Source organism: Pinus tabuliformis, chromosome 8 (genome assembly GCF_031772625.1).
Source record: "Pinus tabuliformis cultivar Carrire ecotype Pingquan chromosome 8, CPIR1, whole genome shotgun sequence".
NCBI classification, from domain to species: domain Eukaryota; kingdom Viridiplantae; phylum Streptophyta; class Pinopsida; order Pinales; family Pinaceae; genus Pinus; species Pinus tabuliformis.
The window spans coordinates 1781969323-1782113501 of NC_142294.1; the positions used below are offsets into that span (position 1 = coordinate 1781969323).

The following is a 144179-nucleotide window of genomic DNA, read 5'->3' on the forward strand; positions in this document are numbered from 1 at the left end:
ATGATCCAGTTTATCATGTTAGTTCTTAATCCAACCTTTGCTTACAAGAATCTGATGAATGCCCAATCCATGCAGTCATAAGCTTTGCAGATGTCGATTTTTAGGATGACTGCATCACTTTTTTAGCATGGATGGCAAAAATACCTTCTTGAGTTGTTGTAACCACATCCAAAATGTTCCTCCCCTGTGAAAAGGCATGCTGGTCCTTTGTTAAGAAAGTTGGGAAAGTTCCTTTGATTCTTTCTACAATAATTTTTTATATGATTTTGTAGGAAATATTACACAGAGAGATTGGACAGAAGTCCGTGAATGACACTGCATTTCCTTTTTTTGGAATGAGCGCTATATAAGTGGAGGATGTTTTCTAGTTGATGCTACCTGACATCCTGGATGCTTCCACCATTTTTAGCACGTCGTTTTTTATGATAGCAAAAAAGTGACAGAAAAACTCTATTGTCCAATCGTCCGGGCCAGGGAATTTGTCCGTTTTAAAAGAATTTATTGTTCTCAGCAATCCCTCCTCAGAAACTAGTTTGAAAATTTGATCATTTGTGTCCTTGTCGAACATCTGAGGATAAACTTCAATGCCCCAAAGAATATCCTGAAAAGAACTAGTTTCCAATCTCTTGCACTGCCTTTCAAAGTATCTCACTACCTTTTTTGAGATTTCCTGTTGAGAGTAAAGGAAAGCCGCTCTTCTGTCATTTATTTTCCATATTGAATTCTATTCCCGCCTTGCGCTTGTAAATTTATGGATCCCAATTACAGATTCTATGAACCCACTTGACTTTCGTTTTGAGTATTAGAACTTCGTGTAGTCGGAAAACTTTGAGAGTAAAATCCATATTGTATTTTGTGGAGTGTTACCTTTAGTATATGGTCATTGTCCTCATGCTGGTGCTGGTGCTCATTCTCTTCAGTGGAGAGATTGAGGAATACAATTCGAATTACTAAGCTATATTGTTTCTAGAGTCTTAAGCTAGTATAGAAATTGTTAAAAAAAAGTAAAAATGAAAAGTTAGATGTTTTTAAGGAGTTCTTCAAATTAGATAAGATAAGAATATAAGATATCATCGATGATCGATCTTTTAAGAGATTCGATGCTCATTTTGACTTTTAAAACCAGATAAAATAATACAATTCCTCTAAATAAATGGAGTTCCTACTCCTAAAATATTTATGAATAACTTATTGTGGTGGACAAGATTCCAAATGTTCACATATAAGTTGAATGTTTATATAGAGGTTGAAGTGTTTTTTCATATGGATTAAGAAATTTGCATAAGGGAAGTATAAGGACATCAAAGTTACAAGGATGAAATCTTGAAAATCTAAGAGCTTATTCTTATTTTCTAAATAGTCATTGTTTATATTTTTAAAGTGAAGATAAGAGTGATCCTTTTAATTATAGGATGACTATGGTAATTTGTTTCATAGTTAACCTTTAAGGAATTATTTTAGTAATAAAAATAATTCTATGGTTTGGAAGTCATATAAAAAATTCAAAGGATAGGTTTAATTTACTTAGATTGTGGACCATTTATTACATTCACGATCTACAATCATTATGGAATAGTTCCCAATATAAAACCAATCTCTTCTTTATTTTTTTGATTTTAGAAAATATTTTGATATATTTAGGACTAACATTTGGATTAGGTTGAAAGAGCTAAATATTCCTAATGACTTGAGAGCTACAACCTTAGGACTATATGAAAGTGCCATTTCCATGCTTTGGAACATTATTGCTCGTATAGTCATCATTTTTTTTTTTTTTTTTTTTTTTTTATGTTGTTGATATTGTTCTTATGGCATGGAATGCATAGGACTTCAATAATCACTGAAGAATCCTAAATAAATTCTTCTCTAGTATGGGTATGACTACGAACACAAATAAAATAAAGGTTATGGTAATCAAATTGCACGAGATCACTTATGAAATTTTCATATATGACAATAATAATTTGAAGTAAATGACCTCATACAAATATCTTGGAATCAATACTCATCATAAGTTCAAGTAGAACTATTGTGTTGGAAAGAGGATAAATTGAGGGTGTAAATATTAGCGTGGAATTGGAAACAAGTGGAAATTAGTAGACCTTTGGTTATTAGATAGGAAAAAAATCCTATTTGATACTCTCATGGCTCGTGTTATCATATAAGAATGTGAAGTTTGGGGATGCAGTCATAATAACATAGAATCTTGAAGAAGGATTTATCAAATCCAAAATAATTTTATAACTTTTAATATTAACAGTAAAAGAATACGCTCTATCCCATCCTCCTCACAAAAGAAAGTCACTCCCCCATTGAGTTCATGGCCTAATATGCTTGACCTGATTAATTGATGTTGTTGACATATTCTCTTTCTAAAGATTTATTTATAATACATCAATCCTCTAATTCTATTAAATAAAAAAATTCATAATGTTGACATGATACATTGGAGCTCCAATTCATTGGTCTTAGAGGAGGCTCGCAGAAGAGTCTTCATATTAAAATGGATTGGATCTTTGAAACTTCCCAAAATTCTTTTGGATTCACTTATATCCCTTTTGTCCATGTTGGCATGATTTTCTATCCAATAGACATGATATTCATCCCCGATGAGGAAAAACTTCTCATTTTGGCTTCTAAATAGAAAGCCTTTTTTGGGATCCTATTAGTAGGTCAGAACTTGAAACAAGTTTAAGGACTAAAAAATTATATACTTTCATGAAACTATATTAAAAGTCTTAATAGTTCATAAACCTAAGGATTAATTCCAAATAGACCTAAACTAAGGATAGATACAACTATCAAAATACAATGTATACTAAGGGTTACCATAAACTAGGAAGCCTTAAGATTGACCTTTGTATCATTCATTTCATTTGTCAACAAGCCTGTTGAAGTAGTCTTACACAATTGTTTCCTAGTGATTGTAGGCTTAAGAAGACACAAAATAAATGATGGAAAAACTACAAGGGTTGAAATGTAAATCCCACAAATGAAAATTATCTACTAAGAGAAGGGAAGGAGCTAACCTAGTATGGATGTAATCCTACACCTAAATGTTATCAAACCAAACTAGTGATGTGTCTAACACAAAAGGCTAGAAAATTTCCTTTATACCAAATCCTTAGAGACGTAGTTGATCTCTAAGCTTGCCTGCACAATTTTGATGGGTCCAAAGAAAATTAACAAACATATTGAGGTTATAATCACCACCAAAATTAGGAATTTTTTTGGTCCAATTCTAATTTCTACACACTCCATTATTCCATTGATAAAAGACATAATATAATATAATGGGATCTTTCAAAAGCTACAACCAATATTAATGAACATGTGGTAAAGGTGCTACAAAGGATCCTCCAATCTCCCAAACTAATGTATATCGAACCATGAACTACATGCTCAGTCATGGAAGCATAAATGTGATGTGAAACCATGAATCTAAAATTACAATTGTGGGAGATAACACATAGTGCTACCCAAACCATGAATTTAAAATTACAACTGTGGGAGATAACACATAGTGCTACCCCATTTTTCAATAGTATAGAAATCTCAAGTTTCGGGGCTATGCCGACTCTTTTGCCACATAAATTAGATGTATTTTGAAATGGAAACAAGAGGAATGTTAAAGGAAATTCGAATTCTTCTTAATCCTAATGATAAATTTTTGTGGGATGGGTTATGCAACAAATTATGTAATATCTTGTTGTTAATGTTACAAAATCTGAAAAATGGCGAACCCTAGCTCCGCGGTCTCCTTGCCCTCGGCCGCTGCAGGCTCCTGGATCGCTCTGCGCGTGAAGAAGTTCGAAGGATCAGGGCAAGAACCAAGGGGCTGTGCTTTAGCAGCGGATCCACATCAGGATCTCGCAGGGAACACTGGCTCGGGCCCCAGCACTGTTATCTCCAGGCCCTACGGCGCAGTTGGATCACGGATCGCTCAGGCAGCGAAAGATTTGGAGAGATCCAGGGTCTATCTTGAAGCGGCAGGAGCACATGATACCCTCGCTATGAATAATGAGGGCGCAGATCAAAAAAAAATGCCTGCAATCCGCAATGCAGAAATCTCAAGAAATGCCTGGACCCGTCCCTCTGCATCCGTGGCATGCATTTTCCGCCCTCTTCAGACTGAGGGAGCAAGGGATAAGGAAGATCTCGTAGATCCCTCTGCCGTTCCTCTGATCTCGGCCTCCAGAAAGGAAGGGACGACACCAAACAGTAGCACGCGGCCCCTGCTCCTGAGACAAATGCAGGATACGACTGCTGAAGCACAGAACAAGGAAAATTGCGCGGCTCCCTTAGCATATCCTCGGACCAGCGCTTCCAGAAAAGAAGGGACGACGCTAATCAGATGCAAGCCGCCCCTGCACACTAAACCAAGGGCGGAATCGAATCTCAACCAAGGCATCTGCCTCCCCACTCCGCAGATTGGCTGGGGAAAAAGGCCTTCAGAATCATCCGCAGCCTTCCAGATTCAGATCAGGCTTCTCTCGGGAAAAACTATGCTTCAATGGGTTTGCCAAGCAGATCCAGTGAGGAATCTCAAGCATGCATTGAACATCAAATTGGGAATCCCTTTGGCAGACCAACGGCTTCTCTACCAAGGTAAACATCTTGAGGATCTCTTTCCTATTTCCTTTTATGGCATTGAGAAAGATGCATCTATTTTCCTTTCCCTTCGTCTTAGAGGAGGAGCTGGGGGAGAGCCTTCCTCAGCTAAAGCTTTTTCGTACAAAGATGCAGTCCATGGCAAGCAGACTGAAAAGACAGAGCCACCAACACAGTCTTCACCCAAGCCCTTTTTGGTTGACAAAGTGGAGGAAATCCCATTAGTTGATATATCTTTCAAGGATCTTGAAGACGAAACTCAGAAATTTGCTGAAAGAGCTATCATCTGCAGATTCAATGGGCTTTGGCCGCGCTCACAGGATCTTTATGACTGGATCAAAGCCACCTGGACTGATCGCTGTAAGGTTTATTTCTGCGCAAAAGGGTATTTCATAGTGCTGTTCGATGATCTGGAACATTGCTACAATGCCCTAGATGAAGGCCCTTGGTTCATGGGTTCAGCTGGCCTCTTCCTCACTCCATGGTTTCCCGACTTTGATCCAGCTACAGCAGTCATCACCAAGGCTCCGGTATGGATCAGGCTCCCAAATCTCCCAGTTCACTTGTGGCGTACAGAAGTATACAGGAAAATAGGCAATGCCCTAGGTAGCTTCTGGAAGGGAGACTACGAGAGAGAGAGGCAGGGTCTCTATACATACGCCAGAGTTTGTGTGGAGATTGATTTAAGTAAGGGACTGCCAGAGTACATCAATCTCAAATTCAAGGACACTATCTGGACCCAGTTGATAGAGTACGAGAACACTGCCTTCAGATGCCGTCATTGTCACCAAACAGGGCACCTACATATCTCTTGCCCATCACTGTCAGCTAAAGCAAAAAAGGGCCTCTTTGCTCATGCTAAGCCCAAGCGCTGGGCTCCCTGCCCACCGCCGCCAACCAGAAGCTCCAGCCCCCCTAGCATGGAAAAGGTTCCAAGCATGGAAAAGGAGGGAAAAAAGTCAGAACCAGAGCAGATGTCGCAGACGATGGATCCGCCCACGAACATTATGGTGCACACCCATATCTCAGCAAATTCCCAGAAGCGTCCCCATGAGACTTCCTCCTCTGATTCAGAGAAGGAATCCCCAATGATAGAGAACTCCAGTCTCCAAGTTATTCTTGCCCATCCTCCTCCTGAAGGCTGGACAAAAGTTAACAAAAAGAAAGGGAAAAAACAGTGTAGTGTAATCACTATCCCGCTGGGGTAACAGCCTGTCAGTTAGTTTCTGCTATCGAATCTTCAGGGGTAGTAGAGTTTGTTTCTTCCTTCCGAGACCGAGGTTGATGATATTATCATTTACGGTCTGTCGGTCTTTTGTCTTTCCTGTAGCTTTGTGATTGTATCTCTCTTCCGGGACCGAGGTTGATGTATCCATCATTTTCGGCCTGACGGTCTTTTGCCTTTCCTGTTTGTACCATATTGATTTCTCTTAATAGATTTAGCATTTACCGAGAAAAAAAAAATGATAAATTTTTGTCAAGTTCTTATACTTTGGCATCATAAAGAATTCACGGCTTTGATAATATCCATGGAAACTCCAACACTTTTAAACAAGTTGACCCTTTCCCGTGCAAGAAATATCCCTTACCTTGTGAGTAATTCCTATAAAAAAGAATATATTATTTTTATCTGAAGATCAATAATTACTACCCTCACTCTTGTCATATTTACATCTTTAAAGAAAATTTAAAATGTATAAATTTAATATTTTAAAAATAGTATTACATATTCTATTGGTTTATGGTAATGGAACTATATATATATTAAAATTGTGTTATATTTTTTATTAATTTTTGGTAATTGAAATTAAAAAACATGTAGCATTATAAAATACAAGAAATCAAGTATAGGGTGTTAGGGATGTACGTAAAGACAACACATAGCTAGAAATGGGAGTAGGTTCATGTGCATGGGAAGGGAAGAAATGATAGGAGTATAGGAGCCACTTCAGCTTAATCCCAACACATTATGACTCTCCATTACTTGATTCTAAAGCTATTATCATTGTAAGAAGTTAATAGTCATACAACAAATTAGGTAATTATGGAGGTAATAATGCTCAAAGCTTGGCTTAATATATATCGAGAGTGTAGAATGGAGTTTAGAAATTATAATGGAAAATTGGTAAACATTAGATATTTAAATTGATGTTAGTAGTTATAAGCAATTATGAGTGTACTCCAAAAGTAGGAAGGCTTATAGGTATTATTGATAATATAGTGTTTCATCCACCTCTATACTTTCTACCTTGAAATATTGAAGGAATTGGCTTCAATGATCCTTTTTAATCATGGGTCATAATTTTGTGATTTAGGATTTAAAATATTCCAAAGATGATTTTAGGCATCCAATCACACCATTTGTAATAAAAAAAATCAATAATAGGTCACAAATCCTCAAAGCTTTTTTACACACTCCAAGAATTTAATCACTACTTGAAAATCATGCCAATTGTTCTTCACATGTAGAATTTATGCTACCTACAAGTTGATTGATCTTATTGATTATATTGACCAGAATGACATTGAGTGGATGCCACATTAATACATATTACTCACACATGCAAGGATAGTCTTATGTTAACCTTCAAAAGTATTCTAAAAAATCCAAAATAATAATATTGATTAAGAATTGATGCATGCAAAAGCCCTAACCCTAATCATAACTATAAATTTATATGAGACTATGTTAAACAATTCGAAACTTATTGATAATACATTGGGTTGATCTTGGGCTATATGTATGATGCATTGACCAAACATAATACTCTTTCATTTAGTGCCATGGCTATAAGAAGAACAACCTTCATTATTGAGAAACTTTAGATGCTTGATAAAGTACGCCGATGAGGAATTGTCTCAAGCGATTTTAAAGCCTATACATTAGAATCATAATGTCTAGAGCCCTTTGAAAAGGTATTTTTGCAAAAATAAGCTATCTAGTGAAATCGACATCTCATTTTCACTTGAATGTTTTGTATGTTAACTCTCCTTCATAATGTAATTGAAGATTACTAGAAAAATCCCTTACAATGTATGCCATGATCAAGTTGTTATGGTAGGTTTTATATTATTAAACATTACAAGCTTCTAATTTGTCTCTTTCTTTATTATTTTTGAAAATATTATTCCCTTGCATTTGGTTGGTGTGGTTTTTTTCCAAATTTAAACTATAATTTCAAGATTATACAATATTATGTGATCATACACACATGTTCCATCTATTAGTTCAATTATGACTCATTATATAAATTATTTTCCGTTTTAACTACAATGTATCTACACCATACATTCATATAATGTATTTACATGGTATATTTATATAATGTATGTACACTGTATATTCATATTTCATATATTGTATCTACATGGTATATTTATATAATGTATTTACACTGCATATTCATATTTTATTACATCAGATGTTTTTTTTTAATACAAAATAGAAAATTTCGTTTGATAGAAGATGCCATTCTTGACTAATATTTTTTAAATAGATATTTCTATTGGAACTGAAAATTTGGTAACATGAATGTTTTATTCTTGAAATTGATAAAAGAGTAACCTAAGATCTTACTTTTGGACCATTCACATGAGTTTTTGGATTGTAATTTTGTATTCCAAATTCCTACTATGATCCAATAATTAAATATGCAAATAATTTGTTTGATATAAATAAATACATGTGAAGAAATATATATGAATAAATGTAGTTGTTTCTCGTATCATTTTTTTATTAGAAAAGTGTACGTATAAATATTTTAGACCTTTATATCCTAATTTGTATCTTAAAATTTTCCACTGAAATTAATTAATCTTAAAATTAAGTTTCAATTATATCCACCTAAAACTCTCCCAATAATTTAGGAAAATTTCGTGCCATCACTCCTGACAACCTCTTATTAAAACAATACCCTCCATCTATCCCATGTTTTTGCAACTTTGGGAAGCTGTTATGTCTTGCTAGTCTTGCTACCCGAAACATTTGCATTCGAAACCATGCCATCGACTTTTTGCAAATTCGTTCCCGGTTTCTCATTTAAATTGCCATCCACAATATATTTTCACGTATTTTTTCTGTTTTCAACAACCATATGCCTGGTCCCGAAAACTTCAGATGAACGTTGAATTTGTTGGAACACATGAAAAGAACCGGCACTACTTCGGGAATTCCAGGTGTTCAGAGTCTATTTTTGCAAATGGACTTTGGACTGGCAACTTAAGGGCCAAAAGATTCTGATGCTTCAAATGCTGAATTGCTGGCAAAAAATTAGTTAGGGCAAGACCTGAATCTTTGCCAAATGTGTGAAAGGAACCCTCTGGTTGATTTGCAAAAGCAAATGATGTGTTTTAAAAGTGAAAGCAAATGGACTTGCACCGGCTGATTCGAAAGCCACAACTGCATCTACTTCCAAACTGACCAACACTTGGAACTAATGCATGAGTGTTGCTTTCAGAACTACCGTAAGAAGAAGCGAAGAAGATTACCTACACTTGGGATGCTTTTACAGATTTTGGGGAAGATTATCGAATTATGCCATTTTGGTGTTAAATAATCTCATCTCCCTCTGAACAATTTGTTGTAAAGGAAACCCTTGTTTATCATCATCATACGCAGCAAATCACAACTCTCTTTGACTTATGTACGCAGGAATATCACGAGGTATTTCCAATGACCATAGCATCCATGTTTGCAAAGAGATTGCTTATTTGAACATTTTCGGTGGCTGCTGTTGGATTTGGTGAAGAAAGGAGTTTGAGTTTCTTACGCCACAGGCAGACACTTTTTGAGGGTGATGGCGTGCATTAATTTTGAATCCACTTACCCACCGCTTTCCAATTTCGAAGAAGTTTTTCCACAAGAGAGGGATGGATCGAAAACGGACAGAGGACAGTGGGATGGATTGTAAAAGGAGACTAACTTGTAAACGGAGACAAGACACTCGGATGAATATGAATTGTAAATGGAGAAAGATATTGGAAAATTAATATCAACTACCCTGCCAAATAAATTGATAGTAGTCATACTTGTGGTACACGAGTAAATTAACTATATACACTACATTTTTACTGCACGTTGCGGATTTTGTTTGCACGTTGAAGAATATAGATTAAATGAAGTTTTAGACTGAATGACAAATTTCCTATTCAGGAAACACATCAAATAATTAAAACGAGAATTTAATGAAAAGTTGGTGAAACCTTCGTCCAAACATTTATTGTGCAACTGACATAAGTACATGGTTTTTAATGAGACTTAAAAGTTGTTTAGTGTAAGTGTATGCTTCTACTGAGAGTTAAATGTTGTTTTGAAGACATTTGTTTTTGGATCATATTTACCATTACAGAGAAAGATTTTTTACAATCAGAAATGGAAGCATCAAACTCAAGTTTGACTAATCCTCAAATACCTCAGTTTAATGGAAAAAAATATGACTTTCGGGCCATAACAATGAAGGATCTATTTTCTTCTCAAGATATATGGGATTTGGTGGAGAATGGGTTCCAAGAAGTAGTAGATGCAACAACATACAATGCTTTGACACAAGCAGAAAGGGATTTCTTTCTTCTCAAGATATATGGTATTTGGTGGAGAATGGGTTCCAAGAACTAGTAGATGCAACAACATACAATGCTTTGACACAAGCAGAAAGGGATTGCTGAGGAACAACATGAAGAATGATTTGAAAGCCCTCTTCTACATTTTTCAAGCAATTCATGAAAGTATTTTCCCAAGGATTGCAACAACAACAAAGTCCAAGCAGTCATGGGATACCCTCCAGACCACGTACCAAGGCATTGCAAAAGTGAAGACAACAAAGCTAGAAATGCTAAAGAGAGATTTTAAGACAATTTGTATGAAAGAGTCTGAGAATGTAGACTCATTTTTTACACAAGTAATTGGACTCATTACTCAAATCAAGTCTCTATGATGAAACACTTGAGGAAACGAGAACAGTTGAGAAAATTTTGAGAAGTCTGCCATCAATATTTGATGCCATTGTTGTGGTCATAGAAGAACATTTTTCAGTGGATGAGCTTCATACATCACTAATTTCATGTGAACATCGATTGAACAAAGCAACAAACTCCTCATTGGAGCATGCCTTAGAGACACAAGTTTCATTTGGTTAAGGTAGAGGCACAGGAATATCAAGTGCTAGAGGAAGAGGAAGAACCCCACATAGAGGTGGCACAAGCATCCCTTCAATCTCAAGTAGAAGGAGCAACAATCAAAATCCAAGTCAAGGCCCAAGCCAAAGTCAAGCACAAGGTCAGAGGTATGATAAATCTCAAGTTCAATGTCATTATTGTAAGAAGTATAATCACTTTACAAATGAATTTAGAAAGAAGCAACATAACATAAGTAACAAACTGAGTGAAATTTTTACAAAACAAAATCAGAACCAAGATAGCATGTTTTTAGATTGTAATGTAGCACAAGAGAAGCAAAGGGATGTATGGTTTCTAGATTAATGGTGCAACAACCACATGACAGAGAAAATAGAAATGTTTTCCAATCTAGATTAAAGTGTGGAATCTGAAGTGACATTAGGGACTCATAGCAAAGTCTTTGTCGTGGAAAAAGGAAGAGTCAATATTCTAATGAAGAAGAGGGAGAAGAAATACATTGCAGATGTCTATTTGGTCCCTGGTTTGAAACATAACTTCATAACAATTGAAAAACTCATGAAAAAGGGCTACAATGTATTTTTCAAGAATGAAAAGTATACAATTTTGGATAAGTCTCCAAGCAAATAGTTGATTGCAAAAGTTTACATGAAAAACAATAGAATGTTCCCCTACAGATAAAACTAGATTTCAAGGAAGAATGTGCGCAAGCACAATTGTAAATGAATTCACAAAAGGATGAAAGAAAAACTGCAGCGGTCAGACAAGTAAACTTTTAAGCAAAGGTCAAAGATGAAAATTGGTTATGGAATTTGAGATTTGGTCACCTCAATTTTGGAGGCTTGAATTTGTTGCATAGGAAAGTGTTGTGGTAAAAACACAACACCCCCATTATTGATGTGTTCACTTCAATAATGGGGACCTTTTCTATAAAAATTTCGGCTAAGCACCTTTTTAGGTTTTTTTTTCTTTAATCAATTATCCTACGCTTTTGTTAATTTTTCATTTCTTTTAAATTCTTGTTTTGATTACCTTGTTAAGATACGATTTTTATAAGCTTCTTATTGACGCTTGTTTCATCTCATTTGGTCAACTGGTTTGAAAATGGTACTCCTTTGAAGTCCCATCATTTATCTAGTCTGGGTTAAAAATGTTATTTTTTATTCTTTTTATTTATTTTCGAAGTGGCTGTAGTTTAGAAAATTTCATAACTAATTTCATGAAAATAAAACCAAAAATAAAAATTGATATTTAATATTAAATTTTGAATTAATTAAATTAATATGATTAATTTAATTAAAATAAAATTTAATACATAAAATATATATATATATATATATACAAATAAAAAACAAAAAAATTACATCGCGATCGCTCCATCACATTGGGGTCCTTCAATGAGGGCGATGCGAGAAAGGTTTTAACTTTGGCTTAATTAGCTTTTAGTTTATTCTTCATGCATTTTGAAATATATACTTACGTACATGGTAAAAGTTAATATAATTAATGAATATTAATAATATAATATTTATTAAATTATATTAATATAATCAAAATAAAAAATAAAAAAAATTAAAAATAAAAAGATTTTGTCGGATCGCAGAATTGCATCGCAAATTCTTAATGAAACAATTTTAAAGAAAAAACTCCGATCCAAAGTTTTTTCCGACCCGATAAGTCAAACATTAACTTTTGTTTTGAACTCCTTATAACTCATGTGACCTCGTGACTTCACATTCCTACATCTCAAAATTTCTCGCATCACAATTTTTATGAGGGCATTCCAAAGAAAATCCGATGGGTTACTTACTGCGATATGCGATGATCCCTTATGACTCCCTCTCATTAGCTCTTTTACCAAGCGTTTTCTTTGTTTTTCACTTAGTTACTAAAAGTTATATAACTTCACATTATAAATAAAAAATAAAAAACATATATTATATTTAAATTATATTATAATTATAATTCATATTATGATTTAATATAATTTAAATATAAATAAAAAAGCATACATTATATTTAAATTATATTATAACTATAATTCATATTATGATTTAATATAATTTAAATATAAATATATTTGAATTAGTTTTTTAATTTTTTTTTTATATAATTTCGTTAATAATTAATTTGTACATATAATTAATTTAATTAAATATCATTTAGGATAATATTAATTAGTTATTGATTAGATTAATTTGTCAAGTATATTAATTAGTTAGATTTAATTAATTAATAAATAATTTGTTAAATGATTAGTTTAGATCATAATTAATAAATAATTAGAATTCTAATTTAGGATTAGATTTTAATTAAAATTGTGATTTTTAGCCCAGCAACAGAATTTCCAGATTTACGCCAGTTTTGACTCACCAACTTTGGAAGCCCATAGATTGAGTTTTACTTGGCCAAATGAGGCCCAGAACAGCTCATTGGAAAGATAAAATCAAGGAGAACATTTCTGAGGAGGTTTCATTAATAAATTTGGTCAATTGGGTCAAAAATCATGCAGAAGATCAAGCTCCGAATTTCTAAAAACAAAATCAATTTTCTAAGTTATTTTCTGCATTTTCATTTGTCCAAGCCTCTTCTAAATCGCAGATTCCCTCATCAATAAAATCTTTGGCCAATTAAAACATTCCAGGGATCAATAGAAAGCTTACATTTTATTTTCAATTATTTATTTAATTGTATTTGATTGGATTAGTTTTAAATGCCAGCAATGACATTTTGATTTTATTGTTGCATTTTAACTTATTTTGATTTCTTTTGCAGGAAAATAGTGGAAGAAATATTGAGAAAATGATCTCAGTCAATGAGAATGCTCCAGCAATTAAAGAAGGGAATTTGAAGCAAATAAAATTGGATTGAGCATATTTCTCTTCAACAAACTTTCATTTCAAGAATTCCTTTGCAAAAATTATAAATAGCAGATTGCAGAATGGAATAGGGGCGGCTTTCCTCTGCAATTCTGGAATTCTAAAAGCACTTTTGTAATAGGGATTTAGAGTTGTAGGTGGGAGGAGTGGAATCTCAGAACTAGAGATTATTGAGGTTTTTCTTTTACATCCTGAGTTATGTATAATGAACGGAGTTTGCACTATTGTAGCTCTGCTTTTGAAAGCAGAAGCTTAGGCATTGTAAAGGACTATTAGAGACCGGAGCTGGAGAAATGGATTTAATAAACTGGTATTTCGAATACTATTGTTTTAAATGTTGGTTTCATTTTATGATAACAGGAATGGTATCAATTTGCTTACATATTTGTGCACTTTTGTCGGTATGGGTAATTTTCTTCTATTTTATGTTGTCATTTATCTCTGCTCTTATGAGTTGAATTCTGATTTCTGAGTAACTATTTACTCATAAATCTGTCCTTTAGTGTTGGATTAATAAATAGTGATATGTTGTGAACTTCTTCCGCATATTATTGTCTAAGAATTCAAGTTACTGATTAACTCATCAATATGAGTTTGTGAACTTCTTCCTGAGTGTTGTTGATTGATTATTTCAGTTAAAGGGTCTCAATAGGATGTGTTTGATATCCATAATGTCAGTTAATTGAACTACTTCATTAACTTGATATTCATTATAAACGACACATTTCAATCCCAATATTATAAATACCTGCTCTTGGTTAGGTTAGATCTATATCTGCCTAATTGAGATAGGATTAGGATAGTTTCTTTTGCTTGCTTCTTAGAACAAGTTTGCATTTAGAGTAAATTTTACATACTTTTAAGTCCTCTTCCCAAAGAGGCAAACTTTAGTAGTGGATTGGCTGAGCCCTAAACCAGCTTAAGGATCACTTTCTTGCCTGATGAGCAAGAAGGACGATCTGATGTCTCTTTTCCATTGGTGAATGAAAGTCATATTTTAAAGCCACTGGAGATTGAGAGAAGGTAACTGGACCTAGTTGAACTAGTCGGAACCACCATTCCAAACAGAAAAGGAGCTGCTAACCAAGGTCCAGACTGGGTGGTCTCCCCCATGTTGTTGCAGCGATTTTCGAGGCTTCAATAGAAAGACATGGTGAAGGGATTTCCACTCATAGAAAAACCGAACAACATCCTATATGAAGGATGCATCTTGGAAAAACAACATAGAGAGGCATTTCCAACAGGAAAGTCAATTAGGGAAAAGACACCTTTGGAGATTGTCCATTCAGACTTATGTGGACCAATGCTGAGTCACACCATCACTTGGTGACAATTATTATTTTTTGACTTTTATAAATTACTACACAAGGAAAACATAAGTCTAGTTCCTAAAACACAAAAGTGAAGTGTTTGAGCGCTTGCGCCATTATAAAGCTCTTGTTAAGAAACATAGTGGAAACTACATCAAAGTTTTGAGGACTCACAAAGGTGGCAAATACATCTCAAATGACTTCGTTCTTTTTTGTAGGGAGCATGGAATTCACAAGCAATTTACTGTTAGACTAGAGCATACATAACACACAACAGATTTATACTCAGAGACTTAGACGGGAAAAGCAGATAATAATTCACAGAGACAGACAAATGGAGAAACAACAAGATTACTCAGTCATAAATAATGGAATAGATAAAACAATCACTAGATAACAGAAATGACCTTGCATTACATAACAGGCTTGGGCCTTGGCTTGCATGCTTTCCTTGGCCAGAGAAATTACAAATTTATAGAGGTTGAAGAAGGATCTAGAATTCTATGTATGATTCAGATGGAGATTTAGAAAGATCTAGAAACCAATGGCGGTGTGGAGATCTAGAAAGATCTGATCTAGAAGGATCTAGAATCCTGCGTGAATTTGGCTTCACACTTAACATTCTCCCAATTGAAGCCAAATAAGAGTCATCAAGTCACACCAGGTCCTACCATGCCTCTACATAACTCATGTTTATTTCGTGGTATTATCCTAGTGAGCATATCAACAGGGTTCCTATCTGTATGGATCTTTTCTAAGGATAACTGTTCTTCCTCCAACACATGCCGGATCTAATGGTAGCTTAAATCAATGTGCTTGGTTTTTGAATGAAATGCTAGGTTTTTCGCCAAGTGAATGGGACTCTGACTATCATAATATAACACATACTTGTCCTGCTTTATTCCTGTCTCTCCTAGAAATCGTTGCATCCACAACATCTCTTTACAAGCTTCTGTTGCAGCTACGTACTCTGCTTCTGTTGTAGAGAGGGTACATTTCTTTGTAGCCTTGACACTCAAGATATTGTTGCACCTGCAAATGTATACAAATAACCTATAGTGGACTTTTTGGTATCCATATCTCCAACCATATCCACATCTGTAAATCCTTCAAACACAGTCTCATCATGACCAAAACATAAACAATAATTTCTAGTACCCTTGAGATACTTCAAAATTCATTTTACTGCTTGCCAATGTTGTTTGCCTGGATTGGCAAGGAACCTGCTCACTACTCCCACTGAATATGCAATGTCTAGTCATGTGCATACCATGGCATACATCAAACTGCCAACTACTGAAGCATAACGAATCCTGCTCATGTCTTATTTCTCCTTATCATCACTAGGACATAATTCGGTACTCAGCTTGAAGTGGGCTGCAAGGGGTGTACCAACTATCTTGGCATCCTTCATATTAAACCTATCAAACACCTTATTGATATATTTTTCTTGTGACAACCACAACCTTTTGTTTTTCCTGTCACACATAATCTGCATGCCCAATATCTGTTGTGGTAGTCCCAAATCCTTCATTGCAAATTTGCTACCCAAATCTTTCTTTAACCTATTGATCTTACTCTTATCATGCCCAACAATCAACATGTCATCCACATATAACATTAATATCATATAATTTCCTTGATCATACCTCTTGATATATACACAATGATCAGCTTCCAATATCTGAAAACCATGTTCGAACATGAATGAATCAAATTTCTTGTACCATTGTTGAGGTGCTTGTTTCAACCCATAAAGACTCTTCTTCAACCTACAAACAAGGTCTTCTTTGCCTTTTTCTATGAAGCCTTCTCGCTGCTGCATATAAATTTCTTCCTCCAATTCACCAAAGGAATGCAGTTTTTACATCTAACTGTTCACATTCTAGCTCTAAAGCAGCAACTAGACCAAGAATGACTCTAATGGATGACATTTTAACAATAGGTGAGAAAATTTCAGTGAAGTCAATACCTTCTTTTTGGGCAAAACCTTTCACCACTAGCCTTGCTTGATAGCTCTCCTTCTTTTCATCACCTTCATGCTTAATCCTATACACCCATTTGTTTTGTAGAGCATTTCTACCTTTTGGGAGGTTTACCAACTCCCAAGTTTTATTTTCGAGCAAAGTGTTCATTTCTTCTTCCATTGCTTTCTTCCATTCTTCATTGTGCTCAACTTTACAAGCTTCTTGAAAACAATTAGGTTCACCTTCATCAGTCAACAAAATATAGTTTGAAGGAGGATACCTTTGTGAAGGCTTATGAGGTCTAGAAGATCTGCGAACCAACTGTGGTGGTACATTATCAAGTTGAATCTCCTGTAAAGGTCCCTTCAAGATTCCTTCTTCTTGTTGTTCATCATTTTTCACTTGTTGTTATTCATGCTCCTAAATTTGCTGTTCATTTTCTTGTATTGGTGGTATGCTTTCCTGCTGCTCTTCAAACCTATCAATAACCTTCTTGACCTCAAACTCACCTACAGTCCTCTTGAACATTTATGACTCATTAAATATAACATCCCTTCTTCTAATAATTTTATGTTTGACTAGATCCCATAGACGATAACCAAAATCTTCATCCGCATATCTCAAAAAAATGCATTTCATAGATTTATCATCTAGTTTAATTCTATTTTCTTTGGGAATATGTACGAATGCTTCACATCCAAAGATTTTCAAGTGAGAATAATTCAAATTCTTACCAGTCTAAACTTCTTCAGGGATACCACAATCCAAGGCTGTAGTTGGAGATCTATTTATGAGGTAGCAATCGGTCCTGATTGCTTCAGCCCAAAAATTCTTCTCCAAATCGAAATTGGACAACATACTTCGCACCTTTTCCATAATGGTGTGATTCATCCTTTCTGCGATACCATTCTGTTGAGGAGTACCAGGCACAACGTTCTCATGCTTTATGCCAAACTTGTTACAATATTCCTTAAATGCATTTGAGCAATATTCTCCACCATTATATGTTCTTAAACACTTCAACAATTTGTTAATCTCTCTTTTAATAGCAACATGGAATTTTTGAAATATTCCAAACACTTCACTTTTATTTTTCATAGGATATTCCCAAACCTTCATCGATGCATCATCTATAAATGTTACAAAATATGATGCTCCTCCTAATGATTTGATGTCAACAGGCCCAAACACATCTGAGTGTGTCAATTCTAACACATTTTTCTTTTTGTCATGGCCACCTCTAAGCAATGAAAACCCTCTTTGTCTACCATATATACAATGATCACAAAGATCAAGATTGTAGGATTTCAAATCTGGCAATAAATTTTTACCAATAAGGATTTTTAAGCCCTTCTCGCTCATGTGACCCAAATGCTTATGCCACAGATCTGAGGAATTTCCTTCTTTTGTGACAACATCCAAATCTGATTTTCCTATCTGTGTCTTCAATGTGTATAATGTTCCTGTCTTGGGTCCTTTGGCCATGACCAATGCACCTTTGCTAATTTTCCAGCCTCCTTTTCCAAAGCTTGTCGAATAGCCTTCATCATCTAGTCGTCCCATAAAGATTAAACTCATGTGCATTTCTGGTACATGTCTGACCTGTTTCAACAATATATCTTGTCCATATCTCATCTTGATCTAGACATCTCCCACTCCAACAATACTGCAAAAATGATTATTCTCCAAATGCACTCTACCATAATCACCAAGATTATATGAAACAAAACTATCTTTGCATGGGGTTACATGGTGAGATGCACCAGAGTCAAGGATCCAATCAAAGCTACTGCTAGATGTATATACACATGCATCCTCTACTAAAACAGTAAACAACACATCACCATCTGTGGCTACATCAGTAGTCTCACCTTCATTTGTGCTAGATGACTTGTGATTTGTACTAGACGGTCTCTGATCCTGTTGTCCTTTCTTCCAGAATTGACATTCTTTCTTCATGTGCCCGGGTTTGCCACAATGAAAGTAGATGATTCTGCCTCTCCTTAATTTTGATCGTCCTCTCCATCTTGATCACCCTTTCCGGCCTCGATCCATTCTCCTACCATGATCAGCTAGAGCTAGAGCCTCTCCTCCCTGGTTTTCCGCAATTGACTTGCATCGCAGTTCCTCATTCATTAAACTGCTGCTGATATCATCAAAATTTAGGGTCCATGTAGTTTCTAAAGTTCTCATAGCTACAATTAAATTTTTCCAACTGTCTGGCATATAACACATCAGCAATATGGCTCTAATTTCATCATCTAAAATGATTTTAACAGAGGCAAGTTGATTAGTAATAATATTAAATTCATTCAAGTGCTCAGCAATTGAATCACCTTCCTTCGTTTTGAGATTATAAAGCTTCTTTATCAAGAACACTTTGTTTGATGCCGTGTTCTTCTCATATAGACCATGGATCCATAATCCTTCTATCGTCTTTTCTCCAGTCACATTGAAATAAACATTCTTTGCTAAATATTGGCGAATTGTTGCAATCTCCTTTCTATCTAGCTTATTCCACTCTTCATATGTCATTGATGAGGGTTTCTTTGTTGTGCCTTCAATCGGCAAATACTGATCCTTTAAAATCAGTATATTCTCCATCTGTGATTTCCATAGGGGAAAATTACCCCCGCTCAACTTCTCCATATCTGTAACTGTTGTCTCCATTCACGCCCCAAAACACAAAAAACTCCACTTAAAAATAAAACTTTAATTATTACTCTTTAAAATTTAGTAATAATGACCTTCCTCCTTTTAAAATACCCTTTTCAAAATTCCTACGCCTTTTTAAAATATACTTTTCAAAATTCCAACATATAATTATATATGTTTCATAATAAATATAAAAAACATATATAATGTTTTAACCTTTTCATATTTCACGCATACGTATGTTGGTTTGAGAAAAAACTTCACGTATACAAAAAATTTTTACAAACACCACGTTTCAACTCCAAACTCCACGGATCTCCACGTTTCAAAATCCGGCAACATGTTTCAACATAGATCCACGACCTTGTTTTTCTTGCAGCAATTGTATTTTAGTTCCAGCATTCCTCAGCGATTTCCTGGACATTTTTTTGATTTTTTTTTGGAGAAATATACAGTTCATAAAAGAGGAAGCATGGGATGGAAGTTTAAAGATGACAATCAATATGAAAACATGAATAAAGATAAAAATGAATTGACTAGGACAAGTAATTCCTAAATGGTGACTCCTACTCCTATTCAAGCTCAACAAAGTCAACAAGTCACACACTCAACAAATAATAATAAGATAGTGTCGGAAAGTCAAGCAAGTACTACTCCAAGCACTTCAAAAACTTGCAACGTCATCTACTTCAGCCACAACATCAGCTCACGTGTCAAGTCCATCTTCCGCAAGCATAAAAAGATGAAGATTGAAAATTTGCTGCAACACATGAAAAGCGGTGTTGTATAAAGAACCTACACTACTCTGGGAATTCCAAGTGTCCAGAGTCTATTTTTGCAAATGGACTTTGGACTGGCAACTTAAGGGCCAATAGATTCTGATGCTCAAATGCTGAATTGCTAGCACCAAATTAGTTAGAGATTGTTTTGTGTAGGAAAATTGTTCGGAGGACCTCAATCTTTGCCAAAGGTCGGAAAGGAACCTCGGGTTGATTTGCAAAAGCAAATGATGTGTTTTAAAAGGGAAGGAAAATGGCCTTGCACCGGCTGATTCGAAAGCCACAACTGCATCACACTTGGAACTAATGCATGACTGTTGCTTTGAAAACTACCATAAGGAGAAGCCAAGAAGATTACCTACACTTGAGGGATGTTTTAACAGCCATTTTGGTGTTAAATAATGTCATCTCCCTCTGAACAATTTGTGCTAAAGGAAACACTTGTTTAGCATCATCATAGGCAGCAAATCACAACTCTTTTTTACTTATGTCCGCAGGAATATCACGAGGTATTCCAATGACCATAGCATCCATGTTTGCAAAGAGATCAAGCTTATTTAAACATTTTCGGTGGCGGCTATTGGACTTAGTAAAGAAAAGGAGTTTGAGTTTCGTAGGCGACAGGCAGTGACTTGTGACGGTGATGGCGTGCATTAATTTTGCATCCACTTACCCACCGCTTTCCAATTTCGAAAAAGTTTTTCCACAAGAGTTATGGATTGTAAAAGGAGACTAACTTGTAAACGGAGACAATACAGTCGGATGGATTGTAAACGGAGGAGGAGGGGGTGAGTTAGTCAGGTGGACAAAACCTTACTATTGTGCAATCAAGATAAATCTCGCGGTCTTGGAACGGTAACATTTCAAGAGAAAAAAACGTGTGCTCGTCTCCAAACACTACACTCACGCACGCAATATGACAGTCAAACCTAAGTGGTGTGATTTATCGATACACGCAACACGACAGCCAACGCTAAGTGGTGTGATTTATCGATATGACTGTGTTTTTCGTTTTTTAAATCAATGGAGTAATTTAAAAGCCATTTACTGACTTCCTATCCAATTGTCACTAATATGATTTGAATAAGCATTGCCACTAAATTCCCACTAATATGATTTGAATAAGCATGGCCACTACATTCCCCTAATATGATTTGAATCAGCATTGTCACGAAATTCAATGGGGCACACTGACATAAACCAACTTGGTTTATAAAAATTGCAGAATACCCATCATTACGAAAACGGATGAACCCGGCTTTGATAGATTCTTTTCTTTTCAATGCAATGGCATCCGATTTACATTTTATTTCTTAAAAAATTGTCGAGGTAGTCTAGAAGATAAGTATTTTGAGTTGTAACACAACGCCTTTACGCATTCTCGCAACCAATTTATTAATCAACAGATTGGAATTTGATTTTATGTTCATGCCATTGCTTCTTAAAGGAAATTCAGCAGGCTCGGCCAACAATTCCTGTCGGAGTTGCAATTGAAATACAATAATCGTGGAAAAAAGACCAGTGCGACAGTGATCGAGGGGTGGACTGTACGCATTTCTGTATGGGTTTGAAGTGAGAATCGTGCAAATTAGACGTCCCACCAGGAGTTTGGATTCCTTTAGAGGCAGAGCATCAGCGACAAGATGTTTTGGAGCTATCTAGTCGTAAATCTGGACGCAGTGTTCGTTCCAACAGGTATTCTTTTCTTGGTTGCCTACCATGTCTACCTCCTCTATAGAATCATCAAGTACCCCAATAGTACCGTCATAGGATTCGAAAATGGCAACAGAAGAGTCTGGGTACAACAGATGATGAAGGTAATAACTAACACTATTATTCCTGAGTTTCCACATATTTTTGAATATTCATAAACTCTTTGTGCTGAAATTTCTAGGCTTTTCATTCCTGATTTTTTATAATATCGAATTCAACAATTATTTGCAGGATATGCCGAGGAATACTTCACTGGCTCTTCAAGTGGTATCAAGCACGATAAATGCTGCAGTTTATCTGGCCACTCTCTCACTAACGATCAGCTCGCTTATTGGCACCATAGTGGCCTTTGCCACAAGGAGCAGTGCTGGCTCCAATCGGCTGATAAATGAGATATTTTTCGGAAGTAAAAGTTCCTTAACGTCATCTATCAAATATTCGAGCCTGCTGCTTTGTTTCCTGGCAGCCTTCATATCGTATGTACAGTGCGTCCGTTATTACATTCATGTGAGCTTTCTCATCAGCACGCCGAATTCAAGTGTCTCCGTGCATTATGTGGAGAATGCAGTGATTAGAGGGAGCAATTTCTGGTCACTGGGGACAAGGGCCTACTACTTTGCGTTCCCACTTCTGCTGTGGATCAGTGGCCCCCTTGACATGTTTGTTTGCTCCCTCGGGATGATCTCTTTTCTGTATTTTCTTGATTTTACGGCCAATCCCGTTTCTGTTTTTGGAATTAAATCGTCCTCTAAGATTGTAGGAGACACTGTTTTAGATATTGCTCACAGGATTGAATCCACCGGGCTCCAACATGTCATCCTACCGAGCCCAGTACAAATGCTATGAAGAACGTTCAGGCACTCTAGAGAAATCGTGTTTATCAATGGTTGTATGCTGTAATAATTTTTAATCTGTCATTGCTTTCTTTCGGTGCGTTGCGGTTCTTCTTCCTTGCCGTCTGAGTTAAGCTGGACATTGTTAGTCTTTAATGAACATTGGCAATGGCCGTCCATGTCACAAGCCAATCGACATTGAAAGGGTATGTGAAAAACAAGGATGCACTGATTAGAATAATAAACGCGTTTATCATTATGGCTGCCTTCAATTTTTAATCAATTTTTCATGAATACATGTTTTTATTTTATTTTATTTATGATTTAAAGTAAAAAATAACTAAAAATATCTATATGAATATATAAATAAAAAAACAATAACTCTGAAAACATCTATATAGATATATAAATCAAAATTATAAGTTTGACACGTTAATTAGAAAAATTTAAATTAAATCAAGGTGCCGCATGAACAATGTTAACGGCGACCAGTTATACTCTAGATTTACTTACATAATATAAACCATAACATTAAAAATTAATTATGATAAATTTTGTGATAATAATTTGCTGGACATGACCAATGACTATGGTTTTCACATGGGACGATTGTAGGGCTGACAAACTACCTATTGCCAAAAGGTTGGACAGATTTCTGCTGAACGAAAAACTCATGGAGAAGTTGGGATATATATTGTGTCATTTTATGATCTAATCATTTATTGAATTTGTTTTGTTTTTTAAGGTGTTCATTTGAAGCAAGGCATTAGCAAATTTTATGTGCCTAAAAAATAGAGTACTAGGAGATTATCTTCCAAAGCAACACCAATTTCTATACCATGCTTCTTGTCAAACACATGGCAACCCTTTGTCCATATGTCACCATTATAAAATGGCTTATCAACTTCCACGGTAGCCTACCTAGTCAATTGGCTATTATATCCACTATCGACCTCTTGGGAAATATCACATAATTTAGTTTAAAACTTGCTTACTTGGTCTTCACATAACGAAACAATGGGTCATCAATTAACATAGTTACCTTAACATCATCTACCTTATCCATCTACTAGATCATAGAGCCCCTATCCCCCATGACACTTAATTCTCTATACATACTTATTGTCTCGATACTCGACACCTAACATATTCACGAGCTTGTAGATTGAAGCCGATACCCGATATCTCCAAAGGCCAATGGTCGGCTATCAAGCCACTAGGCCCTCGGGTAGAGGCTAAAGATTGTCATTGATACTAATTAGTTGATATCTCAACATCCAAAAGTCAAACATCCACGCCGTCACTATCTGGTTACGACCTAGACATCACCTTGGTGCCGAGTCAACCCTCCATTGCCATGTCAACATGCCACATCACTTTCCACATTGGTATGCCATGTCATCTAGACCCACATTGGTGCCACATCATAATGAGATGTTAGCATGAGAATCAACTACCACACAATTAACACATAGTATCCCCGGGTATATCAACTCGCCACATCATTACTCTATCGATATCGAGGTTTCTTGTTGGTGACTAGTGTCCTACTTACTGATGTCTACTACCCAATATTGTGACATTTTGATAGGTTGATGTTCCAACAACTAATACATTGATAGGTCGATTTGACCTCTCGATGGACTATAGTCCCCAACCATCAAGTGACACTCGTTGAACCCTCTATCTCCATGAGCTAATGGATAATGTAGGATATGCTAATATCAAGGACATGTTTGACATGGCATCTAGGTTAGTTGGGGATTTTTGCACAATTAGGTGATGGTGAGCACTATTTTCCATCATTATAAACTATAGGTATATAGATGTTGTATTGGTGTTAATGTGAGGATTTTCCCAACAAGGATGGGCTTCTGCTGGGACCTTCGACATCATCTAAGGAGAAACGCCATTATCATCCTAGGGCCTACGAGTGGTTTTTAAGCCCTAGTAATAATATAGACTATGCACATGGTACAAAACCACCTCCAGGTGCCTCTAAGGTGAATATTTGGCCTCGTGGTGCTCATGGAGACCATTTAAGGGATGGTTCTTAGGTCCTTGAACATTTTTCAAGGATGAAAACTAGTCCCTAAGGGATCAAAAGAGGTGCAAGATAATGTTCATGGTCCATGTATAAGCTTCCAAGCCACTTCAATACAAACCCTACAAAGAAAATATTTTCCGCACATATGTTGTATGGACAATGTTTATTTCCCTTTAGTGGTTAATTCCTATTTACTGCTACTATAGATTTTGGAATATCTAGCATGGAAAAGTGTTTGAAATTTTTCATGTTATATATTGATGCCTATTTCTACACTTTTTATCTTTAAAGCTCTATTCTTCTAGCAATATATACTTGTCTCATATAAAACCTCAACAAATACGCATGGTAACACCCTTAAAATAATATTTACTCTCATTTATTAAATATTTTTTATTTCCACTTTTCAACTTCAGTCACCAAGAAATAATAAATCTAGTTAACAATGAGTAAAATCCATCAAAAGTGCTACCTAAAGTCATACTTATTTGATCTATTAGAGATGATGAAATTATTTATGAAATTAAAGATATCAATATGTGACATAGCAATCAAGATCATTTATGGGAATTCTTACCTATAACTATTCATGTGATACATAACTTTGGTTCCATTACAAGAAATATTGAATAATTAGGTCATGTTCATTTTAGCAATGATATAAAAGATAAGAAGGGATCCTAGTTTCTTCTTTACAAATTCTAATTTTTGATAGTCTAACAAAAGGTCTTTTATTTGAACTTTGGTATTATTTAAGTTTATATTGTAACTTCTCTCCTATACATATTTATTTGCTTCTTGTCAAACATGTGGCATCCCTTTCCCACATGTCAACATTATAAAATGGCCTATCAATTTCCACAGTAGCCTACCTAGTCAATTAATTTGGCTATTATATCCACTATCGACCACTTGGGAAATATCACATTAGTTTAAAACTTGCTTACACGGTCTTGACATAACCAAACAATGGGTCATCAATTAACAGAGTTACCTTTCCATCATCTACCTTATCCATCTGTTGGATCACTAAACCCCTATCCCCCCAGGACACTTACTGCTCTATACATACTTATTGTCTTGATACTCGTCACCTAACATGTAGAAGAGCTTGTACATTGAAGCCCTAATGTCTCAATACCTGATATCTTGAAAGGCCAATGGTCGGGCTATCAAGCCACCGAGCCCAGGGGAAGAGGCTAAAGAATGTTATTGATAGTAATTAGCTGATCTCTTAACATCCAAAATCCCGATATCCATGTCATCGCTATATGGTTACCACCTAGACATCACCTCGGTGCCAAGTCAACCTTCCATTTCCATGTCAACATGCCACATCACTTGACTCATTGGTATGCCATGTCATCTAGACCCACATTGGAGCCACATCATAATGTGACGTTAACATGTCAAATCAATGGCCACACAATTGACATGCGGTATCCCCGGGTCCACATCCACTCACCACATCATTAACTTATCGATATCAAGGTTTCTTCTAGCAAGATATAGTTGTCTCATATAAAACTTCAAGCCGTATGCTTGGTAACACCCGTCAAAACTTCTTTACTCATTTACTAAATAATTTTTATTTCCACTTTTCAACTTTAGTCACAAAGAAATAATAAATCTAGTTAACAATGAGTAAAATCCATCAAAAGTTCTACCTAAAGTCATGGTTATTTTATCTATTAGAGATGATGAAACTATTTATGAAATTAAAGATATCAATATGTGACAGAGTAATCATGATAATTTATAGGAATTCTTACTTATGACTATTCATCTCATACATATTAAGTTTGGTTTAATTACAAGAAATATTGGGGTTTTTATTTTAGGATATTAATTATTTTAGGAGATTTCTCAATTATAAGGAAGGCATTAGAACAAAAAATTAAACTAGTCATATTTTTAAACTAATGTGAATTCATAAAAATATGAGTAAAATATCATATATCACATTCCTTAATGGTTGACCATATGCATCATTTTAGTAACTAATGTTTGTATAAGACCCTATCTCATATTAATTTCAGAGGAGCATTTTGAGAAGGGTTCTCAACCCTTTTCACATTGGATACCTTCTATTGGATTTGGATAAAAGATTTAGTAAATATTTGTGCCAAATTTGTAGAAGTAATTATTGTTGGGCGACAAGAATGGAAAGAAATTGCAACAGTGGATTGATTATGTTAGGGCTATAAATAAGATGTTATTGCAGAAATTGTCTTGGATGTTGTTCATTTACTGATTTCGAGGTAATATGATCTTGTTCATGTGTGTGAGATTCAAGAATATTTCCTAAAACTTTGATATGAAAGAAATAGAACAGTTACACTTGAGGATCACATCTTTAGTGCTTATTTTTCATTATTTCTTCTATTATATATTAGCCAAGGGAAGGAAGTTATGTGCATGGTTTATTCAAGCATATGCTTGTTTATTTTTCCACGACACTCAGGAATCTGGTTTGAGTCTAAAATCACAAACACAAACACACTCAAATGTAATAGAAATCTAACCAATCGATGTGTAACATGCAGATTACAAAAAAATCAAGTCAATAGACTTCTTATACATATAAAAAACCTATTGCAATAGAAAAATTAATCAGAAAGCATCACATGCATAAATGATGCATGAGAAAATAGTTGCAAATCTTTTTCCTAAATTCATATTCAACCCACAACCATGAATTAGAGTATCCTATTTTTAAATTCAAAATCAATGAGAGATTTATTATAATTTGAAATCTTAGGAAAATGAAAAAAATATTATATTCTAAAATATTGGATGATATATTTTATTTTAATATATAATTTTATAGGGAAAGTGTGATTTTACCTATATAGTTTCATATCGAAAATTAATGAAAGATATAATTTATAGGATGCAAATGTGAGTTGATATTATATGGTTTGTATTAATAAAATAAAAGCACCAATTAATAGAACTGCTGGAAAATGAACATTTAAAAAAATATTATGATGGAAACTTTTCAAACATTTTTGTGGGAAATTTTAAAATTTCAAGCAGTGCTCTAACAATTTGGTGTTCAACCATTTTGGGAAACTTTTGAGCAGACAGATAATCAGTGATTTGAGGAGCATTAGCTGGTGCACACGTTAAATCTAATTGGCCAGGGATTATCATGTAGCATTAATAGGTGAGGCGCTTCTGGAAACAACCCTTTCGGAGAGCCAAGATATGTTTACAAGTTCTGCAGTTACTACCATTTTCCTGTGAGGCTTGATCTTCCATAGTTTTTTCCTAAAACAAGTATTTGTTTTGGATGTCTTTTTGTTTTCTTAAAAAATAACTCTTTGAATAAATTATTATCATCTCCTATAGGTGAATGATGAAAAAATTTCTTCGTTCTCTCTTTGATTACACTTTTACCCAGCAAAAAGGATAGGTTGATAGGTTGTAGAAACTGCAGGGCACTTCAATTGACAAATTTTGATGTATGTTAACTTTAGCTTCTTCATCCTCTCTAGTGTCGGTACCAGAGCCAGTTCCAGACCTCTCAGCTACTATTTCACCCTGCCAATTATTCCACACCTGGCAACATTGCAGGTCTGGATTCAACACCAAATATAATATCTTTTGCAGCATAGTTTCTCCTCCAACTAACTCTTCTGAAATATTATCTATAGCTTTACCCTTTCAAGGGCTATTTATATGGTGCATAATTGCTAGAGAAAAAACTTCAATGTATAGTTGTTCAGGCTCAGCTGCAACTCTGAGAACATGGAATATTTTGTGTGGAGTATATAGACTCTTCTCAATCGATGCCCTTGCATTGCAAGACCTTGATAGGGTATAGCTATTTTATCAATAGGACACATATGTTTGTATAGTTATTTATTGTCCTAATCATATGACGAAAACCATAGTACAAGAATATGGGTTTCAATGCTTTGCAATTGTATAGTTCTTGAGGCTCGGTAGCGACTTGGAGAACTAGGAATATTTTGAGAAGAGTATATATATTATTTTCAATGCATGTCCTTGCCTTGCAGGATCTTGACAGGGGTATATATATTCTTATCAATGGAAAATAGTTTTCGTTTGTATGGTTTTTTATTATCTTTCCATATATTAACGTATTTTTGTAATATGTGAAAAGTTGCAACCTCATTAAATGACACTTACACAACTAGAATACACCAGTGCTACCTCTAGAGAGATAAAATCAGCTGCAAGTTCATCTAATTCCTCAGTGCTCAAGATACTGGCCCATTGTATACACATAATCAAAGGGAATATCCTTCATTTTGACAAGTGAAATAGCCAGTAAACTCAAGGAACAATATCAAGATGAGTCCATATGTGCTACATTATTAGATTGAATTGGTAAATTGATATCATGTTGCTTGTTCAAATTGTTGGGGCTACCTTTAGATTCTTTCTTTTTGATTGTACAGACTTTAAAAACATACCCAACCCATTTCCTTGTAATCATTACTAAGCATAGGATGATAATATGGGGAATTTTCTTGGATCGGGTTCCAATTTAGTTAATTCCTCTCCTTTTGGGCATATGGAAAGTTAAGTGCATTTCAAGGGAATTTGATTGCTTGTTTATTTCTGTTAGGATATCTGAAAATTTCCTTGCTAACACTTTGACATCAGTGAAAGAGAAGTCCTTATAACCAAGTGGATATTTATCCCATTAGTTTATTCTTGCGCACTCTCATACTTTCAAGGCTTTCATATGTGCCAGACATCATAGACAAGTACCCAGACTTGGAAGAAAACTCATTGTTTCTATTTTTCTATCTAACCTAATTCCAATTCAAGAGGTATAGAACTCAATCAATAATAGCACTCAAAGGGTTATTGATAATCTTGGGTATGTTCTATGCTTAGAGAAAATTTACTTCAACTTTCCATATTAGCTCAATATCAATTCCAGATTAGTAATCACATTTAACATGATAGTAAAATGCAAATAGAACATAAACATAAATCACAGAAAACAAGCCAAGACAAGAAGACACAACATGTGGCACTAGCCAGGGAAAAACAGCAATATAGGGAAATCCTTGATGAAATCTTCTTATGATATTCAATAGTTTAGCAGACAGATAGTACAGATATACAAAACTGATATTTATGACAACAGTAGAAACCCTTGACCAGAGAAGTCAATGTTGGTAAAACTAGATAGAACCTTCTTCTGAACTTCATCCATATGGCACCAATAGGATGCTCATCAAACTGAGACGAACATGGTAAACCCTTGACCCAATTCAACTCCTAAAATTATTGATAATTGCCTTCTACACTAGTTGTCACTACTTTCTGAGATATGGATTCAACATTCAATCCTCTTCCTTCACACATTTACCAATGCAGGACTTCAAGGTGCAACTCCACCATTGTCACGCTTTCAAGTCAATTCCTTTTCTGTTGGCTATGGCATATGGCCTAGCCCAGCACCAAGTATGGCCTCTGATCTTCAGTCAACATATAATATCAATGCAGTAGTATAATTCATACAAGGACTTGACTCAATATGATTGTCCTGATTTGAACTTTGTTCTAGGAAAATTTTCATTAATATAATATGATTGTACAGTCCTCAAGAATAGTTTCAATCACAATGTTGTCATCATCATGTTGCCACTAAAATACTATGTTGATCCTTCAACTCTCGATATGTTGTTAGGGCTTCTTCCCATTAGCGTATTGGGGTCTCCCACTATTGTAGATTAGGACCTCATCATAACTATGAAGCCTTCCTTTATAGTGGTTTATAGTTCCTCTAGCCAGTGTAGTAGAGGCCTCCTTAACTTCTGGTTAGAACCTATTTTGACAACATATAGGTCCTCCTTATAAGACAATTGTAGAGACTTCTCCCTTCAACGCGTTTGGGCTTGAAGGCTGTGACTAGGAATTGCTAGGTCTCCTTACTTTAAAACACCTAAAACACATCCTTTAGGACTGTGAATTGAGTCTCTTTCATATTGCAGATTAGGGGTTCATTTAGGCTCCCTTTGACTGCGTCTTAGTTGTGAATATAATACTATGGCTAGGCTTGTTTTGGAGATTCCTTTGGTAGTGTATGGAAGCATCCCTGTTGTGATGAAGAGACTTCTTTTGGGAAAAAAAGGAGCCTCTCTTCACTATGATTTAATCCCTTTAGGACAGCATATAAGGCCTTCATCTAGTGCACATTTTGTAGCAGCTAGGGCTCCTCCAAGGCTGCAGGTATTACTCTTCCTTTAAGACTGCGTTTAGGGCAGCATTAGCCCTTCCTTGATAGCGGAATAGTGCACAACTGAATGACAACTTCAACTCCTAGTTTGGACTACGGTTAGGGCATCATATCTCTATTACAACAGTATATAGAATCCTTCTTGAATGCAGCCAGATTATCTCATTTCCTCTTGCGTCTAGGGCTTCATCATCTAGATCACTTTTGCAACCAAAACCAAAAACAAGTGGAGAGATATAAAGAGTGAAGTGTGTGTAGAAAATGACTTGAAAACATCTTCTATTTATAGTAAAATATTGAGGATAGATGGGGGTAATTTGGTTGCTGGCAAACATTGACGAATTATCACATAACGCAAATAAATTCATATTTCCATGAATACACGTTGGAATTGGATGATCTTTAGATCAATCCTAAACCTCTTGATGAGAGGAATCGAAGAAAAATATCAACTCTCATAAATAAGAAGACCCACATCAAGTTTTTCCCTAGTTTCTAATTTTAACACTCCCTCTCAACTAGGGAGAACTCCATCTGCTAATCCATCTGCCAGTTTGTACTATCTCTGCCATCAATGCAAAGTTCTGCATTGCTCTTCTCTTCTCTACTGAACTATGAAGAATAACAAGTGATCAAGAATGTATCATACCATCCTCTGCTGACCCGAAGTCAGTCCCATATAAAGAGAATGTCTCATACCACTCTTACTGATCTGAAATTAATTCTAATTGATCCCATATCAATATCATCCTAGCATAGGGAGTACAGTAGTACATGATGGGTCCATCAGTAGTACTATGGTCCCTATCCTCATTTCCCTGCTCATTGGCCAGATGAGAGGTGCTTCCCATGATTCTTAGACTGCATGGGTAGGATGTTTCAACAGGATAAGGATGAACCATTCATCATGCCTACATGTCACCATGGGGTATCCTAGGGGAAGTTTGAACCACTTACCCTGTACACAGCAAATCACTAGGGGAAGGTTGAACCACAAACCCTATGACTGTGTCTCAGCAGGAGAATGATGAACCACTCGTCCTCCCTACATATAAATCCACTAGGGGAAGGTTGTACCACTCACCCTATGGTTTCTCATCGCTCCAAGAACTACCCCCAAGCCCCCCGAAGCTCCGGAGCTCAATGCCCATATCATAGAGGACCCTTAGGAGAGTCTCTCTCCACGACTCCTAGTCATTCTTAGAAAGAGAACAATTTTACCTTTCCCAAGGGCTTCATCTGAATATTGGTTACCTACATCAGTCCCCGAGTGATGGAACCTTGTTTCTCCCTGTTGTACCATATCCCAGATAAAGTGGTACTTGATGTTATATGATTTAAGCGATCATAAAACATGGGATTCCTTAACAATTGAATCCCATTCTCGCTGTTACAGAACATCATGGTGGTATCCAACACATGTCTAAACATCTCACTGAAGAGCTTCTTGAAATAGATAGCTTCACACGATACCATACTCACACCTATGTATCTAGCCTCAATGGTGCTCAAAGTAACCAACTTCTACTTCCTGGTCATCCAGGATATCGAAGTAGAACCCAAAGGGAACCAGTGCCTGAAAGTGCTCTTGCGATCCTCCACACTACTTGTCTAATCATCATCGGAATAATAATGCAACCTCACAGCTCCAGCAGTGTATCTCAGTCCATGAGTGATTGTGCCTTGAAGATATCTCAGAATATTCTTGGCACCAATCCAGTGAGGCTTGACCATATGTTGGCTCAACATGCTAACTGCAAAAAATCTATCCGTATGGGAGTTTACCAGGAACATCAATTCTACTAAGAGTTGATGAAACTCAGAGGCATTTCCCAAATCAAGTTCGGAAGCACTACCACATAACTTCTTGAAGTTAAGCTCCATCGGGGTAGTCACAGGCTTGCAGTCTACCATTCCAAATTTGGAATCTAACTCCCTCTTACTTTTGCAAATGAGAGGGTTTCTACCTGCCAGAAAGAGGTCGTCTTCACAGGGTACTAGTAGGAGAGGTCTATCATCCACAACCTTGAGGAAAAGGTTTGGATCAGCTTCACTCCTAGTGAATCTCAACTTCAATAGATAGCTATCAAGCCTCATACGAAGTGTGGGGTGCTTGCTTCAAAATATAGAGAGCTTTCTTCAACCTGCTTACACGAGATTCCCGATCATGAATCTCAAACCCCTGGGGTTGTTCCACATCTATGGTCTTTCCCTTTCAATATTTCCTTTGGTACATCTCACACATGTATCTTCACGCTCTTCTTTGAATTCAGGCATCCTTGTCACCATACATCTTACATCGGGTAGGGCCTTATATTGAAGATGGGGAAACTTTTGGTGTCATGACATGGTCCCCAATGGACTTCCTACAACTTGATATAATTTGCTAATCCTGAACCCAAGAGTAAAAGAATCTTTAGAATTCCTTTTCCAAACATGTACCTTTCCATCGATGAATGCCACCTTGTAACCTGTGTCTTCCATTGCCGAAATGGACACTAGGTTCTTCTTGAGATCAGGTACATAAAGAACTTCTTGTATATGAATCGAGTTACCCTGATCTAATTGAAGAGTAACATTCTCTACACCCTTTATGGGATAGGTGGCATTGTCTCAAAGAATAATATCCAAGTTTGTCTCCTTCTCTATCATATTAGAGAGTGCCTCCTTGTATCCGGTGAAGTGCCTGGAGTTCCTTACTTTCATGGAGGGTCAAGCATTTCCTTGATGTCCTGCATTCCTTTTTTCTTACACATTTTCATTCCTTCAATCATTAGAGGTGCCCCTTGAATTATTATGATCATCATTATGAGATGTGTCCCTTCTTACTTGGACATTCCCTCGCACAATGGCAAAATTTATTACAAGCAGGACATCTGCCCTTCCTTTCACCCATATATCTGGACATTCCATTAAACTGACCTGCTTGTCCATGGAATCTTTGATAATATTCTTTGCTTTGACTTCACCATTGCTGAACTTTATCTTTGGAGAAATCAATGCATATGATGGACGCGCGGGGATTTTACCCTTCACGAAATTCAACATTAGTCTTCCAATGTCAGATCCAGAGACATCTTCCATCTGTGGAGCTTGTGTTCAATCGGGAAGAGGGATGAGGAACCCATTGAGCCTTTGACCTTGTCCAACTGTCTATGCTGATTTTTATTTCACCCTTTCTTGGGCTTTGTCTTCACCTCAGCTCTGATGCCATGTTAGTTTTAGTTATGTTCTATGCATAGAGAAAATTTACTTCAATTTTTCATATTATCTCAATATTAATTCCAGATTAGAAATCACATTTAAAGTGATAGTAAATCAGAGATAAAACATAAACATAAATCACATAAAACAAGTCAAGACAAGAGGAAACAAGATGTGGCACTAGCCAGGGACAAACCCCTTTGTATGGAAACCCTTGATCAAATCTTCCTATGATATTCAATAGTTCAACAGAGAGATAGTACAAATATATAACATTGATATTTATGATCACAGTAGAAAACCCTTGACCAGAGAAGTCAATGCTGGTCAAACTAGACAAAACCTTCTTCTAAATTTCATCCATATGGCACCAATAGGATTCTCCCCACACTGAGACGAACATGGTCAACCGTTGACCCAATACATCTCCCAAAAACACTAATAACTGCTTGTTACACTAGCTATTACTGATTTCTGAGATATGGCTTCAACATTCAATCCTCTTCTTTCACAATGTTACCAATGAAAGACTTTGAGGTGTATCTCCACCATTGTCATGCTTTCAAGTCAATACCTTTTTTTCGGCTATGGCCTATGGCCTAGCCCAGCATCAAGTATGGCCTTTGATATTTAGTTAGAAAATAATATCAATGTAGAAGTATAAGTCCTACAAGGACTTGACTCAATCTGAGTGTCTTGATCTGAACTTTGGTCTAGGACATATTTCATTAATATAATATGACTCTAGGTTACGAACCTTATAAACAGTCCTCAGGAATAGTTTCAATCATAACGCTGTCATCATCATGTTGCCACTGAAATACTATGTTGATCCTTCAATTCTTAATATGCTATTAGGGCTTCTTCCCATCAGTGGATTGGGGTCTCTCATTGTTGTAGCTTAAGACCTCTTCATAACTATGAAGCCTTCCTTTATAGTGGTTTATAGTTCCTTTAGTTAGCATAGTACAACCCTCCTTAACTACTAGTTAGAACCTATTTTGACAGCGTATAGGTCCTCCTCATAAGACAATTGTAGAGACTTCTCCCTTCAATGCGGCTGGGCTTGAGGACTGCAGCTAAGATGTGCTAAGTCTCCTTACCTGAACAACACCTAAAACACATCCTTTAGGACTGTGTATTGAGTCTCTTTCTTATTGCATATTAGGGGTTCATTTAGACTCCCTTTAAATGTGTCTTAGATGTGAATAGAAGACTGTGGCTAGGGTTCTTTTGGAGCTTCCTTTGACAACGTATGGAAGCCTCCTTGATGTGATGAAGAGCCTTCATTTGGGACCGCGAAGGAGCCTCTCTTCACTGTGATTTAATCCGTTTAAGACAACATATAATTCCTATCGTTACGGCACATTTTATAGCATCTAGGGCTCCTCCAAGGCTGCGGCTATGACTCTTCTTTTAAGACTGCGTTTAGGGAAGAATTATCCCTTCCTTGATAGTGGATTAGTGCACAGGTGAGCAACAACTTCAAATCCTAGTTTGGACTACGGTTAGGGCATCAAATCTCTATTAGGACAGCATATAGAATCCTTAGTGACTGCAGTCAAGCTATCTCCATTACTCCTGCATCTAGGGCTTCATCATCTAGATACCTCTTGCCACCAAAATCCAAAACAAGTGGAGAGAGATAAAGAGTGAAGTGTGTGTACAAACTGACTTGGAAACCTCTTCTATTTATAACAAAATGTTGAGGATAGATGGAGATAATTTTGTTGCTCAACGACCTTGACAAATTTTCACATAAGAAACATAAATTCATATCTCCATGAATACATATTAGAATCAGATGATCTTTAGATCAATATTACACCTCTTGACGAGAGGAATCCAAGAAAAATATCAACTGCCATAAATAAGAAGACCCATATGGATTTTGGCCTTAGTTTCCAATTTTAACAATTATGCTAGTACTAAGCTCCATTCCATAGAAACAGACACCTCAACGAGTTAAAACTCAATCCATGGACCATTGAAGAGTTAGATCCAACGTTCAGTATTGCAATGAGAATATATGAAATACACCAATCTTATCTATGCACTCATACGCAACATCTGACAAATTCCTTTGGCAACTAGCCTTTAGTTTTTACTAGAGATGCATGAGAATATATGAAATGCACCAATCTTATCTATGCATTCATAAGAAACATCTGACAAACACATTTGGTATCTATCCTTTAGTTTTTATTAGAGATGCATGAAGCATAATATAAACACAATGCAATATTTTGGGAAGTCCATTCAAATGTGGAACATTACTATGGAAGCCCAGTTAAGCATTGATATTTGACCTTTCATGCACATTCCATGGATTATTGTAGTAGTGACATAAAAATGGACTAGGTTATCTATATCATATATGTCAAAGATAGTTTAGCTAGAAGTATGAAACTTCCATTTAAGCTATAAACTTGACTAAATGGTCCAAACCTGAAACTGTGACCCTTCCTTGCAAATTGCAGGTGCTACCAATTAATCATAGCTAAATGGTTTTAGATTCAATACGAGATTAATATTATGGAGGAGATATTGGGTTTGGAAAGTCACCATAGAATAAAGTCCCGTGGTTTAATCTCCTAAAAGAAGGTGTTAACATAGTCTTCTGAGAGGTACATTTTGCATTAGGAGAAACCCTAGACTGATCTCTTTTTATGAGGAAGAAAAAACATGGAAAATGTTTGGTTAGGTAGGAATACAACTTGTCAATTTGATCTAGCTTGATTGTTTAAAAGAGAAATTTGTTAGGATCTCCACCATTTCATGGACTGATATAGTGATGAGACAAAAGAGGCTCTCTCTTGAGACTTGACTAGTTAATTTAAAACAGTTATGGTGTTGGTGGCTTAACTTAGTTAGAAAATGCCAAAACTCTATTGATGCACAAAATTTATTACTGAATCTACCTCAGAGTATGCCATAGTCATTGAATATGACATGCATGGTTGTACTGAGGAGGCCCTAAACTTTTGAACAATGCAACTTTACATTGGTATGGTCAACCTACATGGGGAGAAACAAAACATTTTTTAATAAGATGCACCACTATCAATCAACATATTTCCCATGCTATCCAAAGGAGAGGTAACAGAGAGGGCAAATAAAAGATAAAATTATTTTTTTTTGTTATCTACAACATTAGATTCATTGTACCTAGATTTTCTTGATGTTTTGGGATGTTGACCATTTCCATGTTGAGTAGTGGGAGCATTCCTTTTTCCTTTTTTATTGAACCTCGCATTCCTTTTATTTTTGTCACCCCTGAAATTGTTTTGGTAGTTGTTGTCATCATCCCAAAGTGTATCCCTTCTATTATGACACTCCTTTTCATAGTTGCCAAACTTGTTACAAATGAAGAATCTTCCCTTCCTTCTTTATTTCAATCCCAGTCTTCCTTGGCATTGCTTCTTTGAACCTGCATTGTCTACAAGATCTCCAAATTTTTCTCGCATTCAATTTCAATCGTTACATAAAAATGAAATAAAACAAAAATATTGCTCACAGAAAACATGCAGAAGAAATTCATTGTTCAATGTCTCCTCCAAACGACTTGCTCCAATTCATATGTTAACATCTCCAAAAGGTTTCCCATAATTATTAAGTTCAATCTATTTTTATCACATATCTTTTATATCTATTAACAATAGTCAAATTTACTCATTATTAATACGTAGATACAAATATTAAATTGCTATTATATTTTTTAACTACTTTCTTTAACATTATCTATCTTCTCAAATAGGACATATGGACTCACAAATATCACAACTATATAGTTGCTTCAAAGAAATCGAGGAATCAACACTTACATTACACAATATAGAAACAACATTTCTACCAGTTGCAAATCCAAATATGCTGCTATACCGCCTTCTACCAACTATAGAATTATTACTAGACTTGAAATCTACTCTAAAACATATAATCCACATTCATGAACACAACAAAATGGGAGAAATATGAGCGGGGTAGTAATTAATAAATATGCATCTTCCAATACGCATAAATCTTCAATGGTGTTCGATATGCCATCATTCCTCTTACATTTTTTACTAGAACTATTGAAATTCCATGACAAAGGTAAGTTCAATTTCATTCACTCCAATTTCATTATAACACATTTCGCATGCAAACTCATTATATTCAATTTTAACAATTAATTTCCATATTTAAAGTAATAATAATTATTCTATATATTTTGAATGAAATATTGCTTTTTCAAGTTGCTTATTGCTTCTTCGACTTTCCGTTGTCTTCAACAAGTTGTTATGCAAATTTAAATGTGGAAGGATAGCCATCATGTTGTTAATGATTTAATTTTTTATTTTTTTTCAAGAGGAAATGTATGTTAGAAACATTACACATTCTGTAAATTTCACATAATATAAATCACTTAACTTCATATTCTACCTTTTCATGGAATCTTGTTTACTAAATATTAGCTTCAATGATAATTTACATGTCATAATTCTTCTTCAATTTATGCCCTACGTCGTTTCCTTTGCAACATCTGGTGAAATTGCTAGTGGAATCAAATGAGAGAGGTACTCCTAGTTGTCATTCAATTTTATAACTATAATGTGATCAATGGTTTTTTTATTGGAGTCCAAATTGTATTTTTAATGTGAGTTGTAACTCACTTATTGAAGCCCTATAGGGACATAATGAGAATTTTGTTTAGGGGCATAAGATCCAAACTGAGTAGCATAATTGTTTTGTAGGCTGCTACAAGTGTGTTTGGCCAAGGACCACATCAGCATGATACCCATAATTTCTGGAATTATTGTCTTGTAAAATAGAATGTTTTGACAAAAATTACATTATCTCCCATTGAAGAAAACCCTAGTTCTTCATATCATCAAGTAAAACATTTTTTATCAAATGAGATAGGTTTTCCTTAACTGTAATGAGCTTATATCTTTATCAATGAATTTATCCATGGCAACCTTTAGGATTTTATTATTTAAACAATGTTAAGGCACCTTCTATATAGACACGGGCCTTAGGATTAGGACATCTGGCAATCATTATTATGATGAGGCTTTGGGGCTTCTTCATCAAGAACAAGGATGTTTGGAGCATATCCATCAAGCTATCAGAACCTTTTTATTCATGTATGCACCAAAGTCGGCCAATCATACTTCTTCCTAAGTAATAAGATTCATGAGACATCATATTATAACATCCAATCTCCCTTTGAATTTTTGAAAGGTAGGCTTACTTAAAAAATAAGCATTGAGCTATATGCAACCTACTTTTAATGCTATGGTCCATGTGCTAGAAATATCCAATCATAATCATACAACTTATATCAAATTCAGTTATCAAGACATGCCTTTCATCAGGAATCATTGGACAAGAACAGACATCGAATATTTTATGGCTCCCTCTTAAGCCTTCCTTTAAGTCAGATAAGGCAACAACTTTAGAAAATGTCTAAGTCATCATAGTCCTAGTTGTCTCATCCTTCATTGCATCAAATTACAAAATTCATGATGGAAAGAAGGATTTTTCATCGGGCATGAATATATATAGAACCATTCTTCACAAAATCCTGATTTAATGCAATCAAGATATCAGGCTCTTTTTCTTACTATTCTTGTTGGGTCCCTATAATACTAGTGATTACCCCATTACTATTGTAGTTATACCCCTTATTTATATTGTTGTGCCCCTATTACCCCCATATTGTTATTTCTGTGCCCCATAGAATCCCTCTATTGTTATTTTTGTGGCTTTATATTATTATTGTTAGGTCGGCTGGATTATATTGTGACTCCTTAGACTCCTATATATAGAAAGGAGGTTTTGTCATTTGAATCATCCAAGAATTGTTCATTTATGTAATGTAAAGGAGGTTGCCCCCTTAAAGAGGCTGAATTCTAAGGTGTTGATCTATCTTTTCTATCTTTTCTTGAGTTGGTTTCATAACATTTGGTATCGGAGCTTTGGATTCTAGGGTTTCGCTCCTCCAAACAGGTCATCGTGGCATTTTCTCTATAATTTTTTTTCCATGACGTTTCAAAAGTCGCAAAAAAATCCATTTGAGAAGAAATCGTGTTGAACCTTGGGTCCAAATTCAGAGCTTTTCGTGTGAGATTTGCGGAGATATGATCTGAGGAAGTTGGTCTTTTTGCAGACTCCTGAATTACATTCAAAACAGGTGACTTGAGGAAAATCGTCATAACTTTCTCTCTAGGAATCAGATTGAAATTTCGTAAGAAGGTACAGAAAGAGGACGGACTGTATTTTCTTGTATATATATTTCAGAACCAAATATAAAAAATTGTACACGTGGCACTTCATACAACTTCTCTCTTCCGGAAAGGTCTATAATCAAGTCATCTTGGGAGATTGTGCATAACTCTTTCTTGGAGAATCCAATTTGGATCATACTGGTGGCATTGGAAAGAGGACACAGAGAGCTAATATAGATCACAAATTCATAACTAGATGATTGGAAAGTACAGAGATACATCAGAGGCAATATCGAGCTCCTACAAAGTGAAAAAAGGTGTGTAGATTTTTTTAAATTTTTGCTTAAGCTTGGTTTGAAAATTTATTTTGAAGGAATTCAAAGGGCATAGTAGAGAATTATTATCGGTAACTGATGCCCCGAGGAAAGAAAATGAAAAAACCTAGTAAGGAACCTAAAAGCTCTAGCATGAATCATGAAGAAGAGGAAGAAATGCTACACGATATATCAAAATTACAAGAACAAGTGCAACAAATGTCACGCTCACAAAAGTTAACAGAAGCTAAGATAAATGGTGTGGAAGCTAAGATGAATGGCAGGGAAGCTAAGATGGACAATTTGAAGATAGATTTGAACACAAATTTGAAGACAGGCATGGCAGATTTGAAGACAGATTTGACAAATTTTCTACAAGAAATACTTACTAATGGTGAAAAGGTAGTAAAGGAAACTCATGATGAGAACAAAAGAAATGTTAATCATGATTCCATAGATGCTAATGTTGGATCAAAGAATCACCATATTCCAAAAATTGATATGAGGAAGTTTGATGGCAAGGATCCCGCCACATGGATATTACAGATGGAGCAATTCTTCGATCTCAATAATGTGCAAAATGCACAAAAGGTACGTATGGCAACTGTATATTTGGAACCAAATCAGTTTGTATGGTATCAATGGCTTTGTTCTTGTAAACAATTTATCACTTGGGCAAATTTTACGGAAGAATTGATAGCACATTATGAGGATACAAAAAGCAACACTTTTTTTAGCCAATTGATAAGTCTCAAACAAAAGGGTTCAATAATGGAGCACATTGAGGAGTTCCAAAAATTGAACATAAGGGTAAAAGATATTCCAGAGGAGCATAGGATTGATGTGTTCATAGGGTCTTTAAAGGATAATATCCAACATGATGTTCGCCTTTGGGAACCTGATTCATTAGAGAAGGCATTCAGGTTAGCAAGAAAAATGGAAAGCAAAATTATGGCAACTAGGAAGCATACCACTCACAACTATAAAGACGGAAGTGTTGTTGCCCCTAGTCTTCCACAACCTACAAGGTTGACACCACAACAATTGGAAGAAAAAAGAGCAAAAGGGCTTTGTTACAGTTGTGATAGCAAATACACAAAAGGTCATAAGTGTGCTGAGAAGAAATTATTCTACATAGATTGTGAAGAGGAAGAAGAAAAGGAGCAAGAAAGGTCAAAAGAAGAGGATATACTCCAGGAACAAAGCCTAGATGAAGAACACAAATCTGACCATATCTTGTAATGCATTGGCGGGAATTACCACTCCTTAAACCATCAAGATAGAAGGACAAATCAAGAAGAAAAAGGTAATAGTGTTGATTGATTCAGGAAGCACCCACAATTTTATTCATTGTAGGGTAGCAAAAGAATTGAATTGCTTCCTATATCCAGCACCAGAGTGTCAAGTGATGATTGCAAATGGAGGAACAATAAATTGCTCTGGAAAGTGCCATAATATCAAGCTATCCATGGGAGAATATGTATTGACTAGCCCAATGCTTTCCATTCCAATGGGAGGTGTTGATGTTGTACTAGGAGTCCAATGGCTACAATCCTTGGGTACAATAGCTTTTAATTTTCAAGAACTTTTCATCAAATTTTCTATGGAAGGAAAGGAAGTTGAATTAAGGGGTATTGCAGGGAAACCAGGAAAGATAATCAGCTCTAATGACATGACAAAGCTTCTAAAAAAGGAGCAAAGAGGTGTAATTGCACAATTATGTTCGCTAGATGTTTCCACATTGGAATCATCTATTTCTCCAGATCTCCAAAAAGTCCTGGACAATCATTCCAAGGTATTTGAGACTCCCAAAGGTCTCCCACCTATGTGTGATCATGATCATGCTATTCATCTGATTCCAGGAAGTGTTCCTCCAAACATCAGGCCGTACAGATATCCCTATGTCCAAAAAAGTGAAATTGAACGTATGGTTGCAGAAATGCTAGAGGCTGGTATAATTCAACCGAGTCAAAGTTCTTTCTCAGCTCCAGTAGTATTGGTGCACAAGAAGGATGGATCATGGCGCATGTGTCCATATTATAGGGAGCTCAACAAGCTCACTATTAAAGATAAGTTCCCCATTCCTGTCATTGATGAATTACTGGATGAATTGCATGGATCAATTTACTTCACCAAGTTGGATCTTCGTTCGGGATATCATCAAATCAGAATGAAGATTGAAGACATTCTGAAAACGACATTTAGAACTCATGAGGGTCATTATGAATTTTTGGTCATGCCTTTTGGCCTTACCAATGCACCTTCAACATTTCAAGGTTTGATGAATTCAATTTTCAAACCATTCCTTAGAAAATTTGTGTTAGTATTTTTTGATGATATACTAATCTACAGCAAGTCTTGGAAGGATCATGTTGAACATGTTGACAGGGTGCTACAACTATTGGAGGAGAAACAATTATATGCAAAAAGATCCAAATGTTTCTTTGGAGTCCAGGAGGTGGAATATTTGGGTCATATTGTATCTCATGAAGGAGTTAAGGTAGACCCTAGCAAAATTAAAGCCATTAAGGAATGGAAAATCCCCACATCCATAAAGCATCTGCGAGGATTTCTTGGGTTGACAGGGTATTATCGCAAGTTTGTTAAGAATTATGGGAGAATAGCAGCACCTCTAACAACATTATTGAAGAAAGATTCATTTTCATGGACTCCGGAAGCAACAAAGGCCTTTGAACATCTTAAAGAGGCAATGTGCCAAGCACCGGTCTTAGCTACACCGGACTTCACAAAAACCTTTATTGTGGAATGTGATGCTTCAGGAAATGGAATTGGTGCTGTTCTAATGCAAGATGAAAGACCCATTGCTTTTGAAAGTCGTCCAATCAAGGGAAAGTTTTTAAGCAAAGCTATTTATGAGAAGGAAATGTTGGCAATACTCCATGCACTTAAGAAATGGCGACCCTACCTAATGGGAAGACACTTCAAGGTAAAAACGAATCATGATAGCCTTAAATACTTTTTAGAACAAAGATTATCCTCTGAAGAGCAACAAAAGTGGGTCACAAAGATGTTGGGTTATGACTTTGAAATCATCTACAAAAAAGGGAAGCAAAATGTGGTGGCAGATGCACTCTCAAGAAAGGATGAGGATGTGGAAGCATTGTTGTGTGCCATTTCTATTATCCAACCAGATTGGATAAACGAAGCAAGGGAGGAATGGAAGAATGACGAAGAAGTGTGGGCACTTATTCGAAAGCTACAACAAGATTCCAGTACTTCTGATACATTTAGCTGGCAAAATGATTCGTTATGGTACAAAGATCGCTTATACCTCTGTAAGAATTCCCAGCTAAAACAAAAGATTCTTATGGAATTGCACACTTCTCCCTTAGGAGGGCACTCAGGATTTTTAAAAACTTACCACAGGGTTAAGAAGGAATTTTTTTGGGATGGCCTTAAATCAGATATTCAAAAGTTTGTGGCGGAATGTTTGGTTTGCCAACAAAATAAAGTTGAAACAATTAAGACAATGGGTCTATTACAACCTTTATCCATTCCAAGCCAATGTTGGGAGGAGGTTTCAATGGATTTTATCACAGGTTTACCCAAGTCTGAGGGAAAGAGTGTCATCATGGTGGTAGTTGACAGACTTACCAAGTATGCACACTTTTGTGCATTATCACATCCATTTAAAGCCAGTACAGTTTCTACTGCATTTATGGAAACAGTTCAAAAGCTACATGGAAACCCAAAGATTATTGTAAGTGACAGAGATCCCATTTTCACTGGAAATTTTTGGAAAGAATTATTTTCTTGTCTTGGTACTCAGTTAGCTCATAGCTCATCTTATCATCCTCAATCTGATGGGAAAACTGAGATAGTAAACAAATGTTTGGAAGGATATCTTCGTTGCTTTGTATTTGATAAACAGACACAATGGGTCAAATGGTTGCCTCTGGCTGAATGGTGGTATAACACTTCCTTCCATACAGCAACAAAAATGACCCCATTTATGGCACTTTATGGGTATCAACCACCATCCATCACATCATATTTAAGAGAAAATTCTAAGGTTCAGGCAGTGGAACATCACATCGAACATCAACAACAAGTCCTCCAACTCTTAAAGGATAACCTCGTGTTGGCACAAAATAGAATGAAACAACAGGCACATCAACATCGCAGTGAAAGAAGTTTTGATGTAGGTGATTGGGTATTCCTACGGCTACAACCATATAAGCAAATGTCCCTAAAGCAAGCTAAGAAGGATAATAAATTATCACCAAAGTATTATGGTTCGTACAAGGTGTTGCAAAAGATTGGTACTATGGCATACAAATTGGAGCTTCCTGCAGCTTCTCGATTGAACCCAGTTTTCCATGTTTCATGTTTAAAGAAGGTTATAGGCGACAAGCTCCCAATTCAAACAATATTGCTAGAACTTGACAAGGAAGGAAAAACTATATTGGAACCAGAAGAAGTCACAGAAACAAGAACTCGACAGCTACGAAATCGATCAATTTCAGAGTATCTTATCAAGTGGAAGAACTTATCTGCTGAAGATTCCACATGGGAGGATGAGAATTTTATGCAGAAGTATCCAGAACTACTCAAGCATTGAGGACAACACTTTTTTGAAGGAGAGGGGCATGTTGGGTCCCTATAATACTAGTGATTACCCCATTACTATTGTAGTTATACCCCTTATTTATATTGTTGTGCCCCTATTACCCCCATATTGTTATTTCTATGCCCCATAGAATCCATCTATTGTTATTTTTGTGGCTTTATATTATTATTGTTAGGTCGGCTTAATTATACTGTGACTCCTTAGACTCCTATATATAGAAAGGAGGTTTTGTCATTTGAATCATCCAAGAATTGTTCATTTATGTAATGTAAAGGAGGTTGCCCCCTCAAAGAGGCTGAATTCTAAGGCGTTGATCTATCTTTTCTATCTTTTCTTGAGCTGGTTTCATAACAATTCTTGTATACTTGCTTCTATTTTTCACAAGGGTTGATAGAGAACTAGATAGAGTGCTATGCACTTCATCTTGATGATCTTTAGGATTAAAGGCCTTAGGTGAGGTGTACTTCTTATCAGAGGTGCTACAATTTCCTTTACTGATAGATCCTTCAGAGGTTGGATTTTCGTGTAGAATTGTTGTTCCTTTGTTGTTTCTTGTTTCCACTTGTAGCTACAAGCTCATAGTAATTAATGATTTTCAGTCTTCACTAGGTTGTCATGCCAATCATGCATCATACTACAAGATTAATGTAAGGCAAATCAATGTAGGATCACTACCAAGTTCAATCATAGGGCAAACTTTTAGAAGGCCACTTCCTTTATTACAAAAATTGTCAGTGTCTTATTTGTTCACAGAATCATTGTCCTGAAGGTCTTTGATTTACTGGAAAAATGTGCTTTAAACAAAATCATTGTATTCATATGATTGCAATAACCCTTAACTTTTTCCTGTTGATAATGGGAGTTGTAAAGATACATACGAGATTTATTTTAGCTCGGGGTAGGCCAAATATCTCTACTGCTAAGATAATTTGCTAATGATGTTGATGATCTCAACGGCCAAGATTGAACATAAATTAGGAATGTCTATGATACACTGAATAGGATCCTAAAAATGAAGCTGAATCAAATGAGATCAAAACATAGCTTAAACATTGTAGTGTCTAAAACATAGTTAAATCAGAGTGAGTGGATGTTTGGTCCTTCTCTTTTAATCTTTATGCATTACCAAGAATTTTGAACTGTCTTAGAGGGTTGAAATGCTACAGATAAATTATAACCCTTGACTACTTTAGAGTCCAGAATTTATGACATATGGAGAACCACCTGCAAACAAGCTCAACCATTAAAAGAATAAAATAAGCTATAAGCCCATAAGCCCTTTCAAAGTTTGTCTTCTTGCCAAATCTTTTAAAGTTCCTTAAGGCCATACTTGATTTCAGAGAGAACAGTGAATTCTTATTTTGGTGCTGGTTGTTAATGCCAATATTGGTCGGTCTACAAAAGATATATATGCTAAGAAGAATTGTACTAAGAGAAGGATCTGCAAAGAAGAGAGCTTGGCTTCAAATGGTCCTTCTTGTACCCAATCCTTGCTCTTCTTCAATTAGTTGTCATAAAAAGTTAATAAAAAAGATACAAAGTACAAAATCTCATGAATCAAGCTTCCAAGATGTGAATAAGGCTTGTTCACAACTTCGTTTTTGAACAAGACTATTGCATAACACTGTCTCGGTCAAACGAGTTGTAACATAGCTATCATCACTGGTTCAGCATCTTAACTATATATGTTTGAAAAGTATCCAATATTATCTATGCATAATTATAAGTGCTGTGAGACTATATGCAATGCTAACTAATCAAAGACTAAACCTAACAGTGATGACACCTTCATAAAGGTCTCTGAGTTGCCATACCATCGTAATAACAGATTCACTGAGATGTCAATTTGTTGGAGTATGGATATCAATACATTAGTTCGGGATTACAATCATGCCACTGTCCTGAATAGAAATCCATACCAACATATACAATGACAAAAATATTCTGAAGAATTCAGATAGTGGATATGGAGAATCCATACATCAAATACTGTCAAATGCAGGGATGACAAATCATAGTATTGAAATCACTATTATAATGTAGAGGATACCCAAAATGCATGGTAGAGAGACATTGCAATTATAGAGCCCTAGGGTAGGCAAAATAAGTAGTAGATGGAAATCTGGTCCATAAAGATTTATTCTATCATCTGCAATGAGAATGATCCTAGCGAATCTCTTCAAACTCGATAGAATATCCAATGTGATTTTTGTTGATCCAGAAGACTAATAATACCCACAAAAATGTTGGCATTATGATACATATGTTGTACTTGATGGAAACCCACTCATCTCAGATGATAAATTATAGTGCAACAAAGTTCACGCACTTTCATGAAGATAAAAGTTTCTTTCATGTAGAGAAAAGTTCACGCACTTTTATGCAGAAAAAAGTTTATTTCATGTAGAGAAAAGTTCACGCACTTTTATGCAGAGAAAAGTTTATTTCATGTAGAGAAAAGTTCACGCACTTTTATGCAGAGAAAAGTTTATTTCATGTAGAGAAAAGTTCATGCACTTTTATGCAGAGAAAAGTTTATTTCATGTAGAGAAAAGTTCACGCACTTTTATGTAGAGAAACGTTTATTTCATGTAGAGAAAAGTTCACGCACTTTCATGCAGAGAAAAGTTTATTTCATATAAAGAAAAGTTCACGCACTTTCATGCAGAGAAAAGTTCCTTTCATGAAGAGAAAAGTTCACGCACTTTCATGGTTGGCTCATGGTATTAGTTCGACAGTTTTTGATCCTATGGTTTTGGTCCGTGGTATTGCATCCAAAAGTGTTGATCTCATGCACTTTCATGGTTGGTTCATGGTATTAGTCTGACAGTTTTTGATCCTATGGTTTTGGTCTGTGGTATTGCATCCAAAAGTGTTGATCCCAAGTATTGGGTCCGTGGTATTGTGTTATTATGGTTTTGGACCGTGGTATTTTGAAAGGCCTAAGACTATAAAAGAGGAAGGAGATCATTTGGAAAAGCATCATCTGAATTATTGAATATTTGATAAAGTGCTAGATCTGGAATACTGTGATTGGGTTATGGTGCAGATCTGGATCTAAGCTAAAGAGGGATCTCACCGGTTGATGGAGAACAAGATCTAAGGATAGATCGGGAACAAATGGTTTGAAATGAACTATCTCTATATATTTGATTATGCTTATTCTAGATCTGTATATTGAAAAATGATCTGAACTGGGTATAACTTAAGTTTGAAATCGCTGCAAGTCATGTTTGAATATTTATAGATCTGTACGTGGGTTGGCTTTGGTGTAAGCGCGTATATATGCAGGTTTGGCTCATTGTAGTAGCGTATACAATTTGAGCTATGATATTTGAAGTCACAGGTGGTTCTAGTTGTTGATGGGTTCTGATGACAGTTTAAAGGTGTCAGTATTCTGCATATCCTGTTTGGTTGATTGTGTTTAGCTTCAGTATTGATGGATGAGAACTAATATTGGATCAGGATCATAATGACTCATATTTATGTGATCTGATGGACTAGATCTGGGTGCTAACACATATATTATCCTTGTATATGTATTGATCTGGTGTTTGGGTGATTCAGAAGATTGATTGATTATGTGCTTCAATGATATTAATGCGTCTAGTATGAAAATTGGATGAAACGTGGCCTTTCAAATTATGTGTTGTACTTCAGGAGTATCCAGTCTGAAAATGTATGAAACGTGGTACCTGGAGGAGAGAAGATTGTAGGCCGGCACCTACGTACTAGTATCTTAGCTAGTACAAGAGCTAAGGGGGTGGTAGCTCCCTTCCAGTAGCAGTTGAAAACTTTGGAGCATTGTAGCAGGTAGTAGCCTGCGTACTAGTAAATGGATCGGCTAGTACAAGAACTATGGGGGTTGTAGCTCCCTTCCAGGAGAGACTGGAGAATGAGAGAGGGCTGTAGCTCTCTGCAAGTAGAAGTCTGCGTACTGGTATAAGACTGCACCAGTACATAAATATTGTAAAAGGATTTTCTTATTAAGAAGAAGATTGAGATGACTTGCAGCAGGTGGTTTTCTCCCACATTGGGTTTCCACCTTATATCATGGTGTTCATGTGTGTGGCTTATGTGTGATGATTTGTTCTATTTTACTGCACCTGTTTACTGTTAATATGGTTGATAATGTTCTAATGCACTCATTAAGGATCAACTAACTGAATCATAAGAAGTTGTGGAAGTAGCATATATAAATCTGAATATGGAAATGAAAATTTTTTATTGATGTGATAATACTGATTCACCCCCCCCCCTCTCAGTATTATTTCCAACAAAAAATTCATTTCTCATTCAAAAATTTAACACACGATAAAGGGATTTAGAAAGATGGAACCTGATTGTTTTATAGTGGTCCACTATAAGTAATGTATTAGAGTCTTTTTAGGAAATATAATGCCCAAAAATTGATACACAGACACAACACTTCATAACGGTGCTTGTATCACCATCAAACCCTAAACCCCATAAGCTTAGTGGTTAGAGTAGCCAGATCTTGTTTATGACTACGTTGAGAAAATTTCCTTTTGCTGGTTTCAAGATCATTTTGACCTATATCATCGATCATTCCAGAGTGCACCTTTTCTAAGCCCCAAAATTGTCCCTCGGAATTGACTTCATGTGGATTTTTTAGAGGTTCGTTGTCTACCTTGTTAGAAAGTTATATATTACAGAGCAATGGAACACATAAAACATATTGCAAAAATATAGACACAAAAGACACATAAAGAAAGAGAGACGTAGATATACATGGTTCACCCAATTTGGGCTACGTCCATGGAGAAACAACCAATTATTCCTTTTATATTATCCAGCAAACTAAAGAGATACAACCTATAGGAGATCTATTGTAATTCCCTCTTTGCTTTCACACAATCTCCTCTCTGTTTCTCGCTTAGAATAATTACATACATAGATGCAATACAATTCCCTCATATATAGCAAGGGGTTAGCTTCTAAGGAAAAAAACTGTAAATTAAACATAACTTCTACCATCAGATCTTTGCCTAATGAACGACCCAGATTGACTACGAAATTACAACATTTTTACAAGGCAATTTTACATCTATTTTTAGCTTTGGGGGCTCTGCCCCAATCCCCAACCGAGGGGGCCTCCTAAAGATCACTGCCAACCCCCATGGACCCCACTTGTAGTGCACATATTACAGGTAGCATTGCCGCCACATTACCAACTGGGGTCCAATGCGACGATACCTCTGAATAAAGAAGATAATCAAGCTCCACACCCAACAATCTCCCACTTGGAGATGGATTATAGCAACTCCACTGCTACTTCATTTGTTGGACAATGAATCCACTTTAGACCTAGTTGTTTCTAATCTTCTTCATCATACTTGAAGACCAATTGAAACTGAGTAGAATCTTACTTTCTCCTTGGTTACAACTTTTGTTAACATATCTGCAAGACTCTGGCTAGTGTGTATCTTTTCCAACTTCAACTCTCCATCTTCCAAAATTGACCATATGAAATGTTACTTGAGTTGTATATGTTTAGTCTTGGAATGAAATGCAGTTTTCTTTGCAAGACGTATTTCACTCTGGCTGTCACTGTATAACCTGCCCAACTCCTGCTTGTTACCCAATTCATCCAGAAACATTTGTAACCAAATCATTTCTTTACTAGCCTCTGTAGGAGAAACATACTTTGCTTTCATTGTTGAGAGTTCATCAACACTTTGCAATTTTGAAACCCAACTGGCAGTTGTTCCACCTAAAGTGAACACATACCCTGTTGTGCTCCTCAGGTTATCTCTATCACCCGCCATATCTGCATCAACATATCCCTATAGAGCAATGTTTAAACCAACAAAGCATAATTCTTGATTTGTGGTACCTCTCAAATACCTAAGAATCCTCTTCACCGCCATCCAATGTTCTTTTCCTAGATCGTTCATGTACCTGTTTAAAACTCGCACTACATGTGAAATATTAGGCCTTGTATAAACCATTGCATACATTAAACATAGAACTGCCGATGCATATGGAACTTTAGACATACAAGCCATTTCTTCCTGAGTCTTGGGACACACCTCCTTACTTAGTTTGAAGTGGCTAGCCAAAGGTATAGTAACTGGTTTTTCATTCTGCATATCAAATCTTTTCAACACCTTTTCTATGTCCTCACTTTGAGACAATGTTAATTTTCGATTCTTCTTGTTTCTATGTATTCTCATACCAAGGATTTGTTTTACAACACCCAAATCCTTCATTGTAAATGAGTTTGGAAATTTTATTTTGAGAACATTTATTTCCTACATGTTAGAACCTGAAACAAGCATGTCATCTACATACAATAACAATATAATATATTTGCCATCATTTTTCCTTTTGAGATAAGCACAATAATCAGAGTGACATCTAGTATAACCTTGTTCATACATAAACATGTCAAATTTTAGATACCTCTACCTTGGAGAGTTTTTAAGCCATACAAGCTCTTCTTCAACCTGCACACTGGTTTCTCCTTCCCTTTTACCTCATATCCTTAAGGTTGTTGCATATATATTTCTTCCTCCAAATCCCCATGGGGAAAGTTTGTCTTTACATCTAATTGCTCAATATGAAAATATTTAGCTACTACTAGACTTAAAATAATTCTAATTGAAGTCATTTTAACAACAGGAGAAAATATCTCATGAAATCCTATACCCTTTTTTTGTGCAAACCCCCTCACCACAAGTCTAGCTTTATACCCTTTTCTACTTCCATCTTCTTCCTTCAACCTATAAACCAATTTATTTTGCAATGTTGTTTTACCTACAGGCAACATGACTAAGTCCCAAGTTTGGTTATGTGCTAAGGAGTCCACCTCTTCTTTCATGGCTTTCTCCCACTTCTTTCTGGTTTCTACTTGCACTGCTTCCTCATAACATTTTGGTTCACCAAAATCAGTCAACAATACATAATATAATGAAGGGGAGTATCGTTCTGGGGGTCTACTTATCCTGGTAGATATTATAACACCACTTTCAAGTGTTTGAGGTTCTTGTTGCTATTGGGGTTGTTGTTGTTGTTCTGGTTGTTGTTCATTATTATTTTCAAGCACCTTCACTTTTTCTTTGATCTCATCAAGCACTGCGTATTCTCTATTTTCTTTTTCCTGTTTCTTTTCCTGCATCTAATCCTTCTACAAAACCTTTTCATTGAATATGACATCTCCGCTTCTAATGATTTTTTGTTTTTCATAATCATAAAAGCATTAACCAAAACCATTAACACCATATCCAATAAAGGTACATTTCTTTGATTTTTCCTCAAGCTTTGTTCTATTTTCTTTATTAATATGGACAAAGGCTTCACAACCAAAAGTCTTTAAAAATGAGTATTTTACCTTTTTACCTGTCCATGCCTCCTTTGGAATACCACCATCCAAGGAACTTGAAGGAGTCTAAGGGGTCATAATATAATGAGAGCTGACATAACAATAATAATGTAAGGGCATAATAATAACAATAGCAGGCTTCTCTGGGGCACAATAATAACAATATTGGGACTACATGGGCACAACTATATAATAATGGGGTTGTACTAATAACAATAAGTGGTTACACTAGTAGTGTAGGGACCTAACATGCTCCTCTCCTTCAAAAAGTGTTGTCCTCAATGCTTGAGTACTTCTTGATGCTTCTGTATAAAATTCTCATCCTTCCATGTGGAATCTTCAGTGGGTAAGCTCTTCCACTTGGTGAGATACTCTGAAATTGATCGATTTCATAGCTGTCAACTTCTTGGTTCTGTGAATGCTTCAAGTTCCAATAAGATTTTTCCTTCCTTGTCAAGTTCTGGCAATATTGTTTGAGCTGGGATCTTCGCCAGCTTTTGAATGAGTTCTCACCCTACTTCACCATTATTCCATTCATCCCTTGGTTTTTTTATCAAATTTGGTTGGATAATTATACCAAACTCTACCATTTCTGCAACCATATGTTCAATTTCACTCCTTTGGGCATATGGATATCTATAAGGCCTGATGTTTGGAAGAACACCTCCTAGAATCAAATTGTTAGGTCCCTATAATAATAGTGATTCCCCCATTACTATTGTCATTATATCCCTTATTGTTATTATTGTGCCCCATAGAATCCCACTATTGTTATTTTTGTGCCTTTATATTATTATTGCTAGGTCGGCTTGGTTATATTATGACCCCTTAGACTCCTATATAGGAAGGAGGTTTTGTCATTTGTATCATCCAAGAATTGTTCATTGGTGTAATGTACAGGAGCTTTCCCCCTTGAAGAGACTAAATTCTATGGCGTTGATCTATCTTTTCTATCTTTTTGTGAGTTGGTTTCATAACATTTGGTGTCAGAGCTTTGGATTCTAGGGTTTTGCTGCTCCAAATAGGTCATCGTGGAATTTTTGCTATAACTTTTTTCTGTGACGTTTCTGAAGAGAAAAAAAACCCTATTTGATACGAAATCTTTCTGAACCTCATGTTAGAATTTCATATCTTGTCTTGCTATATTTTCGGAGATATGATATCAAGAATGTAGGGTTTTTGCAAGCTCCAGAGTTTCATCTAAACAGGTCATCGTGGAATGTTCTCTATAATGCTTTCTCTATGAAGTTTCAGAAGCTAAAAAAAAAACATTTGAGAAGACATCGGTCTGAAGCTTGGCCCTAAATTTCTGATCCTGTGTCACTATATTTGTGGAGATATAATCTGAGGAAGTTAGGGTTTTGCAAACCTCGGAAGTACATTCCAAATAGGTCACCTTGGGAAAATCGTCATAACTTTCTATCCAAGCATCACATTGAATTTTCATAAGAAGTTGTAGAAAGAGGACGGACTGTAGTTTTTTGGGTACCATTTTCAGAACCTAAGGTTGAAATAGTGACCTGCAGCACGTCGTACAAGTTCACTCTACTGAACAAGTCTATACTTAGGTCATCGTGGGAGAATTGGCATAACTCTTCATTGGAGAATCCAATATTGATTAGACTTGCACAGTTAGAAATATTACTCATAGGGTTACCATAGGAAGAAATTTCAGACCTTGGAGATCAAAAATTACACAAATATATCAGATTCAATATTAAGCTCCTACAAAGTGAAAAAAAAAAGTTTGGAGTTTTTTAATTTTTTTTGTATAATCTTGGTTTGAAAAATTAGTTTGAAGGAATTCAAAGGGCAGAGTGAATCATTATTATCCATAATTGATGCCCAAAAGAAAGAAGATGGAAACACCTAGTAAGCAACCTGAAAGCTCTAGCATGACTCATGAAGAAGAGGAAGAAGTGTAACATGATATATCAAAATCACGAGACCAAGTGCAACAAATGTCACTCGCGCAAAAAGTAACAGAATCTAAGATGGACGGTTTAAAGAAAGACGTAGAAGCTAAGATGTATGGCATGGAAGCTAAAATGGATGGTTTAAAGAAAGGCGTGGACACTAAGATGGATGGTTTAAAGAAAGGCGTAGAAGCTAATATGAATGGCGTGGAAGCTAACATGGATGACGTGGAAGCCAATATGGATGGTGTGGAAGCTAAGATGGTCGATTTGAAGACAGATTTGAAGACAAGCATGGAAGTTTTGAAGATAGATTTGACAATTACTACAAGAAATTCTTACTAATGGCAAAAGGGTAGTAAAGAAAACTCATGATGAGAACAAAATAAATTTTAATCATGATTTTATAGACTCTAATGTTGGATCAAAGAACTCACCATGTTCTAAAGATTGACATGAGGAAGTTTGATTGCAAGGATCCCAGAACATGGATACTATAGATGGAGCAATTTTTCGATCTCCATAATGTGAAAAACACACAAATGGTATGCATTGCAACTTTTTATTTAGAACCAAATCAGTTTTTATGGTATCGAAGGCTTTGCTCTCATAAACAAATTGTCACTTGGGCTATTTTACGGATGAAATGATAGCACATTATGAGGATACAAAAAGAAACACTTTTCTTAGCCAATTGATAAATCTCAAACAAAAGGGTTCAATGATGGAGCACATTGAGGACTTCCAAAAATTGAATATAAGGGTAAAAGATATTCCAAAGGAGCATAGGAATGATATGTTCATAGGGACTTTAAAAGATAATATCCAACATGAGGTTCACCCTTGGGAACCAAATTCATTGGAGAAGGCATTCAGGTTGGCAAGAAAAATGAAAGCAAAATTATGGCAACAAGGAAGCCTACCACTCACAATCATAAAGATGGAAGTATTGCTACCCCTAGCCATCCACAACATACAAGGTTGACACCACAACAAATGGAACAAAAAAGAGCAAAAGGGCTTTGTTACAATTGTGATAGCAAATACACTAAAGGTCATAAGTGTGCCGACAAGAAATTATTCTACTTAGATTGTGAAGAGGAGGAAGAAAAGGAACAAGAAATGTCCAATATACACCAGGAAAAAACCCTAGAAAAAGAAGAAATGAATCTGACCATATCTTGTAATGCATTGGTTGGAATTACCACTCCTCAAACTATCAACATAGAAGGGCATATGAAGAAGAAAAAGGTAATAGTGTTGATTAACTCGAGAAGTAACCATAATTTTATTCATTGTAGAATAGCCAAGGAATTGAATTGCTTCCTATATCCAGCACCAGAGTGTCAAGTGATGGTTGCATGTGGAGGAACCATAAATTGCTCAGGAAAGTTCCATAATATCAAGCTATCCTTGGGAGAATATGTATTGAATAGCCAAATGCTTTCCATTACAATGGATGGTGCTGATTTTATACTAGGAGTCCAATGGCTACAATCCTTGGGTACAATATCTTTTAATTTTCAAGAACTTTTCATGAAATTCTCTATCGAAGGAAAGGAAGTTGAATTAAGGGGTATCGTAGGGAAATCGAGAAAGATAATCAGCTCTAATGGAATGACAAAGCTTCTAAAGAAAGAACAATGAGGCATAATTTCACAATTATGTTCACTAGAGGTTCCCAAATTGAAACCATCCATTTATCCAGATCTCCAAAAACTTGTGGAAAATCATTCCAAGGTACTTGAAACTCCCAAAGGCCTCCCACCTATTTGTGATCATGATCATGCTATCAATTTGATTCCAAGAAGTGTACCTCCAAACATGAGGCCTTACAGATATCCCTATGTCCAAAAGAGTGAAATTGAACGTATGGTTATAGAAATGCTAGAGGCTGGTATAATTGAACCTAGTCAAAGTTCTTTCTCTGCTCCAATAGTATTGGTTCAGAAGAAGGATGGATCATGGCGCATGTGTTCAGATTATAGGGAGCTCAACAAGCTCACTATTAAAGATAAATTTCCCATTCCTATCATTGATGAATTATTGGATCAATTGCTTGGATCAATTTACTTCACCAAGTTGGATCTTTGTTCAGGATATCATCAAATCAAAATGAAGACTGAAGACATTCCAAAAACAACATTTAGAACTCATGAGGTTCATTATGAATTTTTGGTCATGCCTTTTGGCCTTACTAATGCACCTTCTACATTTCAAGGTTTGATGAATTCCATTTTCAAACCATTCCTTAGAAAATTTGTGATAGTATTTTTTGATGATATACTAATCTACAACAAGTCTTGGAAGGATCATGTCCAACATGTTGACATGGTGCTCAAACTATTGGAGGAGAAACAATTATATGCAAAAATTTTCGAATGTTTATTTGGAGTACTAGAGGTGGAATATCTGGGTCATATTGTATCTCATGAAGGTGTTAAGGTAGATCCTAGCAAAATTAAAACCATTAAGGAATGAAAAATCCCCACATCCATAAAACATCTACGAGGATTTCTCAGGTTGATAGGGTATTATCGCAAGTTTGTTAATAATTATGGGAGAATAGCAGCACCTCTAATAACATTATTGAAGATAGATGCATTCTCATGGACTCCAGAAGCAACAAAGGCATTTGATCATCTTAAAGAGGCAATGTTCCAAGCACTATTCTTAGCTACAATGGACTTCACAAAAACCTTTAATGTGGAATGTGATGCCTCACAAAATGGAATTGGTGTTGTTTTAATGAAAGAAGAAAGACCCATTGCTTTCGAAAGTTATCCAATCAAAGGAAAGTATTTATACAAACCTATTTATGAGAAAGAAATGCTAGCAATACTACATGCACTTAAGAAATGGTGACCCTACCTAGTGGGAAGACACTTCAAGGTAAAAACATATCATAATAGTGTTAAATACATTTTAGAACAAAGATTATCTTCAGAAGAGTAGCAAAAATGGGTGACAAAGATGTCGGGCTATGACTTTGAAATCATCTACAAAAAAGGGAAGCAAAATGTTGTGGCATATGCACTCTCAAGAAAGGACGAGGATGTGGAAGAATTTCTTTGTGCCATTTCTATTATCCAACCAGATTGGATAAATGAAGCAAGGGATGAATGGAAGAATGACGAGGAAGTGTGGAGACTCATTCAAAAGATACAACAAGATCCCAGTACATCACATACATTTAGCTGGAAAAATGATTTGTTATGGTACAAGGATCAGTTATACTTATGTAAGAATTCCCAACTCAAACAAAATATTCTTAGGGAATTGCACACCTCTCCCTTAGGAGGGCACTTAGGATTTCTAAGAACCTACCCCAGGGTTAAGAAGGATTTTTTTGGGATGGCCTTAAATCAGATATTCAAAAGTTTGTGGTGGAATTTTTGGTTTGCCAACAAAATAAAGTTGAAAAAGTTAAGACCCCATGAATATTACAACCTTTATCGATTCCAAGCCAACGTTGGGAGGATGTTTCAATGGATTTTATCATAGGTTTACCCAAGCCTGAAGGAAAGAGTGTTATCATGGTGGTAGTTGAAAGACTTACCAAGTATGCACACTTTTATGCATTATCTCATCCATTTAAAGCGAGTACAGTTTCTACTGCATTTATGGAAACAATTCAAAAGCTACATGGAAACCCAAAGATTATTGTAAGCAACAGAGGTTCCATTTTCACTGGAAATTTTTGGACTGAATTATTTTCTTGTCTTGGCACTCAGTTAGCTCATAGCTCATCTTATCATCCTCAATCTGTTGGGAAAACTGAGATAGTAAACAAATGTTTGGAAGAATATATTCGTTGCTTTGTATCTAATAAATAGACACAATGGGTCAAATGGTTGCCTCTGGCTGAATGGTGGTATAACACTTCCTTCCATAGTGCAACAAAAATGACCCCATTTATGGCACTTTATGGATATCATCCACTATCCATCACATCATATTTAAGAGAAAATTCTAAGGTTCAATTGGTGGAAGATCACATCGAGCATCAACAACAAGTTCTCCAACTCTTAAAGGATAACCTCACCTTGGTGCAGAATAGAATGAAACAATATGCAGATCAACATCGCAGTGAAAGAATTTTTGATGTAGTTGATTGGGTATTCCTACGGCTACAACCATATAAAAAAATGTCCCTCGAGAAAGCTAATAAGGATAATAAATTATCACCAAAGTATTATGGTCCATACAAGGTGTTGCAAAAGTTAGGTACTATGGCATACAAATTGGAGCTTCCTATAGCTTCCCGAGTGCAACCAATTTTCCATATTTCATGCTTAAAGAAAGTTATAGGTGAAAAGATTCCAGTTCAAACAATATTGCCAAAACTTGATGTGGAAGGAAAAATGATATTGGAACTTGAAGCAGTCAAAGAAACAAGAACTCGATAGCTATGAAATTGATCAATTTTAGATTATCTCATCAAGTCGAAGAACTTACCTATTGAAGATTCGACATGGGAGGATGATAATTTTATACAGAAGCATCCAGAACTACTCAAGTGTTGAGGACAACACTTTTTTTAAGGATAGGGGCACGTTAGGTCCCTATAATACTAGTTATTCCCCCATTACTATTGTCATTGTATCCCTTATTGTTATTATTGTGCCCCATAGAATCCAACAATTGTTATTTTTGTGCCTTTGTATTATTATTGTTAGGTCAGCTTGGTTATATTGTGACCCCTTAGACTCCTATATATAGAAAGGAGGTTTTTTCATTTGTATCATCGAAGAATTGTTCATTTGTGTAATGTAAAGGAGGTTGCCCCCTCGAAGAGGCTGAATTCTAAGGTGTTGATCTATCTTTTCTATCTTTTTGTGAGGCGGTTTCATAACACAAATGAATAGCATGATCATGATCACGAATACATGGGAGACCTTTGGGAGTCTCAAATACCTTGGAATGATTGTCCAAAACATTTTGGCGATCTAGAGAAATAGACGATTTCGATGTGGGAACAATTAGCCAACAAAATTGTGCAATTACACCTCGTTGTTCTTTCTTTAGAAGCTTTGTGATTCCATTAGAGCTGATTATATTTCCTAGTTTCCCTGTGATACCCCTTAATTCAACTTCCTTTCCTTCTGAATAAAATTTCATGAAAGTTTCTTGAAGATTAAAAGCTATTGTACCCAAGGATTGTAGCCATTGGACTCCCAGTACAACATCACTACCACCCGTTGGAACGGAAAGCATTTGGGCTATTCAATACATATTCTCCCATGGATAGCTTGATATTATGGCACTTTCCAAAGCAATTTATAGTTCCTCCACTTACAAGCGTCACTTGACACTCTGGTGTTGGATATAGGAAGCAATTCAATTCCTTAGCTATCTTACAACGAATAAAATTATGGGTACTACCCGAATCAATCAACAATGTTACATTTTCTTCTTGATATGCCCTCCTATCTTTATAGTTTGAGGAGTGGTAATTCCAACCAATGCATTACAAGATATGGTCAGATTCATTTCTTCTTTCTCCGGGGTTGGTTCCCGATGAGTATCCTTTTCTTTTGATGTTTCTTGATACTTTTCTTCTTGATATTTCATTGCTTGAACCTTATTCTTCTTGATATATCCTTCTACCTTGAGAGTTTGAGCAGTGGTAATTCTTGCTATTGCAATACAAGATATGGTCAGATTCATTTGTTCATTCTCTAGGGTTGGTTCCCAGTTTATATCCTCTTCTTTTTATGTTTCTTAATCCTTTTCCTCATTAGGAGGCCTTTCTTCTAGTAGCTTTGTCCCACCTTCCTTCAAACCTTCCATGTCTTTCTTCAAATATTCCATTCCTTTCTTCCAATATGCTTTCATACCATGGATATCAGCTTCCATGGCATAGATAAAACTATTTAACTTTTTCTTTCCTAGAATATCATTTACCCTTATATTCAATTTTTGAAACTCATAAATGTGCTCTAACATTGAACCCTTTTGTTTTGGATTTATCAATTGGCTAGAGAAGGTGTTTCTCTTGGTATCCTCATAATGTGATATCATTTCCTGCGTGAAAATTGACCATGTGAAAAGTGGCTTATGAGAACAAAGCCCTTTATACCATAAAAATTGATTTGGTTCTAAATAATTAGATGAAATAGGTACCTTTGGTAACAGTGGTACACCATGTATATCAAAATATTTCTCCATCTGTAGTATCCAATTACCGGATCCTTGCCATCAAACTTCCTCATCTCGCTTTTTCTTAATTTTAGGAGCTCAATCTTGAAATGACTGTAAATCTGTAATTTCAAATCTTTAAGTTCTAAAATTTTGGACTCTAATAACACTATGAGTCCTCTTTCTAACTTCTCTAGTCTAATTGCAATTGGACTCCCGAAGAAATATTTATCCCCAATCTCCCGTGATGACCTAATTATAGACTAGTTCAGTAGAGTGAACTTGTACGAGGTGTCGTGTGTCATTGTGTCAACCTTAGGTTATGACAATTATACCCAAACAAAATACAGTCTGTCCTATTTTTGTACCTTCTTACAAAATTTCAGTCTGATGCTCAGAGAGAAAGTTATGATGATTTTCCCAAGGTTACTAGTTTAAGATGTAATTCGGGAGTCTACGAAAATGCTAACTTCCTCAGATCATATGTCCAAAAACATAGCGAGCCAATATTTGAAATTCAGACCTGAGGTTTAGACTGATTTATTCTCAAACAAGTTTTGTTTTTAGCTTCTGAAACTTCGTAGAGAAAACGTTATAGCAAAAATTCCACGATGACTTGTTTTACATGAAATTCAGGAGCTTGCAAAAACCCTAAATTCCTCATATCATATCTCTGAAACTATAGTGATACAATATTTGAAATGTAGAACCAAGGTTTAGCGTGATTTTTATCAAATGGGATTTTTTCGCTTCTAAAACGTTGCAGAAAAAGGTTATAGCAAAAATGCCACAATGGTCTATTTGGAGCAGCGAAACCCTAGAATCCAAAGCTCTGATACCAAATGTTATGAAACCACCTCACAAAAAGATAGGAAAGATAGATCAACGCCTTAGAAATAAGTCTCTTCAAGGGGGAAATGTCCTTTACATTACACAAATGACCAATTCTTGGATGATACATGTTATAAAAAAACCTTATCCTGATAGGCTATTGATCAGGAAGACCTTGAGTTACTGTTTCAAACCAAATTTTGGCTGAGGCTTAGCCTCCCCAACCTGAGAGGGCTCTCTCACTAGGTTAAATATTTTAGTAAAAGATTAGATGGCTAACTCTATGAAACAAGTAAAGGAGTATGAATGGTTGAAACACAGTCAGTAAACATCCATTGGGCTTATGGAGTCAGAAAATGTTTACTATGACAACAATATTAGCTTAACATGGAAGTTAGGACATCAAGAGTTCAATATATCAGTAAAACATAAGAACATGTAGGAAACACAGTCTACAAATGCATGAAGGAAGTTAGATTATTTCCAATGAGTTCTAAGTAACATACATTCATACCACTACAAATGAGGAAATGAGGAAAATCATAAGACAATCAAGCATTGAACTCTCTTCTAAATCCTGAGTAGGAAAGCCAAACTCTGTATTACAAAGAAAACATAGTCTTCTACAATGACACAATATGAGTGTTTTTCTCAAAAATTTCCAGCCACTGGTGCATTACCCCTCTTGTCATATATAGAGTTTCATTACAAGCTTGGATTCCTTCCTTCAGCATGAGGGGAATTCAAATTTCACTTGACCTGACACCTACTGATCCTTAAACAAACTATTAATTACAACTAGTTATTAACTAGCAGTCCTAGAGACCTAATACAACTAGGAGTGTAGCTCCTTATTATGCTGGAAACAAACTCATTCTTTGATAGCTGGCTGATCCGAATGGAAAATGGCATCAACTCATGGTACTCATCCACCCATATTATTCATTGACCCATGGAATTTACCCATGGTATCGTAAATGGCATCCACCCGTGGTATTGTAAAATCCACCCATGGTATTCATTCACCCATGGAATTGACCCGTGGTATTGTAAAATCCACCCATGGTATTCATTCACCCATGGAATTGACCCGTGGTATTGTAACTGAAAAATACTATAAGTAACAAGTCACATTTTGTAAAAGGGCAGATTGTCCTCCACAATGTAGCCTTTACAGTTCAGAGGCATGTAGCCACCACATCTCTTCTCAGAGATAAGCTACCATCGCCCTAGCTGGTTTATTTCCATTACTATTTTAAATAAAAGTTTCTTTGTGGTTTTGTTTATCAGGCATTCTCCTTATTTTTCTTCTGGCAATTCAAGTTTTCAGATCTTTTAGATCTTGGGGGCCTCCTCCCAAGATCCGGATCAGTGGTATCAGAGCAGGTTATGATTCCATGGGCGGCGACTTTGTAGATCAGATCTGAAAATTTTGGTACAAAATTTACAAAAACAAATACCAGATCTAGATTCCTCTCGAAAAATCACCCAATTTCAAAAAAAAAAAGGGTCGAATCGGAGTTCGGATGTGGGGGATATCGTTGATTTAAAGTCAGCTATTTTATGAGAATATTTGTGATGGCAGAACTATTGTAGCACGAATCTGAGATCTCAGAGTGTATAGATAAGGATTTCCATCACATGGGTTATTTGGAGACGTTCCCTCCCACCCCAGGCTATGTAGGCACCTGCTACTTCATCAGCAACCAACATCATGGTTATGGGTCAACCGCATAATCGGATCACTGGCCCTCTTCATCTTTGGCTTGAGTGATGACTTTAAACTCCATGCTGGCCTTTGATTGCTCGTCCATTGACTGTTCCTGGATATTAGCAAACTACCCTTCTATTTCTGCTTTGGTCTCCAAGAAGGTTCTTCCAATTCTGCTAACACTATTGTATCCTCTAATCACATGTGATGCATTGAATTAATCCTCATATCCTGCTCATAGACTCATGTTAAGACAAAAACCTCTTTAATGCTACCTGATGCCTAACAAACTATCTGAGCTACGAAATGACTGCTATTTTCGTAGCGCAGGGTTTGGAGTTTCCATATGTTCCTCATCTCGTGAATTTGCCTTTGCATAAGGTTCAAAACTTCTAAAGTGGTCTTTTTACATCTCTACAGTAGCATACTTTCATAATGGTCCCCCATTTCATTTCAAGATTGATCCATAAAAACAAAACTGGCAATTTCAGCAGTTTTGTAGCACGCTACGAAACTACTGTGCATTATATATAACACCTTTAGCAGTTTCGCAGCGTGCTACGAAACTGCTGTGTGAGTCAAAAACACAATTTTTGTCGTTCTTGGTATTTTTTAATGGCTTCTCCATATGCTAATAAGCAAAACAAAACTGACATTGTCCATCCAAAAATAATCTTCAATCTTCAAAAAGTAAGTTTCGCATCAAAATTGTGTCAAAATTTCTTCACTTACTGTCAGGTTCATTTATGCTGAGACTATTCTTCTAGCTCATTCAGTTGAATCTTCAAATCCTCAATCTGTCTTTTCATCATTCAGATTTTAGTTCTTAGTTTTTCATTGACCTTTCTGACATATCTTACCTCTTTTATTGTAGGGATAGTCCAAGAGAAATATTGAGCATGACTACCCACTACTTTCTATCTTGCAGCTTTTCCATCTTCCCAATTAGATTTTACTCTTTTGAGTTTTGCTCTTTCAACTACATGTTTCCTTGCCTTTTCCTTGAGTTGGGCAATATCAAGATTGGCAAACACCAATTTCTTTTTGACCTCCTCAAAGCTACATTCTTCCTCATGAGTGATAATTGCCTTACCTCTATCATCTTTGTGCACTAGTGACGAATGTACTGATGGAACCACAGGCTCTTCAAGGAATTCTGCTACCTCCCCTGTCTCACTTGCTTCTAGCTCTGTCTCTTGTAACCCTTTTAAATTTCTAGTCACAGGTATTCCTGGCTTGAAGACAAACTCTGAGACCCGGTCATCAAATTGAAGCTTTTTATAAGATTTAACTCTTTTTGTTTTTCTCTTATCTGCTTCAAGTAAATCTACTTGGACCAAAGTTGTCTATTCTATGTTGATAGCCTGGAGGAGACCATTCAAACTTCCCTTTGACGCTGGGCTTTCATCAACAATCACCGTCTTCCCCTTTTCCTTGGCTAATTGACTTTTGGTTACACTTATTTGGACAGTTTTATCAATAGACTGCTCTTGTACCACTTCCTTGATCCGAACTTTTTTCTTCTGTGATTGTTAAGGGGTATCTTGAACCATTAGTGGTGTCATAGGCTCCTTCACCTACTTTCTGGCTTTCAATTTCAAAAACCTGCTTATCTTGCTTCCTCCTGATGACTTACTGCTGGTGAAGATATTTCCTTAGCCTTAGGGCTAAGGCTTGATTCAGTTCTAAAGCCTGTCATAAACAAGAAAGTAGACCATTCTCTACCTATCTTCCGAAGCTCATATAAAACAATTAATTTGATCAAACCATGATGGAACAACGAGGTTTCACAAGATTCTTTCTTCAATTGAACCTTATTAGACATTTTGCCTAAATAGATAAAAAGGTAAGTCTAGAGATATTTTTCCAGTGAAATGTAATAGAAGCTTAAAATGGTAAGAGTACACCTTATGGTATCTCCCTTCACATGTAAAATATCTTTGGATGCATGACAACACGTTGGCATATGAATCTTTTACATTGCTTCTGGGCACTGATAGTCCAAGCCTATGAATTCTAGCTTCAGAAATTCTTGGCAGCGTGCCATTTCAAATTTGAAGTTCTTGAACCATCTCTCCTGGCCTCTAGGAATCTCTGTGACTATAGATATAACCTCAGGAGAAACTGGTATTTCTAGCACTCCAACCCTTGAATTCAAATCGGTGAAATGAAGGCAAAGTCCTTGGTTACTTGAATGTGATGACCCTGAAGTTTTTCATAGAATCTCCAACAACCCACCTGTTTGAATGCATGTTCAACCTCTCTATTCCTCGTGAGAACATCTAAGCCTTCAGGCTCATCTCTAAGACACCAGCTCGATCTATGATTTTTCCTTTCTTTAGACATTTTTGTGAGACACCTGCAAGGAGACTTGAAAGAACCCACACTGTCTTAGTTTTGAAACTGCCTCGCTTGAGCTTGAAATGGTGAACTGCCTCGCTTGAGATTTGAAAGAATTCTAGTGAATGTCCTCCTTGAGTGTGCTAATTGTCTTGTTATGCATGAGGGAACACAGAAAATACTAAGACCAACTCACCTTACCTTACCCTTTTTGAAATTTGAAAAGAGTGCAAACAAGATCCCTAACGAATCTAATGTTGAGAATGAATGGCTGCATGTGATAAGAAAGGTTCATGGACTAACACATGGTGATTAAACATTAATGGATTTTGATGGATTAGACAGCTAGACAAGATCTGGTATGAATCCCAGATTTCGTAGCACAGCTAGTGCAAATTATGGGTTTTACACTACGGAATGTCTTAAATACGAATCCCTGATTTCGTAGCGCACATAGTCCATTTTCTGAGTTTTGTGCTATGAAAACGCCTAGGCTATTTCATAGCACATGTCAATTTTGAAACAACCTAACACATGACACTTTTGAAAAAATGTGGAATCTATGATAGTAGAAATAAGGTTGTTGACCTATATTTAATAATGGAAACAAGACTCCAACTCTATGATTTAGACTCTAAAACAAAAACAATAAAAAATGACTTGACCATGTTTAACATAAAAACTTTGGAACCATGCGGGCTGTCCAAAATTTTAAAAACTTTTACAGTGATAACAGTGGCTCCACTTGGGATAGTGTGCCCTTCTGGTACATTAAGAACTTGCAGTTCCAGTGCTGCTATGCATCCTTTAGAATAAAATTCTAAAATGTTGCCCAATCTGCTCCCCAGGATTTAATGATTTCTGCAAGAGGGACTCAACCTACACCTACTAAAAAATTCTCAGTCAACCTACCCTGAGCTTATTGGCACATTCCTACCTACCCTATCAGTTGCAATTTGCACTCTAGGTCAGGCAACATGATATTTCCAATAAAGCCAATCAATTGTCTTTTCTAATATTTGAGGCTCTTGACTACATTCAACCTCAAAATAACCATTATAGTGAGATGACCAAATCAACTTATAATGTATCTGATCTTCATAATGCAACTGAAAATGAAATACTGGTGTGCAAAGCTTTGCCATGTATTCATTTATAGGGTCAAAGAGGACATGGTTATTTTGATGATCATCACAACATTCTATATCTTCAAAAGACCGATTTTCAGCCACACACGAATCCTTTGATATGCTATCCAACTGCTTTTCTGAATGATTCCCACAAACAATGTAATTTTCCTCATTATTAAGATCATTCATTGATGTAATTTGCTGCAACGTATGACATAAAAAATCAACCTTTTCCTCTACTTGAGGGTTATAAAAGCTATCTTCCAGTACTTCTTCTTGGTGTTTGCAATCATTTTCATACTCTTTATGATCAAAAGACTGGCAAGTTTGTTGCATCTTTACATTAATCTCAGAGGATGTAACATGATTTTCATAAGTAAACCCCTGCTGATTTTCATGTTGCATGTCATGGGATGTTATCCTTTCTTCTAGTTGTTGAAATGTATTGTTATGAAGAGCCTCTAAAATTTCTTCATCCATAAATACATCATCATCATAACGATCCTCCAAATATTGAATAAAACACGTAGAATGTTTACAACAACCTTTGACTAGCAATAAGGAGGGATGACACTCTTTATACTTGTCAAAGAATACATCATGGAAATCAACAAGAGAATATAATGAACCATTTTCCAAGATTTTATACCAAGATAATGCTTTTCCTTCTAAAGTGGTCATAAACATCTTCATGAGACAATCTTTAGGGAACTGAACCTTAAGACTGCATACATGCATATGGAACCTAACCAAATGAAGAGTAGCATTGTCTTTCTTTTCATCTTTGAATATTGGAAGATCATCTAACCAATCAACCTTTGGCATAGTACTTGGAAAACCATGGATATGAGACTGATTCATAGGGGCATACTTGGCATTCATTCTTGAAATGGAACTCATCTTGAAACTTCATCAAGCTACTAATCTTCTAGCAGTGGAGTCACCTTCCAATTTTGTATTTGATGTGTGGAGTCGCCAAGGTAGTTTTGCAGCCTCAAACATATTCTGAAGCTCCTGCTACCTTCAAGAGTTCAACTTCATAATTTTCGGGAATGAGTAATCTTCAGGCTCTTGGCAGATGCAACAAAATGTTATCACAAAACCTTCTCTTGATAAGCTGCTAATCAGGAAGACCTTGAGTAACTGTTTCAAACGAACTTTTTGCTGAGGCTTAGCCTCCCCAACCTGAGAGGGCTCTCTCACTAGGTTAAAGATTTTAATAAAATATTAGATGGCTAACTCTATGAAACAAGTAGAGTATGAATGGTTGAAACATAGTCAGTAAACATCCATTGGGCTTATGGAGTCAGAAAATGTTTACTATGACAACAATATTAGCTTAACATGGAAGTCAGGGCATCAAGGGTTCAATATATCAGTAACACATAAGAACATGTAGGAAACATAGTCTACAAATGCATGAAGGAAGTTAGAGCATTGCCAATGAGTTCTAAGTAACATACATTCATACCACTGCAAATGAGGAAATGAGGACAATCATAAGAAATCAAGCATTGAACTCTCTTCTGAATCCTAAGTAGGAAAGCCAAACTCTGTATTACATAAAAAACATAGTGTTCTACAATGACACGATTTGAGTGTTTTTCTCAAAAATTTCCAACCCCTGGTGCATTACATCTCTTGTCATATATAGAGTGTCATTACAAGCTTGGATTCCTTCCTCCAACATGAGGGGAATTCGAATTTCACTGGACCTAACACCTATTCATCCTTAAACAAACTATTAATTACAACTAGTTGTTAACTAGCAGTCCCAGACACCCAATACAACTAGAAGTGTAACTACTTATTATGTCGGCAACAAACTTAACTATGAAACAAACTCATTCTTTACAATTGTCCCTCTTCATCTTTGGCTTGAGTGATGACTTTAAACTCCATGCTGGCCTTTGATTGCTTGTCCTCTAACTGTTCCTGGATATTAGGAAACTGGCCTTGCATTTCTGTTTTCATCTCCAAGAAGGTTCTTCGAAGTCTACTAACCCTATTATCTCCTTTAATCACATGTGATGCATTGAATTAATCCTTAGATCCTGCTCATAGACTCGTGTTAAGACAAAAACCTCTTTAATGTTACCTAATGCATGACAAATTATCTGAGCTACAAAATGACTGCTATTTTTGTAGCGCAGGGTTTGGAGTTTCCATATGTTCTTCATCTCTTGAATTTGCCTTTGCTTAAGGTTCAAAACTTCTAAAGTGGTATTTTTGTGTCTCTGCAGCAGCATACTTTGATAATGGTCCCCCATGTCATTTCAAGATTGATCCATAAAAACAAAACTAGCAGTTTCAGTAGTTTCATAGCGTGCTACGAAACCATTGTGCATTATATATCACCTTTAGCAGTTTCGTAGCGCGCTACGAAACTGTTGTGTGAGTCAAAAAACAGTTTTTTTCATTCTTGGGATTTTTTAATTGCTTCTCCATATGCTAATGAGCCAAACAAAACTAACATTTTCCATCCAAATATAATCTTTAATCTTCAAAAAGTAAGTTTCGCATTAAAATTGTGTCAAAATCTCTTGACTTACTGTCAGGTTCATTTATGCTGAGACTGTTCTTTTGGTTCATTCAGTTGAATCTTCAAATCTTCAATCTGTCTTTTCATCATTCAGATTTTAGTTCTTAATTTTTCATTGACCCTTCTGACATATCTTGCATCTTTAATTGCAGGGATGGTCCAAGTGAAATATTGAGCATGACTTCCCACTACTCAATATCTTGGGGCTTTTCCATATTCCAAACTGGCATTTACTCTTCTGAAATTTGCTCTTTCAACTACATGTTTCCTTGCCCTTTCCTTGAGTTGGGCAATCTCAAGATTGGCAGACACTGATTTCTTTTTGACCTCCTCAAAGCTACATTCTTTCTCATGAGTGATAACTGCCTTGCCTCTGTCATCTTCGTGCACTAGTGATGATTTTACTGATGGAACCACAAGCTCTTCAAGGAATTCTTCTACCTCCCCTGTCTCACTTGCTTCTGGCTCTGCCTCTTGTAACCTTTTTAAATGTCTAGTCATAGGTCTTCTTGGCTTGAAGACAAACTCTGAGACCTGGTCATCAAATTGAAGCTTTTTAAAAGAATTAACTCTTTTTGTTTTTCTCTTATCTGCTTCAAGTAAATCTACTTGGACCAAAGGGGTCTCTTATATGTCGATAGCCTGGAGGAGATCATTCAAACTTCCCTTTGACACTAGGCTTTCATCAGCAATCACTATCTTCCCCATTTCCTTGGCTAATTGACTTCTAGTTACTCTTCTTTGGACAATTTTATCAACATACTGCTCTTGTACCACTTCCTTGATCTGAACCTTTTTCTTCTATGACTATTGAGGGGTATCTTGAACCATTAGTGGTGTCATAGGCTCCTCCACCTCCTTTCTGGCTTTCAATTTCACAAACCTACTTGATCTTGCTTCCTCCTGATGACTTACTGCTGGTGAGGATATCTCCTTAGCCTTAGGGCTAAGGCCTGTTTCAGTTCTAAAGCTTGTTATAAACAAGAAAGCAGACCATTCTCTTCCTATCTTCTGAAGCTCATGTAAAACAATCAATTTGATCAAACCATGATGGAACAATGAGGTTTCACAACCTTCTTTCCTCAATTGAATCTTATCATACATTTTGCCTAAATAGATAAAAAGGTAAGTCTAGAGATATTTTTCCAATGAAACGTAATAGAAGCTTAAAATGGTAAGAGTACACCTTATGGTATCTCCATTCACATGTAAAATATCTTTGGATGCATGATAGCAAGTTGGCATATGAATCTTTTACATTGCTTTTGGGCACTGATAGTCTGAGCCTATGAATTCTAGTTTCAGAAATTTTTTGCAGCGTGCCATTTCAAATTTGAAGTTCTTGAACCATCTCTCCTGGCCTCTAGGAATATCTGTGACTATAGATATAACCTCAAGAGAAACTGGTATTTCTATCACTCCAACCCTTGAATTAAAATTGGTGAAATTGAAGGAAAAGTCCTTGGTTACTTGAATGTGACCACCCTGAAGCTTTTCATAGAATCTCCAGCAGCCCACATGTTTGAATGCATGTTCAACCTCTTTGTTCCTGGTGAGAAAATCTAAGCCTTCAAGCTCAGCTCTAAGACACTGGCCTGATATATGATATTTCCTTTCTTTAGACATTTTTGTGAGACACTTGCAAGGAGACTTGAAAGAACTTGCACTGTCTTAGTTTCGAAACTGCCTCGCTTGAGCTTGAAACAGAGAACTACCTCGCTTGAGCTTTCAAATAATTCTGGTGAATGTCATCCCTGAGCTTGCTAATTGTCTTCTTATGCATGAAAATGGAAAAGACTAAGACCAACTCACCTTACCTTACCCTTTTTGAAATTTGAAAACAATGCGAACAAGACTCCTAACGAATCTAATGATGAGAATGAATGGCTGCATGTGATAAGCAAAGTTCATGGAATGACACATGGTGATGAAACATTAATGGATTTTGATGGATTAGATAGCTACGCAAGATCTCACACAAATCCCCGATTTCGTAGCACAGACAGTGCAAATTCTAGGTTTTGTGCTACGAAATCTCCTAACTACAAGTCCCTGATTTCGTAGTGCACACAGTGCATTTTCTGAGTTTTGAGCTACGAAAACTCCTAGGCAGTTTCGTAGCGCGTGTCAATTTTGAAACAACCTAACACATGACACTTTTGAAATAATGTGGAATCTATGATAGTAGAAATAAGGTTGTTGACTTTTATTTAATAATAAAAACAAGACTCCAACTCTATGATTTAGACTCTAAAACAAAAACAATAAAAAATGACTTGACCATGTTTAACATAACAACTTTGGAACCATGCACGCTGTCCAAAATTTTAAAAACTTTTACAATGATAACAATACAAATGATAAGACAACCTTTCTATATATAGGAGTCTAAGGGGTCATAATATAATCAAAGCTGACATAACAATAATAATGTAAGCGCACAATAATAACAATAGTGGGCTTCTATGGGGCGTAATAATAACAATATGGGGACTACCTAAGCACAAGAATATAATAAGGGGGTTGTACTAATAACAATAAGGGGTTACACTAGTAGTATAGGGACCTAAATTTTAATCTAATGTACCTTTCATGCTCCATGATTGTCTTGTTCATCCTTTCTGACACACCATTTTCTTGTCGTGGTCCTAGAATTGTCTTCTCTCTGCGAATTCCTTTGCCTGAACAAAACCTATCAAACTCTTTGTTGCAATATTTTCCTTTTAAAAATCTAGTGCATGAATGATTGTCCACATGTTCATGGAGAAGAGAACATATTTGCATTTGTGGTCTAGAGAGAAATTTTTTATTTTGTCAAGCTTGTATTCTTCATCAATGATTTTCTTGACATCATTTCCATTGAGGCTTTCATTATAGGTTTAATTAATATTCTAGGGTTGTCCAACATTTTTATTGACAACAATACAACTATCTATAGGTGGAAATGGATTTGTATGACTAAAAGATTTAATAATTGTGTGTTTATAACATACCCTTTGTTTTTTTACCAAGGAATACCCATCACATATGTCAATAAATTTGTCTTCCAAATGAGTATTGACAGTAAAAGGAAGATACTTCCCTATCCCATCTGGCTTGAGGAAAAAATTGAGATCGTAGTCATAAAAAGTAGCAGGAATGTCAGATTTTGTGATATAGAATATTTTAAGATTGAGATACAAAATTAATTATTTCTTGACTCATGTAATCATAATGGTCACATTATTTCTTTGTTCGCTTTGAAAAACCTTTTCAGTTTATTGACCTCAAACTCTAGGAAACCATGATTAACATCAAAGTGCAGCATGGGGATTACATTACTCCTACTCAAACTCACAATGAAATATGAGGTGCCAAGTATATTACCATGGAATTCTATAGCTCCCTTACTTTCAATGTTTGTGAAAATAGGATTAGTTTATTGAACTATATTTTTGTGACCTCAAAAGTGTTTTCAGGATTTAAATTATCAACAAGGAAAGCATGATGTTCATCATAATTTTCATATGGTTGATATTTTGGGGTAGAAATATGGTTTCTACTTGCCCAAAACTACATATGGGTTGTATCATTGGTGGAAATATTCAAAAAATCTTCATTTCCTCCATTTATCACATTTTCATGTAGGAAATCATGAATTGCATCCTCAGAATGGTGAAAATTATTATCATGCTCCTTGTTTTCAGTGCTTCACTATTCCATTATGAATTTTTATATACTCTTTTTCCTAGGAAAGCCCCTCCCCACTTTGATATTGATTTCCAATATTGGGTCTCTCAGGCTACCTCCCTTTATGATGTTCTGATTCAATTTGTCTATGCTTGTTACCTCTCCTTCCTTGTCACTGATTAACATTCAGAGATATTAAAATAGTTGTTTGGATTTAGAATTTTATAAAGATAACTAATGGGGAAGGGTTTCCAGCTTAATATCTAAAATATGGAATTGATTCTCCTGCTCTCCAAATTGTTGATCTCTTTCATGTAGTTTTCTCAATTTTTTTTCCGTTATGGTCACACATATTATTCACCCTATCTTTAAATAAGGTGATAATTATGAACGAAATTATATGGTCATTAGGATTGGGCATACTTTTCCAAGATTTATGCCACAATTTTGAACATGTGGATTTTCAAGTATTTGGAGAGAAGTAAACTTAAGCCAAAGGCTAAGTAAGTTTTTAAAGGGACTACTAGATTATTGATCACATTTTCACACTTCTAGCTATTGTTGAAAAGGCTAGGCAACAATTCTCAAAAGAATTTTATTATTTTGTGAGTTTCATGAAAGCCTTTAATTTTGTGCCATGGAACTCGTTGTTCCAGAGATTGCATGTGATTTTTCTCTATGATCCTATCATCGTTGAAACTTTCTATTATGAGAGGAACTCTGAGATTATTGTAGGTTGGTTTTATAGAATTCAAGGACTTTGGTTTTATTATGAGAACCATTGGGCTTAATTAGGGATGCTCCTACTTGTTGACTTTATTTTTGTTGATGAGATTGAGGAGTAGATTAAGGGGAACATAAAGTTTCATACCGATATTCAACAACCTCCATTATTCTTGACAAGTTTCATAATGGATGTTTGTTGGCAAATAATGCTCCAAAATTTGGGGAAGTTTGTTGTAATCAGGGTGAATTACAGCTCCAAGAAGAAACATAACTTATTTTCCTACAGAGTACTAGGATCCAATATTATTATATTTTTTGTGTTTTTACAGATGAAATTATCTAAGTGCACAAGAGTAGTAAGGTACATTCTACAGCTCGGGTGACAATGGCAGTGATGGTGTCCATGTAACACTGCATTGAATCTAGAGGGTGGACTAGTACATTTAATATGAACATGAGCACAAATCTGTTCAAACCTTATGCACCCAGAGGATATGAAGCTCAAGGATTCATATATTTAGTTCATATAAATGGATATTAGATATTGGAACTCGAAATATGCAAGGTCAAGATTCTGAACCTCAAGTTGCATATGAGATACCAGTTTAGATGGGTCTTGGATAGTTATTTAATCATATGAATGAAAAATAGAGTACAAGAATATGTGTTTTATTGGCGCCTTCAATTTTATAGTTCTTGAGGTTCAGTTGCAACTCCAAGACTCAGATGGTTTTGAGAGTAGTACATAGTTTCTAAATCTATGTCTTGCCTTACAAGACATCGAGATGGATCTATAGATTCTTCTCGGTGGAATGCAGATATTGTTTGTAAACTTGTTTATTATTTAGTCATCTAAAGAAAGAAAATTACAAGAATATTAGATTCAATGTCTCACGGGTCACAAGTATAGTGTTTTTGTGGCCTAGTTTGTAACTCTGAGATATCAGAACATTTGGAGAATAGTATAGGGATTCTTCTCAATGCATGTGCTTTCCTTGTAAGACCTTGAGAGGGGTATATAGATTCTTGTCAATAGAATGCATATTTTTCTATATAGTTGTATATTACGTAATCATCTAAAGGAAAACATAGTACATGAATACGGGTTAGACTACCTTGTCACTGTATAGTTGTTGAGCCTCCATTGTGATTAAATGATCTTGGAAGATTTTTAGAGTATATAAACTCTTCTCAATGTATGTCCTTTCCTTGCAAGTATTGGAGAGGGGGATATAAAGTCTTCTTATTGGAATGCAGAGGTTGTTTGACTTTATATAGTGTCTTATTACGTAATCATCCAAAGAAAAACAGACTTACATGAATACAAGTTTAAATGCCTCACAAATGTACAGTTGTTGAGGCTTAGCTACAACTCCAAAAACATGGGATATTTTGTGTGGAGTATATAGAATCTTCTCAATTGATTCCCTTGCATTGCAAGACCTTGATAGGGGTATACATATTTTATCAATATGACACATGTTTGTATATTTCCTTATTGTCGTAATCATATGACGAAAACAAGAGTACAAGAATATGGGTTTCAATGCTTCGCAATTGTATAGTTCTTGAGGCTTGGTTGCGACTTGGAGAACTAGGAATATTTTGAGAAGAGTATATATATTATTTTCAATCCATGTCCTTGCCTTGCAGGACCTTGAGAGGGGTATATAGGTTCTTCTCAATGGAAAACAATTTCCATTTGTATGGTTATTTACGATCTAATCATCTGTAGAACATTAGAGTGCAAGGATTTTTAGGGGAGCTATATTCAAAAGAAGGCTTGAATAGAATCTCCACTATCAAATAAACCAACGGTAGGCTTACTTAAATGATGAAATTGAAAAACAGTTTACTTCTTAATCCTCCCTACAAAATAATTTTAATTTGCAAAGACTAAACACAGAGAATACTGTGTGACTAGACTTTGACCTTGGACAAGATACCTGCCATGACTGTCATGACATTTGTGTTTTTCCAATTAGACCTAGGAACGTATGGCATGAGATTCATGGGATATTATCCTATGACAATCTTAGTCACTTTTATGTTAAGTGATTGGGAGTATTACGACTCCTCCATTCATTATGTAAATCATGGAAATGGTACTAGTATATTTGAGTGAGATTCTGGGTGAGGTTTTGTAAATTAGACCCGCTTATCCAGCTCACTGTGCTATTATTTATTCTCAAGCACCTGAGGATGTGTTTCCTAATGGATAGAAATAATACCTTGTGAATTTATTAAAATCGGTGTCCCAGATAGGCCTTCTTCTACTTATATTTTGGAGAACACATATCATCTGATTGTTCTAAACATCAAAACCCAATAGCCAAACTCATTCCTATACCTCTTCAATATTTATCCTTTCAAAAGTACCATCCTTCTTGTCATGCAATCTCAAAACAACTATAAGGGCCAACCCACCTTCATTGGATGAACAAAAGGTATTAGCACATCTATTTAGGGTGCATATTTATGTGCATTTGTGGCTTCTTCAACACAAGTGTACACCACAATGATGATTCTTTTTTGTCCTTGTGCTGAGGTGAGAAATGGCATTTTATGAACAATGTTGTTGTTATAGCTCCAAATCTCACACTTGATGTTGTGATGCTGCACTCATGGCCTAGGGCAACCCCTCCTTCCAGACCTGGTCCAAATACTTAAAAAACAATGTTTTACTCCCTATACGTGACATTGCCCAGAGCTAAATGTGTGTACGCAGGTCTGTGTATACCCAACCCGCGTATATGTCTTAAAACACTTAAAAAAATTAAATCTCCTTAATTTCGGGCAGAGATCACGGGTTTTACCTATTGCTTACCTATTAGTGCCCATGGCCCAAATGTTCCCAACGAATTCCCAACTAAAAAACTTCTTTGGGAGAAGTATAAAAAGGCTACAATGGGAAGGCCTATGGGAGGAGAGAATAGAGAGAAAAATAACTCTACTGAGATTATCCCTGATCAGGTCTGAAGATCTTTGTGCTTCCAGCACTTCCCTTATTACAGGAAATTGTTGTTTCCTTGAGTTATGATGTCTTTTCATTAGTTGAGATATCCTTTTGTGAGTCATGGAAGGAGTTTTTTGAGGACTTGGGATTGGACGAATCCGGAGGACAGTTCCACTTGTAGCCTGCGAGAGGAAAATTCAGGTGATATCATTCCTTGCTTTACTTTAGTTATCTGCAACAAAGAAACATTTGTCTTGTTCTCGAAATCAATATTCTTCATGCTTATGATGTTGTTATTATGGTTTTCATATGAATAGTTGTTTCAATTGTATAACTAACTACCTTTCAATATGTTATGAAGTTGATTTCTATATGATGCTTGGTCCATATACTGCTATGCTTCTTTGAATTGATTGTTTTGCAAGTTTAAGGATCAAAAGGAGCTCCAAGAGGGTTTGGACCCTGGCTAGATCTACCCGAACGAAGGACCCCCAGGTGCACCTCTCTGCGCGTAGTTTGCTTATATTAGTATCATGGTTGTGTGGAATGCTTGTCTTTCATTATAGATAACCCCCGCTCTAATAGGGTATTGAGCCAAAACCCTAGGGGACTTTGTCCCTCAATAGATTTGGCGACTCCACCGAGGACAACAGTATTGTTGTTCCTAGTTTGGGTTAATTTAAGCCAATCAGGGCTCAACTTTTTATTTTCTTGCTATAACTGAGTTGTCTGTTCCTATAGGAACTCAGACTTAAAGTCTGAACATTTTCTTCAGACCCCTTTTTTGGGTTTTCTTGTGAACTGTTATATACGCAGTGTTTCCAGGTTACAGAAGAATATATACGCAGTTTTTCCAGGTCACAGAAGCATATATATGCAAGTCTCCCCATATGAACTCGCGTATACGCATGTTTATTTGGGCTGAATCGCGTACACACATAGTTGTGCATTGACACAATCGGATATACCCTAATTTTTGAAGATTTTTTCAAATATTTCTTGTTCAGAAAATTTGTTTGCTGGTCTGAGTGTTTCCTCACCAGTCAAGTTTGGTTGTCAGCCTCTATTTTTACAACAAGTTTTCGGTTTCAAATTCTCTCTGTTTGTGGAAAGTTTTGGTCTTGTTTTGTTTTTTTGCAAGTGTCACCATTTGTGTTTGAGCACACGACATTTCTCTCTGATAATCTTTGTTGTTATGGTCTTCCAGGGCAGAATGATTGTTTTCAATCTTTGTGACAAACTTTATCTTTTTGATCTTCATGCTTTGTGTCAAAACTGCACCTTGTGGCCATTTACTTTTTTTGCTTTTTGAAAGTTGTTGAGTGACGATTTTGAGAGTTGTCTTTCTTGATCTTTCGATCATTGTCACCAAGCTCTTTTTGCTCATTTTTGGTTGTTGAGAGCATCTTGAAACACCTATTTCATTGATTTTTCGCCCATTTTGAGTTGATAACTTGCAAAGTGTTTTGGTTGCTTATTCTTCGGTCTCAAAGTTTTCAATAGTATTTGGAGCACTTTTGAAAAGTCATTTTTGTTTTTTCTTTTGAAGAAAACTTCTTGAAAACTTGGTTTTTGCTTTCTTTTTCCTTGTTTTCATTTAGTTTCTTTTTGCGAGTGAAAGTGCATTTTTGTTTGTCTTGAGATTTGCTTTTAGTGTTTGGACAAAAATGAGCATTAGCAACTTATATTCTATCTAAACATCTTAAGTGGCTAATTAGAAGTGATAAGCAAGTTATTTTCATTCTTTGACTTAGACTAGTTTTAAGTTTTGCATTACCGTATACTCATTGCAATAGGATAAATTTGTGCATCTTTTAGGGCATCCATAGTTTTGTTAAATTTTGTGAGTGTGAAGCTTGAGTAAAGAAAAGAAAAGAAAACTTTATTGCTTTCTTAGAAGTTCCTTAGAACCTAGTAGAAATTTCTTTCATCGAAGAACGAAATGAGTGCATTTGCATATAGTTTGGTTTTTATTAATTTCTTTTGCGTCGAAAAATACCACAAGTTTCATTTCTGCTTACCCCTTGACTTAAGAGTAGCCCATTTAAAAATAAGTGCTAATTAAAATATGCTAGAACTTTTTTATATTGTCAATTTATACATAACAACAAGTTTTAGGATATTTTAGGGCCTTGGATTAGGTGTGTGGAGAGAAAACTCTCCAAGGCCATTTTAAACTGTCAAACATAGAAGTCTGAATAGCGAGTGAAAATCCAATAGTGTTAGGGAGACCAGGAAAGCTCCAGATCTGGGAGTTAAGCACGACGGTTTTTGAAGATAAGGTAGAGAGATACCCCCTCTCCTACTTGTCAGATCTTACCTCAAGACTGTTTCGCCTGGTTTCTGACATGAGTTGGTAACCTTAGTTGCTTCTCCTAAGGATCTACATAGGTGGCTACGGAGGGGAATTCCGTGGCACCTGAGGTCAACGTTGTATCACTCTCAGCAGTACTTCTAGAGGGCACCCTTGCGAAGCTTGGGGGCTTGCACCAGAACAAGTTGTTGTTAGGAGGTTAGCGTAACATCTTCTGTTACCTTCGCTGGTAGGACTGGGCTGTCATTATCTCAGACTATCTTCGGAAGGCCCCTTACTTCACTTTCCTATATTTTGGTGTCTGGGCCTCATCACCAGGAGCAGAAATAATTGAAAGTTGTTTGACTGGTTGACATATTTTAGGGACTTTTTAGTATGTGATCTGTGCCCTTAGTCGGCCTAGCTTTCATTTTCTCTTGAGTCTTTAATTAGATCTTAATAAAAAATTCAAAGTGGTTGACCGATCGCCTAGACGGTCTCAAAGACTTCATGGTCTTTCACCACCAAGTTTAGAGCCTTCTCCTAAAAGGCGCAGAGGTAATACTGTCGGTGGGTTTCATCCCGTGGCAGCTGACGCATCGGGGATTGATCCTCCCCTTGGGGGCATTAGTGTTCAAGATAGGCCTGGTACTTCAGCAGAACTAGAGAGGAACACTCCAGTTCTTTCTTGAGTTCTCTTTCAATCGGAAGATAACATTGAGGTAGAAAAACTCCCAGAGTCGTTAGCGGCTCTGAATTCTCCTCTACCTTCTAACCATCCAAACGTATTACAATACGTTGGGATTCCATCGCATAGACCATCAAGTCCTAGTCATATTACGCACTCTCCTTCAATGACGACCACTGGAAGCATGGCTTCTACCACAAGTGCTATAACCATGCAGACTCCAACATCAGTACAAGGGAGGGGAACTATTTCCATCCCCTCTGCATCTTTATTTTGGTCTTTTGCTAGCACATCATTAGTTGGGTCTACCTCCATTCCTTCTACGAGTGGAAATTCCCAAGCCAATGCATCTAGTTCTGGATTTTTCCCGTTTGGCACCCATTCACAGGGTATTCCATCAGTTCCATTTAGTGCCTCCACGTCCACGATGGGTGGGTCGGCTTCATTTCAGGGTTTTCCTTTTGGAAGTGGTCATATAACACATTCCAACCTGATGATAGGATCTATGCCTTTTTATTCTATAAGACAAGGCAGCAATCCATTTAAAGGTTGGACTAGCCCTGCGGTTAGTGGCATAGGAACTGGGAATCCGTTTTTCGGCCAACAAGGGAATAGGCTGTACTCCACAGTTAGTTCATTTCAAAGTATTCCTCCCTTAGCTTCTACTTGGAATCCTTATGAGGGCTTATCAACTCCTTATAATCCTTTAGCAGGGCGCTTCGCTGGTTATGGAGGTTTTTCGGCAGGAGTTGGTTAAACTCCGAGTTTTGCTAGATCACAAGGCTCGCCTTTTGGTTTAGCTGGTTCTACTGGTTACTTCAGGTAGCTCGGTGCCTTCCAAAATCCAGGCCAATCTTTTCAGAACTTTGGGAACTTCGCCTAGTCTAGGTGGAATCCCCAAGGTCCTCCTAGGCTTCCTTTTCTGGCAACGTTGAATTTGCTAGATCTCACGAAATTAACAAACGATCCAATCAAATACAATCTAGCCTGGCCTCTGGTCCCAACCAAACTACCTTCACACATTCCAAAGTTTGAGGGGAAGGGTGGTGAAGACCCGGGCGACCATGTAACCACATTTCATCTATGGTGGTCATTAAACTCCCTCATCAATGAATTGGTTAGGTTGAGACTTTTTCAACGCACCTTAACTGGCAATGCGGCTAAGTGGTATATGGAGTTGCCAGGGGGAAGCTTTACATCTTTCGCCGATTTGCTTAACATTTTCCTAAATCATTTCCAGTTGCTCATTCGTTATGATGCTGGAACTGAACTTCTGGCCAATTTTCGTCAAGATACGACAACTCACATTTCTAATCATATTTAGGAATGGATATGGAGAAAGAGGCTCATTAAAGCTGAAATTCCTCCTAAATACTGCCTTGAATGGTTTTTGAAATCCTTACAACTTGAGATCTCTAAGGATGTCTCTCTTTCCAGAGTCTATTTTGAAGAGCAAGCTATTTTTAGGGCCCAACAGTTAGAATTGATTTTCTCTCAGTCTGGGATTCTACAAAAAATCTTGCCTGATGCTCCCGGGACTAAAGTTGATATAGCTAAGTCGAAGCCAGGTCCCCATGCGAATGGTATCATTGGATCTGTAGACACTAATGCGGTGAACCTGTTGAGCCAATTACAGCAGTTGTCTTTACAAATTGCTCCTACCAATCAGGTCACATCATCTAACACTTTGTCTTCTCAACCATCTTCCATTAATGCCATCCAATCTTACAACCCAAAATGAAATCAAAATTCCAATGGGAAAAAGAAAGGATGAGGTAAGAAAAAGAGTCAAGATGGGAAGACTGATGCAAATAAACCTGGCAATAATGCTGATGGTGGTGGAAATGCATCTAGAAAGAAAGTCAAGTTTCCATGCAAGCTATGTAGTGGAGACCATTTAACTCATCTTTACCCAAAAATTCAAGACACTCAGTGCTTGTTAGGGCAGCAAGGGACTTCTAGCTCTCAAGCTATGTTAACGAACCCTTTTCCCCAAGGGCAACAGATGCTTGCTGGCGCAAATTCAAATCTTGGTACCTCTACAGGGGGCAACCAGGAAGGGGAGAAATCATAAAATGTTTTCATGATGGGTTCTAACGTCCATGTGGCCACTCAGTCATGTGATTACAATGAAACTGAAACATCCAAGGACAAAACTGCTCTCGGAACTACCGACCTTCATATTGAGTGACCCTTTGTCAAGAATATACCACAAATACCTAAAGGTTCTGTTAAATGCACGACTATCAATCCTAATGCTAGGACTGCCTAGAATTACTCTGTTGTTGAGGATTTGGCTCAGATTCCATGTGCTATGTCTGCTTTAGAGGTCCTCCAATCATGTCCAACTCAATGAAGTGCTTTGCTTTTAGCGATAGGGGCAGTTGATCCAAATAACTCTTTAGTGCTCACTTTCGACATGCTTAATGTCAAAAAGAGACTCCCTCATCACATGGCTTTTCAAATAAATTCTACCTACTAGAAAATTAACATTTTTCAAAGCATTATAGATGAAGTAGCTTCCCCATGCATCATGTCGATGTCATGCTGGAAGGCCACTAGATCGCCTTCAGCTATTCCTTCACCTACCCTCCTGACAGCATTTGATGGGCATTCTCATAAGCCACATAGGATTATCTTGGCCTTTCCCATGTGTGTTGGGGGAAAGGTCATCAATATCGAAGTAGAAGTCATTGATGCTAACGTAGATTACAATCTTCTTTTAGGAAGGAACTGGGTATACGAAATCGATGCCATTGTTTCAACTCTATTTCATGTCATTTGCTTTCTTCATGAGGGGAAAACTGTCAAGATTGATCAATTGGATTATTCTCTAGTTGATCCTCGAGCAACTTCAGATTCTATTGTTCCTTTAGTGGATAACCCTTGTCCGCCTACTGAGAATCTAGGAGTTGGGATGTATTCTTCATTTATGGGTACATTTGATTTTCCCTCTCTTATCGCTAGAATCAAGGTCGTTTCATCATCCAAGGAGTCTTCACGGGAAGAGTTCTTTCGAACTCATTATTTTTCAGACCCTTGGACCTTTCCTTCACCTACGACCACATTAGATGAAGGACAAGTTGGTGGAATGGTATTTCCTATGTCTGCAACAGAGCTTAGATATCATTCTATTGTCAACTTTGTAGACAACCATTCTACTCCTTTCTTTGAAGAGGAGTTAGACGGTGATGTGGCCCCAATTTGGACACTTAGTTCTACCTCCGCTATGGAATGCTTAGATATGATTTTACCATCCAAGCAAGCAATCCTAGAAGTAATGATGGGTGTAGATCAACCTTGCAAGGACTTACACCATCGTTCATATTTTGTTCCTCTGTGGCAGGTAGTAGAATCTAGGTTCTCCGAGCTGTTGACTAGTGATGTTTGTATGGTATTAAATCCTTTGGCTCTAGCACACTTTCGTGCTGAAGGTAATATGTTGGTGATTTCAAAAACGATATCTATAAACATCTCTAGGAACCCTATTGTGATCGAGAATCTCTTCATCGGAGCTGAATTTTCCCCTGAAGAACTTCAAATTTACAGCAACCTTTTTAAGGAGTTTCGAGATGTATTCGCTTCGTCTTATAAAAAAATGCCTGGAATTGATCCATCCATAGTTCAACATGAGATAAAGACGTATGTAAATGCTAAGTTGATTCGTCATAAGATTTGTTTAGTTAATCTTAGGAAAGCAGCAGCTATTAAAGCTGAAGTAGAGAAGCTGCTCAAGGTGGGTTTTATATACCCTATTCCTCTTACAGATTGGGTTTCTAATCTAGTCCCTGTAAATAAAAATCAAGGAACAATCCAAGTATGCATTGAATTTAGAGACCTAAACAAATATTGTCCCAAAGATAACTACCCCATGCCATTTATTGATCAAATTATTGATGAGTGTGTGGGTAATGAGATTTTCTCCTTCATGGACGGTTTTTCCTGTTATAATCAGATCTCGATTCGTCCTAAGAATCAGCATAAGACAGCTTTTATATGTCCCTGGGGTACCTTTGCATACAAAAATATGCCTTTTGGTCTTAAAGATGTTGGGGCTACCTTCCAGTGGGCCATGTCATACACTTTCCACAACATTAAACATATCATTGAATCATACTTGGACGATTTAGTTGCTCGTTCTCAAAAGAGAACTGATCATCCTTGTACCCTTCGATTGGTTTTTGAGCAATGTCGATTTTACAAGATCCGGTTGAATCCCAATAAGTGCATTTTTGCGGTTACATCTGGTCAGTTATTAGGGTTCATTGTGTCAACTGAAGGGATTCGAGTTGATCCCTTCAAGGTAGAGGCAATAGTTCAGTTGCCTCCCCGTCCTCAATTCGACAACTTCAAAGTCTTCAAGGGAAGGCTAATTTCTTAAGAAGGTTTATAGCGAATTATGCAGAGATCACTAAAGGGTTTATGAATTTGCTACGGAAAGGAGTTCCATATGTATGGGACAACTTTGCACAGTGGTCATTCGATGCCTTGAAAAAGCCATTAGTCTCTGCTCCTCTTTTGAGTCCACCGGATTATGGTAGTGATTTCCTTTTATATATCACTGTTGCAAAATCAAACATAGGGATGGCTCTCGTTTAGGAAGACGATGCTCTCATGGAGCATGTGATTTATTACTTGAGCCAAGGCTTGGTAGGTCCCGAACTTCAATATTCTCCTGTTGAGAACTTGGCTTTGGTAGCTGTCCATGTTGTCCAACGGCTTTGCCATTATATCTTGCTATGCAAAACTTTTGTCTTAGTGGTAATCCATCCGTTCCAATTTGTCCTCAGTAGGCAAGTGATTGGGGGCAAATATAATCAATGGATAGTCATTTTACAAGAATTCGATCTCGAGTTCTTGTCCGCCAAGTCTAAGAAATCTATGGTTTTTGCGGAGTTAATTTCTGAGCTTCCTTGTGGAGAGGATACTGTATATGGGGAATGTTTTCCCAACAAACATCTATTCCTCATCTCTTCACTCGACCCTTGGTATGGAGATATCATTGTCTATCTCTAGACTTTGAAGTTTCCCTCTACTTCCTCTAAGGATGAACGCTGAAAATTATGTCACCTGGCTAAGAACTATGTTGTCATTGGTGATACATTATATCGTCAAGGGGTTGATTCAATCCTTTGATGTTGTTTAACCTTAGAGGAAACAGAGTTAGTGTTGAATGATTGCCACAATGGAGCTTGTGGTGGTCATCTTTCAGGGCTTGCTACAGCCCAGCATATCTTGCGTGCTAGATATTTTTAGCCTTCGCTCTTCAAATATTGTGTTGAAGCAGTCAAATGTTGTCACCCTTGTTAATTTTATACTCAGAATATGCGTGTACATCTAGCTTCTCTTTCCCCATTGTCACTATCACTCCTTTTACTAAGTGGGGTATTGATTTTACAACTTTAATCTGCCTTCAATGGCGAATCACAAGTACATTATTGTGGCCGTAGACTACTTCATGAAGTGGGCTGAGGCCATGCCCACTTATAAAAATGAGAGTGAAACAACAACATTGTTCCTTTCCAATCAGATTATCTCAAGGTTCGGTATCCCGAGAGATATTGTCGCTGACCATGGAAATCATTTCCAGAACCAACTAATGTCTGAATTGGGTCTTAAATTGGGTTTCTAGTAGGAGCACTCGTCTCCATACTATCCTCAGGCCAATGGATAGGTCGAGTTAGTGAACGAAACCCTTAAGATGATCCTGCAAAGGATGACTGACAAAAATCAGTCCAATTGGCATCTTAAGTTGTATTCATCTCTTTGGGCATACCGAACCTCCGTAAAGACTACTACAAGTTTTACAGCTTTTCAGTTAGTTTATGGGATGGAATCTATCTTCCATGTTGAATGTGAAATTCCATCTCTTAAGTTAGCCATTGAGCTCCTTCCAGGGACCTCTAGTCTTGAAGAGTGCCTCCTTCATTTGGAACATCTTTATGAGCAGCGTCGAGATTCCACCACAATCAATGAGGCTCATAAGAACAGGGTTAAAACTCAGTATGATAAAGTTGTCTATCCTCGAATCTTTTCTGAAGGCGACCTTGTCTTGATCTATGACCAAGATAAGGACACCTTGGGAGTGGGCAAACTCAAGCCTATGTGGTACTGTCCCTTTATAGTTAAACGAGTTTTAGAAAAAGGGGCGTATGATTTAGTCAATTTGAAGGAATCAAGGTGGCAAAGCCTTGAAACGGGCTCTACCTTAAGAAGTACATTGCTTAAGTAGCAGCTAGGCAATGGATTCTTTTTCCATTTTGTATTTTTTGTACATACCTCATCGGGAGTTTTTTGATATCAACACTTTTGGTCTATTGTGGCAGGTGTTGATGGATGACTTGGTCTATTTTAGATTCACCGATGGTGCTAGTTGGCACACTCAAAACTTCACTTCCGTAGCTTGGGTAATCTACTATCCAACCGGTCAGTTGATGGTGTCAAGGGGAGTATGCATTGGTCCCATTTCAAATAATATGGCTGAGTATACTGCCATTATTAATTTACTGCTTCAAAGCTATTTCTTATGGAATCGATTTGTTGGTGGTCTATCTTGATTCACAATTGATAGTGTCACAATTGAATAACATTTATCAGGTAAGGGATCCATGTTTATATCGCTAGTATATAAGCGTGAGGTTGTTGCAAAGATCATTTGCTTACATTAATTATTTTCACATTCCAAAATCTCATAATTGGTTAGCTAATTCTATCACTAATCAAGCATTAGACTGGCACATCATTCATTCATCACAATAAAAGTGTACATAAGTGTGTCCAAAATAATATACAAAAATTGGGACTCAAATGCCCATAATCATGTCCAGTACATCTAATGCCCCATCTCAAGATGAACGGCTAAGTATGTGACTACTGCTTTGGCCACGTGCCTAAGAGTCCGAACCCAGTCCCGTGGCATGCCAACCACATGACACTGCATGTCTATAGGGAGATCCTCTACAGCCTCCATCGGTACTTTGTGAGTTAATCTCACCAAGTGTCATTGAACTGCGTGTAGGAGTCGCTCTATATCGGCAGCCCCCTCTTCGGCACCTCGACCGCGACGTCCATGCCATGGGAATCCATCTAGTCGTACTCGCCCAATATTTGGAACATGATCATCATATTAGTCATTTGAATCCTATCAAAAATATTTTTCAAATTTCATTTTTATATTTGAAAAATCATAAAAACCATAAAATCATAAAATCGAAAACATTTGTTACCTATGTTTCCCCATGTCACGGCTGGTGCTAAAGCTAGATCAAGATATCCTCAGAAGTCTAGCCCGGCGTAAGGGTAATCATCCACTATGATGATTTGCTACTCCCACCAAGAGAAGAAGTCATCATCGAAAGCAGTCCATGGAATGTCCCCCCCTCCTAGTCGTTTCATCAAGTCAGGTCACTTTCCCATTTGTGGATCTCGTGGGATGCTAATCGAAACTGATACTCTAGGGCGGAGTGATGGGACCCTCTCAAAGAAGAAAGAGCACAAAATAGTTCCATATCCAAAGTTTTTGGTCTAGCCCTTTTTGATAGATGTAAGTTGGCTCTTCAAGTTAGCGAGAAGAGGATTACACCAATCAAATACTGTGGTGAGATAGTCTACCACCAAGCTCATGGCAAGCCCATGAAGCTTGGTGTAAGGAAGTTGATCCATTCACTCTGGCTATAGTGAAAAATATGATCCTCAACAATAAACACTCCACATGCTTGATTGGAATTTGACTTCAAACCTCTTTTGGATAACCCGAGAAATATATATGCACGTAGTCCTCAATAGAGAGCCTACCTCGTGATCTACCCATGGAATGTACTACTTCTCCCTTCCGAGAAAGGTCTGTGATAAAATAGATATCCTCAATCTCTATCGTCAGTGGCATTTGATCAAGCATGAATGAGTCATCCTCGATGCTCTAGTAGTGAATGAGCATTTCGAGCAAACTAGTGTTTGCTTTCATGTTTGGCATTTTGAAGAAATTTAGCAAATTGCATCCCCTTAAGGCATCCAAGGCCTGAGGATCGTTCATAACCTCATCATCCACTGTGGCATGCTCTCTTTCCCTCCAAGTGACTGACATCCTTAACAAAAAGCAAGTTTGGACCATTAGATTTTTATTTTGAAGTTTTCGCGGCATATATGTGGGTCTGTTTTATAGACAATTGCGTCTAGGGCCCGCGTATACACGGGTTTCATATAGCCAACCCACATCTATGCGGAGACAAATTTTTTTTCATAAATTCAATGGTGAAAGTTGAATTAAAATTTTTAAAACCAATCAAAAATGAATGCAAGATGAGTTTAAGGGTTACCTGGTGATTTTGGGAAGATTTGAACAATCGAGTTTGGAAAATGGCAAAGCTTGCTTCTTTTTATTCACTCGTTGTGCTCTCAACTCGAACGCTGATAATGGTGAGTCAAAAAACTATTTTATAAGCTTTGAAAATGTCAAATTTTTTCAAAACTTGATTTTGTTTTGTCTCATGTAACTTTTAGCTTGGGAGCTTGGAATGTCGAGAATGGTTTGATTTTCAGGACATTTTGGACATTTTTTCAACAGTTTCAAGACAGTTCCATGACTGCTGACCTGTCATGGCAGGTATCATTTTCTCACTAGTATATAGGTTAGGGAAGCCATTTTTCCATTGAATTATGCATACTAGCCTCCATTTGTCGATACACTTGCCATAGGGTCGATCCCATCGTGTTATGGTTCGTAAACCATATTCACTCGTTGATTTTTAAATCATGACACGATGGTAGAGCCATCCTTTTCATGGGCATCATAGTCAGCACCTTAATGACATTTGTTTCCCATGCTGCTTCGATTTCAGTAGGCTCGGGAGTCCTCTGTAGTCTTGCCATGAGTTATGCGATGAAGACTCATTCCTCTATGCTTCTTCGCTTCGTTCTGGCCTTATGCCCTAGAGGCAACTTTGTGTTGAGTTGTACTATTGCATTGCATTTTGACCATTTGCAACTTTTGGCCTTGAGTCAGCTTCACTTGGACTCGTGTTTAAGCCAACTTTTGACCATGACCTCTGCAAAATCAAACTTGCATCCCCTTTACTTTTGCAACTTGACACACCCTGACTCGTGGAAGGAACATACCTTTGAGTGTCTTTGACTAGTTTTTGCCTCCCTGCATTGAGCATAGGATGGTTCCAATCCCAGGAACTAGATCATCTGTTTCACTGACAGTTGTTCTTTCCCCTGTACTATAACATTCTTTTATTCTTTTTCCAGCTTAAAGAAAAAGAAAAAAAAACTATATATTCCAAAAAAGAGCGGGAACAGAACAATATTTCCACTTATTGTTGGCAGCTACAGTCAATTGTGTCACCCTCGAACAAAGCACTCTAAACAAAGTCTCCTCCATTTTGGCGGGACTTAGTTTGACTTAGGTACACCTTAACCTTGTTATTGAGTCAGTTCTCCCGTGATTGGTTATCTCTTCCAATCATATGAAGGGTTCGTTCATGCCTCTTACATGACGAACTTATACAAAGTCATCATATGCTGCCACATAGTCACATTGAGTTGTGCTTTTTTTGAAGGGAAGTTAGCCTAAGTCAACCTCTCTATGGTGTATCTTGACTCATTTTTTAGCCGGCCATCCTTGGTTTTCAGTGTCTTGTCTATCATCACATCAGTTATATTGTTCCTTTACTCGTGCCAGTTTGAGAAGGTCTCCATTGACTTCTTGCTGGCGGGTCTTGTCCTTATCGATGACAACATCTTGCTCTAAGAACAAGCCTAGAGCCGCACCCTAGCCCTATTTTCATTATTGATAGGTCACCTTGTGCTCAACATCGATCAGTATCACGGGTCTTTGATTGAGTGGCTTCCCTTGTGTTCGACATTATCTTACACTATCACACATTTGGATTCATGCAGTACCTTGGTTTCCATTTGACCCTATTGGTGGATACCTCGCTTCTATGTCAAATTTCATTGTTGGTTGGTTCAGATGGTTTTTGTCGTGCACTAGCCACATCTTGTGTATGCCAGAAACGTGCATCGGTCGGGTTAGTACATCTTTTTCGTCTAATTCCTTCCACACTATTGGCCTACGGGTTACACTCGCACTAGATTGATGAAGGATGCCTTAATGCCTTCCTTCTACTGAATCTTTCCCTATCGACTATGACTTATTGCTCTAGGGCAAAGATCTAGATTCCATTTGACAGTACCTTAGGGTTTACAGTCATTAGTGTTAGATCTTTCGCTATTGACAGTGGGAAACCATCGTTGTCTCTTGATTGATAGATTCTTATAGGTGTTCGACTCCAGCTCATCTATTCACACTTGTTAGATTGTACTGTGTACCTTGACGCTCATTATCATTATCGGTGAGTAGTCTCCTATTTGTTAACGGTATACATCAATGACTGGTAATCAAATGATTTCTCACATGGTCGACTTCAGATCATTTATTCCCATGGTGTATAAATCTACCACGGTGGTCAATGAAGACCTCAAGTTGCATCAGCATTCATTGGTTCACTTGACAGTTTCTCCTGTTGCTTCTAGTTGATAGCACTCCACCTTATATGTTGCAGTCATTCATGGCGACATTCTATATGCTGGAACCTGAGTTTGTAGTGTAGTACCATCTTACTCCATCATGTTCATTTGGTACTTTTGGGATCAGTCTTTGATATCAATGATCAGTTTCATCCTTCAACATCATTGACATTCTTATATGTGATATTCAAAGATGTACTTATTCGATCGTGATCAGATGATCCATTAAGTATTTTCCAATCTTCTATACTTGTATACTTAGTGGATCCGCTTGTACTTGATATGCATACATACTTTACTTTCTCTGAGCATGTGTATGCATGCCTCAGACAGTGTTTCTATTTTATCTCCTTTTGTGGCTTGGCAGGCTGAACTCTAGTGAAGTCCTTAGTTTTTGACAGGTTTCCTTTCCATGCACACACTTAATACATTTCAGCCATCATGTACCCCTTTTGACCTCATATATTAGGCGGCATTTGTTATAGCTCCAAATCTCACTCTTGATGTTTGTGATGCTACACTCATGGCCTAGGGCAACCCCTCCTTCTAGAGCTGGTCCAAATACTTAAAAAACAGTCTTTTACTCCCTATACGTGACATTTCCCTGAGCTAAACGCATGTGTACGCAAGTCTGTATATACCCAACCCACGTATATGTCTTAAAACACTTAAGAAAATTAAATCTCCTTAATTTCGGGTGGAGATCATGGGTTTTACCTGTTGATTACCTATTAGTGCTCATGGCCCAATTGTTCCCAATGAATTCCTAATTAAAAAACTACTTTGGGAGAAGTATAAAAAGGCTTCAATGGGAAGGCCTAAGGGAGGAGAGAATAGAGAGAAAAACCACTCTGCTGAGATTATCCCTGATCAGGTCTGAAGATCCTTGTGCTTCCAGAGCTTCCCCCATTACAGGAAACCCTTGTTTCCTTGAGTTATGATGTCTTTTCATTAGTTGAGATATCCTTGTGTGAGTCATGGAAGGAGCTTTTTTAAGATTTGGGATTCGATTAATCCAGAGGATGGTTCCGCTTAGATCCTGTAAGAGGAAGATTGAGGTGATATCATTCCTTTCTTTACTTTAGTTATCTGCAATAAAGAAACATTTGTATTGTTCCCGAAATCAATCTTCTTCATACTTATGATGTTGTTATTATGGTTTGTGTATGAATAGTTGTTTCAATTTTATAGCTAACTACCTTTCAATATGATATGAAGTTGATTTCTATATGATGCTTCGTCCATATACTGTTATGCTTCTTTGAATTGATTGTTTTTCAGGTTTAAGGATGGAAAGGATTTCCAAGAGGGTTTGGACCTTGGCTGGATCTACCCAAACAAAGGACCCCCAGGTGCACCTCTCTTCGCGTAGTTTGCTTATATTAGTATCATGGCTGTGTGGAATGCTTGTTTTTCATTGTAGATAGTCCCCACTCTACTATGGCATTGACGCAAAACCCTAGGGGACTTTGTCCCTCAACAAATGCTTAGTTTTCCTAGAACAGAGTTTAGATTGTTATCATCCTTGTTGGCATGTGAAGGTTTGTCAGACCTTGTATATTCTCATGATGTAGATGTATTGATTAAGTTAGTGAAACTAACACCTCCCTGTTGACATATTTTCATTACCAAATTGCCAATTTCTATAAAAAAAAGTTGATCAAGGTTGCAGTGAGTGAACTCTAGTGTTTTTGCTGAGGTAGAAGCCAAGCTTCTTTCAAGTCAAATTTCTAGTGCTACATATCTCAGGGTACTTCAGGACTTGTGCTCTCTTTCTTCCTCACTCAATGAGGGAAAGGATGATTAGGTATCAACTTATAGAGATCATGATGAAAGTGCTATTATAATAATGAGTCTGAATTTAGTTGTTGAACTTCTATGGCAACAACTGGGTCTCTGCATTAGTAAGATAGAAAAATTGGACATGTTCATTGTCCACTATACCTTGTGTCTTTTGATGTTAATGGATTTTTAATCCCTTTACCACCAGGAACACAAACGATCTTTCCATATATTGACGTATTTTTGTAATACGTGAAAAGTTGCAACCTCTTTAAATGACACTTAAATAGATAGAATACACCAGTGCTACCTCTAGAGAGATAAAATCAACTGCAGGTTCATCTAATTCCTGAGTGCTCAAGATACTGGACCATTGTAACAGATACCTCAACGAGTTAAGTCTCAATCCATGGACCATTTTAGAGTTACATCTAGCATTCAGTATTGTAATGAGAATATATGAAATACACCAACCTTATATATGCATTCATAAGCAACATCTGATAAAAACCTTTGGCAAATGGCCTTTAGTTTTCACTAGAGATGCATGAGAATATATGAAATACACATATCATATCTATGCATTCATAAGCAACATCTAACAAACACATTTGGCATCTAGCCTTTATTTTTTACTAGATATGCATGAAGAATTATATAAACACAATGCAATCTTTTGGGAAGTCCATTCAATTGTGGAACATTACTATGGAAGCCAATTTAAGCATTGATACTAGACTTTGCATGCAGATTTCATGGATTGGTCTAGTTGTGACATAAAAATGGACTAGGTTAGTTATATCATATATGTCAGAGTTTAACTCGAAGTATGAAACTACCATTTAAGCTATAAACCTGACTAAATGGTCCAAACCTGAAACTATGACCCTTCCTTGCAAATTGGATGTGCTACCAATTAAGAATAGTTAAATGGTTTTAGATTCAATATGAGATTAATCTTATGGAGGAGCTATTGGCTTTGGAAAGTCATGACAGAACAAAGTCTAGTGGGTTCATCTCCTAAAACAAGGTGTTAACATAGTCTTCGAGAGGTACGTTTTGCATCAGGAGAAACCCTAGACTGATAAATTTTTATTAGGAAGGAAAAACATGGAAAATGTTTGGTTAGGTAGGAATACAACTTTTCAATTTGGTCTAGATTGAGTGATTAAAAGAGAATGTTCTTAGGCTCTCTACCATTTCATGGATTGATATAGTGATGAGACAAAAGAGGCTCTCTCTTGAGACTTGACTAGGTAATTCATAACAGTTGTGGTGTTGGTGCCTTAACATAGCCAGAAAATGCCAAAACTCTATTGATGCACACAATTTATTACTGAATCTACCTCAAAGTATGCCATTGTCACTGAATATGACATGCATGGTTTTACCAAGGAGGCCCTAAACTTTTTAACAATGAAACTTTACATTGGTATGGTCAACCTACATGGGGAGAAAAGAAACATTTTTTAATAAGATGCCAGCAAAACCTGGACACTCTTATGTGGAATTATTGCTTGGTACCTACAGATTGCACAAATACCTTTGTTGGTTGAGCCAAAATGAATTGATCTCTTCAAGTGGATCTTCCTGGTATAATTATTCATTTCCTTGTAAGACCTTGATAGGGGTATATAGATTCTTGTCAATAGAATGCATGTTTGTCTATATAGTTTCTTTATTACGTAATCATCTAAAGGAAAAATGATTACATGAATATGGTTTAGACTGCCTCATAGCTATATAGTTGTTGAGGCTCAATTGTGATTACATGATCCTGGAATATTTTGAGAGTATGTAAACTCTTAATGTATTATCGTTTCTCTGGCAATGGTCTCAAGGCAATTGTTCCGAAAATAACAGAAAATTATCTTTTGTCATTAAACAGAGATTGTTTTCCTTTAGAAACAGAGAGAGATTGTCTTTACAATACTTTCTTTTGTTTGTCGCATGTGGGGATATCTTGAGATTAATCTAGAATAGGAAAACTAGTTGGTAAGATTGTGATAAAGGTGAGTAACTGCTTGGACACTAACTTTTAAGCCTCCCACATTCTTCTAAGAACATTGGATCCAGAAATCTCGAAGGCTTCAACTACACTAATTATGTCATAAAAGTTGGAAGAACCAGAGATGTCATGGATGTGTAACTGTTAACATTATTAAGATGATAGCACATGTGTCTCCCAAGGTACATTACCAACCATAGTGCAAACAACAAATTTTACCACTAATATAGTTCATCAGGCATGGATATCAATCAGTTATACTTAGCCTTACTTTCTTGGTAAGGAGACAAGGCTTCATGTTTTCCACCCTGTTTTCCCTAAAGAAAGTTATTCTAGCAGGAAAAAGTATTCATTACTTTTCCCTTTTACAAGCAAGCACTCGGAAAAAAAAAAAAAAAAAAAATTCACACTTGGGAGTTTTTTGTAGGATAAAGGGAAAGGTGAGTGGGTATCTTGGCAGTCGTTGCATTGGTCTTATTAGCATTACGCCACTTTTCATATGGGTCTTCACAACAAAGAATCACCATTACACTTTGTGATTAATAATCAATGATTTGGTTGAGAGACTTGGTGCAAATTCACTACGATAAATTTTATTTATATATCAATAAATGACAAAATATTTTCCTTGTATGGATCATACTAGAATAACTAAACTATTTCAGAGATATGGGAATGATGACCTTATATTGTTTGACCTGTCAGAGATAGCAGAAAAATGCGAAGTAAAGAAATTACACATTATATATGATAAGTGGGAGCACCCACGACAGACTTTACTTCAACCTAATATAGGTGAATTCCATGGGCCTGCACTCATAATTTCTTTTAAAGACACTATGCTAAGTATGGAGGAAATATGCATTCTCCATCTTAATCTTCCATGGAAACTTCAAGGTCAAACCCTTAGCTATGGATCATGCTTACTTAGTTGTTACCGTCTATGTGACCTTCCATTGATAGTTTCTGATGGATTTCTTTATTTATTTGATCCTTTGGGTTTGGTCCTTAGTACGTCTTTGAACCCTGGTGATTTTATACCTTCAAGATCAGCAAGTGAAAAAATATATTATTTACGATGTACATATTTTCCTAGGAGGTTCCAAGATCAGTTTCTTCCACTTTCTGTTAGCAAAACTCTTTCTTATTGCTCATCTAATTGTTAAACACACATGGATAGAAAGATAATAGGAAAGATAAATCATGTGATGCATTTTTTATTAACAATAGGTATACATTTATAGTACACATATGTGACTCTTGGGATTCAGATCCCAAGGTCTCTTGGACTGCTTAGTCTTTTCGGCTTCCACACTAACCCTTTAGCATTAGGTGTCCAACATTCCCCCCCTTAATCCGAAGGGTTATGTATGAGTCCAAGAAGAGAGCTGTAATACAAAATGTGCAAAAGATGCATCGCAACACTAGGCTGAATGTGCTTTATGAAATGTTGGTATAAGAGGGCGGTGGTTTAAGGATGACCACCAACACTGGAACGCTTAGTGCAGTTCCCGGATCTCTTCCAAAACTGGCAAGAAACTGAAGTTTTCTGCTAGAGGAAGTGATCCTATTGTTTTAAAGAGGGAAACCTTCAACCATGAAAGGGAGGTCTCACCCCGCATAAAAGGTAAAACTTCAACCTGAAAAGGGAAGTCTCAACCTGTGATGGTTTAAGGATAACCAACAACTCTGGAATGCTTAATGCAATTCCTGGAACTCTTCCAAAACTGGCAAGAAGCTAGAGTCTTCTGCTAGAGGAAGTGTTCTCAATTGTGTTCTTGGAATGCTTCTGAAACTGGCAAGAAGCTGAAGTCTTCTGCTAGAGGAAGTGTCCCAGATTACCAACTGAAGGCATGTTCAGGCATCTTTGTCTCTGGCTACAACTCTGAAACTGGTGTGGCAGGTTGTGGCTCAGGCTCGCTTGATGTGGCTTTGAAGCTTGTAGATGACCATCATTTCCCCCCTGTCAGGTACAAGGTGAGAAGATGGAGAAGACTCAACTGCAAGACTGTTCAATATTCTGGAACAAGTTCTGACATGTGTTTGGAATATCTTCTTGGTTGTTGATGCCCATTGCCAAGAAGCGATCCATCCAAGATGAATCTTTGTTCTTGCAGGACGTTTATTTTTGAAGCATCTGTGTGAAGAATGACTGGTTTTATGACAGTGCTTACATGGTTGAAGATCAAAATAGTGATCTTTCAAATGGCCAACTCGATCACAGTGTTGGCATTTCACGATCTGTTGTTTTTGTTGTTGTTGTTGTTGTGGAAGAGGGGCAGAATCTGGAACAGCTGGAGGTGAACTCTCATAAGGAGCAGTTGAACTGTCATAAATGAATCCAGCACTCTGAAACTGAATGGGCTTGGCATAGTCTGGAATATGAAAGGACAAGTCCTTGTCATATCCAAGACCAGTTCTGTGCTTGTTGTGGACAAGCTGTTCCCAAGGTCTGATGATGGGCTTGGGAAGTGCAGACTGATGACTCCACTGGTGTAATTCTTCCTGTTGTAGCTTTGTTTCAAGCTGCAAAAACTCAATATCTTGTTGTACATTATGCAAACAGGTTCTAATGTCAACAAGAGAAGCTTTGCTTATTCTTACTGTACCATGATCAGAGGAATGTATCAGAGTTTTTAAGAACTCCAATATTTCACCAATTTGAGTCATTTCTTGATATCTTTACTAAACAGAAAAAATATATCTTGATGCAAAAGTTCAGCAAATCTCTCTCAGAAAATTAGTCCAAGCAGAACAAAAGCTTCTTCCTTCCCTTCAAATTTACAAAATCAATAGGTTTTCTCTGTCAACAGCAAAACTCTTCGCATGGCAGCCAAAGTTTAACCCAGACCACTCTACCGAACAATACACGAATGGGTCACTAGAGATAAAGATAAGATCGCGCAGCAATGAGTGGAGTGAAAATAGAGATGGATCTGAAAAGAAAATAATACAACAGTAGGATTGAAGTTTTAAAAGTGTGGGCATTCATTCACTCAAACTGTTCTGAATCTCTATCTCAATTTGTTCACCATGCTTTCTATATCAAACATTTCATTTTATGTTCTGCCAAACAACATGAATGAGCTTACCGCGCATATCAATTGCCTTCTTAAAAGAATCCCAAACTCATCCCACACATTCAATGCCAATAGCAATGCAGAGAAACACATTAAAAAATTGTGTAACAGAATACAAAGGGAAATGTAAAATTGTCTGGCTGTATGCCTGCACAATGCATTCGGCAATAGAGTCTGCAGAGTTTTCAGATCAATTCCCGCAGAGACCAACTCTGTGAAGTAACACGATGTTTCTTCTTCTCTTAGACAACATGAGAGCGGAGAAGGAAGCACATCGTTATATGTTGAGAGATGGATTTGGTCTATTAAAACAAGAGGTGAACCAACGAGCTATTCTACACGAATGCAATTCGTATACTTCTCTGTTGCAGGCATGCAAAGACATAAGAGCATTGAATGAAGTCCATGCTCACATGCTCAGACATGAATTCAGCCAGAATATTAATCTTGAAACCAAGCTTGTAAGTAGGTATGCCGTTTGCAGCAGTATAAAGAACGCACGCCTATTGTTTGATAAAATGCATAAACCAGATTTGTTCTGTATACGTTACTCACAGCATATTTTTCACATCATAACTGTCGTTGAGGGAATCCATTGCAAATAATCATTTCTCACAATGATGCATCGATGAACAAATTTCGTTGATTTCTCAGTATATTTATTACTCCACTACGGTACATGTTAAACAATGCAGCTCCATAATTATCGGCGAATCTCGAAGATCCCCCACATTCATCGCATAAATAAAATCAAAAGCATAAAAAAATTAAGTTCAACAAACCCTTTCGACTGGACTCTCTGCAAATCCGATGAAATTCTGGAGCATACATAACAATGCTCACAACTCTACAAGACGAACGACCAACAGATGCGGAACCACGCCGTCCTTGAAAATATTGGAGTAATCCAGGATCAAATCGAGCGAAGAATACCTTACACAGGAGATCTCGGCCTGCAGAACACGGCCAACGTTGCGCGAGCTGCAAAAGAGCGCTGCGAATGATATTTTCCGGCTCTGGTGGTCGCAGTTGGCGAAAATGCGTCTATCTTTCAACGTCTGGGCAGTGAAGACGAGATGCTGCTGGTCGGGAGCTATTCCCCACCTCTCATCGATCTCCACTTTGAACTCGAACGACACTTATTCTATGGTTATTGAAGATGTTGTATCTGTTCACAATGCCGAGGATGCCAGGCTGCTTCATTCCTTACATCACAAGAAGAGAGTACTGTGTCTTGCTCATACCGAGAATGGATTGTTATTAACTGGTGGAGAAGAACCAACTATTCGAGCGTGGGATCTCTTGACCGGAAAATTTGCATTTACTTTAGAGAATGTACACAAAATTCGCATCAAAGGTCTTGCTGTGCTTGGATCAAAAAGTACTACTGAATCAGATGATAATCCTTATTTCATTGCATCAGCTTCATCAGATGGACTTGTGCGAGTGCGAATGTTAAATAAGGATAATCCAACCCCTCTTATAGAGACTGAGTCAAAGGCAAGAGTAACTTGTCTTGCTAGATGCACCTCAAAGAGGGTTAAGAAATCTCCGCCAATAGTTTCAGAAGGAAAGCTATTCCAAGCACGATGTAACATACGGCCTTCAAAAACTTGTCAACAGCATTCACGTTGTTTTTAACTCTCATATGTAAAACAACGATGCATCACAACATACGAATAGTTGTGCATTCTCAGATCGCAGCATTCCAGGTCGTGGGCCGCAATAGTTTGTAACGCCTTGACCTAGTCTCCACACCGCTTTTCAAACGTGCCAAAACAAAAGAACGCAGAACGGACATTCATACGCACCAGGGAGCAAGAATCACTCGAAGACTGAGGATGACAGGAATTTGGCATAAATAAAAAACGCAGTCTTCATTATAATAATGGCAAATGCGTTGGCATATGGACAGATACTAGAGCAGAGAGCGTATGCAGCGCTAGTGTGCCAGGGAGCAGAGGTGTGTCAAGCAGCGTTACCGTTTCAGCTATGCAGCTTCAGAAGAGCAGGGCGCAGGTACAGCGCAGGGATGGCAGAATTAATGGAGCGTTACAGAAGACTAGGCCAGCTCTAGTTAGCGCTATTCAAGGCAACTCAGACCAGTTGCTCAGGGAAAACAGGCCACTCATCATGGCTCCGATACCATGTTAAACACACATGGATAGAAAGATAATAGGAAAGATAAATCATGTGATGCATTTTTTATTAACAATAGGTATACATTTATAGTACACATATGTGACTCTTGGGATTCAGATCCCAAGGTCTCTTGGACTGCTTAGTCTTTTCGGCTTCCACACTAACCCTTTAGGATTAGGTGTCCAACACTAATAATACAATTATTTGTATGCCTTCAAAGTCTAACTCTGCAAAAGACAATGTTGAAAGTGGTGATTAGAGAATCAAATGATTATTTAACAAATCTAAAGATAATGGTTATGATGTATTGTTGTTTTTTAAGTCAGTTGAACAATGGTTCTTATCAACTCGGAAAATATGATTATCATTTCCATGCCATAAATATGTTGTCTTTGTGGGTCCCACATTTTCTATTGTAAGGAGTTTATTTCATAGAAAAAAAGTGGAAAAATTTTCAAATATAAAATCTATTCAGTAGCTCAAGTGTTGCGACAAAATTACATACTATAGATGTATGCATAGTTGAAGATGGGAGGGAAATTACTAACAAATGGCTTGTTTCCATTACCCTTGGCTCCTAATAGACAAGAAGTATGGCAATGGACATGAGGTATATGTCTTACAACTTGGATCAAATCATTGGTATTGCTACGAATGTGTCCCGGAATGGAAAAACTATGAGGGTTTGTTCAAATAATTGCATCTTATCTCCCCTTCCATTGAATTTCTCAGTGAGCATGCTAGTGGCAATCATTGGATGTTTTCTTATATGCCACAATGAGGGGTGATATCTGTTTGAAAATGAAGCCTTCGTAACTTCTTTAGGAAATAGACATGACACACTGTTGTGGCCAGCAACAACCCCCCCCCCGGTTTTTTCATTTAAGTGTTATCCAAAATACTAAATGAATGGGGACCCTTAGTTAAAATTCAGGAAAAGCAAGAGTTTCCTTTCTTCAGAATAAGGTTACCATCGTAAACTTAGGAAGTCCTTTTGAATACTTTAAAACCTAAGTCTATGATAAGGAAAAAATCTTTAAATCCACGTTGCAAAAAGATAGGAAGTTGCCTCCATTTTGCTATAATCCCGGTATGTACAAGACTCTCATGCTAAGCAATATATCGCATCGCAATAAAGTAATACTCATAAGGGAAAAACTCCAAGATTTACCGATCTGCGATAACACCGATCGCAAGATCGCATATCGCAGAAAATGAGCTGACAAGATTTGGCAAGCATAAAACTTCTGCGATCTGCGATGTTGCAATATCACGATAAAATGATGGTTGCGATATTAAGCCAGACCAATGCTGCGATGTTATATTCGTGTGTTTGCGCGATCTGGGATGGTGCGATTTGCGACGGTACGTAAGCAAATCATAAAATCACTTCATCACGAATCCTTCGGGCACGCTAGTCGAGAAAAGCCACTTACCATAATCTAACTCAAGATCATGCGCTTTTAATAATAGTAAAGGAATTAGTTGTCAGCTATTAATGAAATGTAGATGCGTGCTTCTATAAAGAATTACTTCACGTAAGGTGGCATATTTGATATATCTGTTGCATTTAAAACTCTCCCATCACCTTTCTTGATCAGTCATTTCCATTTCACTTGTGAGCTGCAGGAACGAAGAACGAAGGACGATTCAAAGCCAAACGCAGGAAGAAATGGGAAAGAAAAATAAAGCTCAGGGCTCTGAGACGAAGGAGAAGGCGAAGGAAATGGCGCCTTTGTATACAGACACAACATGCAACAAAGAAGTAGGGATATCGATGTGGGAAAGCATGTACAGACTGCTTGAAGAAGAGAATCCCAGAATAATGAAGGTTACTGCTCTCGCAGGCTCACAACGCTCTTCCGAAGCATCCTTAGAAGAGCTAGCATGCTCATTTCTTCATCGGATAGTAGCAAGGCCCAAAATTCTACCATATACGGATATGATCAAATGGATACTTGACAATGCAGAGATGAACAACAGACAATTCAAGATTCAAGGACATGGGCTCATCGGATCATTCGCTGCACAAGATTTAAAGCTTATGTATCATCTCCCTGAACCACAGGCGACTTACAATGCACAATTAGTTAAGAAATTTGTGGCGGAGAACCCAAATCTATCAGAGACCACCAAAGATTGGTCCAGAAAAGAGGAACCGCTCAAGAAAGACAAAAACAGTATGTACAGCACTGGTTCCCTCACCTCTCCGTATCGTTTTGTTGCGGCCATTCTTTGTAGATTATTTGGGATGCCAGATATCAATAAGTTTTCGTCTAAATGGTTACCATTAATAGATGCTGCCACAAATGCCGATATTATGGATTGGGCCAAGATCTTTTCTGATAATCTATACACGGATATTATCAATTACCGGTCTAAAAGATCCTTGTGTCAAAGGATCTATCCTCCTTTTTATCTATCCGCATATGTTATGGATTCTATTTGTTATGTGTCTAAATTTCCCATTATGGGTTGGAAATGGACTACCCAGGACCCATTACCTATCCATTTTTATCATAAGATATTATGGGATTCTCAGTTCATCCCACATTTCTACCAGATTTGTCACGGGCTTATCTTACCCTTGTATAGAATGATGTATGATGAAGACCCCCCAAGGTGCTCACCCGAGGCACAGATAGATATCATCCCCATCGCAAGATGGTTCGGGGAAGAATGGTTCACCTATATTAGAGTATTTGGAATCACCGTCCCTCCTCATGTCTTGCCTTTGTATATTCTTGACAAACTATTGGCTCGAGAAATTGCATATCAAACCTGTTCAGAAGGCGGCCTAACTAAAGAATTAAAAGACAAAAAGAAGGCCATATGGCCTCAGTTTCCTGTAGCTTGTGGGGCCTTTTCATTGTTCGATGTAGGTCACGCGTTCACCGAAGTGGAGAACGTGACCTGTCTGCAATTATTTAAATTCCCGGCAAGGCCATTTGACCCAAATGAAGTTGCTCAAGATTTCACAATGAACGTCAAATAAAAGTATTCGTTGGAAAGAAAGATTTATTTGATGATTTATTTCAGAATAAAAGCTCACTCCAGGAAATTTTGCGGGAAGCTCAGTCAAAATTGTCTCCAGATGACCTCCAAAGATTCATGTTATATAGGGAAAGAAGACTAGCCAGTGTTCCTCTAGAAAAGCTGTGACTGCCTGCCAGAGAACCAACTCCAAGCGTTAGCCTCAGTGGGAACTCAAGCACTTCCAGATCTAAATCTAACACTGCGCAAGGAGTACCTGAACATTCTAAAGGGTCTGGAAGCAACCAAGGAAAGAACGAAGAAACAACTAAGGACATGGCTCAGTCAAGTGCAATGTTGCAACAGCAGGTTATCGCCTCCCCGCCAAGAGATGTCCCCCCTCTCGTCATTGAAGCACCACCCGTCACGACAGAATTAGACAAAGAATGGGAAACCTTCAATGAGCTGATCAATCTTGAAGGGCAAGCCCCAAGAACGCCTATGAGAAATACACAGGTAGCACAAGAAGTGGTTTCAACCATAGTCAGTAGTGTCACAGAAACGGAGCACATTCCTATCGCTCCACCTTCTGAGCTTCTACTTAATGTAGAAGAAATTCCCCCACTGGATGTATTATATAGTCCCCAACATAAAGCAGTTGTAAGAAGACAGAGAAAGAAAAGAAAACTAGAAAATACACTGTCACAAGATGCTGAACAATTGGACGTCTTATGGAAAGACCCCAACAATAACCCAACTGAAAAAACTCACTAAATTGTCTCAGATCGCAGGAGCATATGCTTCTGCAACTATTTACAAGGCATCGGAAGTTCAGCAACTGTTGAAAGAACAAGAAGATCAAATACAGCTACTACAATGATAATTGCAACAAGCCAATTCTAATATTGAAGTTCACAAACAGCTCGAGAAGTTGCAGGAAGACTTTCAGCAGATGCAGATAGGCTATCAAAGAAGTCTAGACGAGAAAGGAAAACAATTACAAATTTTACAAGAAATGCACAAAGATGAGCCTAAGCTTACAAAATTTATTTCAGAGTCTATTGGCTTAAATGAACAACTACTGTAGCAACAGGAAGAGTTGGGATGGAAGATATCACAGTGCAGTCATTATTGCGAACTGAGTGATAAAATCACCAATCAAGTGGTAGACTTGCGAGCTGACTATGATCAGATTGACAAATGAGTGACAGAGTACTTGGCTTGGCAGGATGAAGATGAGGGAAAAAGAGCAAGTGCACCCAGAATAAATGAGAATCATAAAGAGCTGCTCTTCAACAAGTGGGACGATCAGATCAGAGAGGCGGAACAAGCAGCGGAAACAGCGACCATAGAAGCAAGCATTCTTATCGACTGTGTAAATGAGAATTTGCACAGAGCAAATTTAATCGAAGAGACCACCCCGGGGTATCTACCAAATAAACTATGACTGGAAGCAGAATGGAAGCAGAAGGCGCGGGAAAAGGGAAAAGCGATCCAAGCACTAAACAGGTTAAATTGGGAGTGTTACTGGGCATACTTGGTGAAGCCGCATAGTCAGTGGATGACGGTGAAATGTATCGTAAATGCAGCCGAGAAAGTGGTGCCAGCTCTCATAGATTCTGTTTTCTCAGCCCAGCTCAAAGCAGAAGTCAGCCAGCTGACTCTCCTCAAGCCCATGATGAACACTTGCAGCTTTAAAGATCAGATTCAGAAGTAGCCTTATTTAGAATTTTGTTTTTTTCTTTAAAATTAGATTAGACAAAGGACGGTCATTTGAAAACCACATCCTAAATTTTGTAAATAAACTATTATTAGAATTAGGAAGTAGTATTTTAACCCTTCTCATGCATTTGGAGAAGGGTCCAGAAATTTGTCAAAAAAACTTGTCCTCAGAACATGCACTTTTGCACCCTCGGAGGGGGTTTTGATGAATGGATGGATCAAGGTTTATTAATGTTTGCATTTCATATCTGCTACTGATGTTGCACTTTTGTACTCTTAGTAGATGTTAGAGAAAGGAGAGATAAATCATTGTTGCTTGAAGCTTATGAGTAGAACCAGTCATAAATGGTACTTTTATCTCTTGACCATTTCTGCTTATATTCTTAAAGTGATATACAGTTTTTGTTTTTTATATGTTATTGCATGAATGTGTGAGCTACCATTTGGCATTTTTGTACGGTGGAGCCATTTATTTCTGTCTGATATATGAATAAATTATTATGCGATATGCTGTTCACAACTGTTTTGCCTAACTTTTTTATGCAAAGTGGTTCATCTTAATTGATTTCCATTCTTGTGATAACTGAATGATCTTTATTACCAGTTATTATTTGAAATCTCTTTAGATTGCATAATAGAAGAAATACATCCCGGGTTAGCATAGATTAGATGTGTTGTTTTTCATTAGATTACAATAGCATAAATTTAGTTTAAAAGTTTGAATTAGATTAGCTTTAAGTATCCTTAGATCAGCAACATCCAATTCTACACACACACACCCTTAGATTGGGAAACTGGTCCCATTATCCCCAGTCGGACCCGCTATACCAAACGGATAAGGAGCTGCCAACCAAGGTCCGGACTGGGTGGGTATCCCCCTTGTTGTTAACCCAATTTTTGGGGCTTCAACATATTTGGCACTAGACGGAGGGCCTGAAGCATATTGTCTGTTGGAATGGTTTGAAATCATAACATTTGAATTAGGATGGCTACTCACAAACTTCCCATTTAGAGTTGCATCCATGTTCGTGCCTCTTCCAACACTCCACCTGAAGTGGTAAGACTCTTGTCTCAGGTAAAATTCAATGGTAAGAATAATTCTTCTGCTTTTAATCATTCTCTTCAATTTATTCAAAGAGTTTCAAGTTCGAACGTTCAAAGAATTGATGAAGGCGTTTTATGCAGAATTTTTACTCTTACATTCACGGCGGAAGCTAGAAAATGGTGTAGAACCCTCCTAGTTGCCTCAATTCACAGCTGGGACCAATTCTTCAAGTCTTTCATTTGTAAATTTGATTGTTATGACTATGACCAGGTATATGATGAAATTGATTATCTACGGAAACAAGATGAATCTGTTAGGGATTTTAATATGCGATTTCATCTTAATTGTCTAAAGTATGATCTTGAAAGTGAACTCATGGATGAAGAATCTTCAGATTATGCTGAGCATTCCCTGCCTCCTATGTCTGATCCAGCAGAAAATAGTCCAAGATTTGTCTCATTTTCTTCTAATATGAATGAGAATTCCAATTTGAATATACAAATCAGCCATGATGAAGAAGGTTCCCAAAGCCTAGGAGACATGCATGCTCTAATGCAAGAAGACAAAAGCGAGAATGTTGGAGGAAAGCCTACCTTGGAACCAGGAGATGACTTTGATACAAGGTCTGATAATATCATTGCAAGTCAACAAATGCAGATGCCAAGGTAGAACATCAAACTAAGTCTCTTTCGAAAAGTATCAGTACACAAAGGTATGATCTAAAGCCCGATGTCTATGATGAATCTGATGAACAAAGATTTTTCCACGATGATATTTTCAAATACATTGTTCTAGAATCGCATTTTTCTCTTTATCCTGATGTTTTTAGTGATGATAATTTTCCCCCTCTCAGTATTAAAGATATCTCAAAAAATACAGAGGATTACTCAAATGAGTCATCATTAGGTTTTCAAGATAAAAGGACAGCTATAGAACATCCTTTGATCATTTTCAAACAAGAACCACTTGACCTTCCTTGTCTGAAAATATTGGATAAAAAAGAGAAATCTAGGGAAACCTGTAAAATCATTTATGATAGCTACTTTGATGATGATGATGTTGATTTATCTCAAGTAACTCAACAAAGCTCATATAATGAGAGATATTCTAATTCAAGAATCATATCAGTCAATCCTCATTCCAGAGTGACGGATTATTTACATGATTTTACTATCCAAGACAATATTCTGATCTATGATTCATATCATGAGCAAACCCCCATGCATGTTCCCAATCATAACTTGTTTTCTGATTCACAAGATGGAATTCGAAATTGCTCGGATCCCATAATTCTAGACAGTTCTTGTGAAAAAGAAGATCTTTCAAGTCAATCCCAGTTGTGCTGTAGCGTTAGTTGTACAGATAATCATTTCATTCTTTCTCACTTGCACTCATTTTGTACAAAATCGGATTGTGTTTTAAATTTTCAGACTTTTGATAGATTACTATGGTATGTTGAGCACCTTATCAAAGAACATTCGAAAGATGTGCTACCATTTTGGAAAACTAAATTGTGTCAAGGAAGTATAGAACTTTTTCAATTCCAAGATCAATCAATATTAGACTTCCTTAAAAAACTTCTTTGGCATCCAAAGCATCATCAACGAAAGAAAGTACTTTTGGAAACTTGCCGGCAATTCACGCTAATTGATAAATCTCTTTCCAGAAATTTCCATCTATTCTTCATTGATTTATTTAGTGATTTATATGTGGAAACTTTCCTTTTACGAGAAATTACTAAAAGCTTGACCTTAACGCATAGTAGATTACAGGCCATTAAAACCAAAAAATCTTATTCGCAAACTGGCTTGTCATCTTTCCTATTGCACGATCACCAATACATAACGAAGATTCATCCTGATTTTTATGATCCAATAGGTATCCAGTTGGAAAAAAGTTTTCATAAGAAAGAAATTTCAGACAGAATTCCAACTGAAGTTACACATTCTTATTCCACATCCAACGTTAACAGTCCAAGAAAAGTTTTGTTCTTAACACTGATGTTTGAAAGTCACATACGTGCAGGAATAAAAATGAAAAAATGGTTCCACTGGAAATATCATTTCACCTAGTTAATTCTTCTGTGTATAGTTAGAATAGGAGTAGGAGTAATTTAGCTAGGTTATTAGGTTGATAATTTACTTTTAATAGTTGGTAGGCAAAGTAAGAGAAGAGATTATCCCTATTATGTACATAATCCTAGGGAATGTCTACCTCTCATTTCTTTAAATGTTTTTGTTTCCTAATAAAATTTGTTGTGGTTAACAGCATTTGACATTTACTAAAGACACCTTTTCTCTATCAAGATTTTGAACTTCTGCTTCTATAAATAGCAAATCTTTTGGAAACTTGATCTTTATTATTAATAGATACAGTTTAAAAAACTTTAACCATGATATGATACTAGTTTCAACTTCAAGAAATTTGATGAAAGCAATCTTAGTGAAGAAATTGTTTTATATCAGTACAATGAAAGGTATCAATAACAAAATAAGGATTCCCTGTAGAAACAGCCATTTCCAAAAAACTCTATTATTGTCGTCCAGAGCTTTCTTAAGGAAAAAAAAATGACTTCCTCCCTGCTAAAGAAAATCGCAGCATTTAGAAAAATGACCCAAGGATACACTATATCTTGAAGAATAAGAGGTCTCATCACGAGCCGGCTTATCATGATCACAGATATTATAACTCGCTGACTTTGCCATTACTGTCCACCAAAACAGGGCAACGACTTAAGATTATTGAAATCACAAGACAAGGGGTCTCATCACGAGCCAGCTTGTTCAGCAAAAGTGTAAATCAAGTGAATGACTGTGTCATAATTTGGCTACCAAACCAAGACATTGTTCTTTAAGAATAAAAAAGGAAAAAGTGTCAATCTGGGTTTTTTCTTTGAAAGTTGTAGATCACCTTAAGCAGGATAAAGGATCATTACTGGGTAATAGGTAACCCTGTCGAGGCTATGGATGCCTGCTGGCAGCAGAGGCTCTACCTGCGACAAAGGAGCATATTTAAAAAGCTGCTACACAGGGAAGACTTTATTTTATCTTTACAAGACCAAGTAATGGCTGATGTAAATGCAAGGACAAGCTGAGGAAACAAACAATTAAAATAGAAAGAAGTTGAAACAAAATATCATTGACAGTTTGGAGTATAATATGCTTGATCTTTTTATAATAAAGTTTAAATTTTCTGAGAAATTTTTTTTGTTTCGGAAGTTTGAAAAATTCAATAGAAAATGCAGAGATAACTGGTTCTCCCAAGTGAATCGCCAATTGTTGTGGCCAGCAACAACCCCCCCCCCCCCCCCCCCCCCCCCTTTTTCATTTAAGTGTTATCCAAAATACTAAATGAATGGGGACCCTTAGTTAAAATTCAGGAAAAGCAAGAGTTTCCTTTCTTCAGAATAAGGTTACCATCATAAACTTAGGAAGACCTTTTGAATACTTTAAAACCTAAGTCTATGATAAGGAAAAAATCTTTAAAGCCGCGTTGCAAAAAGATAGGAAGTTGCCTCCATTTCGCTATAATCCCGGTATGTACAAGACTCTCATGCTAAGCAATATATCGCATCGCAATAAAGTAATACTCATAAGGGAAAAACTTCAAGATTTACTGATCTGCGATAACACCGATCGCAAGATCGCATATCGCAGAAAATGAGCTAACAAGATTTGGCAAGCATAAAACTTCTGCGATCTGCGATGTTGCGATATCACGATAAAATGATGGTTGCGATATTAAGCCAGACCAACGCTGCAATGTTATATTCGTGTGTTTGCGCGATCTGCGATGGTGTGATTTGCGATGGTACGTAAGCAAATCATAAAATCACTTCATCACGAATCCTTCGGGCACGCTAGTCGAGAAAAGCCACTTACCATAATCTGACTCAAGATCATGCACTTTTAATAATAGTAAAGGAATTAGTTGTCAGCTATTAATGAAATGTAGATGCGTGCTTCTATAAAGAATTACTTCACGTAAGGTGGCATATTTGATATATCTGTTGCATTTAAAACTCTCCCATCACCTTTCTTGATCAGTCATTTCCATTTCACTTGTGAGCTGCAGGAACAAAGAACGAAGGACGATTCAAAGCCAAACGCAGGAAGAAATGGGAAAGAAAAATAAAGCTCAGGGCTCTGAGACGAAGGAGAAGGCGAAGGAAATGGCACCTTTGTATACAGACACAGCATGCAACAAAGATGCAGGGATATTGATGTGGGAAAGCATGTACAGACTGCTTGAAGAAGAGAATCCCAGAATAATGAAGGTTACTGCTCTCGCAGGCTCACAACGCTCTTCCGAAGCATCCTTAGAAGAGCTAGCATGCTCATTTCTTCATCGGATAGCAGAAAGACCGAAAATTCTACCATATACGGATATGATCAAGTGGATACTTGACAATGCAGAGATGAACAACAGACAATTCAAGATTCAAGGACATGCACTCATCGGATCATTCGCTGCACAAGATTTAAAGCTTATGTATCATCTCCCTGAACCGCAGGCGACTTACAATGCACAATTCGTTAAGAAATTTGTGGCGGAGAACCCAAATCTATCAGAGACCACCAAAGATTGGTCCAGAAAAGAGGAACCGCTCAAGAAAGACAAAAACGGTATGTACAACACTGGTTCCCTCACCTCTCCGTATTGTTTTGCTGCGGCCATGCTTTGTAGATTATTTGGGATGCCAGATATCAATAAGTTTTTGTCTGAATGGTTACCATTAATAGATGCTGCCACAAATGCCGATATTATGGATTGGGCCAAGATCTTTTCTGATAATCTATACATGGCTATTATCAATTACTGGTCTAAAAGATCCTTGTCTCAAAGGATCTATCCTCCTTTTTATCTATCCGCATATGTTACGGATTCTATTTGTTATGTGTCTAAATTTCCCATTATGGGTTGGAAATGGACTACCCAGGACCCATTACATATCCATGTTTATCATAAGATATTATGGGATTCTCAGTTCATCCCACATTTCTACCAGATTTGTCACGGGCTTATCTTACCCTTGTATAGAATGATGTATGATGAAGACCCCCAGAGGTGCTCACCCGAGGCATAGATAGATATCATCCCCATCGCAAGATGGTTCGGGGAAGAATGGTTCACCTATATTAGAGTATTTGGAAGCACCGTCCCTCCTCATGTCCTTCCTTTGTATATTCCTGACAAACTATTGGCTTGAGAAATTGCATATCAAACCTGTTCAGAAGGCGGCCTAACTAAAGACCTAAAAGACAAAAAGAAGGCCATATGGCCTCAGTTTCCTGTAGCTTGTGGGGCCTTTTCATTGTTCGATGTAGGTCATGCGTTCCCCGAAGTGGAGAACGTGACGTGTCTGCAATTATTTGAATTCCCGGCAAGGCCATTTGACCCAAATGAAGTTTCCCGAGATTTCACAACGAACGTCAAAATAAAAGTATTCGTTGGAAAGAAAGATTTATTTGATGATTTATTTCAGAATAAAAGCTCACTCTAGGAAATTTTGCGGGAAGCTCAGTCGAAATTGTCTCCAGATGACCTCCAAAAATTCATGTTATACAGGGAATGAAGACTAGCCAGTGTTCCTCCAGAAAAGCTGCGACTGCCTGCCAGAGAACCAACTCCAAGTGTTAGCCTCAGTGGGAACTCAAGCACTTCCAGATCTAAATATAACACTGCGCAAGGAGTACCTGAACATTATAAAGGGTCTGGAAGCGACCAAGGAAAGAACGAAGAAACAGCTAAGGACACGGCTCAGTCAAGTGTAATGTCGCAACAGCAGGTTATCGCCTCCCCGCCAAGAGATGTCCCCCCTCTCATCATTGAAGCACCACCCGTCACGACAGAATTAGACAAAGAATGGGAAACCTTCAACGAGCTGATCAATATTGAAGGGCAAGCCCCAAGAACGCCTGTGAGCAATACACAGGTAGCACAAGAAGTGGTTTCGACCATAGTCAGCAGTGCCACAGAAACGGAGCACATTCCTATCGCTCCACCTTCTGAGCTTCTACTTAATGTAGAAGAAATTACCCCGCTGGACGTATTCTATAGTCCCCAACATAAAGCAGTTGTAAGAAGACAGAGAAAGAAAAGAAAACTAGAAAATACACTGTCACAAGATGCTGAACAATTGGACGTCTTATGGAAAGACCCCAACAATAACCCAACTGAAAATCTCACTAAATTGTCTTAGATCGCAGGAGCATATGCTTCTGCAACTATTAACAAGGCATCGGAAGTTCAGCAACTGTTGAAAGAACAAGAAGATCAAATACAGCTACTACAATGACAATTGCAACAAGCCAATGCTAATATTGAAGTTCACAAACAGCTCGAGAAGTTGCATGAAGACTTTCAGCAGATGCAGATAGGCTATCAAAGAAGTCTAGACGAGAAAGGAAAACAATTACAAATTTTACAAGAAATGCACAAAGATGAGCCTAAGCTTACAGAATTTATTTCAGAGTCTATTGGCTTAAATGCACAACTAGTGCAGCAACAGGAAGAGTTTGGACGGAAGATATCACAGTGGAGTCATTATTGCGAACTGAGTGATAAAATCACCAATCAAGTGGTAGACTTGCGAGCTGACTATGATCAGATTGACAAATGAGTGGCGGAGTACTTGGCTTGGCAGGACGAAGACAAGGGAAAAAGAGAAAGTGCACCCAGAATAAACGAGAATCATAAAGAGCTACTCTTCAACAAGTGGGACGATCAGATCAGAGAGGCGGAACAAGCAGCGGAAACAGCGGTCACGCAAGCAAGCATTCTTATCAACTATGTAAATGAGAATTTGCACAGAGCAAATTTAATCGAAAAGACCACCTCGGGGTATCTACCAAATAAACTACGACTGGAAGCAGAATGGAAGCAGAAGGCGCGGGAAAAGGGAAAAGCGATCCAAGCACTAAACAAGTTAAATTGGGAGTGTTACTGGGCATTCTTGGTGAAGCCGCATAGTCAGTGGATGATGGTGAAATGTATCGTAAATGCGGCCGAGAAAGTGGTGCCAGCTCTCATAGATTCTGTTTTCTCAGTCCATCTCAAAGCAGAAGTCAGCCAGCTGACTCTCCTCAAGCCCATGATGAACACTTGCAGCTTTAAAGATCAGATTCAGAAGTAGCCTTATTTAGAATGTTGTTTTTTTCTTTAAAATTAGATTAGAAAAAGGACGGTCATTTGAAAACCGCATCCTAAATTTTGTAAATAAACTATTATTAGAATTAGGAAGTAGTATTTTAACCCTTCTCATGCATTTGGAGAAGGGTCCAAAAATTTGTCAAAAAAACTTGTCCTCAGAACATGCACTTTTGCACCCTCGGAGGGGGTTTTGATGAATGGATGGATCAAGGTTTATTAATGTTTGCATTTGATATCTACTACTAATGTTGCACTTCTATACTCTTAGTAGATGTTAGAGCAAGGAGAGATAAATCATTATTGCTTGAAGCTTATGAGTAGAACCAGTCATAAATGGTACTTTTATCTCTTGACCATTTCTGCTTATATTCTTAAAGTGATATACAGTTTTTGTTGTTTATATGTTATTGCATGAATGTGTGAGTTACCATTTGGCACTTTTGTACGGTGGAGCCATTTATTTATGTCTGATATATGAATAACTTATTATGCGATATGTTGTTCACAACTGTTTTGCCTAACTTTTTATGCAAAGTGGTTCATCTTAATTGATTTCCATTCTTGTGATAACTGAATGATCTTTATTACCAGTTATTATTCGAAATCTCTTTAGATCGCATAATAGAAGAAATACATCCCGGGTTAGCATAGATTAGATGTGTTGTTTTTCATTAGATTACAATAGCATAAAGTTAGTTTAAAAGTTTGAATTAGATTAGCTTTTAGTATCCTTAGATCAGCAACATCCAATTCTGCACACACACACCCTTAGATTGGGAAACTGGTCCCATTATCCCCAGTCGGACCCGCTATACCAAACGGATAAGGAGCTACCAACCAAGGTCCAGACCGGGCGGGTATCCCCCTTGTTGTCGACCCGATTTTCGGGGCTTCAACACACACACAATCAACTTACTCCCTCTTGGAATAAGGAATTGATGGCTTGTGCTCATGATTCCTATGTGAAATTAATGGTGGAATACTTAGAAAGGATCCTCTAACTTTGCGTGTGGACTTATCTGATGCTCAAGTTGTGAGTGTGATCCTACATATCTCTACTGATAAAGTTTATTCATTTTGGCCACAGATGAAGCCTAAAAGACTATCTTCTAATCAACTTCCGTCTACTAAATTTTTTATGACTACTTCGACAATTCCAGATGCTAAGTCGCAATGTCTCGTAGAAGAAATTCGAACATGGATTCTATTTTTTGTAGGAACTCTTAAAGAAAAATTTTGGCAAGCTCTACCATTTCACTGATGTTGAAGGCTCAACCTTGAAATCTACAAAATTAAATGTTGGAAAAGGAGAGAAAAGATATATTGACACCATGAACAAGATTCCCAATGTGAATGTTCATAATCTCTCAGATGGTAAGAACAATGATAATTTATCATAATTATCCTTAACAAAGCCTTCCCTAGAAATCGAGATGAAAACTATGTGCATTTACCGATTTGTTACGAGAAATCCCCAACAAGTAAAAGCTCTAGGCGACAGGAAACTCAAGAATGTCAACCAAACCTATATGGAAAAATCTTTCTCATATGTTGTAAACCAGCGATGCAAAACCATGATTTAGATCATACTCATAGCAAGAGATATAGATCCATACACATGAGGTGGATTCCTCTCAGATATATCTACCAACGTCTCTTCCAATCCCCTTCAGCCAAACACCAACTTTCACCAACTTGACACACCAGTGTGAAATAAGAAGGAATCTTTATTAGTGGAGTTTTCAAAGGAAGCAAAAAGAAGAAAGGATGATGAGTCAGGGGAAAAAGAGCACTTGAATTTGTGGGTTAGAAATGAAAATGTTGAATCCCAACACACAAACATGGAAGCTTCAATGAATGGATGAAGATCGAATGTTACCTAAGGGAAGATGGATCAAAGGGTCTCAATGGTTTATATGGTGCCACGAGGTAATTTTCTGAAACTACCAACCTAAAACTTGAGGGATATTAATTATTACAACAATACCCTCCTCATCTTCAGAAACCACTACAAGTGGTACCCTAGCAGGAAACAACTTCTTCAAAAACCTCCCATGTACAACAGTCAAACCCACATGCCATCCATGTCCATCTTTGGTCCTACCCTTTTGTTTTGCAATTAATTTTATTTAATGTGACAAGCATTGTAAAGGAAGTGAATTTAATAACGTTATATATATTATTTATATCATTTATATAATATTTAAAGTTATCATTGCAGCTTTTTATTATTTTTAGAATATTTTCAAGAAGCAGTGAGTTGGAAACTGTTTGAGAATCGATTTTCAAAATGATTATAACAATTAGATAGTTATGGCTAGCATCAAGAATAAAAGACCATAATTCCCTATTAGGTCCCTATACTACTAGTGTAACCCCTTATTGTTATTAGTAAAATCCCCTTATTATATTGTTGTGCCCATGTAGTCCCCATATTTTTATTATTGTGCCCCATAGAAGCCCACTATTGTTATTATTATTCCCTTACATTATTATTGTTATATCGGCTCTGATTATATTATGACCCCTTAGACTCCTATATATAGAAAGGAGGTCTTGTCATTTGTATCATCTAAGAATTGTTCATTTTTGTAATGTAAAGGAGGTTTCCCCCTTAAAGAGGCTTATTTCTAAGGCATTCATCTCTCTTTTCTATCTTTTTGTGAGTTGGTTCCTTAACATTTGGTACCAGAGATTTGTATTCTATGGTTTCGCTGCTCCAAACAAGTCATCGTGGAATTTGCGCTATAACTTTTTTCCTACGACATTTTAGACGCTACAAAAAAACCCATTTGTGTTGAAAGCGTTCTAAACCTCAGGTCGAAATTTCAAAGCTTTTCACGATATATTTTCAGAAGATATGATCTGAGGAAGTTGGCCTTTCTGCAGACTCCCGAATTACATTCCAAATAGGTGACCGGGGGAAAATCGTCATAACTTTTTTTTTTAGCACCAGATTGAAATTTCGTAAGAAGTTACAGAAAGAGGATGGATATAGTTTCCTGTGCATATTTTTTAAATTCGAAGGTCAAAACAGTAACATGTGGCACTTCATACAAGTTAGCTCTTTTGAAAAGGTATATAATCAGGCCATCTTGGAAGATTTTGCATAACTCTTTCTTAGAGAATCCAATTTTAATCAGACTGGTGGCATTGATAAGAGGACCCAAAGGGCTACTATAGGTCAAAATTTCAGAGCTGCAAGAGCCAAAATTACAGAGTTATATTTGTTTCAAGATTGAACTCCTAAAATCAAGAAAAGGTGATATGAGGAAGTTTGATGGCAAGGATTTGATAAATTGGATACTTCAGATGGAGAAATATTTTGATCTACATGGTGTACCACTATTACAAAAGGTATGCATTGCATCTTCATATTTAGAACCAGATCAATTTTTATGGTATAAAGGGCTTTGTTCTTGTAAAAAACTTGTTACGTGGTCAATTTTCACAGAGGAAATGATAGCACATTATGGGGATACAAAGAAAAACACCTTCTTTAGCCAATTGATAAATCTCAAACAAAAGTGTTCAATGGTAGAGCACAATGAGGACTTTAAAAAATTGAATATAAGGATAAATTATATTCCAGAGAAGAAAAGGATTGATGTCTTCATAGGGACTTTAAAGGATAATGTTCAACATGAGGTTCGTTTTTGGGAACCTGATTCATTGGACGAGGCATTCGAGTTGGAAAGAAAAATTGAAAGCGAAATTATGGAAACAAGGAAGTCTACCTCTCACAACTATAAAGATGGAAGTGTTGTTTCTCCTAACCTTTCACAACCTACAAGGGTTACACCACAACAATTGGAAGAAAAAAGAGAAAAAGGGCTTTGTTACAATTGTGATAACAAATACATTAAAGGTCATAAGTGTGCTGAGAAGAAATTATTTTACAATGATTGTGTAGAGGAGGAGGAAAAGGATCAAGAAACATCAAAAGAAGAGTATATACACTAGGAACCAACCCCAGAGAAAGAAGAAATGAATCTGACCATATCTTGTAAAGAATTGGAAAGAATTACCACTCTTAAAACTCTCAAGATAGAAGGACATATGAAGAAGAAAAAGGTTCAAGAAGTGAAAGATCACATCGAGAAAGAAGAAATGAATCTGACCATATCTTGTAATGCATTGGATGGAATTACCACTCAAACTATCAATATAGAAGGACATATCAAGAAGAAAAAGTTTCAAACAATGAAAGATCACATCGAGCATCAACAACAAGTTATCCAACTTTTAAAGGATAATGTCACTTTGGTGCAGAATCGAATGAAACAACAGGCATATAAACATCGCAATGAAAGAAGATTTGATGTAGGCGATTGGGTATTTTTATGGTTACATACATACAAACAAATGTCCCTCAAGAAAGATATTTATGAGAAGGAAATTTTGGCAATACTACACACACTTAAGAAATGGCGACCTTACCTAATGGGAAGACACTTCAAGGTAAAAACGGATCATGCTAGTATTAAATACTTTTTAGAACAAAAATGGGTCACAAAGATGTTGGGTTATGACTTTGAAATCATCTACAAAAGAGGGAAGAAAAATGTTGTGGCAAATCTACTCTCAAGAAAGGATGAGGATGTGGAAGCATTGTTGTCTTCCAACCAGATTAGATAAACAAAGCAAGGTATGAATGGAAGAAGGACGAAGAAGTGTGGCCACTCATTCAAAAGTTGCAGAAGATCCCAGTTCAAACAATATTTCCAGAACTTGACAAGGAAGGAAAAATCATATTGGAACTTGAAGCGGTTACAGAACCGAGAAATCAAAAGCTATGAAATAGACCAATTTCAGAGTATCTCATCAAGTGGAAGAACTTACCCACTGAAGATTCCACATGTGAGGACAAGAATTTATACAGAAGCATCAAGAACTACTCAAGCATTGAGGACAACAATTTTTGAAGGAGACGGGCATGTTAGGTCCCTATACTACTAGTGTAACCCCTTATTGTTATTAGTACAACCCTCTTATTATATTGTTGTACCCGTGTAGTCCCCAAATTGTTATTATTGGGCCCCATAGAAGCCCACTATTGCTATTATTGTGCCCTTATATTATTATGTCGGCTCTAATTATATTATGACGCCTTAGACTCCTATATATAGAAAGGAGGTCTTGTCATTTGTATCATCTAAGAATTGTTCATTTGTGTAATGTAAAGGAGGTTGTCCCCTTGAAGAGACTTATTTCTAAGGCGTTCATCTCTCTTTTCTATCTTTTTGTGATTTGGTTGCATAAAATTCCACTCATTAGAGTGGTTCGAACAGGCACAGTCACCCATGACTAGCATTGTAAACAAAAAATCTCTTTGAAATCTAAATATATATTGCAGTTTGATTCTGGCATTGGGAAGTTTCAATGATTATTTTTCCCTTCTGTTCCAACATTCATATATGTATTTTCCTCTCTCAGATAATATACGATGCAATTGGTGCTTTAGCTTAGTTTTTAATCAATTTACTTCATACTACTCATGAAAATTAACCTCGAAGCCCTTAATGAAGCACTCCACATCCAAGAATCCCAAGACACAAACATTGAAGCTTCAACGAATTGATCAAGATTGAATGTTACCTAAGGGCACATGGATCAAAGGGTCTCAATGGTTTATGTGGTGCCACGAGGTAGTTTTCTGAAACTACCCATCTAAAACTCAAGGGATATTAATTATTACAAAAATACCCTCCTCATCTCTAGAAACCACTACAGGTGGTCCCCAAGCAGGAAACAACTTCTTCAAAAACCTCCCATGTACAACAGTCAAACCCACATGCCATCCATGTCCATCTTCTGTCCTACCCTTTTGTTTTGCAATTAATTTTATTTAATTTGGCAATCATTATAAAGAAAGTGAAATTAATAACGTTATATATATTATTTATATAATTTATATAATATTTAAAGTTAACGTTGCAAATATTTATTATTTTTAGAATATTTTCAAGAAGTAGTGGTTTGGAAACTGTTTGAGAATCAATTTTCAAAATGATTATAACAGTTAGACGGTTAGGGCTAGCATCAAGAATATAAGACCATAATTCCCCTCATCGGAGTGGATCAAATGGGCACAGTCACCCATGACTAGCATTGTAAACAAAAAATCTCTTTGAAATCTAAATATATATCGGAGTTTGATTATGGCATTGGGAAGTTGCAATGATTATTTTTCCCTTCAATTCCAACATTCATATACGTCTTTTCCTCGCTTGGATAATATAAGATGCGGTTGGTGCTTTAGTTTAGTTTTTAATGAATTTACTTAATACTACTCATGAAAATTAACCTCGAAGCCCTTAATGAAGCGTTCCACATCCAAGAATCCCATTCACATTTTATCATTCTTGCATTATCCTTTCTAAAGTAGTTTAAATTTTGATTCTTAAGTGCCTAATTTTAACTCTACTTTCTATTCTTCTTCAATCCATTCCTTTAGTCCAAATTTGTGAAAATCTCATAGTTTCTTTGGCTAAAATATGGCTTATGGATGGGTAGTGTTTCAAAACTAGAAGGTTTGCTTGCAAGCCCTCATGGCATGTTCTTCCATCCATTGATTTTAATTTCTTTTAATCAATCTCAAGATGTCTTGGGCACTGGTTCCCCACAGCTAGGAACTATCTCCTGAGAGTTACAACAAAGTGTAATGTCAATAATTCTGAGGTTGGGTGGATCCAACAATGCCAAGGCATCTAGAAGTCTCATTCTTCCTTTTCATACACACAAATTGGGATGTCTTATTCTCTGTGATAGTTTCACAATCAAGGATTGGTTATAACACTCTAGTTTTACTTGGACGTCATTTAATCTGTCACAGTCATGAAATGGTTAAGCACGAGATGTGGATTTGTTTAGTTGTCCACACATTTTGGGCTCTGATTTCTATTGGATATAATTAATAATTTTATTTATTTTTTCTTCTTCATTGGAAGGAATTTTTGCTCACAAATAATTAATAAACGGATGATCCAACATGCTACTAGGAACATGTGCAATGTTCCCATAAATACACTAAGTTTTCTCACATCAATCTTGGCGTCGCTTTATCCTCATTCAGTTTGAGAGAAGTTTCCACATTCCTATAAGATTTGGCTCTCTAGGTTTCAACAAGGCTTAACATGTCTAGGAAGGATATATATTGTCACTTGGAGCCATAACAATAATGTTTGAGCTCTTCCCAGGGATTTTGTTATGGTAATTAGTTTTTTACTAGATATGTTTATATTCATGCACATTGTAAAACCCTACTCCCACATCTACCCAAGTAACTGACCAACTGGGGTAAACATGTGACGAGAGGCTACTATGATGGGATTGAAGGTTGTGATCAAGGTTCATGTTTTCTTGAGGAGAAAGGTTGTGATCAAGCTTGTCAAGTCTGAGTTGACTATAATCCAATTGGATGTCTGTGAAGTAAAGAATGTCATCAAATCCAATTTGATTGTACTGCTCAAACTAGTTTTTGAAGATTTTTTTTGTAATAGATTATTTGGAGCACCTTTGAAGAAATCCTTTGAAGCATTCCTGAATAGACTTAAAGTCATATCTAAAATAGAAGTAAAGTAATCCTTGCAAATTGAAGGACATTATTTAAAGCACACATGAAGAGCCTATGAGACACCTTCATCGAATGATAAAATGATAGCATACTTAAGGCATCTTTTGAGTTGACAGTAGAGTGCATTCATGATGACATTAATTGAGCATTCTTCAAGCCTTTGTTGAAACAACAGTCACTCTTGAAGCATAGTTGAAGACCAACACTTGAAGACTTGTTTTGTTGAAGCAGTTGTCCTTGGAGTATAGTTGAAGACCAACACTTAAAGACTTGTTTTGTTGGAGCAGTCATCCTTGGAGCATAGTTGAAGATGAACACTTGAAGACATGTTTTGTTAGTGCAACCATAAATTTTTTGCTAAAGCAGACCTGAAGTTTTTGTAGAGGTAGATTTAAGAGAACTTTGTAGACCTATCTTAGATAATTTTTTTAGAAGTATTTGAAGTTTTTGATGGCTCAGGTGTGAAGCAATATTGAAGTCACCTTAAGAGATTGAAGAAAATTGAGAGGGTTGGATCCCTAGAGGATTGAAGTCATGATACGAGGTTGGAGCTTGGATTAATATGTGAGGATTGAAGTATGCATACAGGTTTGGACCCTTGTGAGAGACCAAGTTGGAGTTTGACTTTGTAGTTGAATACTAGAGTACTCATTTAGGGTTGGAGCCTTGAAGGAGTTAAAGACTTTGTTGTACAAGTTGGAGCTTGAGTTTTTAGAGTCCTCACCATTTTCATTAATAAAATTATTTTCTTGTTGCACATATTTTGTTTTGGTTTATCTGGTGATTTTAAATGGCATAATATAACAATTGTAAAGAAATAATGTTTCCAAGACTAGCACACCTTACATTTTTTTCACTTTGCAATATTTTCATTGAAATTTTAGAAGGAACTTTCACAATGCAATGTTATTGCTGGTAATATGGTTGTTTATGATAGAAGTAGATCTAACATGTGTTATAGTTGCTTCACCTTGGAATGTTCTTATTAGCAATGTTCTTGTGTTTGTGTTAAAAAGAAACATAACACACAATAGATTTTTTTTGGCATGCAATGTTGTTGTTGGTAGTATGCTTGTATTTAAGCCACATGTAAAGCTAACATGTGTTAAATTTCTTTCACCTTGCAATATCTTTATTGGAAATGTTCTTGTGTTTGGGCTAGAAACTATGGTAGATTTATTTTGCTTTGAAATATTGTTATTTTCAATTTGGTTGTTTATGATAAAAGGAAATCTAGGAAGTGTTAGATTTCCTTCACCTTGGCAATGTTATTGGAAATATTCTTGTGTTTGGGCTAGAAGTTGTGCTAGATTTATTTTGCTATGCAATATTGTTGTTTTCAATTTGGTTGTTTATTATAAAAGGAATCTAACACGTGTTAGATTTCCTTCACCTTGGTAATGTTATTTTGTTTGTGTTAGAAGTAAATATAGCATGCACTAGATTTCTTTTGGCATTAAATGTTTTTTTTGGTAGTATGCTTGTACTTATGCTACATGTAAAGCTAGCATGTGTTAATTTTTTTTTACCTTGTGACGTTGTTATTGGAAATGTGATTGTGCTTGTGATAGAAGTTGTTCTAAAATTCTTTTTCCATGCAATGTTTTTGTTGGCAATATGCTTTTGTTTATGCTGGAAGAAAATATAACATGCTAGATTTTTTCACCCTACAATGTTGTTGTGTGCTTGTTCTTGTGCTATGCGTAAATCTAACACATGTTAGATTTTCTACACCTTGCAATGTTGCTATTGGTGACATGCTTATATTTTGGATTGAAGAAATCTAGAATGCACTAGATTTCTTTTTCACTACAATATGGTTGTTGGCAATATGCTTTTGTTTGTGCTACAAGTAAATATTACCATGTGCTAGATTTCTTTTATCTAGAAATGTTATAATGTGTTGGTGTTTGTTCTAGAAGAAAATCTAGCATACATTATATTTCTTTCACCCTCCTATGAGTTTATTGACAATGTGGTTGTATATGCATTAGAAGGAAATCCAGTGTGCACTAGATTTATTTCACAATGCAATGTTGTTGTTGGTAGTCCAAGTCTTTGTGCTAGAAGAAAATCTAGTATGTGTCATATTTCCTTCACCATACAATGATGTTATGGGCAATGTTCTTGTGATTGTGCTAAAAGGAAATCTAGTATGGCTAGATTTCTTTTTCCCTAGAATGTTGTTGGTAATATGTTTGTGTTTATGCTATAACAAAATCTAGCTTATGCTAGATTGTTTAGCCCTACAATGTTATGTTTTTATGTTTGTGCTAGAAGGAAATATACCACACACTGGATTTGTTTTGTCTTGCAATGGTGTTTTTTAGAAATTTTCTTGTTTGTGCTAGAAGTAAATCTAATATGCGGTATGTTTCTTTCACCCTACAATATTGTTATGTGCTTGCATTTGCGAGAGAAGGAAATCTAGCATGTGTTAGATTTCATTCACCATGAAATGTTGTTATTGGTGACATGCTTATGTTTGAGATATAAGTACAAATATCATTTTATATTTGATTCACCTTGCAATATTGTTATTGGAAATATGTGTATGTTTGTGATAGAAGAAAAGCTAGCATGAGATGGATTTCTTTTACCCTACAATATTGATATTGGCAATATGTTTGTGTATGGTGGAATGGATTTCTAACATGCAATAAATTTACTTCGCAATGCAATATTGGTGTTAGCAACGTGATTGTGTTTGTACTATAATAAAATCTAGTATGCAATAGATTTATTTTGCAATGTAATATTTTTGTTGTCAACATGCTTGTATTTGTGCTAGAATGAAATATAACCTGCATTGGATTTCTTTTTCAATGCAATATTGTTGGAAATGTACTTTTGTTTGTGCTAGAATGAATTCTATCACACATTGGATTTTGTTTTCCCTACAATGTTATTGTCGGCAATGTGCTTTTGTTTGTTCTAGAAGTAAATCAAGTTTATACTAGATATCTTCCACCTTGCAATGTTGTTTTTGGCAATGTGATTGTGTTTGTGCTAGAATAAGCTCTAGAATGTGTAAGATTTTTTTTGCTTTGAAATGTTTTTCTGAGTAATATGCTTCTATTTATGTTAGAAGGAAATTTAGCATGTGGTGAATTTCCTTCAGCTTAGAATATTGTTATTAGCAATGTGCTTGTGCTTCTGCTAGAAGGAAATCTAGCACGTGCTAAATTTATTTGACCATGTAATGTTGCTTCTAGCGATATGCTTACGTTTGTAGTAGAAGGAATGATATTGGTTGTTAGCTTTCATTTGAGGTGCAATGTCGTTGTATGAAATGGGGTTCCACTTGTGATAGAAGGAAAGGTAGCACACATTATCTTTCCTTCATAATGCATTGTTGTTATGAGAAGGATGTTTGTCATTATGCTAGAAGGAAGGTTAGAATGTGTTAAATATCCATCATCTTGCAATGTTATTGTTGAAAATGTGTTTGTGTTTGTGATAGAAGTAAATATTGCATGCATTAAATTTTTTTCATAATGCAACATTATTGTTGGAAATGTGCTTTTATTTTTGTTAGAAGGAATTATAGAATGCACTAGATTTTTTTTTCTTGATGCAAAAGGAAAACTATCAAGATTTAGCCCTCACCAAGGTTAGTGCTCTGATATTGTTCTCAGCAATGCATTTCTGATTATGCAAGAAGGATACCTAGTGATTACTAACTTTCTTCTAAACACCATTACACTTATGCAACCAATTCTCTAGGAGTGACATTGTCTGGATGATCACAATGGTTAGAGTTATAGCTTTTGATGTGCCCTTTTATTGAATTTGGAACAATTTATGAAGATCAATTATAGTGAAAAAGACGTCTATATAATTATATGTTGTTGTTGGCACTCTAAATTTGTGCTTGGGTTGGAAGGAAAGATAATGGTATAACTTTCCTTTTGGCACAAACACAATAATCCAATAATAATTATTTGATCCATGGAGAATAATGTGATCTTTGTATAATTTTGAAGTTTATGAATAAATATGTTATTAAGGTATACTATATTTTTCTTCCAATGCAATTAGAATAAAAATGAGAATTATCTAGTATTTACAGTACCAAAAATTTTATTTGGAAGAAAACCTCTAGTTTGGCTTTCGATTATCAAGTTGAAATGTCAAAAATTCTCACTAAGTGAAATATAAATATAATTTCTCCTTCTCATGGGGATTTTAGACATCTTATGTAGCATTGATCTTGGAATTTCTTATATTTTCCAAAGGGCCAGGTTTTGGTTCTTCAACTTCTACAGATTCCTTAAGATCATTATTCATACACATGGATCAAGACTACAAGTGTCATTTCTAAAGTTAAATAGGAACTTGGTGGTTTGATATGAGTTCACATTTTTCATTCTATGATACTATCTACATCTCTAATTTCCTGGTCTTCATATATATATTTTGTGTAATTTCTATGTAAAGTAATTTTTGGTAGTAGGAACTAGATGATGGGAAATAATGTTTCATTACATACAATATGACTACCATACTATTTTAATTTTTTCATCTATATTACTTTTTTGTAAGTTGTGTGTTTTTGCAAAAATATAAAGTCACACTTTACATAGTTCAACCATTTAATTACAAGTTACGATTTAATTGTTGTTACAGAATTGATACAAGCTACAATGGAAATATAATTTTGGAAGAAGGGGACTATGTTGATCTCCTTATTAATGATCAATTCATTGGGCTAGTAATGGTTGAATATTTAGAGTCTGGAACTTATTATGTCAGAGAAAGGATTAATGCTGGTTATGTTACAATTTCGATAATTGATGTCACTCAACCACATTTGATTGATGAGGATGTTAATGAAGGGGACATACCTCCATGTAAGATCATGGATTTCAGACACAACATAGGTAAAACAAAACATTGAAGCATTTGTTATATATTATTGATAGTATAATAAAGGTTTTTTGAGTAAATACTAACCTTATTTACATTCGTTTATAGGTGTAAATGTTTCTTCTGCATTTTCTATTGGAGACAAGGTAGATCTTCTGCAACATGGAATGAAGGTGGGCGAGGGCTCCATATTCAATACAGAGCTTGGCCATAAAGTGCATGGACAAATGGTAAAGAAAGGATGCATAGTGGTTAACATTGAGAATGTGTTAAAACATGATGCTCCTCTACCACATCCAATAGGATTTTAGCATACACTTGGGGGTGCATTGGAATCTTATGAGAATTGGCTAGAATCCAATTTGGAGCCTCACTGTCATGATCATGCCATAAATATTCCCCGAAATGGGGCTAGATTGATATGTACAAAGGTTTCTCTTACACATGAATTCATGGGAACAAGCATGTGCATTTCTAAAGGAATGCTAGTTAATCTCCGCGAGGATGACATTGTTGAGGGTGAAATGCTAGGTGAAATGGAATTTGGTGTTTTCTGGAAGAGATAGATGTAAATTATGAAATATGCATAATTGGGGATAAGTATATACATTGTTTGGTTATATGGCCAATAAATAAGTTGGTGGACAACAAAGGTGTGATATTAAGGGTCAAGGAAAAGTTCAAGGAGCCACCCATGGAAATGGTGATATGGGATGTTATAGAGGACATAAATCCCTTAAACAAATGGGATGGGTACCTTTGTAATGAAAAATGATAGAAAATCAATTGATATGCGTGTAAAAAGGCAATATAAAAGGATTAAATGAGTTATGGCTACAACAAAAGTTGCAAAATGTAAAAAAAAAATATTGGTGATCTACTTTACGAAAGTGGAATTTCAAGAAACCCACTTACAAATGCATTACTTGACACCTCTATTTACTCAAAATGTCAAGTGTACAAGGATGATTTTATATCTCATGGAAGATCAAAATGTCAAAATGTTGATTTTAAACCTCTTCCTCCACATTTGTTGTTATAGTTGGACAATGCAACAAGTGATAATAAGAATCACTATCTTTTCGCGTTTCTATCACTTTTAACTGCACTTGGCGTCTTCATCACTATTGAGGTTGAGTTCTTGCCTATGGGTCACACCCATGAAGACATAGATGGAACCTACGAAAGAATGTCTTCCAACCTAAAACGTAAATATATTTATTCTTTACCTGAAATGATGGATACATATCGCATAATTGAATAAAATCATGTGTTTTCACCTACACTTATTGACAAGGTCTATGACTTCAAAAGTTTCCTTAATGGATACATCAAGGAGGGAAAAAATGCACTAGTTGGACATCTTAATGTCCAATACTTCCAATTTCTTCTACTTAATGATGTTCCAGGTACAAATAATCAATTAGAGATATTGCAGTTGATTTATGCAATATAGATGATGAAGGTCAACCTATAATTTCAATTATAAATAGTACAGGAATAAAAAATAAACATTTGTAATAAATATCATAGTCAATTTTCTCTCTTTCGTGTTGTATTTGAAAATAATCAAATTGTACTAATTTGTTACTATTATAGTTAATGATTGATTTTGATCATTAAAATGATTAGTAATTGAGACGAGAGGCTCATTTTATAGCCTAGTATGAGGGGATGTGTAAGTTTTTCTGTCCGTCTGTGCCCCTTTAAAATAAAAATTATGTTCTAAATAGAAAAATAAAAAAATAAATATGTTGTAAAGTAATTAGAAGTAAAAAAAATGTATGAATTAGATGTTTAATTCTTATACTTTTCAAAAAAAATTCAGCTAGAGATTCAGATAAACTATTTCAAGATTTACGTTAACCAATATATATATATATATATATATATATATATGTGTGTGTGTGTGTGTGTGTGTGTGTGTGTGTGTGTGTGTGTGTGTGTGTGTCTATGTGTGTGTGTTTAAAAATTTTATTTGGTCGTATATATACTCTATTTAGCATTCAAAATTACAGTTTCAACAATGAAAAATAACACATTGTATCTTTCACTCTAAAAATGTTTGCATGTGAGAAATTTGATCCCTACATCCAGACATAAGATGGATCTATGATGGTATATATTGGACACATTACTATGATAATTTGTCATTATATCTTGCATATTAGTCTATTATTCATTAAGTAAGCCTCAATCAACTTTGTTTTTAACATAAAAGTACAAATAATAAATAATAAATAAATTATGCTACTACTCGCATTCAACATTTAATTTGATCCTAAAAACATATTTTCTCCTCAACTCTTAAATGGTGCAAATGCCCTACAATAGTATGTAATGATGATGGTGATAATGATGATTATCATCCACTAAGACCAAATATGGTATATAAGAAGGCAAAAAGATATTACAAAAAGTTATTTCAAATTTTATTGTTATGCTTAAAAAGCATTAAAAGAAGTGTTTCAAGATCAATATAATTTTGTTTAGTTAAACAATCAAGAAAGTTGGTAGCATCAAAAATATTTTGAAATTTATTTCCAATATGAGTATAAACTGGATGATCTATGAGAGTTTTTAATCTTCAACCATATTACTAGTGTTGGAAAGGTGATAGACTTTTAAATTGTGCCAACATTGTCTTAGTAATAATCATAACTTAATACATACACGATATTTAGTATATCGGATTATAAATAAATTGGTTAATAATAGTAACATACACACCATTATTTTCATAAAATAACCTTAACAAACTTATCTTTTAATATAAACCATAAAAAAATATTAAAATAGATAATATAAGGAATCCAATATTAAGATGTGAATGATTTCCTTTTGCAAGTTTATATAAACTTATTTAATAATGTTTATCATGATAATTTTTACACAAAAAATGGTGAATATCTACATTAAAATTAGTGAACTAAGTGACTTTCTAATTTATTATTTTGAAAAAATTAAAGTTCTGAATTCTAAATCCACTGACTACTTCTAAATTTAATGAAATATGTGTTAATAGGTTAAGATTTTGTTTATAATTATTTACATGGATTGTTCTGTGTCCAAGTAATTATGTTTTGGTGATGGGAGGTTTTTGTTAAAATCCACTTGATTTTGGTTTTGCTAGAGGTGGATTCTTCTACATCATTCATTCTATTTTTATTCATGTATATCCACTACTTATATTAACATAAAGAACCACTTTATAAAAATAAACTCCAAAAAGGAAAACCACTAGTAATTTGACACACGACAATTCAATTGGCAAAGGTGACCTTCAGCGTAGGCCTGCAAGAGGGCTCCAAGCCCAAATTCTTTGGCCATCCCCACTTTCCCTTCTTTGTGATGGCCTAATGACTACCCAAGTTTCAAACCCAAGTGGAGTGGTCATAAAGATAGACACACTTTCCTTCTTCTAGGAAGACTAGGAAGGGCCTGCAATGCACCTAGGAATATTCTTTCAAGAACATCATCATAATTTGATTGAAAATCTACTTTTTCTTTTGCAATTCTTAATCACTGCCATAACCCTTGTTGTTCCTATTACACTTGGCCATCTGGCATGGGATGGTTGGATTGAGCATCGATCGATTCCTTGGTAGTGCAAGAAAAAATGTAATCCTTGATATGAATTCTTCCCTCTACATTTGTATGTTTTTTTTCTCTTTTCATTCAAATGGATAGTAATATGGGTTTTAATGAATGACCTTTTTTTTATCATTATTTGTACTTACATCATTGGTTAAGGTATAAATATTATTTGGAGTATTTATACTTGAGCTACAGTAAATCTAGAAATGGTTTTTATTTTAAAAAAAATACATTGTGGAAATGACACTTGTTTTGGTTCGAACTAAGAAAAGCTCCACTTTTGACTATTTATTCTTTGCATACCTACAATGCAAAATTTACTATGCTTCTTAATCAATGCAAGAAATAATATTGAACCCATGTCCTCAGGATATTGAACGCATGTCCTTGGGGTATCCAGAAGAATTGTAACGTTTTTGTTAAAATAATTAATATGTTAAATATGATTTATTGTATAATTAATTATTTTTTATAATTATTTTTTTTTTTTAATTTTTTTTAAATGTTATTAATTAAATATTTCAAATAGAAGTAAGTTTGGGGCATTATAACATATACAATGTTTTATTTAAAACTTTATTTATATATTTAATGAACATGAATGTATTTCTTAGTAATAATAAAATAATCCTCTTTTTATTGAAAAACGCTGTGGTAGGCTGATTCAGTTGTCAATCATGTGATAATCAATGAATGCATATGATGGGTTAGTCAACCTTGATCTAAGAAAATATTTATACATGTTTCTTAAAACTCTCATATTTATTCTTTTATAATGAGATATCATAAATCCTAGATGGATGTTGAATAATCTTATCTCATAGTTTGTATTCATTGTTTATACAATCAAGTGAAATTATTTTTTTATAATGAGTAATGAATAATACTTATAGTATATGATATTTACAGAGGTGCTTTTCATATTTTGATGTTACGATATGATATTGAATTGACATGTGGTCCCATTTATTATGTGATGCCATGATATATCTTTGATAGAAATGTGTTAATGTTATAAATTATGATGGTATTCCAAGATGTGAAACATGTGGTTATTTCATGCAGATTTTATGACATGCATGACGATACAATTTTTGCTATTCAAAATGTTGTGATAACAATGATGTTATGTTTTCATGATGGCATGCAAGAGTTGGTATGAGGATTATTTTCTAGGATATTATGACATTATAACTGATGCATTGGATACATGTTGAGATGTATTGATTGACAGGGAATCTATAAATGGTTTGAGAGGGATGGCTTATATGATGATCTCGTGGGAGCACATACCCGCGAGGGAGAATATGTAACACCATATAGGCTAGGGACAGACTCAATCAACACTGTGTATGCCAATGATTCTTTTTCCTTGTATATCTCTTGATGGATAGCTCTTGAAGGGCTATGGGGCTATCTTTAGGAGGTTGAGTGCCTAAAATTGGAGTAGGATGCTGAAGTCTAGAAGTGTTCATACGACTTAGATTCCTAGGGATGTGCACCTTAGTGAGTGTGTGGGGAGTTGGGCCAACCTTGCGAGATGCGTAGAGTCATTGAGTATTCGAACATGATGACTTCCTTGGGGAAGATGGCGTCTAAGCCTTAGGGATATCGTTGGGGATATGGTATAGACCGATGAGGCTTTATTACTACTTTAGAAATTTGGAAAAAAATGCTTGATGTTCCTTGGGATTTCTCCAGTGTTGTGCAACTTTCGATGCCTACTAGTATACTAGTTCAATAGAGGATTTAGAGGAAACATGAAGTAATAAATAAATATATGAAATAATCAAAAGTCAAATAATTAAACTTAAATTCGTGACGAGGTTAATTAAAGAAGGGGAGTATGTAATACAATGTAGTAATAATAATAATAATAATAATAGATGAAATTATATATATATATATATATATATATATATATATATATATATATATATATATATATATATATATATATATAGATATATATATATATATATATAATAAACAAAAGATAATAATAGTAGATAAATATAAAATATAATAATTGTTATTTAATAATAAATAATAAAGAAGAGACGATAATATAAAAGAAATAATAAATCATGAAGAAAAGATAAAATAGGAAATAAAGAAAATCATAAATAATAAACTTAAGTTTGGAATAGATATATATATATATATATAGTAAGAATAAGTAAAGTTAACAAAGTCCACGGGGTCTTGGAAATACACTAGTCGTGTGCTCTATTAAGGCACTCCTTGATGTAAAGTCACCAGTTCAATTTCCCACACGATCATGATGATATATTGGACATGATGAAGATGTAGTCCTACAAAACTTACAAAAAAAATAAAAATAAATAAAGTTAAGAAAAGTAAAAAGTAATAAACTAAGAAACAGTTAAATTAAGAGAAAATGTTAAGTAAAACTAAAGACGAAAAAATAAAAGTTGTCATGCTCACACATAGATTGTGTGCATTCAGATCCATTTCCCATTTCCTTCCATTTTTGGAACAATTTTTTCTATTTCATGGATGAAAAGGGAGATGAGAAGAATTCATTCTTTTCGAAGGAGAGTGTTGTGAGACAAAGTATTCCCTGGTAGTAGTACTTGATTGAGGGCTTAGGGTGGCTAGCTGTAGAAATAATTTTTTCAGTTGAGCCTACCCCTGGGCAGAGAGTCATCCCCAAAAGTTCGTTGTAGACATTGGGATTCAAGTAGTGCCACAACACCATAATTGAAAGTAAGGCACATATTTGATCTACAAGTAAGTATTCATTGCTCATGGTTTCCAAAAATTCTATATAAGTTAAATGTTTTTTGGAAATTATTAATGACACTCCTTTATGTAACTAGTTTGTGTATTTCAATTCTGAGATGTTACGTGTGCCACAAGTAAGGTTAACATGAATATTATGTGATGGTAAATTATAGTCACAAGATTATAAATATATACACGTGCTCTTATAGTAGTTAATCATTTGTATGCATAAAATTTAGAATGACCCATCTTGAAAGGGTTAAGGCCCTATTTGGTGAAGGGAACTGAAGTTTTTAAGTAGGGATGAGATAAGAAAAGAATTAATTACTAAGTAATGTATCCTAGGGTAGGAGTTTAAATAAATGTTAAGAGATCTAAATAATAAATCACCCTTGGAAAACATGTATAGGTTTAGGTTAAATTGATTGAATGGAACATAAAAGCTAAGTCAAGCCAAAAGTGGAGTGCATAAAAAAGTAAGGAGATTTAGATAATATTTTTGTCATATATGAACTCTAAGAAAAGAATAAGATTAATAGGAAGGATTATGAATGTACATGTAATAATAAAAAATTATAAATTTTGTGCAACAATTTGGGTTTTTTTTCTTAGTTAAGCCATTTATTACATGGAAAAATATTTTAGACATGGGAAATGGACTACTTGGGGTGACTCTTTTCAATGGATATATTGGAGGCACCTGGTGGATGCATTACACCTTCCTAGAAACATCATGGATGGAAGTAGCATTTTGAAATGCAAAGAGAATTTTTACATGAAAATAAGATCAAAGTCCACAAAAACCAAACAACACATGGAACAAACTGAATGGTGCTTATAAAAATTAAATAAGTTCCTAGAAAAGCCTCCATGGTTGCACATCAAAAAATCCTATTTGTAATGTTGGCTAGTTAAATCCAAAGGAAATTGTCACAAGAAAATAAATTGTGGTCTACAAAAACCAAACCCTGCAGACCAAATGGTCCTTGAAAAAATCGAGTCGACTAATAATAACATTTGCATACTTGTGTATTGAATCATCCAGCGAGAATACCTACATACCTGCGCATCAAACCAACCTATCTAATAGTGTACTCAACCTGCATACCCACATCGAATTGAGCATTGAAGTTACATGCTTGCACATAAAATATAGCTCTTAAATGGTGAGCTTGTAACACATCCTTTGTATTGAAACTACTAGCATTTCCACCTAACATCTAGCATGGACACTTCTCCAAAATTATAGAAATAGAAAAATATGATCATTCATTCTCCAAACTTTTATTTTGATTGTAAAATTTAAAACTACAATTAAAAAAATATTAGAAATTTATCAAATATAAAACATCCAAACAATTTTAGACTTTTTTTTCAAATAATCAAAATTATCTAATCCCAATTCCAAAGTAAAGATGCCTCTTAGCATAAATATATATTCACACATATCATTAATTAGGTTGAATCTCTTAGTCTTTATCATTTTTATCATCACTTATATCTAGGTTGAATCTCTTAGTATTTATCATTTGTATCATTACATATATCTTTTCTTATCCTTCTATTCATGCTTGGTTTTAGTCTCCACTAAAGGAGCCATTTCAAACACAAAATATGCCATAAGTTGTTCATGGTGTCAAGATATGAGGACCTAGCACATTGAATTTTTTTGGAGATGTTAGAAAAACTAGAAAGAAAAGAAACAAATTAAATTAACTAGCACCTCACAAGTGAACAAACTGCACCTGGAGGTTGGATAAACTAGAGTGTACACTCTCATATATAATTAATCAAAGATGAGACAATAAAACACATATTAAAAGAATAGGGAGGTGAGAACAAACTCCTACAACCTAGGAACTAATCCTAACTTAAGGAGTTACGTTACAACCATGTAACCATTTATCCATTAATACAATATAATACTAATTATTTTCAACTCTCCCCCTTAATGGATAAGTATTACCCTGAAGTCCTAACATCCCCCTAAACAATTCAAACTTCACTTTCCCAAGAGGCTTTGTAAAAATATCAGCCATATTGTTACATGTTTTACAATATTCAAAAAAAAAATTCTTTTGACTAGACCTTTTCTCTTACAAAGTGAAATTGATTATCTATGTGTTTCATGTTCTTATGAAACACTTGGTTGTTCACCAGCTTAATGGAACTCTGGTTGTGACAGTTGAAGACGATTGCCTCTTTCTTCTCTTCTCCTGCATCATGGAGAAGTCTCCTCAACTATATAGCTTCACATGTCATTGCACATACTGGTTGTACTTGGCTTCAGCTGAAGATAAAGACATAGTGCTCTTGTTTTTACTACTCCATGCTATAACCCCAGATCCAACACTAAATGCATAACCCGTGATATATCATCAATCATCCAGGTTACCTACCCAATCAGAGTCTGAAAATCCTACTAAAGTAACATCATATGTATTAGTGTATAAAATACCATAATCACAAGTACCATGAAGATACCTTGGTACACTTTTTGTTGCAACCCAATGAATTGCAAGAGGTTTAGACATAAAATGGCTTAGCTCACAAACAAATTATTCTAAGTCTGGTCTAGTTGTAGTCAGATATATCAGACTACTAACTAGTTGCCTGTACAAAGTAGCTTCCACCTCCTTATAGACATCGTCTCTGCACAATTTTAGGTTCTGCTGCAAAGGTATTGATGTTGTCTTACACTGTCCCATTCTAAAATTTTTGAGTAGCCCTCTAACATACTTCCCTTGAGTAAGGAAAGTTTTCCCAGAGTCTCTCCACACTTCCAGAGCCAGAGAGTAATGTAAACTTCTAAGGTCTTTCATCTCTAAAACCTGTGACATCTGAAATTTGATTTCTTGGAGTAATGCATCTACATTACCTATTATAATCATGTCATCCACATACAAGGAAATCAAAATTATTTGCCCCTGCTCATCATACATGGTATATAAATTTGGGTCATTCTTACTCCTATAAAAACCATGTTGTAAGAAAAATGAATCAATCTTCTCGTACCAAGACTCGGGTGCCTGTTTTAAACCATAAAGGGCCCTTTTCAATCTACAAACTAAATGCTCCCGCCCTTGTTTAACAAACCCTTCAGGATGCATTAAATAAACCTCTTCTTTTAAATCACCATTTAAAAATCTAGACTTAACATCTAACTAGTGTATCTTTCACTGATGTTTTGTATCCAGAACAATCAACATTCGAATAGTATTCAGTTTGGCTACAGGAGAAAAGGTTTCTTCATAGTCAATTCCCTCTTTCTATGAATAACCCTTTGCTACCAGTATAGCTTTAAACGTTTCTATACTCCCATCTACATTAAATTTATGTTTATAAAGCCACATGCAACATATGGGTATTTTTCCTTCAGGAAATTCAACTAGCTCCCAAGTATTATTTCTAATAATAGATTCAAATTCTTCATTCATTGCGGCCCTCCACTCATGATATTGACTAGCTTCTTTATAATTTGTGGGCTCTATAACATTTAAAATGTTTTACATTAAAGAATAGTCTTTCAATCTGGCTGGTAGTTGAGTCTGGATACCTGATCTTCTCTGTAAGGGACTCACCTCAAATCTGTCTCCTTCAGACGTTAGCGGGCTCGACTTACTGATTTCATCACCTACTTCTTCCTTTTTCTGCTACTGTTCCTATTGCTACTGATTGTCCTCACTGCTTTTTTCCATGCATGAACAATGGAATGTGCCACTCTTCAAGGTTGTTATCCTTATTTCCTTCCTTAGTCTTCTCATGAAATAGCACATCTCGACTCGCAAATACTTTATGAGTCAAAGGATTAAACAACTTATAAGATTTAAACTTAGTGCAGTATCCTACAAAGATGCATTTCGTGGCCTTAGGATCTAACTTCTTCCTCTCATCCTTGGGAATATGGGTAAAGTATTTTGACCCAAAAACCCTTAAATTATTCACTGCGGGCTTATATCCATAAAATTCTTCAAAATGAGTTTTAAAATTGATACATTTAGTTGGACTCATATTTTTTCAAGTATACTGCAGAGTTATTGGGTTTAGCCCAAAAACCATTAGATAGATCCTTACCTTGAAGCATACTTCATGCACACTCCATAAGGGTTATGTTCTTGTGTTCTGCAACTCCATTTTGCTGCGAAGTGTGAGGTACTATGAACTATTGAATAATCCCATGATTCCTACAAAATTTCATGGACTCTCCCAATTTGCATTCACTCCCTTGATCAGAGTGGAGAATCTTAATGAATTTCCCTATCTGCTTCTCCACCATATTCTTGAATTTTTTAAAGAATTGAAATGTCTGGCTCTTTTTCCTGATAAAATATACTGATGAGAATCTAGTGCAATCATCAATAAAGAGTAAAAAATAATATGCATCACCTAGCAACCTAGCCTGCATAGGTTCGCATATCTATATGCACAATCTCCATAATATTCCTTTTCTTCCTATCAAGATTCAAAGGAAACTCTTCTCTATGCATTTTCCATAATGCACATCCATCACAATCTAAATGAACATTCTAAAAAGGAGGTAGTCTATTAACCATACCTTTTCTTTGTAGCAACATGAGATCTCATAGGTTAAGATGACCGAATCGTTGATGCCAAAGATTCTCAGTTGTCAGTCATGTTGAAGCTAGAGCTTGGTGTGGCATCCTCTTGACATTCAACATATACAGGCCTCCCACACACACTCTTGATGCAACCTGTTCCTTCTTGTTGTCATTTATGACATAGTATGATCTGAAGAAGTCGACTTGCAGGTCTTGATCTGCCATCATTAAAACAGAGATCATGTTCTTCTTGATCCTGGGTACATACATCACATTTTTAGTATATTTGATATTATCATTAGACAACATCACCGGAATATCATTGTACCCCTTTATCAGATAACTTCTATCATCACCTAGATATATGTCAGCACCACAAGTAGTTTCTTCAAAATTTTCGAACCAATGTGTATTTCCTGTCATATGTGATGACGCGCCTCACTCTACGAACCATATTTCGGCTTCATCCTCCACAAGATCTAAAAGAGCATATTCAATTATGAATAATCGAAGATCATGACTATGACCTTCATCAACAAAGTCTCGTGTGTGCTTTCTCTATTTATTTCTAGCCTCATCTTCCTATTTCTTAAAGTAAAACTTAGCTAAACGCCCAGTTTTCCCATAGTAAAAGCATTTAATGTCAGATTTATTACTATTTTTACTTGGAGAAATGCCTCTAAATGGTATATTCTGAAAACTGCCACTACCTTACTGTCCCTGTGGTCGTTTCCCTCTATATGGCTTCTTCTTCACCATCAGAGCAAGATAAACACTCTCTGGTCTCAATTTCTACCACCGCTCTTCTTCTTGTATCAGTATTCCTGTTAGCTCTTCAAATGCAAGGGCTTTCTCCCTTGCAGACAAGCCTATGATGAACAGCTGGTATTCATCCTTCATCCCGTTCAATGTAATTGTGACAAGATCAGAATTGTACAGCTTCTCCCCGATGTCACCCAATATGTCCTTCAGGTCCTTGACCCGTGCAATGAATCCAACAATAGATTCATTCTCCTCCATCCTAATGGAAAACAACTTGCCTTCGAGCGATAAGATGTGATTGGTGTTTTCCGTCTAGTAAAGGTTCTTGAGTGTATTCCATATGTCACTGGATGATTTACAATCTCTGATATGTGGGATAATGTTGTCTTTAACAGACAACTTCAATAAGACTTTCACCTTATTCTCCCTTTTATCCCAATCTTACACCCATGCTGATGTACCTCCTACTGACATGGTTGGCTTCTGCTGATCGTCGTTGATGATCCAGCAAGCGCTCGATCCCTCAAGCAATGTCTATAGCTTGAATTTCCAATTGGCATAATTGGTCCCATCGATCTTTTTATTCTCATTGAGATAAGCTTCTGTAAAATTGTTCTTTTTCTACTAATCGATTTCCAAATCCCACGATCTTCAGTTGACTATAACCAAGTGAGCAATCACAAGATACAATAAAAAAAATAATCTCAAAACATACCAGAACTTTTGAATCAATCACAAATCTATGTGATCTGCCACCAATTTGTCCAATATGCCTCCGATCTTGCCAATATTTCGCCAATCTACCATGATCTCAGTGTCTACAACTCTGATCTACCACCAAACTGACAAAATTTCAAGCTTAGAACCATAAAAAATGTGCCACCACCTAATGAAGGAAATTTCTCAAAGGAAAGATCACATCATCATGGTTTTTACCTTCATATCCATGATGATCATCGGTTTTGTCAAGCCAAAAATCAAAATGACCTCTTTGTGCTCAGCTAGAGGTATTATGGGACCTATGGGAAAATGAATTTCTCTTGTGAGTAAGGTATGTCACTCCTGACCACCTAGACTCTGAAAATGTCAGCACTGAGGCTCCTCTGTTGCCACTGGGGCATTGTAGCCATGAAGGCTTTCTAGCCACGAAGGCTCTGTAGCCACTAGGCCTCTAGTGAAGCCAATAAGGCTCTGTAGGTAAATCAAGCTCACCAAATCTGAGCTCCGATACCATGTTAGAAAAACTGGAAAGAAAAGAAATGAATTAAATTAACTAGAAACTCACAGGTGAGAAAGCTACACTTGGAGGTTTCATAAACTGGAGTGTACACTCTCATATTCAATTAATCAAATATGAGACAATAAAATACATCTTAAAACAATAGGGAGGTGAGAAGAAACTCCTACAACCTAGGAACTAATCCTAACTTAAGGAGTTACATTACAACCATGTAACCATTTCTCCATTAATACAATATAATATTAATTATTTTCAACTAGAGACACCAAAAAAACTACTGCCATACCTTTGGAAGTGGTAGACTTCTAGGGATCATAAAAATCCATGCTCAACATTTCTCATCGAAAAGGCTTAAACATTGCTATCAAAAAATGGTATCTACAATTATTTGCTAATTTTATTTTTTTAGATTCTTGTGTGTGTTTTTTTAATATTTCAGTGATATAATTTTTTAAATGTGAAAATTTAATTATATAGCTTCTCATGAGATAATTATTTCATATTCATTAAATAAAACTTATAAATTAAAACTTATAACTATTTTAACCATTTAAATTGGTCATTTCAACTATTTTTATAAGAAATTTCATTTCTAGTGAATACACAAATTAGTGTCATAAGTTTGATATTAGGATCCAACCTTGTGTCTAGAAAGATCTATGCAATAACCGGTTTCATTGCACCAAACTGACATGCAAAATTATTAAGTGATTTTTTATTTTTTTAACTTTTTATTTATAGATGGAAATTTAGTGATATAATTTTTTATAATATCACTATTTTCATTAATTGAAATAAATTTTTAAATGTATAAGTAGATATAAAAAATTTATTTCATGAATTTAAAATTAAAAAAATTTACACACAAAAGGTATTCTATGTATATTATTATCTTCACCCAACATAACATAGTTATTAGATAATTTGTTGTATAAATATGTGATGAATATGTTATCCATTTAAATATGTTGTAACATAATATGAATATGTGATGAATATATTATCCATTTAAATATGTTGTAACATAATATGAATATGTGATGAATATGTTATCCAATAAATATGTTTATTATCTTCATCACACCTACGACAAGGAGGAGTTATATTCTCTAACACTCCCATTATTGACTACTTTCTTAATATTGATTAGTAATGTATATCTATGGTCTAACCTGGTGTTTACAACAATTATAAAAAACATTGACCTCCATATAAAGAAGTAACCATCCATTAAAATGAATGGGTAAGTAGTCATTGCAACCGTTATTGTACTAGGATGTCCTTTGTGTACATGGTTTATTCAAGAATCATATCTTCATACCGATATTTGTATATTTAGCTCCGCTTAGATCATCATCATCATAGTCATCATGGGTTTTCTCAACTCACCTGTAACCATGCATTAAGTTTTGTTGGTTTACCCTCAACAATGTTCCAAGTTTTTTTGGTTTATCCTCAACCATGCTCTTGATGCTCCTGGGTCACATTCCCAAAGAAAAAAACACTCTACAAGAATCCTTCTCCATATGTTCCTTGTTGTTAATTTTCCATTATTATATGTTGTTTCAATCACTTTATCCCAATTCTTTTATTTAATTATGACTATTTCAACCCAATTTCTTCTTCCAATTCTCAAGATAAATTGTAGATAAAACAATAAATGCAATAGAAAATAGAAGACAATGAAGACAAATGAGAGACATAAGAATTTGGTCAAAGAATAATGGAAAACCCCATAATCGGGAAACCCTTTCAAATTCTTCTTTTTATTAGATTGTCATAAAATTTTCAGCAAAGAGAGAGTACATTGTTCTAATTCACCAATCACAAGACTATCCAACAAAACCAACTAAATAATATCCAAGAGATGAGCCCAATAGATAAATATGATACAAAATAATGTTTCAAGGCCTGTAGTCAAGAGTCAAAATATGTGGTCAATTGTCAAAAGCATCTTAGGTCACAACCACACACAACTAGTGACCATGTGTGTGACTGAAGCTCTCTAGCCGCAAGGAACACCCTATCATGTGACTGGCTTCAACTAATAATTTCCTATTCCGACCCTACAAATATAGATCAAATTCAGTTCTTCACATGTGTGAGCTCAAACCTTGAAATTTCAGACCTGTACAATCCAATTTCGGGAACCAACCTCAAACTTGTGCAAGACAAAATAAAATAAGAGAAAGAAGATGATTGTTGATGATGTCCAAATGAGCTTCACTTGACTTGTATTTATATGCTTCCATGGGTGTCCAATTTCTCTTTAAAGTCGACTTGTACTTTTGTGCACATGTGGGTTCCCTCATTAAAAATACATTTTTCCTTAACCAAATTAAATTCTTCCAAGGGATAGGAGTGGTATTTCTTGATGAGAAATATTTTCCAAATGAGGGAATTTGTCCCTAAGTTACCAAATTAACACCTGTCAATCAAACACTTCATCACATAAAATAAAGTAGTTTTGGCTTATGTAAAGCCTATCCTTACAAAGTGGTTTTTAGATTACCATAAACTACACAAGGTTACTCATGCCTCATCAAGCTTATATCACAACTAACTCAAGTACATTCAATGGAAAGCTCCACTCATGGAGATACCAGGTAATTGTATTATCTAGGAGCACTACATCATCTTAAAACATAACATATAGAATCACTACAATATGCGTCTCACATAACAATATGCATCTCACATAACAATATGTTCATGAGTCTATTTTATTCAACACACTTACATAGTTTTACTTTTGTTTTCCATCACCCTTTCTCTTCTCTCATTGTTTCGTCCAATATCCTCTATTGTCTCTTTCACAGGCACTATCACATGCTCTCCAAAGATGTCTCTATTGTATTCAAGGCCTTTGTATCTTTCCCACTACAAATTTGTCATTCCTTGCCAAAATTCAACTTGTAACCAACACTTGGTTTCCTTAAGCAAGAAAAAACTACTCTGTTCCACGACAAAATTTTCCATGTTGCTTCCTTAACCTAACTAACTTTCATCACGTAACAATTGGAAACCCAAGTACCACTAAAAACTCATAATAGCTAGGAACCTATTGTACTCTAGGGCTTAACGTCAACCTAACCATGAATATTGAATGAGTGATCATCCTATGGAAATATTTCTATCTACCAAGATACACAGGTGTCATCTACTATACTCAACACTCAATAGTAGTCCTGATGATGGATCCCTGTTGAGATTTGAAACGTTGACAGAAATAATGGTTTTTACTGTGGGTTCTTTGGTTACTAAAGAAGATATTAACCACAAAAGTCTTAAATCCAAGATACACGGGTGTCATCTGCTATACTCACAAGTTATCTAGGTAAGTTGTTTGGATATATGATGTATCCATCTTAGCCTACCATTATTTACACTCGCCAATCAGGCCTTACACTACACCACTCAAAAAATAATTCACAGAGAAAAAATCATAGCTAGAACACCGTTCCATCCACAACACTTCTTACTTTGAAGACTTATGAATGATATTAAATAAGAAAACATTGCAACACTACTACACACATCAACAAGAGATAATGACGTGCATAATAGTAATACCATATTCTTTTGCGGCCATTCACACACAATGGGCATCTCCATCTTCATCTTTGACATCTCAGTTTAATGAATGTCTTGGATCTCCATGATTTACCTAACATTTGTTAAAGTAGTGAATTATAACAAATAACTTCATATTGAGGTCATGAATCTCAATATGTAGTTAACTTTAATGCCAACAATTATGAATTAAAAATCCAAAATTTCATCAATACCAATTTTATAATGAAATAAACACTATAGGCTAAACATAAACATAAGTGAGAAACATATTTGATGTACTATGCCAAAATGTAACCACTTCATGAATAAATTTGTTAGGATGGAATTCCCAATGCACCTTTAAATCCAAAGCTTGGCGACCTTCAACATATTGATAGCCACTAGCTACTTCAATTTGCATCGCCTAAGTCTAGATCTATTTTGACGGGTGTACAACTCTCAATCTCCTCCAAAAACCTAGGGCACACAACAATGGAAAGAATTTGTCCAGTACTCTTTCTCAATGATCAAGACTCCTCCTTAGTGATGATGTTTCCATTGCCGTAAGACTTATATCTCTTCTTGAGAAATTTTTGACACTTTGCTCAAGATCCTATGTTGCTACGATTATTCATGATGTACATATACTAAGCGACAATTATTATTCCCTAAGATATTTTGACCACTAACACTAAGCTAAATAACCCCATCCCTAACTTGTAAACAACCATAGAGCTTAATAATAGCTATATAAATATGGTAAAGAAAGCAATATACTCGCTAGGTGCTACAATGTTCTAAGCTTGCAAACATTTCCATATCAGAAAATTAGTGGCATAGTTGTAGATCTGTAATATGAAACCCTATATAATTATAGCCATAATCGTCACTATTATCCTAGGAAATATTGGTTTGGGGATGTTTGAAAGCCACATAAATCTAATCAGGATGTTTGAATAAATTTCAAATTTGAAAATATTTCCATGACGAGACTATGGAAAAAACCAAAAATTAGAGGGCGAAACATCTAAAGCTATACTTCTAAGAATTCGACAAAAAACATGATAAAATCATAAGGATTGAATGATACAAGCAACATTGGTTTACATCTTAGATCTAGGTGAGATACCGAGACCCAAAATGGCTTGATTCAACTTGCAATTCGCAGTCAACTTTCCTTTTTATGCGTCAATCAATCTAGATTGAAATTTTCTTCTAAATTACTCCTATTCTCCCTAATAGGCCTTCTCTAGACTTCGTTTCCTTATTTCAAATCCAACATACCTCTGAAAATAGAGTAATACAGAAATACATGATTTATATTTTGTTATTTTATGTGTCAACATATATATGGTAACTCCATGTGGATTCGGCTTCTTTCTTGTTGATCCACTCAAATTTTCATTGTCTTCGTCATACCGCTGCCACACTACATTCACAATTAGTGGATAGTAACTCAAACGAGGAAGTCTTGCTTTGCTTTAAGCACCTCTTTTTGCAACATGCTCATGCAATTCTCTAGCAATGTGAACACACTCCACACATAGTGAGTTTGTAAACTGCATGTATAGCTCCTCTCCTCATCTAGTAGCATGAATCCACAATACAATACATAGTAATTACATCTCCTACACAATTGTCTCCTTATTCGTAACCTTCACATGATTCTAGAAAATTTAGTGTAGTGAATGCAAACAAGACGTAAATGATGAACCAATAAATACTCACCATCAATTATTTTACTCACCTTGATCCTATGCATTCCTACGAGGGAATAGGTCTATAAGAGCTTTGATACCAAAATAATATTTCATAAGCAAATTTATATTAATCAAATAATGGTACAATATAAATACATGAACCCTTTCTTACGATAAACTATTTTTGTAGCATAATTAATTTGGTTGCTAAAACCTCTCAATCTCACACCAATATATGTCAACATAACTTAGATATAAAAATATCCCAATGACTAGGAACATACTCATTCACAATCCATTCATCACATTTATGACAAGTAGTAGTGATTTTTCCACACTAAGTTGAACAAAAAAATAAGATTTTAGACCATGTCACCTAGCCAAACACACTATAAAACTCAAGCCTAATGTAAACTAGAGCAAGAAAACACTGATAAATTGTCAAAAGCATAACGGTTCACAAACCTATAACATGCATCTCATTGAATAGTCCCTTAAAGGAACACACACTAACATAAGATTTCAAAGGCACAACAATTATCCAGTAGGCACATCAAACACCTTTCTTGGCCTTCACACATATAGTTGAATGTTGTGCTCATATACAGATTAACTTCCATGTTTCCTAGTGTTAATTAGTTTTCTATAATATACCAATCTGACGTTGCTTGCAATGGCATAAATTGATAATCTTGGGCCCATTCCCATACCAGCTTACCCAACACATATTGGGCATTTTTTTATTGCTATTACCTGTAATGAGGATAAAACAATTCCAGCAATGCATTGAACCCAAAAGTGTACTCGCTAACCAAGAAATCAACATTGTGGTATAAGAGAATATGTTAAAAGATAAATGGAAAGATGAAATCAGGAGAAATTATATTTTGATACTACTATGAGTTGTATTTTTTCTTGGGTATTAAAGAAATTTTCTAGTTTTATATTGGATTATTTTGAAGGAGTGATTACAAAAACAATTAAAAAATAAGCTAACAAAGAGATATAAGGAAAAAGAAAAAAAGAAGAAATAAATATTATTTTCTAGAGTTATTTGCTTTACTATTATTTTTCGAAGGTAACTAATTTCTCTTAGGATTTGATTAGCATGGATTTATGTAGTTCTTATTTTGCACGAATAGATGAATTATGGGATATTGTATTGCATGGGTTTGAAGGACCCTCAAGCCATGTAACCTATGATACTATGTCCCAATATGAGAGGGAGAAATTTATAGCTAACAAGAAGGATGATGCAACAACATTGTATCTCATTCAACAAGGTATGGATGATAGCAATATTCCTAAGATTGCAACAACAACCATGTCTCAAGAAGCATGGAACATTCTAGAGATGATGTATAGTGAAAGGGGGAGC

The 144179-nt window shown here is 36.0% G+C and overlaps 1 protein-coding gene across 1 annotated transcript; it reads left to right on the forward strand.

Annotated features, from left to right (window-relative positions):
• Nucleotides 1-21565: 21565 nt before the first annotated feature.
• Nucleotides 21566-23119, forward strand: LOC149243323 (uncharacterized). The gene is made up of 2 exons (XM_089367794.1): nt 21566-22150; nt 22278-23119. Exons 1-2 carry the CDS (start codon nt 21977-21979, stop codon nt 22890-22892), a joined length of 789 nt encoding a protein of 262 aa, XP_089223920.1. The 5' UTR covers nt 21566-21976; the 3' UTR covers nt 22893-23119.
• Nucleotides 23120-144179: the final 121060 nt, after the last annotated feature.

Bases quoted from the DNA above. Each gene is read 5' to 3' on its own strand.
- LOC149243323 (XM_089367794.1), top strand. From the start codon at position 21,977: ATGTTTTGGAGCTATCTAGTCGTAAATCTGGACGCAGTGTTCGTTCCA. The intron at 22,151-22,277 runs GTAATAACTAAC...AATTATTTGCAG, and splicing joins GGGTACAACAGATGATGAAG to GATATGCCGAGGAATACTTC.